This window comes from Rhinolophus ferrumequinum, chromosome 13 (genome assembly GCF_004115265.2).
Source record: "Rhinolophus ferrumequinum isolate MPI-CBG mRhiFer1 chromosome 13, mRhiFer1_v1.p, whole genome shotgun sequence".
In the NCBI taxonomy this organism is placed as follows: Eukaryota; Metazoa; Chordata; class Mammalia; order Chiroptera; family Rhinolophidae; genus Rhinolophus; species Rhinolophus ferrumequinum.
The window spans coordinates 67,598,004-67,734,003 of NC_046296.1; the positions used below are offsets into that span (position 1 = coordinate 67,598,004).

The following is a 136,000-nucleotide window of genomic DNA, read 5'->3' on the forward strand; positions in this document are numbered from 1 at the left end:
GCCGTGCTACAATGGGGACTAGACAGATGAAGAGAACGCCGACCAGCCGTCGGGTAACGTGGACTACACTGTGAATAGATAGGAGAATCACATAAGCCACTGCATTCAGCATCTCCAGTGAGGGGTACAACAGTTCTGTGTGGCACAAAGACAGCACGACAGTTTTGCACCTCGACTTTGCCACTCTAAGCCTCCCTTGTCACCTCCAGTTGGTGGATGAGCAACTTCTTTGATAAACACCAGATTGTGTATCGGCTCCCAGGGGTCACATCCCACAGTCCCAGGCAGGAGGTGTCAGGGATCTCGGCAGATGGTGGCTCCACAGAACTAAGCTCCAAGGAGAGGCTGCCAAGAGCTGTGCCAGGCCACCAGCCTGCGGGGAGCCTGGGGTGCTCAGGTTTGTGATGGTCCTGAACGCAGTGTGCTCCTGACTGCCACTGCACGATGTGGAAGCGAGATCTGCAAACAAGCGAGGCACTGATGGATTCCACCAAAGTAGGTACTGAGGGTGAGAGAGGGGACCACGGCCAGGCGGGCAAACCATGGAACAGGCATGAGGGTCGGCCTCAAGGACTGTCAACAAAATATGTGATTGCAATTCCCTACCAGGAGGTAGAGCCGGAAGTGCTGCTGAGAGAATACTGCGAAGTGGAAAGTGGGTTGGACCAGTGCTGCAGGATTCAGAGCTAGAATGACCAAGAAGAGATGTAAGAGGCAACGTAGCCTAGATGGACAATGATGGAGTGAGCTGAGGAGGGGCAGTTGCATGTTGGCGGGTGAATCTGGAACAATACCACCGTGTTAGTGGGCTCGGGCTGCCATAACCCAAACACCACAGACTGGGGGCCTTAAACCACACACATCTACTGTCTCACAGTTCTGGAGGCTGGAAGCCCAAGATCAAGGTGTTGGCAGATTTGTTTTCTCCTGAGGCCTTTCTCCTCGGCTTGCCAACAGCCACCTTCTTCCTCTGTCCTCACGTGGTCTTTCCTCTGTGCTCATAGCCCCTGGGTCTCTCTGTGTGTCCTCATCTCCTCTTATAAGGACACCAGCCAGACTGGATTAGGGCCAACCCAACAGCCTCATTCTAACTTAATCATGCATTTAAAGACCCTATGTCCAAATACAGTCACATTCTCAGGTATCGAAGGTTAGTGCTTCAATGTATGAATTTGGGAGGGCACAACTCATGCCCTAGTAGCCATAAGCTGGGGAAGGGAGAGGTTTCCAGAGAAGAGGTCTGGGCTGAGGTGGCAGGGGGACATTATCTAGGAGAGAAAGTTGAGTAAGAAGAGCTGTAGGGCTCCTCCTTGAATAATCCCATCATTTGAAAAGCTGGAAAGAAAAAGCAAGAAAAGGAAGCTGAGAAAAAGTCTCCAGAGAGGTGGAAAGGAAGCTGGGAGACACATGAAAGCAGAGAAAGAGAGAAAGAAGGTGTCAAGGAGGAAATGTGAGCCCTGACAAAGCTGATGAGAGGCCAGGTAGGAAGATCAAACAAGCATGTGCAGATTCGGTGACGGAGAAGTCACTGGTGACTTTAGCAAGATGTGTTTGGTGGAACAGTGAGTGCAGAAGGCGGTGAGGGTGGTCTGAAAGAGAATGAGAATGAGAGGAGATGGATATTCAATTATGTCACTCAGGAAAAATAGTTCAGATGCAAAGCTTTAGGTCCTTGCACCTGTGAGGGATGAGGTAACAGGTTAGATTTGATCATTGCTTTTCAAATTTCTATCTGCATGACAAAAAAAGACTCTAGAGCAGCTCCCAACTTGGCACCCTATATAATTCCCTCAACTTGAGTGTGGGCAAGACCTGTAACTTGCTTCTAACCAAGGCAAACATGTCACTCCCATGGTTAATGTATCTGGACACACACACACATATATATAGTATATGTGCATGTATGTATACATGTACTTACAAACACAGATGTATATGTATCTATGGCTTCATCTGGCTAGCACACACTGGAGAGATCGTCTTAGCAGATTTGATGAAGGAAGCCACCATATGGAGGACACCCAGGTGGTGACCAACTGCAGGCAGCCTCTAGGACCGGAGGGGGACCTCCAGGTGACAACGGACATACAGAAGGAAACAAATTCTGCCACAATGTGAATGAAATTAGAAGTGGACTCTTGCCTAGTGGTGGCTCCAGCTGAGAACACAGCCCAGCTAACCTCTGGTAAGACCTGGGGATCTTTCTAAAATCCAGCTTCTAATAATAGGTTTGAGGTGGGACCTGAGATTCTGCATTTCTAAGTAGTTACCAGGCAATGCTAACGCTTCTGTCAAAGCCACATTTTTAGTATAAAGGCGGTAGGTGCCTATTGAGATTCCTTCCAACTCTAAGAGCCTACCAGCTGGAAGAGAAAATCCCATGAGGATCAAAGAAAAGAAGTTATCACCGTTTGCAAATATCTAAACTGACTTTTGCAATTTCACTAAAATCTGAAAAAATATGTTGAAGGAGTTTAAATGCATATGGAAGTATTGCACAGAAGTCACTTTCAAGAGATGCTTGGTGTTCTGCAAGAGAAATGAAAGGACTAATGATGAGAGAAACGTTGGAAAGAAAAACATAGCAAACTGCTAGCTTTAGCTAAATATTACACATGCCATGGCGTGTGTGGGCCCCTATGCAGGAGTCCCCCCGTTTCAACACAAGCCGAGCATTACAGGGAACAGGAGGGTCTGCAGTAGATGAGGGGCACCCTCTGCGTCACAACAGAAGCCTCAGACATGCTCTCAGCATGGGGAGCCTGACCACTGAGCTTCTGGAATGCAGGACTAGACAGCAGTGTGGACGCCCTGGGCAGCTGGACGAAGCTGGCTTCGCTGCTCCCAGTCACGCCACTTACAGGACACCCTCTCTGAGCCATCATGTGCTCCTCTCGAGACATAATGAGCCATCCCCGCCTCCACTGTACCCACTTTGCAAGAGGCACTTGGACAACGAAACACCGTGTTTCCCCAAAAATAAGACCTGCCTGGACCACCAGCTCTAATGCGTCTTTTGGAGCAAAAATTTATATAAGACCCAGTCTTATGTTATATTATATTATATTATATTATATTATATTATATTATATTATATTATATTATATTATAACATTACATTATAGTATGTTATACATTATATTATATAAGATTCAGTCTTATAGTAAAATAAGACCGGGTGTTATATTAATTTTTGCTCCAAAAGATGCATTAGAGCTGATGGTCCGGCTAGGTCTTATTTTCGGGGAAACATAGCAGTTCAGGGGAGAGAACGGTCTTTAGAGTTGGAAGGACCTCATGGAAGGACCCCGTCGGCAGGTGAACGCCACTGAGACTTCCGTTTCCGGATTCACAAAGTGGGCACAAAATCATACTGACTTCCAGCATGTCTGAGAGGATTAGGAAATGCTACGTCATGGCATGTCTTGTTCCGTGCTAGGCGGTAAGCTCCCTTGTGGAATGAAGAATCGTAGAAGGAGAAAAAAAAAATTGGTCATCACCTTGACCATTTTCGAAGGTTTCCTTGGCCAAGATAATCAGGGATTTCTTTTTCCTGTTTCAACATCAAGGTGGTGACGCTGAGACAGCACGGCCTGGCGTGGCCTGTCGCTATGGCTATAGCTGCTGAGACAATGGAGTATTTTGGCAGCATTTGTGTGATTTTTAATAAAGCGTCATAGTTAAGCTGGATTAAAGGAGGGGAAAGGTGAGTTAAGAACTGGGCCCCAGGGCAGACTGCGGGCCTGACCCAGGCGGAATGTGAAGGGAGCGAGTCACGGGCTGCTGAATTCACCCCCAGGACAAACTGCCTTTCGTTCAGTCCCATCTGCCCTCCAAGGGCAACAAAAATGTGGCCACTTTGATGGACTGTATGTTCTCCTGGAAAGCAGGGATGATGGTACTTTTCCCGGAAAATGGAACCATTGTCGTCCCCCAAGCCCCCCACGCCCCTCACCAGGCATGTCCAAAACCCCCTACTCTGGAGCGGCTGCCCCTGCTGGCCGACGCCAGCCTCGCCTTCCGGGCTTCCCCACACTATTTGGTGCAGGTGCATTTGCTTGCGTTTTGCAGAAGCGGAAGTTTGCTTTGTTGTAACGTTTCCTCCTTTTTGTCCCTCTTCATTGTCTGGTTGTCCTAATTGGTGTTTGTAATAACTCCCAGTCTACTCTCATCTGCAAGTTTCATTAACATGCTGATTGCTCTTTTGTCGTTAATAAAAACATTAAATTATTATTTCACATTCATTGTGCCCAACAATGAATTAGGAGTTGTGTAGAATAGAGAAACAGATTCAGCTCTGAGCGCACCTCACTCTCTTGTGCCTGAAAACGTCTCACATAGCCGAGTATGGTGGAGTTTAGTCCTTTCCTTTCGTTTTCAGGATTTGGGTGCCAGATGGAGCCAACAAACAAAATCTCCAGAGGTTCTCTCTCCTGAGATGAAAATTGTGTGATCTAACCGTTCCTCTCGTCATTGATTAAGCCTTTATATCCGGCCAACGTCCCCTCTTCTCCTGGCTTAACCCATGTGAATGACGTACTTATTTGCTCCTTCAAGCAGCAAACATGACTTCACATTAAGCACCACCGACTAGGCGCAGCCTCTATGCAGTTTGCCTGAAGACGCCATGCCTTCCCACCTCTGTGTTTGTTCTCATCTGTGTTTGTCATCCCTTTTCCACTCTGCCTCTGAGCCAGGCCCAGACCCCACAGCCCACGCCAAGTACCACTCACTCTCCCACACTCAGCTTAGCTGGCTCAGGTTGCACATGAAGTGTTCCCAGACCCTGCCTTCTCTCCAAGTCCAGTCACTCATTCAGTCTGCTGTGAGGCCACAGGGTCTCAAGCTTCCTGTCAGGTAGGGCTGCAGTTTGTCCCACTGCACTTCCCACTAGACCTTGAGCCTCGTGAGGATGGGGCCTAGGAAACTTTGCCTCTCTTGGTGCCCTTGTCATATGTGTCTGCAGAGCAAATGTCTGGTGAAGAATCAATGGTGCCCACGTCGCAGGTGATTCAGCCATCGGCTGTACACTCAGCCTGCCCTCGGTGAGAGAGAATCTCTTCCAGAATGGGCTGTGTGGCCCCTGCCAACACTGGCTTCTGTGGATTTCCACGTCATCCTGCCTCTCGTTTTTACTCCACTTCAGATGGTGGGGAATGTCACTGACCAAGGTCATCCTTTCCTAGGAAGCATTTTGCTGTCATGGAAGCACAGCAGCTCCAGGCGAGGCTACCTGGTCCCCACCACTCTGAGCCCTTCCTGAAGGGAAGCTCTTCTGGGCCCCGCTGGCCCCTGCCCTGGAGTGCCTCTGGGCATCTTGCTGAAGTCCTGAGTGGTGTCCCCACAGGCTGTGAGGCGGTCCTTCACTCCAGTCCACTAGTGAGTGTTTTTGGGTGAGACTCTTAATACTATCTGAGCTTTAGTTTCCTCACCTATAAAGGGAAGTGTCCACAATAACAATACTTTTTTTTCCAGGGCTGTTGTGGGAGTCAGTTTCATCTGAAAAGAATGTTGACATGGGAAGGACGGTTTTGTCCTGCAGTGGGCACTATTTCCTGCTAGATGCTGATCCAGACACTTTAAAAGGCCACGTGTGATCATTTGGGGGTGGCAGGGAGGCACCTTTGGTCTATGGCACTGACAGCACCCCAGTGGTCTGTGCGCCTTTGAGGAACTGCCTCCCCCTGGGGACCTCCTGGGGCCACTGCCCTGCTTCATCTGGCTGGTTGGAAAACAGGTGGGACTGAGGTCTTCTGTCTCCACGTGGGAGATTCACCTTCAGACACAGGTCAAAGGCTCTGGGACAGAAAGCAAGCCGCTGCACATGGCTGAGGGATGGCCCTGCCTGTCGGTGGGGGTGCATCGGGACAGGAAACCCGGAAACCTGTAATGGGAAACACGCGGGTCCCCCATCCCAGGCTGCCCCTCACTGTTGGTACGTCTCGTGGCAAGGACGTCTGCCGGCCCGTTTCCTCGCCGGTCTGTGAGCATTCAAATGCATGGCAGGAGGCAGTGCCTGGCTCATGGCAGGGTCTCGGTTCACGATAGTTAGGTTTTTACCCTCTATTGAGACTTTTGCTTCTAGTCCAGCTGCACTTCCCCGCATTCCGATTTAATTCATTTTTATAAGTAGTTTTGAATGACACCCTTCCTCTTCCACCTCGTTTCAATGTAATGGTTGTTTTTTAAACCCAAAGACTCCAAGTGACTACCCCTCTCCCCGCCCCCACACACCCTTTATCTGACAAGCACTTAGTAAGTCCCTACCATGTGTCAGACAATATGAGTTGCTGATATAAACGTGAATAACTCATATTTATGTTCATTTCCTAACTCCCTGGATAACACTAACCATCAAGTCCAACTGTCAGAAGTTTTCAAAATATATTCCCTTTTATACGGTGGGCCTTTTATAGACGTTGTAATAATTGAGTCTGAGGATGGAGAAAAGCCTGTCCCTTTGGATCTGTGCAGAGGAATGAATGCTCCACGTGCAGGTAGGCTGTGAGCGAATTTTCTGTCAACGACAAAAAATAAATAGAATGAATAAAACATTGAGAAAAGACACAAGTAACTATCCAGGGGAACAAGTAAGTGACTTCTGATTTTCCCATATGCAGAATTTGCTCCATTTTTCTGCGTTAACCAGAGTCCCCAGGGTCCCTCACTAGTGGCCTGAGCTGTGACGTAGGAAGGCAAAGTGGTCCAAGCCGGATCTTTCAGTGGCCCTGGGGTGACACGAGTGGGCCCTTTGGGACCCGGATTTGCAGGTGGTGGGTGAGCACTCTCGACAGCACCTTTGTCCCGTCACCGCTGGAGCTCATTAATGACTTCACAGATTGCCAAACACTCTCTTGGTGTACTTGCCTTTCCTCATCTGTCCTTAGAAAGATGCTGCAAAGTATTTTTTACCCTCATTTTCAAAGGAGGAAACTGGTGCTGCAGACTGCCACATGCCTGAGAAATCACCTGCCTCAGAGGGGACCAACTCTGCTGACACTTGCCTCTTGGATGTGTGGCCTCCAGACCCTAAGACAGTAAATCACCGTTGTTTAGTTCCCCGGTTTGTGGTGATGTTACAGCAGCCCTAGCACACAACCTCCCACAGCCCACAGCTTCAGCGTGAAGGTCCTGGCCAAAGCTTGGCATTCCGCCGAGGTCGGACCCGACTCTGCATCCCCAGGGCGCTGGCGGCCCACACTCCTCCTACGACTTGTGGCGTCGGGCCTGCCCTGAACACTCTTGCACTCATCTTCGCTTGGCTCACGCCTCCTCCTCAGCTAAACGTATTCACACACAGCACCCCCAAAAACTTTCCCTACCTGGCCCACCTCAGCACTGCCCCGTCTTCTGACGGCTGATTGACAGCTCGGCCTCCCCTCCAGACCAGGTGCTGCTGGAGTGACAGCAATGAACCCCATTAACAAAATGCAACTCACCTCAAAATTCTGAGGGTTTTGGAACTTTCACCTTTCCCTAGCCTCTCACTTCAGGCTAACGAACGGGATGCCTATTCTTCCAGGAATTTACAACAGGCAAATGAAAAAGGTCACTTACTCTAATCTTAGAGTTACTTATTTCTCCTATTGAACAAGAAGTATCCACATTCATTCCACTTTGCTTTCCAAGCAGAAAAAGAATGTCACTGATTTTTGTGGGGGAAAAAGTCCCCCACGAATGTGGGTAGGTGTTGAACTGCTTGTGTTCACGGAGGGAGGTGCCGGTTGAGGCCGCGTTCCTGGGCTGGCACCACAAGGAGACACAGAGAGGCACGAGGGAGGTGACTTACCAATGAGCCAGGTCACTTGGTGACACTCAGGAGAGAGAAAAGCAGAAGAGAAAGCTGCTTTCCCAGCAGGTGAGGTCCCTACCCCGCCCGCCCCCTTTCCATCTCCTTCCCTCATCACACTTTCAATCCCCAGGCCAGCAATCAACTCAGAAGGTACAAAAGACGGAGCCAGACAGGATTTACAAAAGGAACCTGTATTCTAGCCAAAACATCTTTAAAAAGAAATCCCTTCTGAAAGGGGGGACAGTGGGGACAAACTACATAAGACACAATACATTTAAAATATGTATTGAAATTACAAATCACACTTATCCATATGATTCCAAAGTACAAAACACAACATTAAAAGGCATTCAAAACAGCTCTTCTATACATCACAGTGTTAGTGACATTTCAAAAACACAAATTTGTTTTTGTTTTTACCACCACTTGTCAAATACATCACATATACGAGTGCATGACTCATTTATGCATGCTTTTATGCAAGATTAAAATACACCCATGGTAAAATGAGCAAAGAAGGAAGGAATAGGCAGGCGTGTGGCGGGCACCCAGCCCTACCTGAAGGCTCCTGGATTGTGGAAGACAGATTGCAGAGACCAGAGGAAGGAGGGAGACCGTGGCCTTCTGCACCCAGACAGCATGCTCCCCGAGGGCTGGTGCCCAGCTAATCCCTTCGTCCCATGTGGCATTTCTGGCAACACCAGTCATAATCTCATTTTGTCTCTTTTCGTAACGGCTTGGGTTCATTATGAGGGATAAACAAGCTTTGGTATTTTTTAATGAGAACTTCACGAAGCTTTACACATGCAAAATGTTTTCCTTTGATGGTTTCACTATGATTTGTGTATATATACTATATACAGGGGGCATTTATTAATAAATGAGAATCTGAGAAGTATACAAAAAGCTCACCCTGGTTCTTTTACTCCCCTCATTTTTTAAAGACTCCCAAGGGAAATGTCTTCTTCTAATTTGTGAACTACCTTTTAACTTTTGAGATAAAGGTGAAAAAGATAAAGACGTCTCGAAGTATTTCTTGCACATCTGACACTCCCTTTCCCCTTGGCACTGAAACCTAATCAGGTACTGAGCTGCTTCCTAAGCTGGTTTGATGGAATAATATGCTGCAAAGAGAACTTGTTCCCGTTTTAAAAGATGCCAGAAGTGGTAAGCGCTGCTTCCTCGGTCTGCAGCTACTCCTGGGGGTTGAGGAAGAACTGACGTGGACAGGAATTTGTGCCATCGAAGGTTCTGTCTGCGCTCAGTCTCTGCTACGTGACTATCCGCAGGGACTCCTCTGACAGAGGCAAAGCTTGGCCACCTGGCTACAAGGACACACGGCAGAGTCAGCCTGAGTGATCGGGCGCATCCAGGCAACCGTCAGAACGTGGTCAGTTTCCAAAGGGACTCAAATAACTGTGGGGAAACTGTGCCCTGCCTCACCACCGCAACCGCCAGCAGTAGCATCAGTTATGGTCCACCTGGAAGGGTTTTCTTCCTACTTCCCCAGGACTTAATGGCGGCTCGATGCAGAAACAGGCACGTGCTCCCAAATGGTCTGTATGAAAACAGTCTGTGAAAGTGAAAGTCATTTGCAATTAAGACAAACTGTGCTGGATAACAGGAATGAGTCCACCTAACAAGTGTAGAGTTCCCCAAGTTTTACCGGGGAGTGACAGCAAGGTTAAAATCTGAAACGCGAGCCACCCTCCCACGCCCTGTTTACATTTTACACCAAGCCTAGTTAACAGTGCGTCCCCAAGGCCAGCAGGTATGGTGCTGCTGTCGGAAACACCGGGGGAAAGGAAACACAACGTTATGGAAGGACCCCAGTGCAATCCTGCTGGTATCTTTCCAGGGAAGGGACGTTTTCAGTTCTGTTGTTACTGAAGCCAAACGAGAAAAGTGAGGCTTGCTTGATGCAAAACCTTGGCGTGAACAGGTACTACTTTGGCCCCTGAATCTCTGCAGTCCCTCCCTGGTCAAACCTCGCGCTTGCGAAACATGTCAGAGGTGAAGGCACAAGGATGGTTGGGGCTTCAAATGTGCAAGCTGTGCCCACGGACTCCCCCAGGAGAGACGGACGGTCTGACCTGCTAGGAATAAAATGATCTGAGCTCCAGCCCAGGGAATGCTACCTTTCCGAGGCTCTGCTCCCTCCCCCAAAGGTGAGGGGAGCACGGTATGGAGTCGTGCAGTGTGCAATGGGCAGCAGTTAGTACAGGCAGGATGGACTGGGATGGGATGAAGACCTGCCCCGTGGACGTCTCCACACACGGCCACTGTGCCTGCTGTGGTCAATACATTTTCAAGGGCTCTGGCTAGACAGTTGCATTCTCAAATCCCGGCAGGAGGCCTCAAGCCGTGCCACCGACTTCATCCTCAGGCCTCCCGCGGTTGTCACCCTCTCAGAAAAGCCATTCTACCTCCAGACCCTATTGCAACACCTCCAGCTACAGACTTCACCCGGCTTCATCCCAAAACACAGTCTCAGGCATGTTCTTTAAAACTACAATTAGGAGAAGTTTTCCACATAATTTTGACACAGACTGGTTTCCTAAATGGCTTCTGTTCATAAAATAAATACTAGAGGTGAAGGGTGAGGTGATCCTATTTCTTCTAATGTACTGAACATTAAGAAATAAGACATTTCTACATGGGAAGGTGAACCAGGACCTGAGATGAAGGCGCAGGTAGGAAAGATTCAAACACCACCCCATTTTCCACACACGCTTGCAACAAGCAAACGACTGAGATACAAGTCAGGTTTGGTTTTCATTGTGCTCCTCTGTGGAATGCTTCATAAGGTTTAAAAAGTTCCCCTGTGATGAATCTACAACATTTGCCTTTCCACTATTTTTAGAAGCCCCAAGTTCAATGCAATCGGTTTGTTCTTTAAAAGCACACGTGGCCTTAAGAGCCGTATTAAAGTCAACTCTCTGTGAAGACACATCCCCCACTTTCCAAAGTCAATTGATGGGATGACATGTGTCTTACTGATCTGTGCATTCTGCTGCCATGGTAACGGTCACACACACAGCCTGTAAAAGACAGCCTGTCCCATCAAAATAACGACACGATGTGAAAGGTGTTTCCGCAAGGACAAAAGGGTTAGCAACAGGACTTGGAGCTCTGTAAGATACGTGATTTGTCCAAAATAGCTTAGTCATTTAAAAACTGAAAATCCGAGAAGCTCTTCCCTTGCAAAGCCAGAGGCCCTGCCTCTGAGAAGCGGGGCCCACTTCTCTTCCTACTTTCTACTTGAAGAGACTGAGGCAGGTGGCCAAACCTTAGTGATCCCGAGTAGAACTATTTCGGAGCACAACATTTGGTTTCTGAAGACATTAAAACTCTGATGACACTCGGGTGAGAAGAGACAAGCCTGTGAGCTGAACTGTGTCACCAAAGAGAGAAAAAACAAAAGGCAAATCTATTGGTGGTGATGCTCCTTTAAACACAACAGTATTTTCAAAGAAATGCAGCGGTATAGGAACCACGTTTACGATGGGCACAGCACAGCATTCACAAAGTCGTTACAAGTTTCAAGAAGAACACAAAGGGCATATAAGGCTTTCTAAATCTCCTGAAAAGTGGCCGAGCCAGAAAAGTCATTTCACAATAACTTCTTAAAATGTACATTTCAAGAAAGGCATAGGATGGTTTAGATGCACCTTGTTGATTTTTCACTTCTCAGTTGGAAAGGAAAAAAAAATAAAACGCCTCCTAAAAAGGATTTTACTAAATGCCATTAGTAATAAAAACAGTTGTCAGAAACAGAGCGCTTTTCTCAAGTCGGAATAATTGGATTCAATCTGAAGTGAGCTGCAATCCTCGAAGACTTCTCTCAGCGTCATGGTACCACCTTGAAGCCAAGGAGGAGACGGATGACATTTTGCACGAGAAGCTCTCTCTGCAACCCCCAGACATTCCTCGTCTACCGCCAGAGGGAGAAAACTGCCCAGTGTGCTTCTTACAGCACCTCCCTTGTCAAGTCTGCAGAGACCGATTGTGTGGGGACATGCCCTACCCACGCCAGCCCTGCCTGCCCCATGCCTAGGTGACTCCACCTGTTGTCTTGGCAAATGTTCTGACATCGGTCCCTGAAATCACGGCATCCTGCGTGACACTGTGAAGCTCAATGGGGCACATAAGGCAAGAAAGATGTTTAGTGAGAGGGGGACGGCGGGGAGAGAAAGGGGAGAATCACGCTTCCCAGAGGCCGGGGTCTTGTTCCAGCAGCATGCCTTCCTCTAGGTGGGTAATGGGTCATCGTCACCTTTACTGCATTTGCACTTGCAGCAAAGTACAAATGGAGTGGCCAGGAGCAGGAAAGGTGAGGCCACCAAGAGCAGGAGCCCAAATCCAGCAAAAATGCCCACGACCTGCAAGAGGAAACACAGGAGCAGAAGGTAAGGTGACTGGTCTGTAGGTTCCATGGCTGAAGAATAAACCACACCACCAACCATCCATCAATCATCCACCTACATCTCATCCATCCATCCATCCATTATCCATGGAACATCTACCCAACCATCCAGCTACCCGTCTATCCATCCATCCACATATTCATCCATCCATCCATTCATCCACCCATCCATCATCCATCCATCCATCTATCCACTCACCCATATTTCCTACCCATCACTTTCTTCCCTTCACTCTTCCTCCCCTTTCTCCATTTCTTTTTACTTCTTTTCTCTTCTCTTCCTCTCCTTCTTTCCATCTGAGCACCCAAACATTCATTCACTGATACATCCAATTAACCAACAAACTTCTCCTGAGCCAGACACTGTACCAGGTGCTGCAAATACAGAGGCACAAAGATCTTGGCCTTCAAGGAGCAGCCAGTCCGATGGAAAAAGACCACGATTTAATCAACTGGTAACAATACTGTTAACAAAAAATGCTATCAGGTTCCAGGGGTACAGGGTCCTCGGGGAGCAGATACCTACATTTGCTGGTGGGGGTGAGAGTTTCCAATGGGAGATGGTTATGATTATAAAGGGAAGGCGGTGGTAGTAAACAAGAAAGACAGGGATAAGGCATTCCAGAGAGGAGAACTGGAAAGACACAGGTGTGGTGCATTAGGGAGTGACCAGACCTGTACTATTCCTGGAGTGTGAAAATGAGCACTTACTTTCACACATTGTGATTTTGTTTTAAAACATATGTTTACCCCCAGGTTTGAGTAACTGCTTAAAAATAAAAAAGCCTCAAATGTAGACATGCTGTCATCCAATCCGGCAGTGTGACTGGTCAAAGGAGAAGGACATTTACTCTTTGACTAGTCTCTTCCTTCAGGCAGGGAAGAGCGCAGGATAGAAATCTGCAGATGGAGTTACACCGCCACCTGGTGTTCAGAGAGATAAGTACATGAACGTGCTGGGGCGCAGGGTCCTAATTCTGACTCTGTGTTTATGTCATCTTGGGCCTCAAATTTCTCAATTATAAAATAAACAAATGAGGTAAAAGATCTCCAAAGGCTATTATCAGCTCTGAAACATGATACTAGGCTCAAGCTTCCCAGGTGTGTGAAAGTTTGCCTTGATCAGAGTTCTGCCTGAAAACGGTCACACACACACACACACCATTGCATTTATAAAACAGACTGTATTATAAATGCTAAGGATCCATGTGTTCTTCCCAGCCGGGTAAGTCCGTTGGTCTGAGCATAACATCGAGGAGGGAATTCCACGGTTTGAATTCAGACCGTGCTTTGTTAAAATCCCGTGCACACCGATAGTTCCAGAGCCCATGAACACACACCAGAAGTTGTTAGCGATCCCCACGGCGCTCGTGAGCAAGCTCCACTTCTGGGAACACGCTTAGCCCGAAGGGGCCGTGGACTCCAACACGTCCCGAAACCCTTGACCAAATGCTCCATTCTGGGTCAATGAGACCCCGTCTTAGTTTTCACTCCGTCTACCTTGTCTGTCATTTGCGGGCCACTTAACAAGCTGGGCTACACATTCCCTTGCCGGCTGCTGAGAGGAGGCTGCAGATACTGCCAGCAGGAAAGCAGCCAGCGGGAAGGAATGAGACCGGAAGCAAAGGTCACAAAACAAAAGCAACGGCTTAGTGAGCATGTGATAAATACGTGTCGGGCACAGGCCAGACCCTGCCCGAGACAAGCAGGCCGTACGCAGGGTCGGGCTGCCGAGGGGGTCACGGGGACCAGCGGGGTGCACGCCGGCAAACCGCGATGTAAAGGACCGGTTAACCACTCAAACTGAGTGTCTCGCGGGGCTTACTAGTCAGAGCAGAACACACTCGTGTGAGCACAGCCGAGTGCCTGTCCCACAATAAACGGTCATGTGTGGGAGCGACCAGTGGACGAGGAACGGGACGTTCTGAACACGCTGCAGCGCGGTGAACCGCTCCCCAGGTGGTGGAACGCCTGTCATTCACTGCAGTTTGGGGTTTGGGCACAGCGCGGCCAGTGGCCCAGCACGTGCGCGAGTGTGGCCGCGGCCGGGACGAGGGCTGGGCTCAGGGACCGAGGGCTGCGTGGCGTGCGCTGGGGTCGGCGCTCAGGTCTCTTCTCTCCATTCAGTGGCAGCACCTTGGCAGCCAACCATGGACAGTTGGAGCCTGACACCCCGGCAGGGCTGGCACTACCGGTCAGGCCCGCCCCCACCCAGGCCAGGGCCGCAGTACACAGGGCCTGGGGCTGGCGGGGTGTGTTTTGGGGGCAGGGGGTTACGTGAGACGAGTGCGCGCAGTCCGCCGAGCTTCTGCCCACTGTTGACCGCCTGCTCTGACCTCCTCTTCCTCACGCCTCTAAGGGTCCCTCCTTCCTCAGCTTAATCAACTCCTGTTGTTCTGAACTGTACAGGACGAGGAGAAGCAGCCTCTGTGTTCGTCCTCTAAAAGAACAGGTTCTCCTGGTGGGAGGGGGAGGCAGACACACAACTGAGTACAACTGCTGCACAAACAGACTCAGGACCCGGGGAACTAGTACAGGGAAGCTAGGGCAGCTCCCTTGGGGGCGCGGCAGGTCCAGCAGGAGTCAGCCAGGCAGAGACCCGCTGAGCAGGACTGGAAGCTGAGCTGAAATAGGAGCGGGGCCCAGGCAGCAAGAGCGAGCCCGGGGCGACACGTGTGGTGAGCAGGGGAGGGGGATGCGGGGGCCGTGGGGGAATCCGGGAGGTCGCCCAGGGCTTTGTTTAAGTGAAATGAAATTAGGGCGAGTTGAAGGAAGAAGAGACGATGTGGGGAAACCTGAAATTCTGTTCACGGATGTTCTGACACCCACATGCAGACGGGTGGCCATGGAAGCTGGGAATCCAGGGGGGCACTTAGGGGCACAGACCCAAGTGAAGCGAAATCACTGCGGTCCTGGGAGGGCCATGGGTGCCAGGAATGCAGGTAGAGGCTAACAGGACACCTCCCTCACTGCCGTGGCCACAGCACTGGTCCCACCTCCCTGGAAATGTAGAGGAGCGAAATCCTATTTGATCCTGGATTATAACGCACTCCAATTTTCTCATTTCACCAATACAAAACTCTAAGGTCAGAAAGCGATTCCAGAGGTCCTCGGATTTGTGTAAGACAGAGAGGACTAGGCCTCCTGGTTTCAGTACAAGACACAACTCATGCGTATTTTACTGAGCTCAGAGAAAAGACCCTTAAACAAACAGGTCACGGCACAGGCTTCCAGGACACCGGCGTTTCTGGAGAAATCAATCATCAACCGGCGATCTTAAATGGCCCCCCTTTGGCTAAAATCGAGCCCCCCCTTTACTGTGAGATACAAGTGTCTGTTCTCTGTGCAGAAAAGGAAGAACCAGTGTGGGTAACACTCTCCCACATTGGGTGCTGGTGTCCTGAGGAAGCAGACTGACTCTAGTGAAAGAAACACCCCTTTTAGCTCCTACGCAGGATGCCCCATTTCTGGAACAGCACTGGAAAAAGGCAGGCGGACACTTCACAGCCATCGTGTATGTAAAGGGAGTGTTCCGAGGGCAAATGAAAGGGCCAGGCTGGGAGCGTCTGGAGCTCACATCCAGCAACTCCGTGGTGAATAATACAGTTGACATCTGTTCCCACGCCGCCTCAGGGCCCTCACAACCCTCCTTCCCATGCCGATTGGCAAAAGCACTGTGTTAGCAAGAGACCTGCTGCACAGAATACAAAATGACATCAATTGGCACAAAATAAAATTCTGTAAAACCTTTATTTTACAGAGACATATGAGGTGTGATCCCAAAGTACGGTGAATGTTTAAATTAGAAAACATTTATTACAGTAAAAGACGCATTGCCATTAACCCTCTCAAAATACTCCCCCTCGCTTCCAACACATGTATCCCATCGTTCTTGCCACTTTCTGAAGCAGTTCTGGAAGTCGTCTTTTGTGAGTGTCTTTAGTTGTGCTGTCGTGGCTGCCTCGATGTTCTGAATCATTTGGACTTTGGGGAAGAGCCAGAAGTTGCACAGTGCCAGATACGGTGAATAAGGTGGGTGAGGACACACCGTAATGTTTTTATTTGACAGAAATTGCCGTACCAGAAGCAATGTGTGACACTGAGCGGTGTCATGATGGAGGATGAAGTAAAGACACGAAAGAGGACTTCTAGAACTGCTTCAGCACTGCTTCAGAAACTGGCAGAAACAATGGGATAAGTGTGTTCGAAGCGACGTAGAGTGTTTTGAGAGGAATTAATGGCAATGTGTCTTTTACTGTAATAATATTTTATTTATTTAAACATTCACCGTATTTTGTGATCACACCGCATAGAATTCTTCCATTCATGGCCTGATTCCCTTGCTAGAAAAGTCCATTTGAAAGGGTGCTATGTAAAAGGCATTTGGCTGAGAATACTTTTACTCCCACGAAAACACTGAGGGCGGCCTATGATAATTGCAAAGAGGCACCCGAAAATTCTCAAAGATCTCTTAAAACAATTCTACCTAAGTTCACATCTAGAGGGTGGGGAGCAGGGACCTTGCAAAATCAACAAATTATACTGGGCAACTGATGACAGCCCCTAAAAGCTGGGAGTCACAGGACACTGGATTCAAGGGCATTTCCTGCGTACGTGGAGGGAGGCCTGAGCTGGGCGAGCGGTGCGCGGAAGGAGACGCATTTCCCCAGGGAGCACAGGACCCACTGGACAGACGCTTACGCGAAGGCCCACATGGCAGAGGGCAGCGCACGTGATGCGTGTGGGAGACGGTGCAGGTAAGGAGGACACATGTGAAAGTGGCGAAAATGAGCTCTGAGACCGAGGTCCACACACTGACCCTTCGGCCCAATCTGGTCTGCAATCTGTTTTGTTTGCTACCACAGCTTTATTGAGCGGTAATTCCCATACCTTACAAGTGCTCCACTTAAAGTGTACCATTCAATGGGTTTAGTGTAGTCAGACTTGGGCAACCATCCCCAGTCAATTCTGCCACCTGTTGTTTAAAGAGCTTGTCTGGAATGCAGCCATGGTTCTCTAGTGACATATTGTCAGCGGCTGTTTTTTCCCACCAGACACAGTTGAAGGTTGTAACCGAGATCTGACGGCCTGCAAAGCCAACATACCTACCACCGGGCCGTCTGCAGGGAACGTCAGCCGGCCCCTGCTGTGAACCACAGTGGCTTGGCTATGGGGTCTGCAGTGAGGATTACCCAGGAAGCACAATGACGGGTGGGATACTTTGTATTCTCGTGCACCTGCCCTGGGACCTGCTCCTTTATGTCCCAGATGGGGCTGACAGGCCTGCGTCAACAGGCTGACAGCCACCGTGAATGCAATATCGGCTGTGAGCCTTCCAAGCTTCTTCTCCAGCCCGGGAGTTCCCACAGACCCGAGTCTCTCCCAGCCCACCTCCTGCTCACTTCCCACTTCACGCAGAGTAAGCTCTGGATGTCTTACTGTGCCAGCAAAGCCCTTGGGGTCTAGCCTCTGAGATCACCTCTGACTATTTCCGCCTCCATCTCAGTCCTTCTCTGTCCCAGGGATCTTCAGGCTACAGTTCCACCATCAACCCATCCCTGTTCCCTCTGCCTGGACTGTCCCCTTTGCCCTGCCCCTACACCCCAATGGCCAGCTCAGCACTCAGCCATAGGCACCACACCACCTAAGAGACCCCTCCGCCGTCCATCATCCCCATAGCTGAGTACATGCTGCTTGCTTAGGATCCCTGTCCCAAAACCGAATGAGGATCCTGTAAGAGAACGCATCTATCTTCCCGGAGTATTTCCAGCTCGTAGAACAGTACCTGGCATACTGCAGGAACTAAAGATGTGCTGAAAGTATGAATAAATATCAGCACACAGGCCCTCTGTCAACCCCACAGGCTGCATAGACCTTACTGGGCAGGGACTTTTTCTGTTCTCTCCCTGTCACCCTTCCCTGTGATAACTCACTCTCCTCGGGGCCTCTATGGGGAGTTCTTCCTCCCTTAAGCGCGACACAGGGATTAACTACACACAGCGAGTGAGAAGCAAGGGATCCAGCGCCTGCTGTTAAGATTCACCATGTGCTAAAGGTGATGCGTCTTCACTCCAGCTTTGGGTTCGGGTGACCGTGAACGTCGTCAGCCCAGGACCACATTTCCTAGCTCTGTTTCCCTACACTGCAGATCTCCAACCAACTGGCAAGTCTTCTGGAAACCACACACACAGGCGTGCGTGCACACGCACACACACACACACACACACACACACACACCCACACACACACGCACGCACGCTTTCTCTTCCTGACATCAACGTTCCAGGTGAGTGGCCTCCTACCTGGGTCCGGTGCCAGATCACAGAAGCCCTGGAGTGGCCCAGCTTGTTGCGGCAGGGTCCTTTATCGTAATGGATCAGGAGGAAATCATCCTGAGGAGGAAGACAAAGAGCAGGGTCCATGAGCGAGTCATCTCGGCTTAGTGAATGAGTCCTGTCTGGGCCGAGTTTCCCTTTTTGTACCCAGTGAATGATGATGTGGTTGATGGCAGAAAAAGGGCAGAAATTCCACACACGAACGACTCTGGCGGCTCTGGGCCAGGCCCCTCGGACTGGGCACGAGAGGGAGCCCGACCAAGATTTCCACCTCAGCCTGGAGAAGGCGGCCCTGGGCTCAGTGGTCACTCTTGGTTTTGTAGGAAAGAGAGAATCCTCCGACGTAGGCGTCTGATCAAGTAGATCAGAGCCTCTTGCTACTCAAAGGCCACTCGTGGCCTGGCTGTGATTTACCCCACTGGAGTCCTTCTGCCTTTACGTCTTCCTTTCGTCCTGGCAGGACTATTCCTGGATTTGATGGTTTCCTTTATCTCTGGCCGCCCTCCTCCATGAGTGCCAGACTTCTCACCTGTAAATTGCTTCCACTCCGCTCAGACCTTGAAACGTTCTCCGTGCTTGGGAACCAGCCTTTCCAATTTCTACAACTGTCCAGGAGGGGGCAGTAGGTCCCTTCTGACTGGGGAGACACGTTCCTCCAGGTGTTCTGACATTCGTTCCCCTTCAACCTTCCCTTGAGACCAGGACCGGACTGTCAGGCTCCCCTTACTGATGCCAATCTCTGCAGCTATGTGCCCGGGCCAGTGTTTGGCACCCAAACCTCAACAAGCACCAACTGAGCTTGCAGCAATGGATTTTCTAGACAAAACCCTCTGTCCCTCCACATACAGGAAGTGCCACTGTCCCCCGTTCTTCCATAAAAAGAAATAACTCAGTAAGAGCACAAAGGAGGGGCCAATGTCTGTCCATTCATTTGACGGAGGGTGCAAACAGCCTCTTTTTGAGAAGCGAGTGAAGAAGCACAAGGCCCAGTGTGTCTGAGAGGACAGGAAGTCATTCTTCCCAGAACCCAGGAGAGATGGACACAGTGGCTCTTGTGTCTGGCACTTAACATCAACTCTGCTCGAACCAGACTGGGTGGCCGCAGCCAGCCCGCGAGCACCCCTCTCGCCCTGAGGACCGTGCAGGCTAGGCTTGGCTGATTTTAGGGCAGCGCCAGGGGCCTGAATACAGACATGCGGCATGAAACCCTGGCTCTTCTGGGGCAGCAGCCAGACGCCTATGGGGGAGGAGGGCAGTCCCAGCCTCCCACTACCTGCCTGCCCCCTTCACCCACACCCCTCACCTACAGGGACGCACAGATGTAAGCACAGATGTAAATGAAGGTAACGTCTCCTCCAGCCGGCCTGTCTTCTATGCAGCTACTGCTGAAGACAGGGGGCCCGCTGTGAACTCTTGCTTCCCGAAACTCTTATAGTACTTCCCTCACCACTCACATTAATTTGCACATACCACTGACCTCAGTTCATCTTTCATTTGTATTGCTCATTTTCCCAGACTGCCTATCGAAAAGTCTGGCACCACAGGCAACTGAAAAGTTTCTGAGCTTGTTTTCTGAAACACGATCGGAATCACGTGGCCCAATCCAGATGACAGGTCTTCTGTGATCTCTCCCCTGTCAGACGCGGACAACCCCGGCTGCTACCGTCACCTGCACAGCTTACAGAAAATGCAGGTTCCCGGCTGCACCCCCATGAATCATGGCCCCCAGGTCTCAGGTAGGGCCCAGCTCACAGCCCTCCTCAGTGGCCCTGGTCTGACCAGTGGTCACCGGTGCTTGGGAAGCAGAGGCCCCGTCTAGAGGACACACTGCTCAGCTCGGCACACCGAGTCATGGCCGAGACTTCTCCTTCTAGCCATGTTCAGGCCGCGTACTATTCATGTCCTCCTGCATCACATCCAGCTGCCTGGTGAACTAACTCTCCCTCTACTGTCACCGTGCCCCGACCTGCCCAGACCCAGTGCCTGCTCCACCCCAGGCTGCTGCCAGAGGCCTTTACACCCATCATCCTACAGTTCTGCACACAAGGACCCAATGCCACCAGCCACCAGGAGCTTCTCAGCCCAGAGATCACCAGCTCCCCATGCCCTCGACGTGGACTTGGCCAGCCAGCCATCTGTTGAGCTCTGACAGACACTCAGGACCTGCTTCCGGGACAAAGTGAGAGATTGTTTAAACAGTACCTATCTTCTCCCTACAAAAGCACTCTAAGCCGCTTTGACAATGTATAAATGATGTCATTGTGAGTTCAGTTTATTGATGAAGCCTGGGGCATACCAGCCCCAGGACCTGGCAGCAACCCCAGTGCATTTTGTGATAGGGACCATTTCCTTAGTATTGTTCAGAGAAGTTTCATTATGCTCCTGGGTGGAAACAGAAACAATGGAGCCGGGATGGAAAGCTGCAAATCTGCAAATCGGGGAGATGGTCAGATATAAAAATAAACTCCTTCCAACAATCCCACCCATTAAGGTTTGAGCCTTTGTCAAAGACTGGCTTGCAGCAGCCCGGTCTGACCCAAAAGTTGTCGAGTTTTGGAGTCTGATGGTCAGAGCGGGGATGCAGGGTCCCTCTCTCGCTCCTTCAGGGCTTTTGGGAAAGACTATCAACCTTCCTGGACTTCTTGAAAAAAAGGAAATCGATTCCAAGTCTCATGGATAGATTGAGTGTATTAAATAAAATAGGTATGAAGAAGAAATTGCACAGTGCTGGCACAGAACAATTACTTCAATAAATAACAACTATTTATCCCCCCCAAAAAAAAATATAAAAGAAAGTGCGTGTGCGCCTTTCGACTGTACTCATAAGTAACAAATGCCGGTGCAACCAAGGTTCCTTATGACTTTGATTAAATTTAGTTTTAAATCCCAGTTCTAGAAATCATAACCCTCTCTCTCTCTATATACCCCTCAGAAACCTAGCCTTTCCCCTGAATAACCAGCAACCTCCAGGGCAGCAGAACACAGTAGCCCAGACCTGACTAATGGTCACACAGTGAGACCTCTGGCTGGCTAAAGGTAACATCTTACCTAAGTTATGTTTCAGCTCAAAGTCCTAAGGTGGAATGTTCCCCTGGCTACCATCCCAGGAGACCAGACAGAGGGATGCCTGAAAAGACCTCAAAATGTAAGAGACTGTTAGCATGAGAACTGCTATCTTTAGGTCAGGGTTAACAGCCCCTAGCCTGAAACAACATAATTATAAAATTCCAGGATGTGGACAGTTGCAGCATGGAGACTAGAAGTTCTGTAGCTTATCTTATACTCCTGGTCTCCTTGTCCTGTAGTAAATCTTATACTCTTTGAAGCTATGTAAGTCCTGTAAGTTTATCTAGTACTCTCTGAAGCTATGGAGAGCCTTGAAAATGCTATATAACCCCTTGGCTTTAAGTGTTTGGGGTCCTTGTTAAAACCCGCTGCGTCAGGCAGAGACTCGGACCCCAGCCGGCTGGAAATAAACCTCGCTGTGTGACTTGCATTATTGTGCGGGTTCTCTGTCTGTCTGAGGGGGACAATTCCGGACCTTAACAAGAACTGTCGTCAAGACCTGAAAAAAGGACTCATTACCCTTACCTCACCTCCAACCAATCAGCTCCCCGCACGACCCTGAGCCCCTAACCCATGGTGTCCTGTGACTTTGCCCCATAGAATCTGTAACCTACAGGCCATTGGGGAGGCAGGTCTTTGAGCGCCAGCTCACCTGTGTCTCAGGGCTTGACACCATTTCCTTAAATAAACCTCTACTTTCTTTGCTGCAATCTCCTGTTCATGTCTAGTTTGGCTCTGACGAGCGCAGGTTAACGAGCCCCCTGAGCTCGGTCACACTGGGAGGGTGTGTACTCTGCCAAGAGGCAGGAGTCCCGGGCCTCACCAGTGAGGGGTCCAGGGGTGGGGCCTGGCCAGGAGCAGAGGAGGCCTAAGGGACAAGATGGGGACACGAGTCCTTGCTGCACTCCGGTGCAGAGACTCGGCGAGGGGAGGGGTTCCCGAGAGGAGGAAAGAGCCCAGTGAGATGTGGACCCACGTTCCTGTTTTAGCATGCTGTCTGCTCCCAGCCCTGCCTTTACGCACGGGTCTTAAATCATTGTTACTGTCCTTGAGCAATGGCCCCAATTCCTTCAGAGTCTGCTTTCTGTGGCAACAGGGTCATTTTTCAGCAGCTCTTCATTTCCAAAGAAAAACAGGAAACTCTTGGCCAGGAGAACAATGAGTCTCATGAAGGAAAGTGCAGTGTGGAGCCTCTGTCACCAGTTCAGGCCGAGGCAGAGCGCGCTGGGCCTCGGGCACAGGCAGGAACCACGTTAGAACTGAGTCAGAGAGGGCAGTGTGCCCGAGACCAGGACAGTGGACAGCCCTGGGACCACACGAGGCAGAGGCGGACGCCGGGCTGGCCTCCCACGCCTTGTAAGTAGATCGAGGTGGCAGAGGAGGCAGCAGCAGAAACAACATCACCCCAGGAATCAAACTTGTTGTCAGTCCAGTTCCAATACTTCCCCTAAAATATTTTTCAGGATATCCCATAACATAGTAAAACTGGCCTTTCACTTCCTTTCCCCTTTAGGAAAAGTTCTAAGGAGTGGCAAATTGCAGGTCAGAAGTTAGATAATATAATTTAATGATCAGTTTTCCAAACAATATTAGAATATGGTAAAACACAAAATTATATATGCATTATATATCCGCTATAGAGAGAGACCATATATATGTAAGGACTCTCCATAAAGATGTTAAGGGCCTTGGGAACCTTCTCTAGGCGCTTCAGGTAATGGCCAGTCTATACCTCCCCCGAGTTGCACCTCCTGCTGAAGGCACCGGCAAGGTCAAGGTCAAGGTCAAGGTCAAGGCCATACTCACGTCTAGAGACTCAAGGCAGTACCAGCAGAAGGCATGCTTGCAGTTCTTACACATCATCTGTGCGCACCCTTCGTCTCGCTCTATGTAGACCTTGCACTTGGGGCAGCGTTTGATGGGCGCATCGTCCACCTCCAGTTTGAAAGCAGAACTGTGGGGAGAAATGCCATCAGGCCCTGTTCACAGGGACCCGGGAATCTCAGTCACCATCACTTATGCCGGGAGCAGAAGCTCAGCTAGAGGAACCACGGTCAGTTGATATTGAAGGAGATACAACAAAACCAAAGAAACAAAAACTGCAGAAAAAGAAATCACCGAAAACTGTGAATCGCCCGATCTGATTAAGGGGGAAAAAAAATAAATAAAAACACCAACATCAGCACACACCTAAATTTAGGTGTGCGTGTGTGTGTGGACGAGCCAACGAAAACATGACCTAAGGCTTAGTTTAGAATGGAGGCTCGTGAGTAACGGGATTATGGTTACATTTTATGGCCTGATTTCCTATATTTGCATACTTTCCAAAAGGTTGATAATAATTTTTAGGCACTTTGCTATTTTCAGGGGGAAAAAAGTATTGCGAACACACAGCAGTTGCTTACTTAGATCTACCTGGTCTGTCTTGAAAGAACTGCCTTCTTGGGAAGTCTGGCTAGGCTGGCAGAAGCAGGACAGGCCGTAAGCCTGGGGTGAAATGCCCGGTGTTCTACAAACTGGCTGTGCAACGACCTCTCTGAGCCTCTCCTCGCGTCAATGTGGGAAGGAGAAGAGATTCCCGGAGGAAAAGGCGCACGGTACAGTATCAAGCAGGCGGCAGGTGCTGATAAATGGGACCAGCAGTTCTGTGCTGCTCATGAGGAGGTCCACAGGCATTTCGGTATGACTGTGGAAGGACACCTGCCCCACGCCGTCAATTTAAAAAACACAGCTACGACGTATGCATGCGGACACGTGGGCTTGGCACCAGGTTGCAGACACTGGCTGTGGCCTCCCTCTGAAATGAATCTGATTTCTGCAAAGAGCCACACGCCACCAGACACCAGTCCGGTGAGCAAGGCTGACTATCAAGTTAGATAACATTATTTGGGTTTGAAAGCCAGGCGTGACCAATGGAACCAATTTTCATGTGACTCATAAGCTAATTTTGAAGAAAAGGCCATTGACAGAGACAATGTTAACAAACAGAGTCTCTCCAGGAGACTTTTTTAAAAACAGAAACAGTTAAAATATGTCGGTTCTGCTGCCTTGTGGCACGCACTGAAATTTGCATAGTATGGACAATGGTTCTCAAACCTTTTCTGGCACCTGAATGATCCTTCAAATTATTAGTCGTAACAACTCTCACTGTACAGTCATAGTTAGGAGTGCAGACAGGAGTCTGACAGCTTCACGACACCTCGTGTGTTCTGGTGTCTGTGAGCGTCGGGCACAGTGTACACAAGTCAAGCTGCTCAGGTGCCGGACAGTAATGTAGGTTACGGGAAGTTTCATTTTCAACAAATAAACTCTGTTATTCGAATACAGCTGAGTGTACTCTCAGTGCTGAGTGACAGTTGTCAGTCAGGACCAGGCTGATGAGAGGGCAGGGTGAGGACGGTGGCGTGGAGGATAGCTCACACCTCCTTCTAACGTGGTGGCCACAACTCAGCCCCAGCCGACGGTCAGAGAGAGCGAACAAAAGCTCAGGGCAGCTGGGTATTCAGATTTCCCCAAGAAGCCAGCCTGCCAGATTTTCAGGTCAAACATTTGAATTTTAAGTTTCCACAACTTCAGATTTGTGAGCGTTGATTTAAACTGCCCTTGTGTCACTTCTGAAGGTTGTCCATGTGATTGTTTTTCTATTGGTATTTTTTTGTTTTTGTCCTTTGTAAGACACATGACATAATGACTTACATGAATACATTGAGAAATGACTGCAACCTTTGTGTAACGACCTCAGTGAGACCAGGACATCACATGATGAAGAAATACTGTCATCAGGCTCCCAACACCCACCGTCCTCCATCTTAAGGTTTTCTGCCAAAGAAACACCACTGCCGGGCACCTGCTCCCCCACCAGCAGCGGGAGCCGGGCTCTTTCTCACTCCGGGTTTTCCTGCTTAACAGAATGTAGGCGCCCCTCACTCACACATGGGGTGGGGGGTATTCTCTTCGAGACAACTCTACCGCTGCACGAGGGGACATGCCCCAACCAGCCTTCTCCTTTCTTCTTCCCTAACCTGGAAGCTCAGCTCTCCCACGTATGCACAACCTGACCACACAAGAGGTTTCCCCTTGCGGAATTACGGAGCACTGAGGCCGAAATATAAGCTCACGCATTCATTCCAGCCTTTGGATGCCTGCCGTATGCCAAGTTCTGGGGTGACAAGGTTCAAAGGCATGCGGTGACGTCAGGAAGAACTGGCCACATAAACAGATGAGCGAAAACACAATGTGGCTGGTGTTGTAATCAACACAGACAATCTGCAGTGGGGACAGACACAGAGGGTGGGGCCACCAGCTGGGCCCTGAGAACCCGGAAGCTCAACAAAGGAGGAGACGTGAGCCACGGCTTGGAGGGTGACAAGGAGTCTCCAGGAAAAGGAGGAGGGCAGACAAGAGCATTCCAGGCACAAGTATGCAAACAGGAGGGAGAAGGGAGATGCTCCAGAGACGCAAGGGGGTCTCTGTGCAGGGCCAGCTGTGGGGGCTGGGGAGGGGACAGCAGCACGGGCAGAGAGGAATGGAGGGAGCAGCTGACGACTACACCTGGGGGTGGATGGTGACAGTCCGTCCATCAGAATCGTGGCCTCGGCAGGCACAGGACCAACTCTATCTGTTTGAACCGTTTGCCATTGCAGATTTTACAGGACACAAAAAGCTGAGCATTTTCGATTTCTAAATTTCAACGTGTGCAGAACGGTGCCGTAGTGTCCCTCTGGGCACCAGTCTGAGGGGACAGGAGGGCAGTCAGGCAGCTGTGACTGAGCACCTCCTCCGGACAGGCTCACCATTCTAGGGTGAGGTGGCCACCGGGGCCTCGGGCATCCGGGAACCTGCTGGGTGGCCCTTCTGGTGTTTAGACTCACTGCCACCTACTACAGCCCCACTCCTGCGCTGTTCGGGGTCACCTTCAGCACAATGTCAGGCTGTGGAGGACTAGCCCCTTCACAGTGACTAACTATCCACATGCTCGTCTTCTGTGCATCTTCAGGTGCCCAGGGCCCTGCACACACTGCCTGGAATGTAATCAGTTGTCAAATATACAGTCAGCAAACAAACAAACCCGTTGTGAAGGAGGCTCACAGGACAGGGGCTGACGTGGCACAGGCATGTACTCCCTGTGGCGCCTTGAGGGAGGAGCCCCCTTCTGTCCCTTCTCCCAACCCTCGGCCCACACCTGCTGTGCGCAGGGCGTACCTGGTCTCCCCGGGGAGGAAGGTGATCGGCATGGTGTCTGGGCAGCCTTGCCCGGGGTGCCAGCTGGCTTTGCAGGCAGAGCAGAACTGGGTGTGGCACGCTTTGCACTGCACCAGCTGAGGGGTCTGCAGCCCCATCTCCTGGAGCTGGCACACGGCCTGGCAGGTGGACGCTGGGCACCAAGTCCGACAGGGGTCCAGGAGCACCTCTAGCACAGGGAGACAAGAGCGGCATGTCAGACTCTACAAGTGAAGGGTGTCTGGGACCTCGGACCGAGGGTTCCCCTTAGTGCTTGCTTTACATTTTTCCTGGCGAATGTCTGGAGCAGACATACCACGGCTGTCTGGCTTTTGCCTCCTCTCCAGGCATTCTCCCCCTCTGACCCCACTCCCAGTGTCAAGTTCTTGGAGGATGCTGCTGCCTGCACCCAGTATGCCTGCAGCCACCGGGATGGCCCTGCTGGCGCTGGACAGCCTGTCCTGGCTTCCTGGGAGCCCACAAGCCATGGCCTGGGCACTGCCCCACTTCCTTGCCTGCCTCCCGGGGACACTTCCTGAACTCAAGCCCATGTCTTCAGGCGCAGTGCCAGGCAGGCAGCAGACCTTCAGAAAATGTTTAAGGATAGAAAGGAGGAGGGATGGAGGACGGCTGGATTCTTACCAAACAGCTCACCCGCCTGAGACTGTCTCCCTCCCAAACCTACGCCATGAGCTATCTCCCGTGTAGAACAGCTGGTTTTCCAACCCGACTAGAGCCCAAGTTGCTAAGAGCCCTGATTTAACGAAATTAGAAGTTATTTTGAAAAACAGGCTCCCGGACACTCCCACTCCTTCACGTCTTTGTTCAACACGCTCGTTCCTTTACACAGTGGGTCCTGAGCTGCCCTTCCCTCCTCATGAGGCTGGTTGTGCGTTTCATCCCCACATGTGGTGTGACACTGAACTCTCCGAGGGGCAGTGGGAGGGAGAGCCCGACAGGAAACCACAGGGAATGCAGACGCCCTGCCAGGGGGTCACGGGGTCGCTTTCAAAGGCCTGCAAGTGGGCCACGGCTTTCTAAGCTTTCCAGCAGGGCTGCTCTCAGGAAGGAACCCCGGACAACTGAATTTTGCTTGGGAAACTTGGAAGGCAATGAAAAGCGCTTGCAAGCTTCTGGGCCGTGTGGCCAGCTGACAGCCAGGGCGGGGGCAGCTCACCCACATCAAAAGCGTGATTTGTACTCACTGGGGACGTACACAGGCTGGGGCTGGGCAGGGCTGGATGTGGGCCCAGGCCGCACCTAAACAGGCTGCACAGGACACACGTGTGTCTGCCATGTTCCCAATTAAATGGGGAAGCCACAGGCAACCCTCTAGGAACAAGCCTGTGTCAGGTACAACCCTGAAAATGGTCTAATCGTCCATTCCAGGAGCTGGCAAACCTTTTCTGTAAAGGGGCAGTGAGTATTCCAGCATTTGAGGGCCATGCAGTCTCTGTCCAACTGCCCAGCTCTGCTGTTGTAGCACAAAGGCAGCCATGTTGATCCATAAATGAGTGTTCGAATAAAACTTTATTAACAACACCAGGCCAAGGGCCAGGCCAATTTGGCCCACTGGTCATGGCTGGCTGACTCCTTATCTAATCTACATTCCCCGTGTCTTTTTTTGTTTTTTTACAGTGAATTATTCAATGACACAAAACTATCAAATTGGTAGGCCTGGCAGAAGACTTAGAAGAACTTGATAATACAAAGGAACTCTGGAATTCAGGAAAACGTGTTCCTCTTACACGGACCTTCATGATAATAATGTAAAATCATAATGCTTGTAACAGTGAGTGAACTAGTAAAATTAGCTCTTGTCATTAGTTCATGGTTTCAATGTTTGCTTTTCTAAGAATGTCTCTGGCTGTCAGGTCCCAGGAGGTGGCTTTTGTGGGAAAATGCAGCCTTTGTCTCCTGGGAAGAGAGGGGAGAGAGGGGCGGGAAGAGCTGGTGTTGCTGGCCTGAGCGGAGGGGACAGGGGACAGGAGGAGAGAGGGACGCCGGGTGCTGCATGGAGTCCTGGGAAGGCCTACCTAGCTTTCGGGGGAAAATGCCCAGGGCGTCCTCCTAGGGATGAAAGCCGAGCAGAACACCAAGCAGCCCAGAGTCACCTCGAAACCCTCCCGACCAGGTCTCTGGTTGCTGTGGGGCAGCCCAGCTCTGGGGTCCTTCTGAGGCCTGGTTAATGCCCCATGGAAAGGAATCCTCAGCTGTTTGCTTTCCACTGGTGCTGGTCTGATAGCCTAAAGGGAAAACCTGCCCGGTGGAGACCCTACGGTCCCCACTGAGCAGCCTGTGACATCGGGGAAGGGCCACTCTCCCAAGCTATGCAGAGTGTCTTCACACATTCCAGGGCAGGTGGCCATGCCCCCTTCATTTTCCTTGCACAAAAAAATGTAGCTGTTAGGCTGCTTATCATGAGAGGCCCAGTGACAGTGTGGAGGGCAGGTTTCCCTCCTAGTTAAGGTTTCCATGGTGACAACTTAAATTGTGTGACTTCTGTCCTCCTGGAGCTTTGACATGGCACTGCCTGTCCCATGGGGAGAGGTTTCCTAGTGGAGACGTGAAGGACAAATACTCTGCCCCCGGCAAACAACCTTCCCATCATGCCCTGTGCACACGGCCCCACGCTTTTCTCTCAGAATTCCAGCAAAATTCTACATCATCTTCCTCACTGCTGACTTCTGCAAGCGGGGGTACAAGATCACTCGACAGCCCCACAGAACTTGTGATAGGTCAAGCGAGCTATCACATGTGTACCTAATAATGTGCATGAGATCCATGACACCTCATAAGTCATAACAGATCGAATATTTTATATAGACTTACACGTATCTGGGACATTTTCAAATAAGGTACACAGTACATATTCTGGCATGCTAGAAGTAACCTTAACGCCCATCTCCTAAAGATCTATTAATAACAGATTAATGAAGCAGGTCCCTAAAAGCTTTACTTATATAAAAACCCAAGACTTTTTTTTTAAAGGTGCTTTTCTTTCTTAAGCATGGTTTTCCTTTGAGAAGTACGCTGTGACAGGCATGCACCCAGCGTCCCCTCACGGACGGGTAGTGGGTCTCACTACAGGGGCAGCCGATATGGTAGCTGCGGGTCCCAGCCTGGAGGGAGGCAGCGTAACTGTCAGGGGCCCTTGCCTCTGGTCAGGCCTGAGTACTGATGAATAAGCCTGACACGGCATTTACTCTCTCCGGGCTTTCCTTTCCTTTAAAAACACAAAACAACACAAGACCTGACTTCAGCCTGCACTTGCGGTGTTGTGCTGCTGTCAGCGGGATGAAGAGCCCAGGAAGCCGGGATGAAGAACCCAGGAAGCCACAGGCCTGTCTCTGGGTACCAGGAGCCTCAGGAGAGATGGACAGGTACCGAAAACCTCCCACACGGCAGGGTCAATGCTCAGGCAGGAGCATGGGTGTAGCTCAGCGGCGCACACAAGAGAGGGTGATGGGCCTCTCCCTGGAAAGCCTGTCCCCTCCCAGCCTTTGGGGTCTTCCAGCTGGGTGGGCAGGTACTCAGATAGGGAAAAATCCCGCCACCCTTTTGGTTAGCTTCTTGCTGGCCGAAGACCCAGCTGGAGGAGTGGGGAAGTTCCAATTAAAATCAAGGCTCTTCTATCAAATGAGATATCCTAAGACCCAATGGAGATAGTGTTTGTAACTTTAACCAACCACAGGACATCTGGGGAACTGAATGTTTTCAGAAAACCATGGAACCGTCTTTCTTTCAGGGCATCCTGTACTAACTACGTTGCAAAGGGACAAAACAAGTCAAAACTTGCTTTCTGATCACATCTCAAAATTTGCTCGATGACTGGCTACAATCAATAGCTGTAGTTTAGCTCTAACATTTTAACATTTCATTCAGACAGGTCTTTAGTCATATTAAGTCTGAGTCCATATTTTTTTTGGCTTTTAATGTAATGCTAGCAAAATGGTTTAAAGTGATAGTTTCGAGAGATGTATTTTTTTAACCTAAGTCAAGTTGGATTCATTTTTATGCAAAAGAAAAAAGTCTTCTTTGACTAAGCCAAAGTACTGAAGAAAAATAAGAGTAAAAAATTATTAGGTAGGAACATTTACCCAGCTGCATTTTTAAATAAAATTCAATGTCATACAAAGTTCATTTTCTTGTAACCCAAATAACCGCCAGTTTCCGTCAAGATTTTCACTGGAAAATGTTTTCAGAAGAGCCTGAAAGTCTCAGAAAGCCAAATTAATCAATTTTATAGCTCTACACACTGACTTTTGTATCACATGGCATTATATTTAAATTACAAACTGTCCAAACCCAATGATAAATGCCATTTAAATAAACAAGCTCTTGAAATTTCAATGCCACCAAAAATGCTGTTTTTTGTAAGTTTTGGCCACACTTTTTTTTCCTTTTTATTTTCTTTTTTTTTTTTTGAGAAGCCTCATGAGGAAACACAGCTATCTTTAGTATTTCTTTAAAAACAAACCAGAAAAACGCACATAGAAAAGATTTTCCGCTTTTAGCTAAACTAGGAGTCTTCTGACACTTTCCTCTGGCTTGTTCTGCATTCCATCCCTATCCTGACCTAGGGTTGCCTCGAAGCAGCAAATACAACGACATGAGAACCCGTCCAGGAGGAGGGGACAGCAGACATCAGCCAGGACAAACTGGGCTGAAAAATTTAGAATTTGGATGCGGTGTCTTCACCATAAAGTGGTGCTAAGGGGTGTCATTGACACATGTTGGTTATCTGGTCTTTTTCAGATGAGCCCAAGGCCCAGAATATACACAAAAACAAGGCCAAAGGGAATCCACAGACTCCTTAAAACATCGTGTTGCGATTATGGCATACTTCAGGGAGCAAAGAGATGGACCTGTCCTGATGGACAAACGTCACAGCACCTTGCAATGTCCCCTCAACAACGTTGCCATCAACTGTACAGCTCTCCTGGAGAACCCCCGAGTCTGGGCAGGAGGGCTGGGCAGGGCACCCCGAGACATGGGAATCATGGGGTGGCAGCTTCATAGAGAAGGACAGCCGTGAGGGCTGTCGTGACACTTACAGGGACTCAGCACCTACTAGTCTAGGCCCGCACGAGGTGGACAGGGAGTGCCAAGGAAAAGGCTCCGCTTTGCTGTCAGGGTGGAGACCGTACACCCGTCCTCTGCTTAGCCACCAGCCTTCTGCCTTTATGTCTCACGCTCAGTGCAGGTCTGAGAGTTTCGCCCTCAAACCGTTAGGCCTTAACCTGGCTGAAGAGCAACATCCCAGGAGGGTCACATCTCGTTAAACCTCCCCCATCAGCCCACATTCCTATAAATAAGTGATGTCTCCTGAATCCTTGCGGCTACCACGTACACCCCTAACGAAGACCTTCCAACTCTGAACTCTTCAGAAAATTCAGAACGGCAGCAGAATTTCAAAAGTCTAATGCACATCGCCTTCTCCCTTCTACGGTAGCCAAACGATGTGTAATCATGTCTACTGAGAGTGCCCCCCCCAGGTTATCTGGATTCTCTCACAGGCATCATAACCACATAATGTACCCACCTCTTTCAAATTGCAGCTTTTTATATCTCTGCATAATTTCAGCCGCAACCATGCACTCAATCTAAGGGGGAAAAAAATACAAGTAAGGCGTGTAACAAGCTGAGGGCTAGCGCATACGCAAGGTCAGCCGAAACCGAAGCCAGAACGCCCTGAGAAGCTCCACAGGACATGCTGTCCGCAGCACAAAGCCCGATTTGTCCTGTATCACGTGCCTCCTTGTCCTGCAGGTGGCCCTGTTTAGGGCAGGTGGCATCCGGACAGCTAATGGCAGTTTCTAATCCTTCTTTGATCAAGAGCTCGACATACTGTTTCAGGCACTGGAAAAAGAGAGAGAGAGAGAGACAAATGTATCTGTAAACATCCTAACTTTAAGGCCGTGATGCATTAAAAAAAAAAGACCAATCAAGCACATTGTTCCATTACAGTTTCGTATTTTCACTGTGCAGCCTATAGCAACCACTGAATCGGACGTTTTGTTCACTCAACCAACGCTTATGGGTGCCCCGTCTGTGCCCAGGACTGCACGCTGGTTTACAGAAGCAAGACTGCAGGTCGGGTCCCTGCACACAGCCCCAGCAAAGACAAGGCCAGTAAGACTGGCAGCAAGGGGAGAAGCGGTGATGGAGGTTGGGGAGTCAGACTGCTCAAATGCACACCGGATGTCAGGCACCACACGCCATCCTTCATAGTCCATTGTGTCGCATCTTCCCTAGAATATTCGCAGGGGAACCGGATGACCATTCCATCTGTCACATGTGAAACCTGAGTCACCAGAAAAGGAGCTTGCTGGCTTACCCACAGCAAGGGCACACACAGCCCGGATTCAAGCCTAGCCTCGCGACTCTGACATGCCCGCTGTCCTGCCGGGAGCCCAGGGACAGCCGCCAGGCCTCCTGCACGGACACTCTCTAGCCGGCAGTTACTACAGCCTCACCTACTTGGAGGATGGCCGAGCACGTGAACTAAGCCAGAGGTCAAGTGCGAGACACAAAGCAGGTTCCATATGGGAGACGGGGAGGCCGTTTGCAGAACCAATTCCTCTCGCTTTACAGCCTACTCGTCTTAGAAATCCCGGCTTCCCCGAAGAGCCCAGTCAGAACAACTAGAAAGAGAGACAGAGCCTTCCCTTGTGAGCTCACTACCAAAAGTGACCAAGGCAGAAGCTCAGAAGAGCTTACAGAAGAAGTCAGGGTGGTCAGGACCCTGTCCATGACGTGAGGGGACAACAGTGTCACACGTCTCACCAGCAGCCCCAAGTCGGCTTATAATCACAGCCCAAGTCCCGTACGTGGGGTTCATGATGCCAACATCACTGTAATCACACGACTCAATGTTGTAACAGCGATTCCCCGAGAAACGCCCGCAGCTATGTTTCCTAAGTGAACCCCTGAAAACGCGCAAGCTATTTCATTGCGAGGATGCTCGGTCATTATGAATGGATGGGCCCAGCATGAAGTCCAGATGCACTTCTTCCCAGCGCCTGGCACAGGTGTGTTCCCTCTCAGCCTCATCTCCCCAAGCTGCAAATCGGGATGGTTTCACCGCCTTGGAGTGCAGCTGTCAGAATCGTACACAAGAGAGAGTCTGGAAGACTACACGGAGGCACTATATGTTCAACGTGTAAATAATAATTGGATCTAAGTGGTAATTCTCACCTGTCCATTAGACTGGAATGCCACTCATTCACGACTCCAGATGGCAAATGTCTTTAAGGAATAGAAATCAAGGACATCCTCACAAAGAGCCATTTCCCACAGCTTCTCGTAAGAGCACTAACACAGAAAGCTATGACTTCAAGTGTCCATCGCAATGCCGGTACCCATGAGCCAAGGCCCGCGTTGCAGCCGGGTCCTTCTGTCTGACCCAGGGCCCTGGACTTAAGACTATTCCCCAATCACCTACATTTCACCCACCCGACAACTACAAAGAGAGCTCCCAAGGAACCGAGGAAGGATGAGCCCAGACTTGGCGCCCCACCTGAGGCATAGGGAGGCAGAGGTTTCAGAGGTGAATTCATCGAAATCAACACACAGGCCTCCCCAGAGGAGACAGCGCAGGGGTGGGGGAATATCATACGGAACCTCCATCAGGCCTGCGCCCGCTGTGCTGGCACCAGGTGATCTGTCTGGGAGGGCAGGCAGGCTGAGCCCCCGCCGCAGGGGAATGTTTGCAGGTGGGAGGTCACTGGAATGTCCTGTTTATGGCTGGGCCTAAGGTGAATCTGAGAGAGAGACCTCAGGCTTTGGAGCCAGACAGACTCGAGGAATCCCAGTCCTTACAGACAGAAGCTGCCAACGGTTCCTTGAGGAGTTTGGGCCACAGCTCCCTCAACCATAAAACAGGAGGCCTGACCTGCTGGACTTTTGTGATAGTGACAAAGGAAGTGTATAAAAGCATCGAGCACGATGTCACTGCATAGCAGCAGCTAAGTAAACGGTGACCAATGTATCTGTAGTCTGTCTGTCCACGTGACATGTTTCTTCGTCACAGGCAAATGAAAACCAAAGCCGTGGTGACAAGATCATTATTTCACTTTCTATAATTAAGTTGGTCTAACTGGGGTCTCTGAAGGACACGGAACGCCATACAACGATAAAACACAAAGCGTCTCAGGATCTTGTGCAGAGCAGTCCGTCGTGAGAGAGCGTGTCCTCCCCCTGAGGAGGAAAGCACAACAATCAAAGCTGGTGTGGAACGTACGCGCAGGGACATCTGTGACTCTACACGTCACCAGTCAAGAGCTTGCCCGTGCCAACAAGGCGTCACATCGCTGAAAGCTGCCCAGAGCAAATGTTCTGTGCCACCAGAAAGCACCTGCACAATTTCTGCAACATGACCGTGTCTGGGTAGCATTGGTTTGTTTACTACAGAAGCTAAGATGAGGACCCAAGTGTCTGGCCACGCTCCGTGCCCAGTCTTCTCCCAGATATAAAGTGCATCCTGACTCACAAGCTTCATTTTCAAATCCACCAAAAAAAAAAAAATGTCTTGAAATGAGACAAGAAACAAAGGGGCTCACAGAGAAACTTCCGTAAAAATGAATATGCGGTACACAAGCAGAGACTGGCGTGTTTGCCGACTGTCCTATCAATTCTGGCTGTCAGGGGTCAGATGTGAACACACCAGAGTCTATGCTAATCGCTTTCCCCATCAGGACACCCAGCAACACGTGCCTACCTTGTGAGGTGTCCTCCCTCCATCAAGGGGAGAAACCAATAGTTCTGTTTGTTTGTGTGTGTGTGTGTGTGTGTGTGTGTGTGTGTGTTTTATCTCAAGAATAAAGAGGGATTGGGGAGACCGATGACTGTACCCATTTGGGCATCTTGCCAATAACAGGGCAGGGTTCCAGGACCCTGACTGCTGCCGGACCTTTGGGGGCCTCCTGGGAGACGTAGAGGGGCTTCAAAATGAGAGGCAAGTGCACAGAATACAGAGAGAGGAAAGCAGGTCCCCAGTGTCCTGCCTAGGTAGGAAGGTGTCGGGACGTGGAGGTGTGTGAAGGAAGCCCTCTGCCTTTGACCCAGGGTGTGGCATAGAAATGCCTCCGGAGCAGACCTTCAGCCCTGTGCCAAGTTTCTCAGCAAGCCGATACCAGGAATCAGTTGTCTCACAACTTCAACACATAATTATCAGGTTATATTGCCAGGGGCGAGAGCACAGGTGTCACGCCACACCCAGCGAGCCACGGTTCCTTTGTGTTGGGTGGAGAATCCCGCCCCTTTCACAGGGTTTTATGAGAATTGAGATAACACAGTAAAGCATTTGGGATTTCACCGGCAATCAACACATGCTATTCCTCACCAGCTTTATCTTATCCACAAAGTAGCATTTTAGATAGGTTCTAAAAGCCAGAGGTAAAGACGAAAACCACGCTGGCAGTGCCTGTGAGCAATGCTGGCAGAGAACCTGGGGGGCCTGGGCACGCCTGACAACAAGGATGGAGAAGCAGGTCCGTCCACAGGGACACAGGAGGGACTTGCAGAGCGCGATCTCACTGTCATCGTCATCTGGGCCCCTGGACACCCCAGCTTTGGGTCCACTATCAGCACCCGCACACACCTCATTGCCCCACCCTGCCAGTCTGGTTTTCCCCATCTGGAGAGCCAAGACCACGACGAGACCTCTACATCCTAACCCTCCCAGCCCACAGAGCAGAGTCCTGGGGTAGACTCAGTGTCCTCCGAAGCCCCCGGAGCCAACATGCAGGACAGACAATCAGCTGGGCTGGGGTCACAAAGTCCACACTGACAGCGCAGGCTGGTTCCAACCGTTTTACATATTTTTAGGCTTTCCTGGAGACTTTCGTTTGAACAAAGGGACCCCGAGCTAAAGGCCACTCTGAAAACTGTTTCCAGGACCCACGCTTCCCAGGGCAGGTTGAGCCCAGGAACACCTCGTGGCTGTGCCATTTCGTACCCAGCAGGCAAACATTTCTCCCATTCAGGTAAATTTGGGACACGCAGGTAAAATCTAGTTTGTCCCTAGCTATGGATTTCTCAGGGTTTCCGTCATGCTCTTGGGCACCAGAACGTGTTGGTGGAGGTACACGGAGAGGGACACAGCATGTAGCTTAGCAAACCCACTGAACCACAACAATCATGCTGAGTACATCTTTTAGGACGAGAGTTCCCCAGGACACACGTTTGGGGAAGCTGCCCCAAGCTCTCTTTCACTCCTGCAGTTCTCAGCCCAAACTGAGAGGCAAAAGAGAAGGACCTGGGCCTGTGGGAAGCCCTGCTGTCCAACAGATACTTTATATATGTTCTCCCACTGGAACCTCGTAAACTGTTTGTAGCCCATTTCACAGGTGAGGTGAACGAGGCCTGAGGTCCGAGAAAGCCTGAACTTGACCGAGGGATGCCTGACTCCAAACACTGTTCCTTAGGGAGCCCTTTCTTCTTGAGGTCAAATCACCTGACAACTTAACCTATTTGTCTAGCAATAATTTTGTTAAGAGTGCCTCCTGCTTTCAGTCTCACACAATTTTCTACCTTCACCCTTTTCTACCTTCCCTGTCTGTCCCCCAGGGAAAGGACAGTTACAAGTCCGCTGGCCACGGGCTCCTCCCCAGGGTGTGTCCCGGGCTGGGGTGACTAGAGGCCCACACAGAGGGGAACACAGTGACTGACAGAATGAGGCACGGGCCCCCCACACCCCCCACCTGCCGCACACAGGGGCTTCCTAGCTTCACACTACGGTGGCTGCACAAACAGCAGAACTGCTCTCAACATTTTAATTTTTCAGAAATGGTTATGAAACAAAATAAAACCACACTGTCACCCTATTTCCTGCTACGCCCTGCAACCCCTCTTTGAGAAAACAGTGCCATTTTCCTCCTTTCATAAGCCCTGCTTTAAATTAAACATTTGATCTGGAGTTGCTGATTTATTTTTACTACAATTCTCCAGAAATAAAAAAACAAAACAACAACAACAAAGGAAAGCCTGGGTTAAAGGGCCAGGCTCATGGACTACTTCAAGGGGAAGGAGGTAAACCCTGGTCACGGAAGTGTCCCCCAGGGTGGCGGGTTACTGAGAGGCAGCAAACTCGCCCAGGGCACCAGGACAGAGGGGACTCTAGTTCATTGGTGGACACTGTGGAAGTCCCGGAGGCACGAAGCTAATTATTTAATCCGTCCAACCTGCTCCACCATCCTCCCTCACCCTCTAGAAAGGAGAAGGTGCGCACTCCTGGGTTAATGGAAGGAGGTCTGTCTGTCCACAGCTCCCATCGGCTCTCTCTCTCCTTTCCTTCCCCATCTCAGAAGGCCAAAGCCATTTCCTGTGCTCCAGGCTGAGGTCCCTGCCAGCTCTCAAGGGGCCCATTCCTTGCCTGTCAACTACAACACTGAAAGAGACTGGCTGCAGTGTGAGCCCGCGAGCCTTCACTGACCGGCCATCACAAGTCCTGCAGCGAACCAGGGCATGGAGGCTCAGAATCCGCCCCTTGGGACGCCCGCGTCTGGCAGAGTCAGGAGATGAGACTTAAGCGTTTCAAATACGGTCTGTGAAATATGAGTAAGAATGAAGAACACATCTCCTGCAAAAGGTAGCAAAGACTGTCTAGTGACAGATTTTAATCTAGATAAATACCTAGGCAGGCCACCCAGGTGGTCCATTAACAACAGTTACATTCAGAAGTGACTGATTGTGTTTTTTTTTTTTTTTAATTTGAAGAAAATGGTTGTGTGTGTTTTTCTCTTCTCTGGACTTTTTTTTTTTTAATTCCTTGAATGTCAAGAAAAATCAAGTAAAATTAAATGAGATGAACTGAAAAATAAACCCAACACTCTCATGTTCCCTTTCGGATGTGTACAATATTGGGTCTGAGTTAGGCCTGCTGGAAACAGATGTCCCTAGAACCATGAAGAGCAGATCGTGTGGCCCCAAACGACGCCGGCTCCATCTTGCGTGAATTTAAACATGACTTCAAGATGTACACGTGCGTTCTGGTTCAGTGAACCCAGGGCCAGCTGACACAGGCTGTGCGTGCTCATTAGGTGGGCGCTGTTATTAGACGAGTAACGTGCTAGAAACCACGTAACTACCAAATGTAAAACAGGGCGTGGTGAAGCTTTTCCTTTCCGGACAGGAGAACGCATGCCTCTCAGGTTTTCTACGGTGCTTTCCCGGCTTCTAAGGCTCTGTGGAGTGGACTCCTTTTGCACCAGAGGCAACTGCGATGGAAATGTACCTGGGGACCTCGCTGACTTGGACACTTCCTCCAATAGCAGGTGGAAGCCTCTCGAGGGGGATTCGGCACTAGCGACCCTGCGGCCAAAGGCCTGCGTGGGGGGGGGGGGTGTAAAAACACAAGCAAAGGCTCATCCCGCCAGCCTTGCAGACACGCTTCCTCCCAGAGACCCACCAAAGTACAGAAGATGCACTGGCACTGAGCCAAGGTCGTCATCTGCTCCAGCGGGTACTCCCCGAGGCACAGCTTGCAGGACACGAGGGGGTCGAGGGCCAGGTCCCACGTGGGCCGGTACCGCGCAGTGGTCATGGCAGAGCAGTCTGAAACGAGAGAAGCACAGGCCATCAGACCCTCACAGCTTCCCCCACAACCGATGCGGGGATCACTGGCCGCAACCAGGGCCCCTGTGGCTCCATGAACCACACCGATGCCCACGGCTTGCTGCCCCGGGAACTCAGGGCAGGTGTGGGGCCCCAGCTCTCAGGCAGCATCTGAGCCATGGCAGACTCCATAACTGCCGGTTGCCTGAAGGAACACATGCTTGCATCTGGAGATATAAACACTTACCCTGAACCTCAGGGCACTTGGTTTGAGCCTTATGACACTTACCAGGTACCTGAGACAGGTAAGAATGTGCTTTAGCATACCAGTACCCCACGCTCCCCAAACTCAGCTGGGTAAGACTATTAAAATTTCAGAGAAAACTCCTAGCCATCTGAACTCTCCCTAATTGCTAGCCACATGTCAGGGTTGAAAGTGATTTAGAAGACGTGGTGCCCGTCCTTCCTAACCTTGCTCTCTGACCCCAGGAAGGAAACGAGGTGGGTGCAGGAGACTCCACATCCTCGGCTGGTTTGTGAGGCCAGAGACAAAGGACGGTCTTTTTCCGACTCCACACTTACAGCAGAGCGTTGTATGTATAACGACAAAGACATAACCCGCACGGAAAGGGAAAACAAAACAGAACGCCAAGCAGTCACCAGAATGTCCTTGGATGGCGGTAGGATCTTGGGAAGATTCCAAGATGCATGAGACACAGTTCCGGACCCGGGGTCTTCAGGTTCAATTCACGAACATCCTTTGTCAAATAAAAAGCTAACTGGTAACACAAGGCAGTGTGTGATTCTGCAGGGCATTGGTGCCCCAGGCCCCTGGTGAACACGACAACAGGCCTGGGAGGACTGGGCAGCACAGAAGAGCCTGGCGGGGGTGAAGCTTGGCTTATGACTGGACGTTACATTTCACACAGGTGAAAAGGGGTGGATAGCAAAACGGGAGAAAGAAATACCCTCAGACCTTCCACCAGACCAGACTGTGCAGGCACCAGGGTAGGCGAGAAGGAAGTCTGTGCTTTGACAGCAGACAGAAGGCCCATAACTAGTGCGGTGCATGAGTGCTGGACCACTGCAGCCTCAGTTTGCTCATCTGTGTGATGGGCTGGTAAGCCCCACCTCACAGGGCTGCTGTGAGGGTAAGGAGAGCTGGTGAACGGGCCTGACACATCCAGGAACTGCTCAGCAAAAACCCCATCTCCTCTTCCCGTGCAATGCCTCCTTCAGCCACAGTTTTATCAAATGTGACAAACAATGGTGACACTGCTCTCTCTAAAATTAGGGGCTGCACGGTCCCATCATCTGTGCAAGTTACTCCTCGGACAAGGAACTGTTATGACGAGTTTGTAAACACTTCTATCCCTTTCTCAAGGTTTGTCAGTCATAGCACATTGGGGATCACTAAGCGGCACCCCTGCGGGTCCTCCCCAGGGCACCAGGGTGGGAAGAAGACCCGTGTCACTCAGAACTGCACAACCCTGGGTACACCCGGAGGACATGCGACGTCCCGACGCAGGAGAGAGGAACAAGAGCGACATAAATGTAACAGCTAAGCGGAGGCGACCTGACCTGTAAGCTCCAGAAGGCGACGGGACGCACCCTGGGAGCGAGGCCGGAGCTCAGCGTCAGGAGGGAGAGGAAGCGGTGACAAGGGACGGACGCACCTCCTCCTCCCAGGACACTGAACAACTGAGCGGCTCAGTCTAAAGCAAATGCATTTTCCATTGTCAGAGCTCTTGGACACACAGTCAAGTACTTTTTGAGTTGACTGGAGCTTTGCAGATAATGTAAGCAAGCTCTCCTCATTTGACCTAAGGCCAAAGGGGCCAGAATGCTTCGAGGATCTGGGGGTCACTCTGCTACCTGGGGGCGCAGCGGATACCACAATCAAGCCTTCTCAGCTCCCCGAATTCATTCCATTTGGAACACTTCTCCACACCTTGAATCTACGCTCATGACTATTACTATTTTGAACGCCCACCAGAGCTTTCTGGACTCTGGGCTCGTGGGCCAAGATTGTTTTGCATCTTTCTTTTCTGCATCTTTTTCTGTTTTAACCCTTAAGTGACATCTCTGATGGCTCACTGTACAGAGTGATGAGTAGGTTTTGACTAAGGATGTTAGCTAGTCCTAAGAGGGATTACAAACCTTTACCGGAAGCTATGCAGGCTAGAGGCTGGCTTGAGAAGGCACTCAGGACTGGAAACGTCCCCCAGGGGGCAGCAGCTCTTCAGTGGCTTCTCTGCTGGACAGCTGGTGGGTGGCTGTGGCCTCTGCTGAAAAGGCCTGGGGTCAGATTCTGCAGGGCTGGAGCAGCCTTCTGGAATCCTGCAGACCAGGGTCCAAACTCTTGTCCAGGCTACTTGGTCATGTGATTTGGGTGAAATTACGTAACCTCTACAAACTTCAGTTTTTTCCTTCTGCAAAACCTTATACATCGTCACCTCCCATGTATACTTGGTATGAAGAGTGAGTGAGAAGTAATATATTTAAAATCACGGGGACATATTACCTGCTTGGAAAGTAGATGTCATTATTACATGTCGGGTTTAAGAACCAGGCCATTAACTGGTATGGACTGAAGGGAGGGGACATGTGGCTGAGCAGAGAATGGCTACCATAAGCTCCGCCTTTGAGGAAGTTCAAGCTGATGGCCGTGACCTTTGAAGAAGAAAACATAAAACCTCTGGAAGCCTCTTACATCATCATCCGCTGTGCAGTGCGGTCCAAGACTGGATATCCCCCCAAAACGGGTATCGGAAGGGCAGAAACCAAGGGCTTAACCCTTCAGTGTGGAGTCCGTGAAGGCCGCCCCCACCGCCAGTCCTGGGCAGACACATCGCAGGACCAACCACTGCCTCTCGCTCTGGACCACGCGTCCTCGCTGGCTTGCGTTCCCAGACAATTCTCACTCTTCCCAGCTTCTGAGCTTGGCTCCTTTTCCTGTTTACAGCCTCCCCGAAGACGTGACCCGCGGCACAAATTGCCGGCTTGACCTCTCACTTCCTTTCTTCCCGGACCGTGATTTCCACTTGACCTCGAGACAGTGTGGCTTCCCACTGCTACCCTTGAGGCAGGTCAGATTCCAGTTTCCTGGCCCCACATCAGTATTCTTTCTCCACGAGAGTAGATACTCTCGGAGGTATATTCAAAATCAGGACTCAAATGGTGACAACAATAGGATATATTTTACCCCAAAAAAGTATACATTGTCTAAGTCCATCCCGGTCCTTCCTAACACAGGATGGGCTGAATATGACTTTGCAAACACTGAACAGCTGCAACTTGAAATACAAATTTGCTAAGAGAATCACAATGCACAATAAAAGAAAATAACAGTCTTTGTTTTGCTCATGTGAATGTCAAGTCATGAAACAACAAACGATTTTAAGAACATCTGGCCGATTATAAGTATTATTCAATCTAAGCGATTCACAATGTTTATAAGGCAAGTTGCTTATTAAGCTCCTGCCAGGGTTCCAAAGCGCTGTGTGTTGTGCTGTGCGTTGTGCGGGGAGACATGTGGGTGCGAGGATGGGAGGGAGCTGAAAGGGAGCGCAGTCCCCTGAGGTGGGCAGTCCACCTATTACTAGGAGGCCGCCACCATCCCGCCCCTGGGCTCGGGGGCTGTGGACTTCTGCGGGTCCCTCTTCCCCAACCTTCACCCCTTCAAAGGAAGTAAAGGAAGGGAAAGCAGAGGTACACCAATCACTGTCCCCTTTTATGCTCATGACTTCCTCCAACAAATCCCTCAAGGCTGGCTGAGTCTGGCCCATGTTTGTTCCCCTACCCCACCCCCACACTCCTCCAAATCCTCCACACCCAGCTCAGTCTCTGTGCTCTGAGAACTCTCCTGGGTTCCTCAGAAGTCCTCAGCGGTCCCCCGTGTCTCAGTCTCTGCTGCAGGCAGCCTATCCGTGCTTCCTAGCATATGCTCCCTGAAACAGTGGCACCAGTGTGGCCCAAGACCTTGCAAGCACACAACCTCTGTGGCCCTAACCCAGTCCTAGCAAACTAGGCTCTCTAGGTCGGGGAGAGAGAGAGACGCAGCAACCTGGGTTTCCAGGAGCCTTTCAGGAGATTCTCATCCACAGCGATGTCTGAGAACCACAGCTATCTGTCACTCCTGAGAGCACCTCCCCTACCCCACCCCAGCTCCATCTGCCTCCAAAGCCCTGTAGGCTGAAATCCAACAAAAGCACCGGCCGCCACAGCACAACCGTGCAGCCTGTCTGCCTGGAGCTGGGCTCGCCTCTGCACATGAACTTGCATCGATTCTTTCTATGACTCTGGGTAAGTGTGGCTTTCCAAGGCCGCCACGTGTGTTAGTTTGTCTCCCGACTTGATGATACATTATTCAAGGGTGTCTGTTTTCCATCCTGCTCAGCAGTGCTGGTCACAGGCAGATGCAGACACAGACGCGCGCACGCGCAGACACACACACACACACCCTGACTGTTTAATGTGCATATGTTAATAATACTTCCACGCATTATTTCATTTATCCAGACAGTGCCTTTGAGACATCAAGAGTTTGCTCTTCTTCCAGTTTCACCAATGAGGAAATCAAGGCACAGAGAGGATGAGGCAGACTGGTCCACACACAGAGCGCTGGACGGCAGACTGATGGACCTTCAGGCTCAGCCATCGACTACTCTGCTGGGCCCGTCCTATATCCCTCTGCCCTGACTGACAGTGGAGCTTTGTGGGTCTGCAGAGATGCAAGAGAAATCACTTCAGTACTGCATCTCAGCTTCCGGGGCCTCAGCCTAGCGCTCCCATTCTGGCAGTGGCTGTGGAAAACCATCGCTTCGTAATTTGGAGCTGTCGGCAGCCCTAGAAACATGCAGTGGCAGCTGAGTAAAAATTAACTACAGAGACGCTGCCTTGTCCGAGTGTATGGTTTCATAACCCTTTAGGAAGGTGCTTGGCTGTTACTTCCTGCAAAGGAGACAATGCCTACAACTCAACAGCAGATTTTACTAGTTTCAGCAACTGTGCTGCAGGTAGTTACCCAGCTAACTGGAAAACTCACATTCACATGAAACCCTGTGTAAGGATGTTCAGAGCAGCTTTACTCATACCTGCCAAAACTGGGAAGCCACCAAGATGTCCTTCAGTCAGTGATGGATACACAAGCTGTGGTCCACCCAGACCACGAAACAGTATTCCACGCTAAAGAAATGAGCTCTCAAGCCACGAAAAAACCTGGAGGGACCTTAAACGCACAAGACTACATGGAAGAAGCCTGTCTTGACAGGCTACAGACTGTGTGAGTCAACCATATGACCTGGAAAAGGCAACACTAGGGAGACAGTACACAGGTAAACAGTTGACTGCAGGGGAAGAAGCTATGAGCCGGCAGAACACAGAGGACATTTAGGGCAGTGACACTACGCAGTACGGTACTGTCATGGTGGGTGCATGTCATTACACGTTTGTCCAAACCCACAGAATGTGCGACACCAAGAATGAGCTCCGATATAAATGCCATGCACTGAACTGTGGCCCCCCAAAATTCGTAGGTTGCAGCCCTCAGCCTCCATGTGACTATGTCTTTAGGAGGTAATTAGGGTTAAAGGAGGTCATAAGGGTGGGGTTCTAATCCCACAGGTCCGTGGCCTTAAAAGAGAAGATCTGTCTCCCTGCCTCCCCGCCACCACCCTGTCTCCCCCCTCTCCCCACCCTGAGGACTGAGCGAGAAGGCAGCCATCTGCAAGCCAGGCAGACAGGTCTCCCCAGAACCCGGGCGGCCCCCTCATCATGAACTTCCAGGGTCTAGAACTGTGAGAAAACGAATGAGTCTCTGTAGTGAAAGCCCCCAGGCTATGGAATTTTGTTATGGTGACCCGAGCTAATCCAGTCAACTCGGGACTTTGGGTCACAATGACGTGTCACACTATAGGTTCACTGATGGTAATAAGTGTGCCACTCTGGTAGGAGATGTCAGTGGTGCTGGAGGCTGCGTGTGAGGGGACAGGCAGGATGTAGGAATCTATACTTTTCCATCCATTTTGCCGTGAAGCTAAACCTCTTGCACATGGGAACTCCCTGTCCTACCAGCATCAGCTTGCTAAACCTAAATCCAAATCCGCTAAATCTAGATTGGAAGCTGAATTTGGACAATGAAATCTAAACCGACCTAAGATAAAGTTTTTTAAAAAAGTAGTTTTCATTTAAACCCAGATAAACCTACTGAAATGCAGATTCAATGGGAAGAATACAATTTTAAGCCAGTGTTTTCTTCCAAATAGTATTTTTAAGTGTGACCGGAGAAGGCTGAGACATACTGGGTTTAGATACAGTTGAACAGGTTTGTGTGTTATTTTTACCCATGAAACTCCTTAGGGGTTGGGTTTTCATGTGCTAATGAACACAGAGACGCCCTAGGAAGCGTGTCTGTCTGGTATGGCTTGACTGGGCCCCAAGACCCTCTCGCCAAGACAACCTCACACCATTAAGGTTCTGTAAGAAAAAAAGAAGGAAGCAAGCTGCTCTCAGTCACTTCACTGCACCAGGCTCTTGCATTCAGAGTTGGCAGGGCGGCAGGGAGAGCAGACCTATCAAGCGAGGAGGGCCAGAGCAGGGCACCCGGCTGTCCGAGCCGCCCTTCTGCCCAGAACCAGCTCTCAACAGACTCAGTGGAGAAACAGCCATCGACATGTTATGTCGGGGAGGCTGTTCGGCCTTTCCTTAGGCATACACCTGCCCAGGTGACGGGGAGAGGAGTTCCGTCATAGCGCCAGTAAACGGACATGACCTACCTAGGGTGGGTTGGGGGGCATGCTGGCTTAGAGGGAGCCTGGCCTTCCACCAACGCTCTGAGCCTGCACTTCCCTTGCCAGAAAAAGAGTCTGGGCTGGGAGAAGAGGTCACCCTGGCAGGATTCCTACAGCAACGCCTGGGACTGCATGGGGCCCCCACAAGGACACGACAGAAATCCTGCTGAAAACGGCCTTAGAGGAATCTCCAGCGTCAGCTACGGCCTCCAGACGCCTCCTTCCGCCGCAGCGCGGCACACCTGTGCACTTGCCCTGGGAGCGGCCTCGCCTACGGGTGGCGGGGCCTGGCCTGGACAACAAGTGGCATGCATGGCAGAGAGTTCTCCCCTTTGTTTCTAAGACAGAGGCAGTCGGAGCAAGTCTTCCCCAGAGCTCCCACGAAATATCCCACAGCAAGTTCCAGGGGTGCTGGCAGCTTTCATGAGGGTCTACTCCCCAGACTGCCAGGCTCTTTGACCTCCGTCAAGGAATGAAATGCAGAGGACGGCACAAAGAGCCTATTGTTTCAGCTCCAATTCACCCACATTACGCTCCGGCAGCCAAAGAGCCTTGCTTTAAAAATCAGACATAAAGTCATTACATCTTAAGGCTAAAGGAGTCTTGGGATCTTTTGTCCTTTCTAATATGATTTCCTTGTTCCCAGCTCCTCAGAAACGTGCTAAGAGGTCACACAGCCAAAGCCCCCCGCACCCCCAACACCACTTCATGTGTTACTGTCAAACCTTGCCAGTGACATAGTCATGATCTCCATTTTTTTCCAGACAAGACACAGAGGAATGAGTAGCTGCATATATCACACCTATGATAAAGCATGGAACCCCGTCCCCAGCTCTGCCAAACAAAGACTAGTTTGTGGGGCGCAGAGACTGTTTGATGCTGTCATCCTCAGTTGTTCCTGCTCCTTTAGCCACTTCTGGTGGATGGCAAGGGTGGTTTGGGGGCACGTCTCTGGCCAGCGGGAGTGGGCAGCTGGGGCAGTGGCTGTTTCCTTCAAGGCTCCAAACAGAAGCCCTGTTGCCAGGACAACAGCCTGGGTTTGGGGTGTATACATCCGTTGAGTTACTGGAAGGAGCTGTGATGGAGTAGGGGGCCCGCAGTGGGGTGCAAAGAGGTGTCTGTGAAGATTCAAGAAGCCTGGGTTTTCATCTCAGCACAGCTGCTCAGTGACCATGCGACACTTTGTGACCTGTCACTGTGCCTGCCTGGACCAGTGGCGTCATCTGCAGCTTTGGTGGGGAGAGCTGGCCTCAGGGATTCTTGAGCCCATGCAGGCTTCCCTCCTCCCGCCCACCTGAAAAGGTGTAAGTGAGCTCCCAGGGAAGGTGGCTGCTCCTGGTGGTGTAACAGGAAGGTAGGGAATGGATCTCTAAGTGAGAGAGCAATAAACAGAAACCATGCTTTCGATAAAACCCTGTCACTGCACACCCGTCTCAGGGCACATGACAAGCAGAGTCATGTTCCCTCTATTAAACCATTACAACATTCAGCGTCCTCCTTTTCTAAGAAGTCACCTGCCGTTCCACTGCAAGGAACCCCCCGCCCCAGTCCTATGCTCACACCACCCTAGTCTTCCACTTGCCCGCAATCGGTTAGCCAACGGGCATTAGGTTTCTACAATGTTCTAAACACTGTTCCCCACGTGGGAATGCAGAAGCACACACAGCCGGCGCCCCCCACGGAGAACCCTCTGATAAGAACCAAAGCCTTCGGTTGAAGCACCTGCCTTTCACGGTCTCATTGTGAAGGAAAAGGGATCAAATAAATGGTACAAAACAACAAGGAATCTGTTCAAAGGAACTTACGGGAGTCGAGAGGAATCACCCCTTTATCAACATCACGCTGCAGTTTTCACTTAGTTGACGTCCTTCAGCCAGAAAACGAAGTACAACGTGGGGCTTCCAAACACATTCAGCCCATCTCTTACTGCACCAGTATTCCTAGGGCTGGACTTCTTTCGTGTTTTCTTGGATTTGCCTTTGCTTTCTAAGAGCTGGACAGGGAATGGCCGGGAGGGGCGGGGGACACGGGAAACACTGGGATGTGAGGATACAATACACTCGGTGGGTGAGAAGAGGCTGACTTCTCAGTGTGGGAGGCCAAAGCATCTGGAGAGTCTCCAGAGACAAGCGCAGCAGGATGACACATGGGACTCAGGAGGGGGTTGGAATCGGGAGAGGCGTACCTGGCCCCAGCCTTGGGTTCTGGGGGGTGCCCTTGCAGACCAGGACAGGGGCTCCCAGGGGTCAGGGATGCTCAGCACGGCTGAGAACTGCGTGTGCATATACACGCACCTATTTTTCCAAGTGCACGTGTGTGGTTGGGATGAAGACCACAAGTACGAAAAGCATCACTGACTTCACACACGCGACAACAGAGACAGAGACCTCCTTTCAATTATCCAATAGCAATCCTGGAGAATCTGACTCTAGCCACTGCACGTGTAATAGTGAACAGACTCAGTAAGTACCCTGCCCTCTGGGAGCCTGCACTCTGGTGGGGGTGGGGATGGCAGGAAACCAAATTAGCTAAATTGGTGATCTATAGTGTGTTAGTTTGTTGTGCGTGTTCTGAGGGAAATAGTAAGCGGGGGAGGGAGGGTGCCTGCGATAAGCCAGGGATTAGGGGGGTCTGTCTGGCAGGGTACAATGACAAACAGGGCTGATGACAAGTGCTCACAACCTACATATACTCTGAAAGAAAAGCCGCTGGGATGTGCTCACAGTTTGGGTATTGGTGAGAGAGACAGAAAGCAGTCAAGGGTCATCCCAGGGCCTTGACCTTAGCAAATGGAAGGACGGACAGAGGACAGAGCTGCCAGTGCTGAAGCCCAGGCAGGGGCAGGCCCGGCAATGTCCATCTACCACCCGCTGCAGGAAATGCAGTGGAGCCCTGTGGGAGCAGCTCCTCCTTCCGGCGTGTTACAGTGTCAGCAGGCAAGGCCAGCTCTGGGCCAGACAGACCCCTCAGGCTTTTAGACCAGGCTCTGTGACCCACAGGACGGCCTGTTCTTTGAACAGCTTTCAAGCTAAGAATGGCTTTTTATATTTTTAAAGAGCATAAAACACACAAAAACACAAGCAAACAAAGAAATGTCTGTCGGCCAGCCAAGCCTAAAATACTCACTATGTGGCCCTTTCCAGAAAAGTCTGCTGACACGTTTTATAGGTCGGCATCCTCGATTCCAGGTGTAGGGTCAGCACAGGAGCCCCGGACAAGGCTCAACGAGTCCGGAAGTTCCTCCCAGAAACCCTCCAGGAGAGTGGAGTTTGGGTCAGGAGCAAGGCAAGGACCTGGGCATCCCGCATCCTAAGAATGTCCCTTAAAAAACGTGTGTAACATGCACAGCCCGCTGTAAATTCCAGAGGTTAGAATGAAAAGAACCGACTACAGACTCGGGCGTCCACACGACAGAACAGTTCCTTGTGACACAGGAAGCTTGAAACTGACGTCAATGTAATTCTGAGTCTCATCCCTGGCACTCAGCTCCCTGAGACCCGCAGGCGCCTAAGAGTTTGTTCCAGAAAGACAACAGCACAGGCCCGTCTGAGGGCCCAGAGAACACAGCCTTAGTTCTGGAGGCTTCTCGCAGGAAAGCCAACAGAAGCCTTTACACACCTCCCGTACTGCTCGGAGCGTGCCGAGGTGCTCACACGGGGACCACCCGTCGAAAATTCTCCATCCACCTGGGAGTGGGAGGCACGTCAGTGCTCATGTCCTCAGATATGGAAGCAGTGACATCTGCCAACACAGGCGTGGGAGAGACAACAGATCCCATTGGAAGAACAAGAGTGTTTGCCCTGACCTGGAGAACTATCTCCCAACTCTCATTTCTAACTTTGGGGACAATCAGAGGTCACCTTCAATGACTAATAAACTATAATCCGCCGTGCCATGAGCCGGGCAGAACTGGCAGCATTCCATGAGGCTCAGTTATTCCCTCAATGTAACAACGGCCCCAGGACTAGTAACAGACCCCCCTTAGAAAACAAGTGTGACAAGCCCAGAGAACGCCACGGCACTTCAGCAGTATGGCAACTGTGGCAATAATACCAGATTTTTATGTTTCCCAACACACACAGGCCTAGTCCTAATGTCCCCCACTTGCTCCAATCACGTGATCACCTCCATGAAGCCGCCAGCACCCATGCCCCGCCCCTCTGCATGTCACCCCACATATGCAATGTGTCCTTCCTTATGCATTCTTTGTTTTCTGCCCCCTCAAGAACGTAAGCACCACGAGAGTCAGTATTACCATTCAACAGTTTTAATAAATCTACTCAAATTTTAAAAATGGCTACAATTTGCCTTTCCGTCAGTGCCTAGTTAACGAGCTGGGAAAGAAATACTAGCCTCAGTCAGCCATTGCCTGTTCCATTGGGGTGAAGAGGACACTTTCTTCTTCCAACGACGAGGACTGAAGCTCCCCCTGCCCCTGACAAACTGCAGGGGTCCCAATATGCCTACTTTCTGATCAAATAAAGCTGAGTAGCCCACTGTGATATTCTGACGATGAGCTGAGAAGTTCTTGAAGGTCCTTATCCTACTTTGGATTTTGCAACTCAGCTACCAACACCAGAGATAGGAAGCCAGCTCACTCTCTTCTTCGGACAGAGTAAGAACTGAGGCTAAAGAGGGATAAAGGATTTGCCCAAAGACCCAAGGTAACGAGTAGCAAATCCAGGGTTCTGACCCCAGGCTCCGGGCTTCTGAAGCCCCGGCCCTCCTCCCGCCCCAGTGCTCCATCTACACCGTCTAGCTGTGCTCACACCATACCCACTGCTCAGAGACTGGGAGAGGCTCCTTCCTTCCAGTCTCTCACTGCCGGCCCTCTGACCCGGCCACTGTCTACAGAAGCACAGTGGCTAATCCGGCCAGTCTACCTTTAGGACACAAGAGGCCCCCTCTGAGAAGCAGCACCACTGATGTTTCTAAACTAAGAATGTTAAAGGTGCAATGTTGTGCTTTTTCATCAGCGTCATCTGGATACCAAATAAGACATGTGGCCTACTGACAACAATGACAGACCACTCAGTTGGCTCAGATGCCGAAATCAACCCAGTGCTCGGCTTCCCTGATGAGAAGATGGATTGTAATCACACGGAAAGCTCCTCTGTTTTCCCGCGGTCAGTACCAGAGGCTGTATGTTCTAATAACTGGGAAAAAACCTGCCCCCTCGTTTGGATCTCCTAACTGCACGAGGAGGATGAGTGGGTTGGCAGTATGTCCAGGCTGGGCTGCAGAGCACAGGTTAAAAGGTGTGACCAACATTAGGAGGTCGGGAAGGGCCCACCCACCGCAACTCCATTCCACCCAGTCCAGAGACCGCGGTCCGATGTTCCTTAGCCCCACATGTCCGAGCCCTTCACCCACTATTCCAGAATTCATATTCCAACAGGGACTCACAGGACACCCAAGACGCTCCAGCCTCTCTTTGTTGACTCCAGCTGGGGAGACTCAAGTGCACATGAGCTCACTAGATGGAGAGAAAAACCAAAGCCATGACAGAGTGATCACGGTCCTGCTGCAAACCCCTTCGCGTCCCCCTTTGTCCCAGCAGCTCACCGTCCCCACTCTATCCTTCAGCTAGACAACAAAGACAAGCCACAAAACTTACTCAAAATGAGTTCCGACATGATGGCGAGGATCGCCACAGGTGCAGAAACAGAGCTTTCACTTAAAGAATCTTCACAAAGACAGAGGAAAGCCCCGGACAGACAGTCAGTGCTCTAACTGCAGACCCGATTCATTTGTTTCCTGATCAGGAAGCTTTGTTCACAGCGCACACCCCTGAGGGAATTGAGTGTCATCAAATAAACTGATGCAACCTTTCCTGAAGGGAGACAGACATGCGGCCTCAAATTATTCCCAAGAAAACACCACCACCAACCTGTGCACAGCCGTCCACGGCGGGAAGCACTCCTGCGGGGGATCCCCATAAAACGCCAGGCTAGAAAGCATATTTATTTCCAGCGCACTGTTACAAGCTGGGTGTTTACTCTGTGCGGTGCCCCTGCGCGTGCAGCCTTCGGTCACAGAGAGCAGACGTGGAACAGCCTCAGGAGTGTGTTTCAGGAAAGGATGGAGTTATGGAAACGGTAATGAGTCTAACGGGACTATGTTCTCGTAAGGACGCAAAACTCTTAGGCCACTTGAGAATCATTAGCATTGAATTACGGCACCAAAAATAATATTAACAGAGCCTGCTATATCCAACCGCCATCGTCCTCATTCCCAGGTTATGACGGCCTCTGCCACACGGAGGGGCATTTGGAACGTTCCAGAGAGGGGCAGGCCCACGCTCTCCAGGGCTGTGTAGGATGATGGGCAGCTTTGCCCTGCTCCGCCCAGCGTCCTCTCTTCTCCAGGTCTGCTCCTCCCGCACAGATGATGAGCGGTGGGGGCCTGGGGCTGTGCCTCTGCTTCCCCAGACATCTGCAGGCCACTCACGACACCATTTCATCATGTCTCCCCAGCTCCAGAGCTCCCAGTGACGGCCTGTGATGCACGTGAAATGCACGCTCCTCAACCGCTCCCACCAACACTTCTTCTTAACGCCCTTCCATTCCTTCTTTCCTTTTCTCCCCAGCACTTGGCATTGTCCACTGTTTCACTTCCTCATTGTAACATCTATCCTCTTCTCCCTTTCCAGAATGTACATGCCACGAGGGCAGTGGTTTCCATTTGCTTTGCTCACTCTCGTACCCACAGAGGGCATAAGGGTGCCAGCACAGAGAACATGCGCCATGAAACGGGTCAGCACAATTTATCTGACACTCCACACTCACCGCCTGGGAAAAAGCCAGGCAGCAGTGCTCCCGCTCTCTGTTACTCTAGAAGCTTCCTGGTAACGGAGAATTTTATGCCCGTGTAGTATCAACTACAGGGTACCATGCTCTACAGACCTACAATGTGCTACATATAGGAAGTACCTACTGAGCGAATGGCTCAGGATTTACTAGAAATTAGGTGTGATTTTTCTGCACTGAAGTAAAAGTGCTCATTTCGGCCCTTTAAATGTATGTGAAAATTGTCCAATCACCTGTGCTCTGCTGTGAACTCATGTAGAAACGTGCCAGCTTTCCCTTCCTGAGAACCAGGACACTGGGCTGCAGCCAGCCTCCTGATCTTGGCGTGTCTCCTAAGCAATCTGCTCCCTGATTTAATCAAGTAAAAAATGACAGGGCTCGTTTTCCACCTATAAGATCAACGGAACGTTTTCTGAATAATAATTTGGAAACTAACAAACAAACATGGCTAGTGATGACATGCAAGACTAGAACACTCCTGAGAGGCAACAGGCAATATTTTTCAAGGGCCTTAAAAATGTTTACATCCTTTAGTCAAGTCACCCCATTCCTGGGAAATGACCCATCAAATAAAAAACTGGGCGCAAGCACATGTTCATGACAGCATTTTCCATAATATTAAAAAGCTCTACGTGCACAAATGTCATTTTTGAATGGTGATACCAAGGAAACAAGAGCAGAAAAATGGAAAAGTGTGGGCCACAGAATGTCATTTTGCAGTAGTAACCAGTGGCGTCAGGAAACGATGTTGGTGGGTGGAAAGTGAGCTGAAAAAGTACATGCTTGGGGCGGCTGGATGGCTCAGTTGGTTAGAGCACAAGCTCTGAACAACAGGGTTGCTGGTTCGATCCCCACATGGGTCAGTGAGCTGCGCCCTCCACAACTAGATTGAAGATAACAAGCTGCCACTGAGTTTCTGGAAGGGCACCCGGATGGCTCAGTTGGTTAGAGCGCGAGCTCTCAACAAGGTTGCCAGTTCAATTCCCACATGGGATGGTGGGCTGCACCCCCTGCAACTAAAGATTGAAAACGGCGACTGGACTTGGAGCTGAGCTGTGCCCTCCACAACTAGATTGAAGGACAACAACTTGGAGCTGATGGGCCCTGGAAAAACACACTGTTCCCTAATATTCCCTAATAAAAAATTTTTTTAAAAAAGTACATGCTCATTATGTCAGGCACTACAAAGAAAAGATACACACTCACACTCGTAAAATTACTGTTTGATTAGGATGAGGAGAAACTCTTTTTCTTTCTGCAATATTCCTCTTCACATCTAAATTTCAAATACTTCTAAGTTTCAAACACTTCTGCAAAGTCAAGGAAAAGCAAAATAAATAACAAAATGAAAAAAAAGTTGCACAACTTATCCCAAAGCGTTAACCTCCCTAAAACAGTTTTCGAAATTGAGACATAGAAGAGCAACAGCTTAATAGAAAGTGATCAAAGAATAACAGATAGTTCACAGGGAAAGGAACACAAATGGCCCCCAAGTCTACGCATTCATAAGAAGAGAAATGCAAATTAACTACACAAGAGGCCACTTCTCAACTATCTCACTGGCAAACGTTCAAATGTTTGACCAAACACTCTGTTGGTGCAGCTGTGGGTCAATATCCACTCTCCTACCTTCCTGGCTGGAGTTCAACAGGATCCAACACATGGAAAGGGGGGTCTGTCAGCAGCTAACAAAATTTTACCTTCCTTTACCCACTGACCCAGAAATTCCATGTGGCCAGTATATGAAGGTAGTCAGTACGGTCTTGTTTGGCATGCCAAAAGATGAAAAACAACCCAAGTAGGGGGCAAGTTAAATGAGCCACGGACAGCGCACACAGCGGAAAACTGTGTAGTAGCAAGGACGACAGGGCCTCCTAGGCATTAAAACAAAAAGATCGACAAAACGTACCAAGAGAAAAGAGCCAAGTGTAGAAGAGTATTATACGCTGACTGTTGTGTAAACTTGGTGTATATCTGTACTTATTTTTACCTGCACAAAGAAACACTGGATGACTACCCCAGATCCTAATTAAAACGGGGACCTCACAGGGAGGGGAGGGTTGGGAGGTGGAAAGAACGGCCAGGCAGAGAGGCAGACCAGAATTCTCCACATTTACCTTTAGATATATGTGGCTGTAAACCATGTGGATATCCCTATTTGAAAGTTACAAAGATTTTAATAAAATAACCTTAACGTCATAATAATAATCATTTGAAATACATAGAGGGTCTTTTGGCCTTAATTCAACGAAGGGTTAGTGCCCATTCATTCTACCCACCTGTTTACCTACTTAAAGTGAGGAGATGTATTTCACTATTGGATGCATTAAAAGTTCCAAATGATATTTTAATAGTAATTTTCTTCTCTGAGGTAACTCAGATTTCCAAAAAAAATGTCAGCATGCATCTGCTCTCCTACATGTGTCTGCCGAATTCAAAACCTGACATTCATATTATTGTCAAAAGGTTCAACCTCCTCTGATCAGCTGGCTGCCTCTCAGAGTTCAGATCTGAGACAAGGGCCTGAGGCTTTCACAGTGTCAGCCTTTTTGGGAGGGTTTGAATTTTCCCACAAGGGATAAACAAGCAGCATTAATTCAAATAAGAATTAAGAGATAATAATCACAGCTGACGCATCATGAGAACTTGAGAGTTTGGTCAACTCCTCAGCCACTTAATGGTGCAATAGCTTCATGAGGCAGGGACAATTACCCCTGGTTTTGTAGGAGGAGACTGAGGCACAGAGAGGCTAAGTGCCGAGGGCAGGATGTGGACCTGCTGGCAGTCCAGACCTGGTCCTTGCCTCTTAAGCACACACTATAGTTCCTTATTTCCTGAAATGAGATCAGGCTGCATGTAGCCATCTCAGGGACATGCAGAATCATGCTTCAATCCCCAGCCTCACTTCTTAAGAATTCTCCATGGTTCCATCGCTGCACTTCTGGTGAACAGGCAGATAGAGGTGAGCTGCACCACCCCAACCTACAGATTCTGCACTGAGATGGCAGATCTAGCAACAAGCCCCCCCCCCATGGCTGAAAGCACGATGCAGTCCAGAATTGTTCCCCAATCTTCATTTCCACCTCCTTCCTTGCACTGGCGATCAACATGTTATCCTCAAGCCCAGTGAAGGTGCAGACCAAAGGTTGGCAAGTGTCATTGGCAGAGGGGCAGACAGTAGATCTTTTGAGCGTGGAGGGCCATATAGTCTCAGTAGCAGACTCTGCTGTTCACCAGCGAAGCAGCCAAAGGCCATTCCTAAACCGACAGGCACAGAAACCGCAGGCCACATGCTGACCCCACTGTAGGTACCTTGGGTGAAAATCCTGCCCACCATTCTAACCTTCTCCCTCGTTAAACATCATTAAATGTTCTAATACAGTTTGTTTTTTTCTTCCTTCCCTAACATTTCATTTCCATTCCAAATGCCTGCGCCTGTTGTGACGTCGTTTCACAAGCTGACCCTCGGCCACCTACGGCCTGCACCGCACGGCCTGCCCTACCTCACGAGGGGCTCACGGTCACTATCGAGGGAGAACCTGCTGTTTCGGCCGCCTGCTCCCCTGCTTATTTCCTGCAGAAGTTCCAGGCCTTCCCATTGCTCAGCCTTTGCTCGTGCTGTTCCAATGGTACAAATGTCCACTCCTCTCCTTCACCACCGAGTGACTCGTGTCCCTCCACCACCATGCGGCTCATTGGCACCTTCCAAGACCACCTCAGCACCAGGCATGGCGTGACCCTCAGGGGCGCCGTCTGAGGCACCGCGACCCCAACGGACCTTCAGACATCAAGTCTTTCCTCCACATTAAGTCTGTAAGCTTCTCAGGGTCAAAGCCATGCCACCTTGCCTCATGCTCTTGACTCTTACATGACATTTATTCTGTGGGTTTGATGACAATATGGTGGCCGTCCCAAGCCAATACACATGAGGGAAGCTGAGAAAGTGCAATAAACGAAGCCAGCTAGTCTGTGGTGCCAGCCAATAGTTGTTGGTGCCAATTCAACACCAACAGGCATCCCCAATTTGGGGAGCAGTGAACAAGGAAACCTTATTCAGTGCAAACACCTCCACTACGCTACAGCACGGCTGTGGGACAGCGCCTGTCCGGCATTAAATGTCAGGGCCCAGTTTCAAAGCGAGGTAATCTGGAGCAGAATTACACTCTCCCAACCCTAAATCCAGCCACCCCCTGGAGAGGGCGCCTGCTGTCATCATGACTCACTGATCACTCCGTCCCCACCGGGAGAGGATGCGGGCTTCTCCAGCTAAGGTGACTTAGGGAACTGACTTCATGAGTTCTCTCCCGTTCACGCATCTGCTCAGCCAGCTGCGGCATCTAGGAGATGTTTTCCTCTGGGAGTTTGGACCCCGCGGGACACAGCACAGGACTGGGACCCCTGACCTTGAACTCGGTAGTGTGTATAGGGTCCCACCCAAGGTGAAACCCAGCCAGCTGCCTTTTCAACCACGGTCACAAGCATGCAGCCAATCTCTCAGGTAAAATCGCTCAGAAACCAGAGAGGCCAGGAAAGGAGCGTGGGGGCAGGAAAGGGAAAGGGTTTTCCAAGGGGAACCGAATCCCACGTTCCCATTCCAAGAAATAGTGGTTAGCCCACAAAGAAACCACCTGGGGCTGTTTCCACTCAGCCCAACCCACTCAAAAAATTCTTCTAAAAGGGAAAAATAAGTTACAGACCTAGAAAAACATGCGCAGTTTAAGAAGGTGAGCGGGGGCGAAATTAGAAGTTATATAATATCCCTTTTGGGGGGAAGTTATCTCCCGAAGTTTGACAAAAGAACAAAGAAGCAGGGCAGCATTTCCGCCTGTCACTCAACCTCTCTGTAGAAGTACCATGCAGATGACGGAGGCTGTGTCCAAAACCCAGATGGCGATGAGGGTGGCGGGGAGAGAGAACAGTGGAAATTAGAATCCACTTGCCTGCGTGCTACTGCTCAGGCTCCCAGGGAAGCGCGTGGGTTCCGGGGGCTGCAGGCTGACTGCTGGTACGCCTACCAGCCTGTGGGTCTGGAGGGGGGAGCCATCCATTCCTCCCCCAAGGGCCTGAGCAGAGAGAGGCAAGGCTCCTCCTCCAGGGGGGAGGGCTGCAATCTCCCGTTTGCAGACGGTAAGAAGCGACCAGCAAGAAAACTGCACTGAGTTCAAAATACCAAGACAGGAATCTAGAAATATGCAGTCTATCGTTTCTTAACCTAAAGTAGAGACACAGGCAAGGCTTCATTCAGCGGTAAGGATGCAGAGTTAGGTAACCGGGAGTTTAAGCCATGCCGAAAACCCAGTCAATGTCAGCGTGAGGGGGAGCCTGGGGACCGCACGGTCCCAGCCGTCTCCCAGACAACACTCGGAGACCAGTGACTCCCACGGCCACAGAGCTGAGTGGCAGAATCAAGTGAGCACACAGACGTCCTCCTTCTCGGGTCACTGGAGCTGCCAGGCCACCACACTGACACCCAGGGGCTGTCTGCCCTTAGAAGAAGCACGGCCCCGTGTTACAAGCTGAATGATGGGCAGAAGGCAGGAAGTCTGCAAGAGGGAAGGGTCAAAGAGAACTCGGTAGCCCTCAGACCCCCTTGTTCTTGGCCAGACCCCACCTCAGAACTCAATTTGCTTTTCAATCTTAACCATCCCATCGCAACACTCATTAACTCTCTGGAACCTACGCCGCACAACATATGAGTACATATACCAGACAAGCCCATCGGTGGGACCCCACCCCCCAGCCTCCAGGGCTCAGACGGTGCCAAAGAAATCAGGCCGACTCGAGGAACCAGACCACTGAAGGGATTTCCATCAGGCAATAGCTCGCAGACCCTTGGAGATCGAGGGAGCTGAAGAGAACATTGCACACGCACAGTCTTCCCCTTCGGGCCCCCACATTTCCTGGGGTTCCTGCAACAAGGACAAGGAAAGAGGGCTGGGACCCCAGCGGACAGCAGCAATGAAGGAAAACGGCCATCAGCCTTTCCATTTTTCTACACTTGCCGAATAGTCCACAAAGTGTATGCCATACTTTGTAACAATAAAAACGTGACAAAGGAACAAGACAAAGTCTTGGAAAGTAAGGTGGGGCTGAGAGTGACTTCAACACAAAATTTCATGCCATCGAGTTTTTGGTCTGTTTGTTTAGCGAATGTTTTTTCACTAGTTTTTATGTAGACCATGATTTGGGAGCGATAAATTTAGCCCAGAACTTCAAACAATCAGAGGACATGGGAGGAAAGTGGGAGCATTAAGCCCCTTAAGGGGTCACTGAGGAGTGACGAAACCAGGCCCCTGCAGGTGTCCAGAAAGAAGGCTGACATTGCCCACCTCCTGGGCCAGGGGGCTGTGCTAGGACCAGACGGCCGGGGTCACCCGCCTGCAGCCCTCTCGCGAGAGCGATGTGGGAAAGTTACCTAACCCATCCGGGCCTCAGTTTTCCCACCTACAAAACGAAGATGATGATACTTGTGTGAGTCACCTAAGGCTGCCACAACAGAGCACCAGGGACGGGGGACTTCAAGGACAGGCATTTACTGTCTCATGTGCTGGCGCCAAGGTCCAAGGTCAGGGTGTGGGAGGCTGGTTCCCTCTGCGGCCTCTGCTGGGTGTGTACACACCGTCTGTCCCTGTCTCCTCACACTGCTTCGCTTCTTGCACATCTGTCTCTAAATTTCCCTTTTCTGAGGACAACTGTGATAGTGGGTTACAGCCCACTAATGACCTCGTTTCCATTTGATCCCCTCTATAAAGACCCTCTCTCCAAGCATACTGTGAGCTACGGGGGTCAGGACTCCAACCTATGGATTTGGGGGGACACAGTTCAGCCCCCAGGGGGCTTATCAGAGTGTTGCAGTGAGGACTAAATACAGAGGTGACACACAGCTGAGGGGGCCTGAACAGTCAGTGCTCCCCCAGAAATGACCGCCGATGTCCTTGCCATGCCTCGCTGATGGGGTGGCAGCCCCAGACCAGGAGGCCGGAGACCCGAGGCACGACCGATGCCACGGCCACAACGTCCCTGAGCCTGAAACGTCATCTGAACGACAGGAACCCGCCAAGCTCAGTGTCACTGCAGCGGAATGGGACGGACTGGAAGGCAGCAAACAGAGGAAACAGCATGGCTGTCCCCACCCTGACGCCTGAGGACAATTCGCCCAGGCACTGGCAACTAACCCACCAAGTTCAAAGTGTCTCCTCTGTCCGGAAGAAAAGTTGTTTTTCTAGACATGGCAGCTAAACTGATTTGTAAACAACCAATTTACAGGTAACTCGGAATGCTGTTTTGCACGGCTGGGGAAAATGACCACTTGGTCAAGCGTGTTTGCTCCTGGTGACGAGAACAGGCCGACCCAGAGAAGGGGAGGCGTGCCTTCATTCAACACAAGGAGTCCTGCCAGGGAGCCCGGGCCCTCAGGACCGCCACTGCCACAGTATTTCAAGGACTGGAGTCGCTTGTGGTGTGCCAGAATAAAGGCACAACACCGGGATTGCCCCAGCGAAGGACGTGACGAGTGACTGGCTCAGCTGGGCCTGCCAGCTGGGAGTTTGCTCTGACCTGGCTGGCTTCTGTGCCCGAAACGTTCACTGCCCTCCTGCTGCAGCCGAAAAGAAAGAAAAAAAAAAAAAAAGCCAACATATTTTAACTTGTGAGTCATCTTGAAGGAGATTCTTATTTTGCATTTTCTAATGCAAATAATGAAAGCCAGAAAGTTCTAGAACATATGTATGTCTTCCAGCCTTCTTAAGAGGGGCCCAGAGAGGAGAAGGAACTTGACCAAGGGACACACTCGGGGTTGGCAAGGACAGCCTAGCTCTCGTCTCCGTCAGTCTAGCGCTTTTTGCCCATGGCGTGCCGTCTCTACTGTCCACCAGGAATACTCCGTCTTCATAGAAAATTTCACTTTGTTCCGTGTCACAGTTGCAATGCCCGGAGAGTAGCCGTGGTAGTGAAGGAAGAACACACAATTTAAAAGCAACTAACAACAGCTCTCACACAATTCAGAATCCTTTCACGAGGGAACAGTTCCTTACTCCACAGATGCCAACAGCTCATTGCACATGGTGACCCATTTCTGAAAAGACATCAGTGCTCCTTGAAATGCTAATCAGATCCGCCAAAATATGGATTCCAAAATCAAACAGATTAGTGCTTTGAATTTAAACACACATTCATGTCCTTTAATTCATCTGATTCTCCCAGCAAGCTCTTGGGTTTTTCTGTGCATTGCACAAAAAGGAAGAGAGAAGCGCATCTTGACGTGGCTTCCCCCAGAAGCAGGCGGTGGTCCCAGGAGACAGTTATGGATATGCGAAGTGAGGCAGGCAAGGAAAGCAGGATTCATCAAGCCACCACCAGTGTGGTTAATGGGAACTTCATCTTAACCACTCGGGGACCTGCGGTCACAGCCTGCTCGTCACCAGCCCATCCTAGAGGCAAGGCCAGGCCAGTTACCTCCCACCTACTGGCCCACTGGCTGAGGCTGCTCCACGGCGGGATTCTCGTGTCCACACTTGCAGCCCTAGGACGAGGGGCTCCTCAGAGAGAGGCAGGTACCCACAGCTGGGCCAGTGGGCACTGAAGGGGCAGAATGGAGGTGGGGTGGGGGTGGGGCGGGAGCCATCACAGACCGTGGCTCTCCGTCCTCCTGCCTGCATGCTGCTGAGTGCCCAAGCTCTGTGCTTCCGGGAGGAGGTCCTGTGGACAGTGACAAACGAGCTCTTCCTTCTGCAGATGAGGAATTACATGTTTCACATAACACTTTCAAAGCTTGATTTGCGGCAATTTGTCAGACAAATCAGACTCTCACTGAAGGAAACACGATCTAAATGCAGCGAGATGGGTCAGAATTCATTATAACTCACGTATGGAGGGATAAGATCCTCAATTCAGGGAGTGGAGACAGGGAAAAGAAGAAGCCAGAAAGGATGGACAGTCACGCCCAGGGAATACGTCTCAGGGGCGTGGTGGACAATGGCATGCGGGAGGAAGGACCAGACCAAGATGTCTCCAAGATAACTCACGCGCAGGGCTGTAAAACCTCCTGACACCATTAACAGGAGCCGAGAAAGTAGAGTCAATTTGGGAAGAGAAGTCTGTGCTGGGCAGACGCACAGACGTGCAAAGGACAGAGGCTTCCAGGCGGAAATGCCCCGGAGGGGAGCCCAAGGTCTGGCAGAGGGAACTGGATGATACGACAGCTGAAGGACCCCCGTAAATGCAGCAACCCAGGCAGTCGCCTGAACCACCAACTCCATGACTGTGCTGGCCACGGTGAGTCCCCCCAGGTCATTATTTTACTACACAACCTGCTTCAGACCAGCTCAGAACAGGCTGTCCCGGTCACTCATCCTCTCACAACAGTATTTATGCACCTCAGAAATGCAAGAGGAAGAGGTTGCCATGGAAAAGGAATATAGCTGCTATTAACCTCTACTTTAAAATATTATTTTCAGAATGGGCTGTTTGGGATATTCTGGGTGATTGGGGGTTTTTACAGTGGCAATTTATCCTTCTCCCAAAACAAACCTCAAGGCAGAGCCTTTGTGGGTTCTGGGAAGACCAATGCCAGTTATGCGAACTGGTGACCGCTCAGACTTCACGCCACCACGGCTGTTTTGTTCCAGCTAGAGGGGAAGAAAACACCCGGCATGGGGAGAATGACCCCAATCTGAAATAATTCCAGAGCTTCTCTGGCCAGTTTTTCAGGATGAGACGCACCCAATTTAAATCATCTCTATTTCTCCCAAAATATATTTGTAAAGAAGCGTGGTGAATTCCACTGCTTCACGAGACACACAACTGCTGACTGAGTACACAACTTCTCTAAAACTTAAAGTGTGATTTTGGCATTGACGGGGGTGGAGATGGGGGGGGTGGGGGAGAGGGGGAGGGGCGTGACATACGGGGTAGGGGGCTGGGCACCGGGCAAGGCAGCCCCTGCCACCGGCCTCGGGAAGTTTCCAGTGTAAAGATAAAATAAGACAGGTGCATAAATAACTGCCCAAAATCGAAGGGAAGGGAAGTGATGTTTTACTGGTTGTCCAGTAAGGGAGGTGTTTGACCCGCTTACAGTCTGTCAGGGTATGTGTTACCTTGACCTCACAGGTGAGGAAACTCACGAATTCCCATTTCTCAGCGTCATGGGTCTCTTTGAAATAAAATCTGAACGGTGTCCTGAGCACACATGCCTCCTCTCTCCAAACACGTTAACACCTGCATGAAGGCTGAATCTACGTCACATACCTCTGGAACCCCAAAAGCTTCACTCCCAGAGTCTCGCGTGGAGTCAGTGCTTAATGGAAGTCTTAAGTGGACTGTTAGCATTCTGAGACAGAATACGTACTTTTACAGGAATTCGATATCAAAAATCAAATACCTTTACCCCTCAGAAAACCATTGGTTGTTGTTTTTTTCTTTCCTGTTCCGATCGGTACTGCATATTACTATCCTAACATCTGAGTTAGGAAAGGAAAGGAAAAAAAACATAATCTGAGTATGCACGGAATGCCTACGAAGCCAGGGTTCCTTTTGTGATGCCCTACCAGGCAGTTAGAAACTTTGGGCTGACAACATCAAACTTAGGAACAGAAAAGCATCTGTTATTACCTTTCCAGTTGCAAAAGTATCACAGGATGTTTTAAAGGGAAAATACAAGAAAAGGCATAAAGAGGACAAGTGATAAATCCACAAACCAAGAAAGACATCAAGGGAGCCAGGTTTATTTCACACATCAGAGCAGGGGTTTTTTTTAAAGCTGTTTTCAATGCCAAAGAGACACACACACACACACACACACACACACACACACACTCTCCCCTTAAATTGGCATTCCACTGGCCAATGACTTCACACAATCCCTTCACTGCCAAGTTCACAGTGAAATGCAGCCAGTACTCTCCTCCGCTCTTCCTCCATCCTGGAAGAAATAAACAAACCACTTGTAAATGTGAGAGCAGGGCTGAGACCCGGCAAGCAAGGCCTGTCGGGGCCCGGAGAAAGGTCTTCCCAGCCACATCCAGGGCCGCACGCTGCACGTCACCACATGACCTCTTCCTTTACAGACGAGGAAACAGGGCCAGTGGCATGCAGTGCATGCCTGGCAGACAGCAGCCCAGGGCTCCCGATTTCAGCCATCCCGCGCCCACACTCCACGCCTTCTGAGTCACGAGTGCTCTCTCTCCACACTCCGGACTGCTTTAAGTTTCCTCACTGACAAGTGAGGTCATCACTTTCCATAGGACACGCTGGCTCTCTTACCGCCCTGATGAAAAGCAGACTGTGGGGACCCGGGTGAACTCGCTCCTACTCACCTCCTCTAACAAAACAAAAGTATAGGCTCCTCCCGGCATGCCCGCCAAGCGTCAGAAACGGCCTTCTGCCAGGCCACTTTAAAAAAAATAAGAAAGCAGGCCAGATTCCGAGTGCAGATCTGGAAACCTCAGAAGGCTGGCTCCGCTATGAAGATACCGTCCCAAGGCAGGGCTGTGCATCTCTTCTTCCCTGAACCACCCGGGGGCAGACACAGAAAAAATAAAAGCAAAGGTCTCAATGAGCAAAAACCCAAAACAACACACAGCTCACTTTTCCTTCTGGTATGTATATTTCCGTTCCGTTTTCCAGAGGCCTCAACTGTCATAACACAACCTCCAAAATATTAGAGGCAATCTGTACACATCTGAGGCAAAAGTGATTTTCCAATCGCATACAGTGAGGGCTGGGAGGTCACAGGACACAAAGGGCTACAGAGAGGACGTGACCTGGGGGCAAAAATGAGTGACCTGGGTTTGAGGGCAGGTACCTGAGATCAAAGACCTATTTCATGCTGGTGCTACCTGATCAAGGGACTCAGGACTCCAGGGGCTGCTCCCACCACCCTGCTGCAACAGGGCCCCAGGATCTGTTTTCTTAATTAACAAACAACTGTGCAAAGGTTCTGTGTTTACCTTCCATTTCCACATCCCACTGCTCAATTCCTCTACTTTCTGTGCACATTAACTCCCCGGCACCCGCCAGACCTCCCATGGGGAGAGCAGGGTGAAGATGACAGGGCTTCCTAAGACTCCAGACACGGGAATGCAAGCTCCCTGCAGCTCCAGAATGGCTGGGACACTCCTGATGTGCAAGAAGACAAGACCTGGCACTTTAACCTGGGATGGAGGCCTGGCCGCTCACGGGGAGAGCTGTGTATTTGGGATAAGCCAGTGGGGTACTTCAACGGGAGTGCCACTGCCCTCTGCTCTCAGGGGAGGACAGAGTGGTGACGCACAGGCTACAGTGCTGAGCAATGACCTTGAGGCTCACGCAGGCTCACGTGCAGTGTGGCTTAGGGAGGCTGGCCGTTGCCTAAGATTTAACTCTTAGCTTAGCATCCTGCGGACAGGGCCTGCTCTAGGCCTTGGTCTTTTCACAACCCGCCCAGCGTCACTCTGCACCCTGACCCCCAGCCCAGGTCATGACCCCACCTCTCCTTCAAGGATTCTGTGAGGAAAGAGGCAGCTTCTCGATGACATTTTCATCCTTTAGGGCATCTAACGTTTGTCTTGCTAAGAAGGAGCTTCCGATACACATGCTGAGTTGAGCTGACCAAGAGCACAGGCCCAGCGCACACCAACCGCAGTGCAAGCAGGCAGGAGACGGAGCCCGCCACACCTGGACGCCCAGTATGGGCCAGTCGCGGAATAGGCCTGCATCGCGAGCTGATCTCTCTGCATCTTCTTTCCTCATGTGTCAAACGGGTGAAATGCCTCCCTCATAAGGTGCCTGGGGAATAAATCTGGTCAGAGGCACAAAATGCCGCTCCTGGACAAGGGACATCCCTACAAATGCCGGCTATCTCAATAAACCAGGCAGTTCATTACAGAGGGTCAACACAAACCCGAAGGGGGAAGGAACTTTGAAAATTAAAAGAAACAAAACCCTAAATCTCCCTAATACGTCATATAAAGTCACCACATCCTAATGCAAGTATTTCTAAGAAGCTATCAGTGTGGTGGCCATCCTTCCCTGTCCTGGGTGTTGACAAAACTGCCCTTTTCAGCACATGGGTGACAGCTACAACCCACGGGGGTGCTGCAGGTGAGGCCACAGGTCCATGGGGCTCCAAGGTCATCCAGGTTAATGTCCATGAAGGTTAAAGGAGCTGGTAAAACACCCACAGTGAGCCCTGCTGTGTGGACCGAGGGCAGCAGGAGCACAAGGCGCAGCCCGCCTCCGTCATGGTGCATGTACACACGTCTGTCAGGCCCCCAACTCTGCTTCTGTGCCAGCAGGAAGGCCGGCCTAGAACTGGGAAGGGGCCTCAGGAACTGCACGGAGACTCGGGGTGGAAGGGAAGAGGGTCCTGAGTCCTCTAACCCAGCTCAGCTCATCCATGATGTCTGATTTGGAAAAAAAAGTTCTGCCAAAAAAGTGCCTCCATTGGTGCTTCGGCCTGTGGTGTCTGGAACAGACTAGAACCCTGTGGCTATAACCACCTGCACCAAGCTGCCCACCAACCCCCTCAGCACGCTCCTGCCGAGGTCCACAGAAACAAGGCCTGACCGGAAGAGCGGCCAGCCCAGCACCCGTGGGAAGCCCATTATGGCCACACGGACATTTCCAGAATAGTGGGCGAGGAGGCTTTGGGGCGGCACAAACGGCCACATCAAAGTCCTAGGAACTTGCCCCCATGATTCAGGAAAGAGGCTGCCATGTAATGGGCTGAGGGCGGGAGTCACAGTCTGACCTTCGCCATTCCCCAGAGGGATGTGGAGCCCCACCGGCCCCTTCATAAGTGGGTCACACAGGTCATTTTCTCAAGGTACATGCTGAGAAGTCCATGGGTAACTACACCATTGGGTCTGGAACTTTCTTTTCACTAGGCTGCTTTACAATTGTTTTTTGCTCTCCCAAACTGGGTGATAGCTGAGGGAAAAGCATTCCTTCCGTGGAAAGAAAGCACGGAAGGCTTGCCCTCTACTCGTGTGTCTGTCTGCTCGTGCTGTCACTGTCACTGTCACAGCAATTAGGGAGCTACCTGGGTTTGTCCTTAAGCCCTTCCTTTTCACCTTCTGGACCTTTCCCCAGGGTGCAGCAGAACAGAGCAGTGGACCAGCAAACGGGATTGCTGGGCAAGGCGGTTGGTGACTGAGTTCCAACTTCCTGGGAAGGAGTGTGCCTGGTACCCCATGGTGGCCGTGACGACAGCCGTTCCACAAGACTGCTGCGTGTGTCCATCTGTCACCTTCCAGTGCAACGTGACACATGCCCTCCGGCGATCCATATGCTTCCTGGAACTTCACCCTACCTCCCCACCCCAGTCTGTCACTACCTGAGGGGTACAACTGAGATCAGGTGGTCTTCGCTGCAGCCTCCAGAAGAAAAGCTGAGAACCCAGTACTGAGTTTCTAGAAACAGACAAACTGGGAAGAGGTGGTAGGAGCGAGGGTACAGACGCCCACAGCACCCACAGGGGACACCCAGTTCAAAGATTAGAAAAGGGGTGGAAGAAACGAGGATGTTTATTTTCCTTAAAATGGAAGCATTTGCAGAGGTAGCTCTCAGCACATACCTTCAGGTGTTCTCTGGGATTGCCAAAGAAGGCCCAAACCCCACGGATTTAGAGAAATCACAGTGTTATGCAACCCCATAAACACTGCCGGGGGCCAGCTCCATGTAAGAGACTGCAAAGCTGCTTGGGACACTCTGGGACCACATCCCTGAAGCCCCCACAACACTCTCTGCTCATTAAGTCCTGTGGGCCCAGGGCCACCAATGCCAAGGTGGACACTGGGTAGACCAGGCTCCCTGAGGAATCACAGCGCCAAGCTTCCTCTAATCACAGCCTTCCAAGCAGCCGTCCTGTGCACCACACACAAAGGAACGTGAAAGGGAATTTGCAAAATGCAGGTCTCTCACCCAGCACACATTTCCTCCATGCATTTTAACCTGCAGGCGCTCTCTATGCCCAGTAGATACAGGGCCTTCCCCGCTGAACTCACAGTCCAGTTGCAGCTGAGTGCATCCGTGATTGCAGGGCGGAGGGAAGAGGCTCCAACAGAGGCAAGCATGGGGCACAGAGGACGGGCTTCCCACCAGACTGGCTCTCAGGACAGGCTCCCTGAAGACGCTTGACCGAGAGGCGGGAGTGACCCGTGAGCCAGGTGTATGCTGGGGGCCCAAGAGTAGAGGCTGCAGCTCGATCATAAGCTGCCTCCTGGGTTAGACAGAGTCTGAACTTGGCCCCTGAGGCCCTGGGAGCCAGTGATGGGGTTTTGAACAGAGTATCTTCCCAGGTTTGCCTCTGTAGAACGATTGTTCTGCAGCGATAAGGGGAGGACAAACCAGTTAGACCTTTGTGCAGATGAGTAAGAATTGGAGGTGGTCTCCGTGATTTCCGTAGTGTGTGTACATCGTTGAAGGCTATCAGAGAATGCATGAGGGAGGGGACTATAAACCACAGAGCCTTCCAGAAGGGTGACTCTGAGGCGGAGCAGCATCCCCAGGTGCCAGGTCATTAAAACACAGCATGTTTAAGGATATACGAGGTGTGGTCAAAAAAAAAAATACAGTGGATGTTTAAATAAGATAATGTATTACAGTAAAAGACACATTGCCATTAAATCCCCCTCAAAACACTCCCCCTCGCTTTGAACACAAGTATCCCATCGGTCTTGCCACTTTCTGAAGCAGTTCAGGAAGTCCTCTTTCATGAGTGTCTTTAGTTGTGCTGTTGTGGCTGCCTCCATGTTCTGAATTGATTCAAAACGTTTACCTTTCATGGTCATTTTGACTTGGGGAAGAGCAAAAAGTTGCATGGTGCCAGATCTGGTGAATAAGGTGGATGAGGGCACACCCTAATGTTTTTATTTGAGAGAAATTTCCACACACCAAAAGTGATGTGTGACACGGAGCCTTTCCGTTTTGATCATGAAATATGGTGAATGCTGCTGCCGAGTGCCAACCAACGGAAAAGCAGGGATATTCAATACTGGAAGCCGAGTGTCAAACCTTAGTAACAGTGCGTGACAAGTTTCAACTTGCTCAGTGCAGTCAGTTGGGTGTGAACTACGGTTGAGAGAAGGTGTGTTTTAAAGTGTGCCCTAAATCATCCTCCATCGTGATAACGCTCCGTGTCACGTATCGCTTCTGGGACGGCAATTTCTATCAAATAAAAAACATTACGGTGTGTCCTCATCCACCTTATTCACGGGATCTGGCACCGTGCGACTTCTGCTCTTCCCCAAAGTCAAAATGATTCAGGACATCGAGGCAGCCATGACAGCACAACTAAAGACACTCATGAAAGAGGACTTCCAGAACTGCTTCAGGAAGTGGCAAGAACGATGGGATAAGTGTGTTTGAAGCAAGGTGGCCTATTTTGAGGGGGATTGATGGCAATGTGTCTTTTACTATCACACATTTTTTTTTAATTTAAACTGACCGTACTGTTTAATGACTCCTCTACCTGGAGTCAGTAGTGAAATGGAAAGAATTTCTAAGATTCGGGAGACCCAGACACAAGACCCAGCTACAAGTTACATTCATAAGCTCTTGAGCGATTCCACAACCCCTGGGAGTCTCAGTGCCATCACCTGTAAACTGGGGGTCAAGACAACTGCCCTACTTCTCACAGGGTGGTCATGGGGATCAAAGAGGTGACCTACACACACGAAACGCCAAAGTAGGGGGCATACAAATGACAGCACGTGGCAGGGACCTGGAGGCTCCTTCCACTGGAAACACCCCTGAATCTCCAGTTCAGCCACTTCACAACTATGCCTGGTACCTACCATGTGCCAGACACAGAGGACACCAAAACAGTCAAGGGAGGTGCCATCCTCAGGAGCGCACTGGAAAGTAAATGGCTTTTACTGTGTGTCTTATCCCAGGAAAACAGAAACAAGAAAGGAATCTGCTAGTCGGCAGCCAAGACTCCTTGGTGTCAGACACAATCCTCCATGAACGAAACCCCCCTGAATATGAAATCTGGGCTATTCTGGCACACCCCATAAGCCTTAAAAAGGTTTGGAGGGGTCGCCTCACTGTCAAAAGCCCCAGATGCCCACAGCCATGTGATATTTTTAGAGCTGCTTTCAGAGCCCAGAGCTGTACGGATTTTGTACTCACTCCGAATTTAACTAGTATTTAGGTGTGCTGATTATAGCTGCAAACACACTTCTTATTCCAGCATGTGGTTGGAGCGCGGGACGAGAAAGAAGCTTTGGAAATTTACAGCACAGAAATAGCATGTGGTCTGTCTGCTTGAATTGATCCCTATGTGACCAACACTGAGGAGACCAGCAAAGGGCCTGAAGCAAACGAAAGACCCAGAATAAAACCAGGCTTTTTGCATTCAAATCCCTGTTACCGGACACTCGACAGGCTTTTCCATGGTCTGGGAGACCTCCAAGGGTTAGAGCAGCAGACCCAGGGCTGGGGCTTCAGAAATCTGTTTAGTACATTGGAGCGACCCAACCAAAACATCTAGACATGATCTGGATTAAAGGGAAATAATTAAAAATGGAAAAGTGCGAATCACTTCCTAACTGATTCTTCCTATCTGAAGTAACAACTTGACCCGGTGTGGAAATGAGTGATTTGTGGCAGAAGGGACAGAGAACTGAACTCTGTCTGGTCCAGTCACCAGCCAGCCTGAGACCGCTTGTGGCTTCCAGTTATTCCTTTGATGAAAGGTGGGGTTAAATGGAAAGGACGTTTTTGTGGGCTCTGTGGTCCTCTGACTTTACCTGGGGGTCAAGCTTGTATGAGCCCCAGGTTTCCAAAGGTCATCCCAATCTGAGCCTTGGCTGAATTCTATTTCTATTCATTTTTAAGACATCGGCTTTCATAAGACTTCTTTGAAGAAAGGGTCACTGCACTCGCACGTCCCCAAAATAATTTTGGAAACCACTGTACTATGCGAGCTCCATGATTTCCCGTAAGTCAAATGTCTACAATTCTCTATCAAGACACATCCACGCTGCCCTGCAGTGAAACGTTCAGGAGAAAAGGGACTATGGATGTTGCCCTGACAGGGTCTGGTCCAGGGCCACAGACACCTAACACACACATCTGACAACAAACCCTGTAACACACACATCTGACAACAAACCCTGTAACACACACATCTGACAACAAACCCTGTAACACACACATCTGACAACAAACCCTGTAACACACACATCTGACAACGAAACCCCCTAACACACATCTGACAACGACACCCCCAATACACATCTGACAACGACACCCCCTAACACTCATCTGACAACGAAACCCCCTAACACACATCTGACAACGAAACCCCCAACACACATCTGACAACGAAACCCCCTAACACACATCTGACAATGACACCCCCAGCTATCCCAGAATTTTAAGTCACTGAGAAAAACACAGGACAAGGTTTCTTTTTAAAATAAATACACTATTGATCTTTTTTATCTTTTTTGGCAGGAGTGGCGGAGGATGGTGTCTCTTTATAAATTTGACACATTATAGAAAATAAGGGTAAAATGAAATTATAGAATAAAAAATAAACCAAGAATATCATCTTGACAATTACTACCTTTAACACTGTTGTATTCTGTTTGTTTGTCTAACGTATAAAGGAAGCCCTCGTCGACACACAGGTGAAATCTGGATCATTCATCTAGTCCAAACTGACTAACATATCCTTCTTTACACTCACACTTGCAGCTCCTACTTTGCTGACAATCTGCAAAGCAGTCAGAATATCTTCCAAGCAGGGAAGAGGCTGTCACCCCATGAGGCCCCGAATACTGCAATGGGCGTAGAACCCAAGAACAGCCATGTCCTCAGTAACAACAAAGATACATGACTTTGAAACACAAATGCCAGACACCTGCTTCTCTCAATATGATGAATAGATTCTAGAAAGGTCGCTCACCCTGGAAAATAACTAAAACCCAGTTAAAATATTTAACTTAAAAAAAAAATAGATCAGCACAACTAGTTTACAAGTTTAAGTCACTTATGGTGTTCTAAGGCTTTAGACTTGACGTATACATTTTTCAGCAGTAAAATTTAGTAGGTAAAATTTTAGCAGTAGCCACTAGGAGAAGAGAAATAGGACATATAGCTGCCAACTGTAAAAGGAGAAAATGGAATAAGAATACAAAGAAACAAAAATGTACTTTAGAAAAAGTTAAAAAAACAAAGTTTAAAAATAATTGGGATAAAAAATCCAACTTTATTAAAGATCATGAGATGAGTAAATTTGATTGCCAAAAGAAAGAATATTAAAACTGAATTTTAAAAAGAGAGAGATGTACATAAAACCATACAATACATTGGAAAGATTGTAAGTCGAAGGATAGAGAAAGGTGATCCAGGAAAATGCCAACCAAAAGAAAGCTTTTGGGGGCAGATGGATGGGTCAGTTGGTTAGAGTGCGAGGTCTCAACAACAAGGTTGCCAGTTCAATTCCCGCATGGAATGGCGGGCTGCACCCCCTGCAAATAAAGATTGAAAAAGGCGACTGGACTTGGAGCTGAGCTGCACCCTCCACAACTAGATTGAAGGACAACAACTTGGAGCTGATGGACCCTAGAGAAACACACTGTTCCCCAGTACTCCCCAATGAAACATCTAAAAAAAAAAAAAAAAGACAAAGAAAGAGGAGTTCAAATAATTTTAAAAGCCTACAGAAAACTAGATAGAAATCATCCAACAAAGAAATCACTAGGTCTTGTTTTTGGCTGAGTATTATCAAAATTTCAGAAGCAGATAACTCAAATCATACGCAAAATTTTGCAAGGCACGAGGAAAAAAATGAAAATAGAAAAAAAAAATACTCCCTCTAAATCAAACAAAAGCAGTTAAAAGAAAAATGCAGACCAACCTCACTCATGAGTAAAGAAACAAAAATTTAAAACAAAATACGAGCAAATAGAACCCAGATGTTCATCAGATGTGTATTTAGAAAGAAAAAAACAAAAAACAAAAAAAACAAAAAAAAAGTCGAACAAGCTAAATTTATCCTAGGAGTACAAGGAATTTACCACTGGGATAATCCATACATTTAACGTGATATAGTAAGAGGGAAATAGTGGAGCCCATAGGGGTTATCCTAATAGATGCAAAACAGCTTTCTATAAAATTCAACATGCGTTTATGATTAAAAACATAACTCTGCCAAACAGATATATAAAGGAACTTCTTTACCCTAATGAGGGACATTTGGATAAAAGTGACAGCAAACATCATTTTTAATCAAATTAGAACATTCCTTATAAAGATCAGGAACGAGAAAACGGTATCTTCCATTGCTCAATTCAACATTGTAATATAGGTCCTAACACAAACATGAAAACAAGAAGAAAAAAAATACGAGAATTGAAAAGAAATAAAAAGTACTGTAATTATTCACAAACGGACTTTTTAAATGTAGGAGGATCTATAAACAAAATATTACAAATACTAAAGGTTTAATAAAGTGGCTGGATGTATGATCAATATAGAAGTATCAATTACATTTTTATACCCAAGTAAAGATGCCTCCTAAGGCACTCCAAAACTAAGGTGCCTAAGAAAAAACAAACACGCTGCCTGTATCTAGGTGCATACAGGAGTTAAGATTTATGTACAGAAAAGTATAAAGCTTTACCAAAAATAATTTGTAAAGGCAAATAGTATGGATAGTAATACAATGTTATAGATAGCAGCACTCAGTATCAAAAGTCAGTTCTTTCTAAATTGACCTAGAGATTTAATACCATCTAAGCAAATTCCCAACAGGTTTTGTTGTCATTTTTCTTGTTTGCTGCTGCTGTTTCATAAACTCTAAAATTTCTATAGAAGGGCAAAAGCCCAAGTATAGCCAAACATCACAAAGTAGGACAGAAAAGGGGAGGAGGCTAAACAGTAAGGCTTAGGAGAGAGCTGCAGTAATTGGCGCAGCACTGACTGACCCAGCTCTTAAGACTTACTGATTTCATGGTCCTTGCAACATAGAGGACATCTTTCATGTCTTGTCCTATTAAAGAATAAGAACCTTCCTCACTCCATGGGCTTTTGATTTATTCTCTATTCTACTGGAAGCTTTTTGATGCCAAAAAGGGGGGTACTGTGAGACGCTTCCCCCAGCGTAGCCCCCTCTTTAAAGATTATGAAATGTGACTTTTTCCCATTTTGGCACAATTTATATACAAAACGCCCTGTTTCTCGTTAATCCTTACATTCTCCACTTACACAGAGGAGAAATCATAGCATGGTCTTCATTCTGATTTTTCCAAACCCCGAATTGCAGATTTTCTTTCTGGGGCTACTGGTGAAATGATCCCACTCTCTGGTGTTCCCTTCAGCTTGCACCAGTGCTGAACTCAAATTTGCCCAAGAGGATCCAGAACAAGATCACAAAGTGCTGTGCGGTCACCTGCAGGACCTACACGTCCAGGCCAGACGCCCAGAGCCCACGGGCCCTTCTCTCCCCACATCAACCCCACCCATTCATGGACTTCACGGTGATGTTCCTAAACTCGGCAAATAACTCTTCATATATAAATATATACACATAGCCCCTCCCATAGCTGGGCACAGTTACTGCTAGGGCTCAAGGTATCTTTAGAAACCCATAAAGCACCAGCCAATACCCCTTAAAGGGCTTCTTCCAAAACTCCAACATCCAGAGGTGACCCCATCTCACCCCCACCATGCATGCACCTGCCCGTGGGGATCCTCTGTGTGTCTTGCAATCCTAAATAACTTCCATTCGAAACCAAGATGTTTTCCAAGATTTCCTAATCCTCCCTGATTTGCTGGCGCTGAGTCTTTATCAGGCGGAAAGGTCACGAGCCCTGGACGCTGGGCACTCTGGGTTTGTTGCATCTCCCCTATTACCTACCAGTTGTATGGCCTTGCCCAAGGCACGTTCAGTCTTAGCTTTCTCACCTGGATGATGGGAAGTCCAATAGCGATAATCAGAGGAGGGCTGTGTAAGCTAATGAGAGAGCGATGCACCTGGAGTTCATTTCTAAGCACCAAGGTCATAGGCAAGTGGCCGCCATCATAATTAGCAGCTACTTCAATTACTGCCTCTCTCTCTGGACGTTTAGACAGTGGCTTCAGGAGCCTGAGATTAAAACCAAACTCCTTTCTCTCCGTGCTGGCATGGAATACATCCCTTAGCCAGGTCCTCCAAATCCCTACAGCCTCCCTTGGAATCGCAATCTCCCTCCTCAGAGGACAAAACATGCATGGCCATGGAACGCCCAGCCCTCCTCACAGCTGTGAGCAAGGGCGCTTCCTGTCATCTTGTTTGTGTCTTCTGTGGTTTCGTGGTGCAGCGTGGGTGCCACACACGTACACACACCAGCCTTCTTTCCCCTGTCCTCGGGTCCCAGGAGGCTGCAGCTGATCATTTATATCATTTGCTTTTAGTTCTTAACTAGTAACTAACATTTGAGTAACTAGTATCTGAGAGATACCTGCACTCCCATGTTTGCAGCATGATTCACAACAGCTAAGGCATGGAAACCATCTAAGTGTCCATCGATGGCGGAATGGATAAAGAAAATGTGAGATCTCTATATCTATATCTATCTATCTATCTATCTATATATATATATAATGGATTATTATTAGCGTTTAAAAAGAAGGAAGCCCTGCCATTTTCAACAATATGCATGCACCCAGAGGGCATTACGCTCAGTGAAACAAGCCAGACAAAGATAAATACTGCATGGTCTCAGCTGTGGAATCATTGTACACTTTAACTGTGTTACAAGCTGCTACATACCTCAAACAAGCTTTAAAAAAAAATAAGTTAATAAAACTAATTAGTATTTCTCAAAGAAAAAAAAAGATTTGGATTTTTTTTTCTCCTGAAGTTTGGGGGTCTATAGATAAAATTCATCTACATTTATAAGGCCCCGTTCAAGATCAATTTTGCTCCAATTTTTCATTTTTATATACATAACTTTATTCATTCGTTCACATAAGCACATAGATGAGACCAGATGGTGTTTTGTAAAAATGAAACTCAAGTCTTCACAGTCTACCACTTATATGCCAAAAATCACATAGAAATAAAATAAAAACTAGTTTTAGACAATTTCATCAGTGGATCTTTTTACAAAAGAAAACCTTTGGAAACTTCTGGACCCTCACAAGAATGAGTTACCAAGATGTCAGTAACCCAAGCCCCAATTTCTGGGTAGTATATCAAGAGATAGACTGAGACTCTAGAAATAGCTTAATTGTACTTACTACTTTTTCATAGAAGGCACCTTGCTTAAACCAATATACTCAGAGAAAACTTGAAAAAATAGTGATTTCAATGCACCTTCCCATATAAAATATCTTAACACATGATTTTATTGTAATGCCTCGATTACGTTTGTCCATATTACTTGCATATTTAGCTCAGCGCAGTAACTTGAGATAAAGACAGTTTTCACTGTCAAATCAACCAGCCAAAGCGACCTCCTTTCTATCAGAAAAGGTTTCACCTTATTTTTAAATTCAAATAAGTATATAGATAGATAAAGATAGATAGATGATAGATAGATATACTTTTTAAAACATTGAGAAATAAATCATGGGACACACAAAAAATCGATTATTAAAATCAGTAAAGTCAGGATTAAAATGAGATTGAGGTAACAGAAGTATGTTATTCATTTTATAACAAGTTATAATGACCAGATACTAATGATTTCCTCATTGGTATTTAATCTAGCAATGTTAAATGTAGCTAAAACCGTAAGTTATTTATGGAAGTATCACAGGAGGCATGAGATTCCGTTGGTAAATGTGTCTATGAAGCTTTGTTGTTAGGCTTTGGGTACAACCAAAAAAGTACTGTATTTTTAAAATCAGAGGGGAAAATACCTTAATTTTGTTAAGCTGCATGAGCAAACTTTGCCTTTTGACTCTTTTCCCTGCTTTCAGTCTTCTCTTCCACAAGAAATGGGTCCAAATAAATGGGTCCAAAACATGTTTGTTTTGTTTTAATCCTCTCACTCCCCTTCACTAATGTTCATGGTTCTCCACCAGCCACAAGACAGGTCGTAATTACAAATGCTGATGGTCCAGCACCAGTGGTCCCAGGACTGCCTTTACATCTCTTTTCTCTCCACTGCAGCCTCAAAAATGTCTTAGTTGGGAGGGGGCCCCTCACACAGCACCCATTTCTTAGCCACTCGGTTTTGCTCTGTCCTGTGCCCAAGTGTTTCAGGAACTGGAGTTCCACACCCTCCGCTTGTTAACGTTAGACAAAGAAAACCATAAAAGCAGAAACCTGCCTCTTTCCCTCTTCTCCCCCTCACAGTCCTTGCATTATAACAGACGCTCATTAAATTTCTGTTGCTCCACCCCCTGGAGGAATCCACCCTGTCCTAGAGAACAGGCACACTCTTTTCTTTGTAGTTATCAAGCCACTTGAACTTGGCATGTGGAAACACCAAGAAAACTGGCCTGGCAGAAGACTTGACAACAAAGCCTAGAGGAGAGCACATACATGAAAATGACCCGAGGCTCTCAAAACAAACAGAAAAGGAACCCAAAAATGTGAAAACAAAGACACTGCAGCTCTTCTGATATAAATGTGGAAAATGTGGTCGTTCTGAGCTATTTTAACAGAACCCTCAGCCATAGCACCTTTATGTGTTTCCATTTCTAAAAATATTGTTTAGCTACCTCGGCGACACTGAAACCACGAGAACGAAAGCAGGGTACTGATATTTTCGATTCTAGTTAGTGTTTTGAACGACCTTTGCCTTAAAGTTTCACTAGCTAGGAGCAGAGTGGCCCTGGGCAGTCTCCACAGCTGCAGCTCGGCAGACGCTGGCCACCCTCAGCGCTCAGTCAAGGCCAAGGCCAAACTAAAGTTTCTCCACCGAAGAGTTTTTTTTTGTTGTTTTTTTTTTGTTGTTTATTTTTTTTTACTGATGACATTCTCCACTTGAAGAAAAAAAAACAAAACAAAACCATCTTTCAGATTCAGCTCCTTCAGTCAGTCACAGCAGTGTGACTCGGGGTGGTTTCTATTCCACGAAGACTGTTTCTCTTTATAACTCCTAAGTATTTAAAAATATCTGCGCTTGTGCTGGAATGTCATTTTCTGGTATTTTGGCCTCTTCCACATGAATCTTTTGTAACTATGAGCGATTTCAGTTCTTAGAATTTGCTGGAGAGAGAGTCCCAAAGGGATCGTCCAGGGACGCAGCGTGGGCAGACGCAGCAAAAATGCCCAGCCCACTGGGCCAGGCGGCACACTGTGCCAGGGTTTACGTCTTCCCTCCTACCTGAGGAGGCCTTGTCTTTCTGGACCTGTAAGTGCACTGCAAAGAGGCAGTAACCCCAAAACGTTCAAGTTACAGTTCTTTTTTTTAATAAAAGGTTACAATGCACTTAGTATCCAAGGTATGTGAAGAAGGGAGGAACAGCCTCAAATGTTCAAACACCAACGTTCCATGTTCCCCTCCCCCACCACAGTGACGGAGGGCTGCACACTGCCATCTGCCTCAGCAAAGAGATGTGTCAGTCACGTTAGCAATATATTCCCAGGACCACCAAAGGGGCGTACGGGTACTATGAGTACATGGTCAGGTTCAGGAAGATTTCTCACTGGTCCTTTCAAAGTGTAGAGGTGAGAAGTGCGCGGGGTGACGAGGAGGTGGGCGACAGGGAGGACCAGAGTGCCAGGTCCGCACACAGCGTCTGCCAGCACCGCCGTCTCCCAGACTCTCCTGCACCTGCTACCCACCCACCGTCCGGCCCCATCGCCTCCTCACTCCTGATGTCCTCTCTCCTCATTCCACTATCTTAATCTCTGCGTGACCAGTGCCATCTCTGTCCTGCATCCGTTGTCATTTAGTGCCACCCCTTCCACTCGGCCCAAGGATAATTCAGTTCTTGGCCTACTATGTGCCTTTAACTCCCCAGCTGAGGTGTCTTGAAAAACCCACTCACACTGACCCGGGCCTTCAGGCTGTGGCCACTAGCTGCCAGGTGACCACTCTGCACGTCCCTCCTTCCGGAGGACTTCTCACTCCTTCCCTTGTCCCCCCAAACTTCCAATCCCTCCTCTGCCATAGCATCAGCTGGTGACTCTGTTTCCTATTTCCCAAAGAAAACAGAAGCAATCGGAAGAGAACTGTAGCCTCTCCTCGGAGCGCCGCCACCCTGGCACCCAACTATGGGTCCCGGTCCATCCCCAGCAGGAACGACCTGCGTGCATTTCCTATCGCAAATGACTCCACCTGTGCACAAATGCGCCCCTCCTACCCAAGAAACGACCTCAGCCACCCTCGGTCCCTATTAATTTTTCGTTCCCATCAGCATATAAACATACGAATGCTAAACACGAATTGTCAACATGAATCCTCTTGGTCTTACTGACCTCAGCGGACCCCACCCCATGTTCTGCTCCCCTTTGCAGCAAAGCCCTACACAGTTGTCGACAACCTCCGTCTCTGTCCGATTCCTCCCCTCCATCCTTCCCTCCACACCCACTCCCCTCGGGCTTTTGCTGCCAGGGCCACCAGAGTCACATAGCATTGTACTATTTTGACCAAAGCTACCCATGACATGCAGGGCACCGATCCAAGAGGCAATTCTCAGTCATCGCCTCCCTGGCCCATCTGCACACCGGACGCAGCTCCTCGCTCTGCCCTTTTGAAATGATTTCATGGGGCTTCCAAGACTCCACACTCTTGGTTTTCCCTACATCTCTGGTCATTCCCTCTCGGTCTCCACTGCTGGGTCTTCCTCTAGACCTCATGAAGCTGGAATGTCTCAGGGTCCAATCCTTACAACTTTCCTCTCACGGAGATCTCATCTGGTCTTATTCCTTTAAATACCAACGATCGGCCAGAGACTCCCACGCTGTCTCCAGCTCAGATCACTGCCTGCAGCTCTCAGATCTGGATTTAACTGCCCACTCAGCATCTCCATGTGGGTGTCTTACAATCTCAAACTCAACATGTTCAAGACTGAACATCTACTTGTTTTTTGCACCAAAACTTCTCCACCTGCAGCCTTCCCCATCTCAACTAGACGAAGTTGTCACCAACACCATCTGGTTATCCGAGCTAAACTCCTTGCCATCAGTGCAGACCCTGCCCTCCCTCTCACACCACAGCCATTCTGTCAGGACAGCACAAGGGCTCAATCTTCAAAATATATCCACAATGGGAACACTTTTCACTATATCCACGGCTACCAGTGGGGCAAGCCACCATTATCATCTGAATTACTACAGTGGACTTCCTCTAGTGGCCTCTGTGATTTTCTGGTCTACCCTCATCCTCCACCCCAACCTTCTGTTATCAACACAGAGGCCAGACTGAGCATAAATTAACACGCAATGCAAAGCCTGTCCCCTTCCACCTAACACCCTGCATTGTCTTCCCATCTTAAAACCCAGAATTCCCCCGGTGGTCAGGTTCCTGCTACCCCCGACCCCTCCCGAGGACTCACTGCTCGTGGCTGGCCCCCCACCAGCCTCCCTGCCTCTGGGGCCCATCCAACATGCTAGTGTGCATATGGACTGGCTCCAGGGCCTTTGCACACACCTTTGCTTCCATCTACTACACTCTTGCTCCAGACACGAAGTAGCTAGTTCCCACAACTCCTTAACTCCATATTCAAATGTCACCTTTTTAATGAGACCTCCAAGACCACTCATTTAAAACAACAACCTGCCCTAGTCCTCCAAACTTGATCTACTTTTTCTTTTTTCCACAACATTTACGGTTTAGAACAACACATGTAACTTACTTCTCCGTGCTGTCAATTGTACACGGTCTGTCTCTCCGTGCCTGTTCCCACCCCTTCCTCCAATCACACCCCACGACCTGGGATCTCTGTGAGAGCGGGGACAGTGTGGTCCCTGTGTGCCCTAAGTTAGAAGAGCACATGGCACGGCCAGGAGCTGAGTCCATTTGTTCTCAGTGAATGAAAGGTTCAGTGAGGCCCTGGGCACTTCCCGTGATCTTATAAACCTGTTCCCTGCTCTACAAAATGAGACTGGCAGCACTGACTCAAAGGTCGTGAAACGCAGCGTATGAGGACCCGGGTAGGAATCTTTGTGAAGAATTGATCACCGTAACAGTCAACATAACGTGTTAAGGAGCATTCTTAAAATTCCTTCGGGGAAGCATACCGGGCGACTGCTTCCATGGGGCCACTTAGTGGTACAGAAAAAGCCACCCAGGCCTGCCTGCAGCCTTTCTCATCAATGGCCTGAGATTCCACTGAAAGACATAAATGAAGGTTTGCCAGCCTTCATTTTCCAAATTCAAAAGTACCTCGGAGAAGTCGTGAGGGGAGGAGAGGAACCGTCTTCTGGCCAAATCCTGGGGAGCTGGTGAGCATTCAGCTGGCTCTTCCCCTCATACGGAGAAGTAGGAGGTCTCTGGCCCCAGGGTCCCGCCACACCTAGGGGACTGGAGCGTATCCCACTCAGCACGGCGCTCGGCACCTGGGGAACAGAAGGGCAGGGGAGCTTAGAGAGCAGACTGAAGAGGGAAGGATGGCAAAGTCCATCATGCTGACTTAGGATCGGCCTCAGCATGGACCGTTCAAATCTCCAAGCCACGAGGGAGGCTATTGGTATAACTACGAGAACCTTATCAGAGCAAACATTGGGAAAGTACCATAGTTCATTGGAGAAGAACTGAAGTTTACTGTATAAATAACCAAATTCCACCAAGAAGTTAACAGATAAATCCACCAACACAGACAATTCTCAGATAACAAGTTGTCCCTGGGTGTCCCATTTTGTCCCCAGCTTTTTCCATCACAGCCGTTCAGGTTGGCCCCACTGGGACTCCTACAAGGAAAGGTTCAGGTTCATAGAGAAGCTTCAAAATAAGACAAGATTATGTTCATCGTAACCCCCAGGGCAACCACTAAGATAACTCAAAAATGTATAATAAAATAAACAACAGAATTAAATTGTTATACTAGAAACTACTGACTATAAAAGGCAAATGGAGGAATAAAGGCACACGAAAGACATACGACCCACAGGAAACAAACAGCAAAATGGCAGGCAAATTCTACCTTATCAGTAATTACATTAAATGGTCTAAACACTCCAGTCAAAAGGCAGAAATTGGTAGAATGGATGAAAAGTATAGATGCTACTAGAAGAGACCCATTTTAGAATAGCATTAAAAAAAATGTATACACTTTTTAAATGATATGTAAGACTTGTACACTGAAAACTATCAGAACATCATTTCAAGAAACTAAAGACCTAAATAGGGCGGCCGGTGAGCTCAGCTGGTTAGAGTGCATTGCCACTAACAACACCAAGCTTGCAAGTTCGATCCTCGTATGGGTCACTTTGAGCTGCACGCTCCTTAAAAAAAGAAAGAAAGAAAAAAAAGACCTAAATAAATAGAAAGATCCTATGCTCGTGGACTGGAAAACAATATTGTCAAGATAGCAGTACTCCCCAGACTTGTCTGTAGATTCAATGCAATCTCTAGTAAAATCCCAACGTCCTTCTCTTGCAGAAATTGATACACTGATCCTTACAACGCACATAGAAATCTAAGAGACTTTGAAGCCAAAGAGCCTTGCAAAAGAACCTTTGAGCAGCCAATAGAACCAAAAGCAAAGTTGGAGGAGTGAAACTTCCTGATATCAAAAAAACAAAACAAAACAAAACAAAAAACTAGTAATCAAGGTAGTGTGGTACTGGCCTAAGGACAGACATACAGACCGATGGATTAGAATTAACAGTCCAGAAATAAACTCATACATTGATGGTTAACTAATTTTTGACACTGTCATGACAATTCAAAGGGTCAATGATGGATGGTCTTCTCAACAAATGGTGTTGACACTCAAAAAATGAATCTTGACACAGACCTTACACGTTTCACAGAAATGAACTCAAAATGGATCATAGACCTAAATGTAAAACTCTTGGGAGAAAATATAGCAGCAAATCTTTGTGACCTGAGATTAGGTACTAGTTTCTAAGATAGTTCTCCAAAAGCACAAACAACAACTACAAAACAGTTATATAGGATAGCCATAAACTACAAATTTTTCGTGTCAAAAACACCATCAATAAAGTAAAAGGCAGCCCACAGAATGGGAAAAATATATACAAATCATAAGGACCTTGCATCTAGATTATATAAAGAACACATACAACTCAACAATAAAAAGACAAATAACCCAAACTAAAAATGGGTCAAAGAGCTGACTAGGCATTTCTCCAAAACAGATACTCAGTATCCAATAAGCACATAACAAAGTGCTCAACATGAATATTCAATTAGGGAAATGCAAATCTAAGCCACAATCACCCAGCACTTCACGGCCATGAGGACGGCCAGAATCATACACAGGGGAGGCGAGCGTGTGGAGAACTCTGCACCCTCATCATGGCTGCTGGGGATGTGGACGCATGCAGCTGCTTTGGGAAACAGTCTGGCAGTCCCACAAAGTGTTAGACACAGAGATACCACATGACCCAGCAATGCTACATCTAGGTGTGTACCCAAGAGAAACGAAACAAATGTCTACACCAACACCTGGACGTGAACACCTGGGCAGCAGCATCATTCATAACAGCTGAAAAGTGGAAACGATTCAAATGTCCACCGACTGGTGAATGTGTAAACAAAATATGGCAGTGGAGCTGGCCATGAAAAGGAATGACGTGCTGACGCGTGCCACAACATGGATGAACGGTGAGCACATCATGCTACGTGAAAGACACCAGGCACAAAAGGCTGCCTAGGGCAAGAAACCATGTCTATGAAACGTCCAGAACAGGCAAATCCACAGAGAGAAGAAAGCAGACAAGTGCTTTCCGGGGGTTTGGGGTGAGGAGGGTAAGGAGTGACTGCTGTGGACACAGGGTATTTGGAAGGAAACTGAAATGTTCTGGAATCAGATGCCTGTACAACTGTGAAAAGACTGAAAACCACTGAACTGTACACCTTAAAGTGGTGACTTTTATACTACGTGGATTATCTCTCAATGAAACTATTTAAAAGGAAACATATCAACTAAAAAAAAAATTTGAAAAAAAAAAAGAGTAAGGCAGGATAACCCCAGAATTTCCAAAACTCTTTCTTTTCTCTGAAACAGCTTCTGCTGATCAGGAATGCCACCCCAGTGTCTGAACCTCCCTTATTTTTAGGCATCTCTGGACAGGCAGGAAAGAACAAAATCAATCCTGTCTTTCTAGTCACTTCCAAGCTGAGCATCAGAGAGCAGCAAGTGTTTAGATCTGGGTAGACATGAGATATATCCAGCTGGATAAACCCACTGATCTCCTCGGTACCTATTCCTTCCTCACTGCTTTCAGAAGTCTGTCCACCCACACACAACCCAAGAAAGTGAATTTTCCTGCAATGCTCAGGACAGGCCACTGAAGTCCAGACCCTCAATGTCAAGTCTGAGAGCCCTGACCACCCACAACACCACCTGGCACCGGCAAGGAGCGAGCCCTTTCATCTGCCAAAAGCTGCCCTCCCCCGCTTGATCCTGGAAAGCCTCAAGATGCCAACTTCAGAAAATCTGGTTCCATTTTTTGCAAGTCTATTTACTGCCTTTACTTAGCAATAAACGCAGACCCTTCAAGCAAAAGGCAACACAATGCAGTCCCCTTTACCCTGTGTTCCTGCCATTTTTCCCAGGTAAGAGCCCAGTAAATACAATTATAATCTTTAGCAGGAAAGACAAGCGCTCTGCTCAGCTGGTCCACTGGCGACAGTAGACGTTTTTAGATGCATTATAACAAAATTTATACAGAGGCTGCATGCAGAGGGTGTGTCTTGAGCCTGTGTGGCTTCCAGGCGGTTGGCAGGTTACAACGTCCTGTGTCCCCTACCTTACCGGAGCCCCACTGCCAGAGAACCTCGGGCGTGAATGAAAATGCTGCAGCATTTTACCAGCTGGTTTTCCCACCCTTATGTTCAATGTGACTTGTGGCCGCCTCAGCAATGGCTCCCTTGTCTACGTAGCAAGCATTGCTCTTAGGAGGGCTCTGCCTAGGAAGCTGGACAGGCTGGGAGTGGTCAGTCATGACCCCACAAACCCTGCTATTCTTAGGGTGAGGTTCCGCGGAGCACCAGGAACGCAAGGATTGGGTTTCAGCAGAAACACCTAGTAAATATTCATCCACTTGTCAACCTTCTCTTGCACTCCTCCCACCTGCTGAGAGACTGGGTAGAGAGATGCAAAGATGGATAAGACGTGGTCCTGCTTTCAAGTTCAGACTGTGTAGGAATCTGTATGCCCACACATTACCTGCTGATAAAAAAAAAAAAAAAAAAGAAGAAAAAAGTACTACTATTTGTCACTTGAAACGAAAGTACAAGGTAAGGCTTCTAGTTTCCTAAGAGTGTGTTCCTCTGGTAATTTCAATTTCACTTGAATATAATTTAATTAACCCACTCCTTTATACAAACAAGGATGTTACAACAAAGTATGAACAAAACTCAATTGTCTGGAATCAACTGAGAAAGCAAATCTGGTGCAAAATATGCATTACAGAAATTGTTCTACTCACGTATTTCTTTCACTGATTGCATGTACATCCGTATATAAATGAGACCTGTTAGTGCGTTATAGGTAAAATTATTCCTTGTGAAATTAATTCACCAAACTAAGAACAGCTGGAAACACTAAAATAACAAGATTTAAGAAAAAAATAGGGTTAGGGATAACCACTCAAAACTTAAGAACTTTGTAATCTGCATGCATGTGTAATATACATATACATACACATACTGAGATACATACATACATACATACATACATACATACATATATATGTGTACATACCGTGTTTCCCCGAAAGTAAGACCTAGTCGGATAATCAGCTCTAATGCGTCTTTTGAAGCAAAAATTAATATAAGACCCAGTCTTATTTTACTACCGGGTCTTATAGTAATTTTTGCTCCAAAAGATGTATTAGAGCTGATTGTCCAGCTAGGTCTTATTTTGGGGGAAACACGGTATATAGTATATACGCATATATACAAGGTGTGATCAAAGAATATGGTGAATGTTTAAATTAAAAAAAAAATTTATTACAGTACAAGACACATTGCCATTAATTCCCCTCAGAATACACCCCTCACTTCAAACACACGTATCCCATCATTCTTGCCACTTTCTGAAGCAGTTCAGGAAGTCCTCTTTCGTGAGTGTCTTTAGTTGCGCTGTCGTGACTGCCTCCATGTCCTGAATTAGCAGGGTGCCAGATCCGGTGAATAAGGTGGATGAGGATACACCGTAATGTTTTTATTTTATAGAAACTGCTGTACCAGAAGTGATGTGTGACACGGAGCATTGTCATGATGGAGGATGATTTACGGCACACTTTAAAACACATCTTCTCTCGGGGCAGCCGAATGGCTCAGTTGGTTAGAGTGCGAGCTCTGAACAACAGGGTTGCCGGTTCGATTCCCACATGGGCCAATGAGCTGCGCCCTCCACAACTAGATTGAAGACAATGAGATGCCGCTGAGCTTCCGGAGGGGCAGCCAGACAGCTCAGTTGGTTAGAGCGCGAGCTCTCAACAAGGTTGCCAGTTCAATTCCTGCATGGGATGGTGGGCTGTGACCCTGCAACTAAAGACTGAAAACGGCAACTGGACCTAGAGCTGACCTGCACCCTCCACAACTAGATTGAAGGACGAGTTGGAGCTGATGGGCCCTGGAGAACCACATTGTTCCCCAGTATTCCCCAATTAAAAAAAAACAAAACAAAAACACACACACCTTCTCTCAACCATAGCTCACACCCGACTGACAACACCAAACAAGTTGAAACTTGTCACACAGTTACTAAGTTTCCACGCACCGCTTCCCATATTGAAGACCCCTGCCTTTCCATTGGATGGCACTCGGCAGCAGCATTCACCGTATTTTGTGATCACAACGGAAAGGCTCCGTGTCACACTTTGCTTCTGGTACAACAATTTCTGTCAAATAAAAACATTACGATGTGTCCTCATCCATCTTATTTACCAGATCTGGCACCAAAGGACTTCTGTTCTGGCTCTTCCCCAAAGTCAAAATGATTCAGGACATCAAGGTAGCCATGACAACACAACTGAAGACACTCACGACAGAGGACTTCCAGAACTGCTTCAGAAAGTGGCAAAAACGATGGGATAAGTGTGATCAAAGCAAGGGGGAGTATTTTGAGGGTGATTAATGGCAATGTGTCTTTCACTGTATTAACTTTTTTATTTAAACATTCACCATATTTTGTGATCACACCTTGTGTGTGTGTATACACACACAGGCACACATACACATACATATATACACATAAATATATTTCTTTACCTCGTTTAATCTTATTATAGATCTTTTCACTAACTGATGGCATGTATGTGTGCGTGTGTATATGCCATCAGTTACGTGGTGTGTGTGTGTGTGTGTGTGTGTGCCATCAATTAATGAAAAGCGCTATAATAAAATTAAACAAAGTCAAGAGAAGGGAGGTGATTTCCTGAGTGTGGTCTGTAAGGCCTTCCTGATAAGCTGATGTTTTAGGTGAGACCTGAGTGAAGTGAGGAGCAGGACATGCAATGATGTGGAGACAGAGTGAGCCCAACGAAGAGTGACAATGACCTAGCCTGGGGAAAAGTGGTGACAGCAGTAAAAGGTTAGAACCCAGACGGATTCTGAAGACAGACCTCTAAGCATTGGATGGATGGATAGAAGAGAGGAAGAAAGGAAGAAAAGAAGGGGAGGGTGGCAGAGAAGGAGGGAAAGAATTCAAGATGTGTGCAGGTTTTTGTCTTGAGCAATTGGGTGAGTTGGGGTCCCAGGGCCTGTGACACCTCTCTGACACCCACGAGTCAATGTACACAGAGCTACCGCTCCTGGGGGTGATGTAGTGACACAAATTGAGGGCCATCGGTGTGTGCATGCTTTACCAGGCAGGGGACTGAATGAGCTCACCTGGGCATGGGTATCAAAGGGATGAAGAACAAGAGGGCAGAGGATGGGCGTGCGGCCGTCCGGCGTGTAGCCACACAGAAGGAAGGCGCTGCCGGTGCATAGGAATCAACCTGGAGAGTGTGGTTTCTGGAAACCAGGGGGACACAGCAGGATGGTTGCGCCCTGCTGAGCCAGCACTGGGGTCAGACACACGGCGGGAGGGGACTGGGCCCCGCATTCCCGCCAGCCCACCAGCAGCTCAGGGATGGGCGCACAAGAGCAAAAACTGGACTCAGCCAAAGCTGGGTTTTGCTGGGTGATTATGAAGGGAGGAGGACAGACCACATTCCAGAAGGAAGGAGAGTGAGCACATAGGGTGGCAGTGAACACTAATACGGAAGCAGGGCTGTGGGTGCCAGTGGGAACGACTTACTTCTCAAGACCAGCTGCAAAAGGATGAGTCGCACCGGAGGGAGGGTGGTGATCAACGTGGGTGCTGGATGCCTGGGTGTCCAAATAATCGGGGGTCATCCCAGGGACGGGCAGTTGAAGGAAGATAGAAGGCAAGATCACTGGAGAGGAGGAGAAGGAAGAAACTGCAGGATCCTAGTTTTGGACTGAACTACGCAGATGTAGAAATGGTGAACTCAGGAACAGGGAGGACAGCAGTGTATTGGCTGGTCCAACCTTCAGTGACGGTGGAGGAGGGGCCTGCAGAAGACCCAAAGAAGGAGTAGGGATAGGAACGTCTGACGGCTCATTCCAAGGGGGCAGGGCATGTTTGGGGAGGAAGAAGGAGCAATGGTCGGGAAGTAACAATGAGAAGCGAAGAGAGTATCAACCCCACACTGATAAAACATTTTCTAAAGGTGACAGTCACTGACCTCAGCCCGGTGGCAAGTGTGGTATTAGACAAAGCACAGGCACTGCACGAGAGCTGCCTCACAGAGGAGGACACAGGTTAAACCCTTGTCCACGGTCAGGTTGCTAGTGAGGCAGCTCTCGTAAGCCCAGGGAAAGCTCTTGCACAAACCCTCTACCCCACGGTGTCTTCCATGTAGATATCTCAAAATACTTCTAATGAGTGTCTGCAAACAACTGGAGAAAGCCGAGACCTTCAATAAGTCGGGTGGGGACAAAAGTTGCACGGGGGGAAAAATCAGGCTTGTTTCCAAACAATGCCTAAAGGTAAAACTACAACTTTACTAGAAAAAAACATGACAAAATTATTTATAACTCAGGAGGAAGGCCTCTCAAAACAGGTCTTGAAAATAAAGAAGTCATGAAGATTTAACTACACAAAAATTGGATTTCTATATGGAAAAAAACCCATAAGCCAAGTAAAAAGTGACTAAATTGGGAACAATTATCCTCATTATATGTAATAAAGAATCACTATTCCTAATTGACAATGAAAAACACAATAGAAACACTGCAGTAGAAAACAGAGAGTTCACAAAAAGAGAATTATCAATAGTTTGAAAAGACGCTGGATCTTACTTCTAATTAAAGAAGTGGAGTAAAAAGTTCCCATATTTCACCAATCAGATCAGCAAAATAATGGAAACCAGTTAGAAAATTACTTGGAAATAGAGAAAAGTATAATATACATACCTTTGACCCACATATGCCACCCTGAGTATTTATTTTATGGCTAGACTGGCAAAAACATGTAATAGGTATGTAAAAACATATTCTTGGTAGCATTTTTTGCAAGAGCGAATACTGGAAAGCTACTTACATGCCATCAAGAGGGACAAGTTGAATAAATACTATGGTGTCGTCCACGTAAGTGAAGAATGAGCTAGACCTGCAGGTGAGGGTATAAAGAGATGTCTAGCACATAACTGCAAATAAGGCAGCGTACAAAACAATTTATATCATCCAATCTGTGAACACAAATTTAAGTAAATCACTCACACACCTGATTTTTCTAGAACGTAAGAAAAAAAGAAAAAAAACCTGTTGATAATCACTTTAGACGGAAAGGAATTTTACTCTTCATTTTATTTTTTATTGAACTTGTTTTCTTTACCTTCTGCATTTATAACTCTAAATTTTCAGAGCTAAAGGTTTTTTTTTTCTTTTTAAGGAGGGCACAGCTTACAGTGGCCCGTGTGGAGATGGAACCAGCAACCTTGGTGTTATTAGCACCGTACTCTAATTAACTGAGCTGACCGGTCACCAAAGATTTTTGATGTAGTATATTACCCATAAGATAATACGCACTGAGAGAAAGAATTATTTTTCGTTGGCCTCACAAAATATCACATAAGTGCCACACGTTGCAAACTCTGAATTAAAATCCCACCAAAAGACCCATTACTTCGCACCCTCGGTTTCCTGACGCAAATCCTTACAGCGGGTCCCGCTGTGACACCGACCCAGAGATTAGTAGTGGAAGCTCTTTCTTCTTCTGCTTGTCCCTCTCTTTCCTTTCCGTAATGAATGGACGTTTAGACTTGGTGCCAAGTAGTCGTCAGCACAGACTCCTGCTCCCAAAGAGAAAGCCTCCCACTTACCCACAATTCCTTACACACACATACACAAAAGGAGTCCAAAGGCAATCTCTCTGCTTCTCCCCAGTCTTTCAACTTCTAGGTCAAGAACTGTCATTCAGCTACGGCTGAACTTGTAAGTTACTATTTCAAAACCATGCATATGATAGCTCTGTGCATATCTACTTATGTGACTCTGACACGGGGAAGTTTTCGCATGTGTGATTTGTTTGACTTTAAGATGAATAGAGATCTTGTCCGGCCGCAATAAAGCGACCTCTGTTTACAGACATTGTATACTAATGGTTTGCACTCTGGGAGACAGAAGCCTCTGCAGGCATCCCTTCAGAGTTGTCCTGCAGTTAGTTATTTCACATTTGTCTTCTCTGGGGGAAAATAAAACACATTCTTCAGTAATGGAGTTATTGGTCAAATTGTAGCTAAGGAACAAATTCATTGGCTTATTGACTATCAATTAATTAAATGAGTTTTTCATTCTCTTGTGATAAAAGGCATTTGGCTAATTCCACCATCATTCCTGAATCTAAGAAATGACTCACAAAAAGGAAGCTCTTAGTCTTAACCCTGCTCGCAAAGAACCAACTGATTTACCCGATGATACCAAATTAGGCACAAAAGAAGCAGTTTGTTACAGGACAGGCATTACCCCAGGAAAAAAATAGTTTATTTAGAATGGTGACATAAAACACACCCCAACTTTAAAGAACTTAGAAAACAATTCCTTTAACTATTTTTTGACTATGTCGTTTTGAAAAGGAATAACGTAGATTTGTATGTGCTGATAGGGAAAAGCTCCAATCTAAGTAGAAAAAGGCAATATGCAGCGGTCTCCATTAAAAAAGGGAGGTGAGGGGGACCCACTTCCTGCAAGTGTCTGCAAGTGTCAGTAAGAAGCCAGTAGTAGATGCCACCTGATTGCAAGACTAAAGGCCTGTGCAAGAGGGAGAACTGCTTTGCATTGTAACAGTGTTTGCACTCTTAAATGTTTGAATTTTCAGTACGCTATTTTTTATTGAGATGCAATTCCCACTACACAAAATTAACCATTTTAAAGTTACCAATTCCGTGGCACCCAGTATATTCACCATGTTGTACAAGCAGCACCTCTAACTATTCCCAAACATTTCCAAACATTTCCATCGCCCCAAAATAAAGCTCATTAGCCAATAAGCAGTTATTCTCCACTCCCCTCTGCCCAGTCCCTGGGAACCAACACTCTGCTTTCGATCTGTACGGTTTTACCTATTCTGGATATTTCATATAAATGACATAATACAGTAAGTGACCTTTTGTGTCTGGCTTCTTCTGTACTTGATTTTTTTACAACTAAAATGTAAATAAAATATTTCCAGGAAAAATTCCATCCAAGTCATGCATTAAATTTTTTTTTCAAAAATATGTGAATGCCTAATATCTATAAATCAATTACGAGGTTGGACAATTAAGTTCATGAACTCATCCTAGAAAAAGTGCTACATAGCTCATTGCTGAATATCACTACAGTCACCTTCAAAGTTTAATCCTCAGAGGAACCCAGAAAAAGAAGTAACCCTACTACTCTATTCACTTTTTCCACCAGGAAAATGGGAAGGTTTGCAGAGAGGTTAAAGGTCTTTGCAGAAGACCTTTAAATGGAACCTGACGTCCGGAGCAGGACTGTAATCCCCTGTCCCTGTGGTTTCCGGGCACTCAGCTCAAGTTGTGACCACAACCACGAGGCTATGGATGAGGTGACTTGGACGCTGTGGAGCCACGTCACAGTTCTGACACGGACTGTCATTGCTCAGATTGGCAGGGGTGTGACAGAAAGGCAAGCATGAATGAGGACCCATTCAGGAAAAACGCTGCTGTTTGCTTTGCGTTGTTCCGTTTAGTATTAACAGGAGGGCTTTCTCTGTGTGTCACTCATTTCTCTCCAAGCCCCATGCTGCAAAATGCCCACTTGAGATACAGGGTTAATTTATGTATGTGTTGTGTGTGAAATAATAAAATTTGTGTGTGTCGGTCGTCAGAATTTACAATTCAAATGTTTTAATTGAAATCATTTATTTCACAAAATGAAATATAACCACAATTTAAAAAATCAAACATAGAAAAAGTCACAATCCTTATGAGTTATGATTCCTTTCCTCAGCATATTTTCCATGTTTGTACACAAACTGCGCACGCATTTCGGTCTCATACCTGTTTTCACTTAATGATATATTGTAAACATGTCCCCATGTCCACAATCTCCAAAAATTGTACCTAATTACAGCATACTATTAACTTAACCATATTTAGATGGTTTCCATTTGAGGGTATGATTGTTTTAAAAAAAACAATGAAGAGGAGCATTTGTGCATAGAGCATTTTTTTCCTCTACATTTAGCATCATTTCCTTGAGCTAGATTCCCAAAGTACAACTGTCCGAAATAATCACACAGTTGCAAATAAAAATCATACATTTATCCTGAAGCCATCCCTTCCCCCAGTCTCGGCCTAGAAATTCATCCCTCCTGCTGAGGTCACATGATTTATACATAAACGCTTCCTGCTCTGAAGCAGTGCCCACTTCATCAGATTAGCATGTGTTCCTTGTAGCTAATTTCACTTAGAAAAAAAATTTTGAAATGATAACAATTTCATGTTTACCAAGAAAATCTTTATGTGACGACCAGCGTATTTATTTTCCCATGATGGTACACAGTGTAAACTAGACTGATTTCTAGATAAACAGTATGGGGTAGATAGCATAGAGTCCATACAAGGGAAGATCCAAATATTATCTACACTAAAGTCATACAAACTACGCTTGCAGCTTCCAGGTGATTACTTTTATTAGCAGCTCAGCTAAGAGTTTTTGCCATTTGGGGTCAGTTTATGGATGCCAGTGGTTTTAAAAACAATCCATATGGTGGTATTTCAGGCAAAATCCTTTTTTGTTGTTGTTTTTCTTCTTTTTAGAAGACAGTCTTCTCTTTTCTTAATTATTTTTTTCCATTACAGTTGGCATCCAATATTATATCGGTCACAGGTGGACAGAATAGTGGTTAGACATTTTATTACTTACAAAGTGATCTCCCCCCGATCTTAATGTCCTTTCTATTTTTCAAATTAAGTTCAGTTAATAGTTTGGCATCCTGAAGCTGAACGCACCACCAGGTCCTGTGCTGGGAATTCAAACATGAGTAAGACGTCCGTTTCCTCCAGAAGCCCAGCCTGCCACAGACACATTCACCCCAAAGAAATGCGACAAATAAATGTCGAAGTCCGCGTCTCATCTCTACTGTCAGGGAAAGTTGGAAAGAAGACAGAAGCATGGAGGGCAGTTCTGAATTCGGGGATGTTTTACTGCCAGAGGCCTCTCGGGCATCATGCCAAACACTAAAAAGCACACTCGTTCCAGGTTAAATATAATTTCCATATAGCTGTGCCTTGAGTTCCAGTTGACTAAATGACACTTCTATTTTGTTGACACTAAATGACACGTATTAACGTCAATTCTGGTGTTACTATTTTTTAATACATTGGCGTTTATGCTTGCTTCTAGGATTTTAAAACATTCAATTTTGCAAAGCTGGTAGGCTCTAGGTGCCATGCGTGCCTGCTGGGTCCTGGGAGTAAAACAACGCAGCTCAATCAGTGTCACCCACAAAGTGGTAGCTCAGGGACAGGACGAGGCCTGAAGGCAACACTGTGCAGCTAGGAAAGCAAACGAGGGACACACCGCTGCCAGAAATGTGGGTGCCACCGTGGGGTCAGCTAGAGAAGGCCATGTGCGTGAAGGGCTGAGCAGCTGGGGGACAACACATGCCAGCACTCTAAGACATACGCCAGGCACAGTGGTCAGAAGTCACAAAATCAGGGGCACACAGGAGCTCCTTCTCCCCGCCAACCTCCCTCAAGCATCTACAACGTGGAGGGTGGGTGCACTTGACTCAGGCCCCCAAGGCAGGTGGGGAGAAAGCCAACATTCAGGGGAGAACACAGTGGAAGCTGCGTGAGAGACAGGTGGACTCGGGCAAATTAGGAGGTCCCGGGACAATTAGCCTGACGTGCAGGTGAAAGGCAAAGTCAATGTTAACAGTCAAGGAGTTTTGGAAGGAAAAATGTTAAGTTCATCAAACCCAAGCCCGGCATTTTACACATAAACAAACAAACAAACAATAACCAGTCCAAGGACTTTTGCATCTGAGTTGATACTGAATGAAGCTGAGTCACTTCATCGTTGAGTCCAAACCATTCAGGCTGCAGAGAAGAGTGTGCCCAAGTCAGAGGGGACGTCAACCATCCACACCTGAACTCAAGATATGAAATGCGAACTGTCAAGTGACAGTGAAAACACAGCACAACTCAGGAAGAGACACGCTACTGTGTAGGCCACCACGGCTGTTAGTCCCGAGTCCCAGGCCCGAGGACTTCCTGGAAGGGGACAAAGCCGGTCAAAAGCCTGTTAATCACGAAAGAAACATACTTCTCCAGGTCCCTCCGGATCATCAGGCCAAAGAAATGTGTGAGGCACCTATGTAATTTTAAATTTTCTGGTGTCCACATTAAAAAACTAAAAAGTAAAAAATACGAAAGGGAAATTAATGTTAGCTACGCATTTTATGGAACCCAATATAGCCAAACTAAAATCGTGAACATGTTACCTATGGAAAAGTTCTGACATATTTCACATTGTTTTCCACTCGATTTTGGGTACTGGATGCTTTCTACACTCACAGCCCAGCTCACTTGGGACTGGCCACAGTTCAAGGGCAGTAGCTACTACTGGGACAGCACCCCTCTCGATGACAGCCCGCCCCCCGCCTGTCTGCCTGTGGTTTGTCCCTCCTGTACCAGAGAGAAGTCCTGCCCTCCCCAGATAAACGTGGTCCTTGAGAGAGCAGTCTTATCTGCCATGCCAGCAGGGCACAGCCAAGGGTTCGGAGGAGTGGCCTCCACGAAGCACGAGCAGGAGAGCTGCTCCTTTTGGAAAAAGGCGGGTCCCGCTGCAAGTGGCCAGGGACTGAGAGAAAACAAGGTCACTGCCGAGGAAGCAGGGCTTCAGGCCAAAGGAGAAAGAGTGCTGGGAGCGATTAAAGCATTAACAGATAAGACTGCTGCCCTGGGCACCCCCGCGGCAGGAAGAGCACACTCCTTCAAGACCAACTGAAAACATTTCCTTCTGAGAGGCACTCACGCTAGCACCTTCCTCAGCTCGGTGCCTGGCTTAGGGTGGAGGCTCACAAATACTTAGCAGCACATTAAGAAGCACATATAGTTACAAGAAGTGGAGGACAGCATTAGGAATGGAAGCAGTGGAAATGTAACGGCTGTGTGCCATGTCAGAGGGGGGAGGGGGTTATCACTGGGTGAGGGGTGTAAATGCTGCTTAGTACATTGGTTTGTACACCTGAAACCAATTTAAAAAAAGAAGACGGAGCACGCACCTTAGATTTTGAGCTATTTCACAAACGGGATAAATGGGGAGTAAGCGACACTGCTAGATGAGAAGGGTTTCCTCTGTGTCCCAACTGGTTGCTTTCACTAGAGTAAAACTAGAATTCATACAATTCCAAACGTTTAAGAGAGAACACCTGTCCTGTTGCTTACAGAGCACCATGCCCTGTCTCGTTCTAGACAGACCTTGCCAGCTCCCTCGCCTCCCTCTTTCCATGCCCTCACCCTCACTATGTGTTCCTTACTCTGCCTTTGAACCCTCAGCACCAAAAGGGTTTCGCCAAATGGATGGATAAATGAATAAAAGAAAGAATGAATGCCTGAGATGGTTTCCGGACTTGAATGCCACTGAAGGGAAAAAGATGAAGCTCAACAAATATATATTGCGTACCTACTACGTGCCAGGCACTGTGCCAGCTGGGAAGAGAAGCAGAAATGAACAAGAGAGGACTGTGATTTCCCAGCCCTCACTGAACCAGAAGCTCCAAATGTTCACGTGAGACATAGGTGTGTGCACCACCCGACAAGACACCAAGGACATCTCAGCCAGGTGCAGAGTAGTATGCACCTCGTCCCATAAGGATTCTTGTCTTTCAAAGGGCAGCTGTGAGAAGCAAAGGCCGTTTCTGAAAGTGTGTCTGGCCAGGAACCTGGGCTTTGCCCCAGTCCGCTCAAGGCCGGTCCCCCCAGCTCCTGCAGCCTCACTTCCGAATTTCTCACTCCTGGGAGCTGCCATGGAGCCCAGAACAATGAGACAGGGAAGAGGTAACTGCAGTGCTTTTGGAAAAGCCTGTTCTTTCCTGATAGAAAGGGACAGATGGTGCCGACACCAACTTCCCCCACCTCTCCTGCCACCCTAAACACAGGCGTGACCCGGAGCCCAGTGGGCCTGCTGGACCCTGCAGTGCCCACATGGGAAGGACGGTGGAACAGCACAGGGGAACCTGGGTTCTGCGTGACAGCACCGGGCAGCTGCACCAACACTGGACCCACACCCTTAATCACCTTGTCACTGAGGGAACATACCTGTGTGCTTAGGTCCGTGTTAGTAAGTGTTCCAGTGCCGGCCAAACACACAGTAACATACATGCAAACATGTACTAGCTGACACTGGCAGGTGTATGCTATGGGCTGAACTGTGTCCCCCAAAAGACACGAACCCCTAACACCCTGTATCTGTGAATGTGACCTTACCAGCGTTTTTGCAAGTGATCAATAGAGGCGGCCCAACTCCAATATGACAGGTGACTAACCATTTTTGCCATCGGATTTTCACAACAAAAACCCACAGACCAGGTGGCTTATAAACAACAGACATTATGGGAAGTTTTGGAAGCTGGGACGTCCAAGATCCAGGCACTGCCAGATTCAGCGACTGGTGAGAACCTGCTCCCTGGGTCACACACAGCCCTCTTTTCACTGTGTCCCCACATGGCAGAGGGGTGAGGGAGCTCTGGGGGTCTCTTTTATAAAGGCACGGATCCCATGCATGAGAGCCCCGCCCTCAAGCCCCTCCCAAAGACCCCACTTCCTCCTGCCATCACACTGGGGGTTAGTGCCAACATGTGACCTTGGGGGTCTGCAGCATTGTCCTGTGCCTCAGGTCAAGAGGGTCGGTGGAAGCCGTCACTGAGCAGGCTAGGGGAGGGGACAACAGACACTGAAGCAGAGGCAGTTCCCCAGGGCCCAGGAGCTCATGGCATAAAGAGGACTTTCTGCTTCCTTCGCTAACATATCCGGCCCCCGCAACCAGCAGACTGGTTCAGCTCTCAAGGCTTGTGGTTAGTGCTTCATTGAGACCCAGAGAAGAAAGAAGGTACTGTGATCTCAGCCGAAGGCCAGCTCTGTGTCATCCCCACCAGGGACCAGGGCTGCTTTGGCCCTGCAGAGTGATTAGGAAGAAACATACAAAGTTTTAACCAACAAATTCAGAGCCTCGGATGCCAGCTCTAAAAGTCTTCTGGAAGCTCCTTTTATTCCATTGTCCCAGACTGTGACACACCAGTGCCCCCACTCCCACAAAGTGCTGGCACTCGGGGGCCATCAGGAAAAATTAACTTCTGGGACTTCCGTTTCCCTCCTATTCTCAGTCACGTAACAACTGGCCCCAGGGTCTGCAAGCCTTCCCACTTCTGAGATGAGGCTTCTCCTGGAACCATTCACTCCCTACGTGATACTTTTGGCACCAGAGACCAAAGGAGAGCGCAAGGCCCTGAGAAACGGGTTCCAGAGACCAGACCCCGCAGAATATACGATTGGTCTGTGGGTCCTAGAGTGTCTCCAGCGCTGCTGTTATTCAATTGCTACAGTGAGAACCACAAGCTCGACGGCCAGCACTGCGTTTCCCTGGCAAATATTCTTCCCAGGAAGTCTGGCAGCCCTTTGCCCACAGCACCCAGCATCCTAAGGCTCATGGTGCCCCGCCCCCTCCTGCTGTGGGCCCGGCCACCAGCGCGGACTCCACGACACCCTCAGGAGCAAACCCCGTGCACCCAAATCTCTGGCCCCTGAGCCCCAGCAGGAGTGCCCTCCTCCCTGCTGTCCCGTCTTCAAAGTCGGCCCGCTCGCACTCCAGTTTCCACCAGTCACTTCCTCCCCAGAGCTCCGCCAACACACACAGATGGCCCTTGTGTGCCACTGTCCCTCAATACGTGTGCCTCGCTGGACAGGGAGCACCCCAGGGCGAGGTCCACACGCCCTGCCTCATCCTCCCCGCGTCACAGTGGGCCCCACGCCGCAGGACGACCTCCGGCCAGCTCACGCGGGCCCACCGTCTGTGACAGTGCAATGGGCATCGTCTGCTATCTACACAGTCTCGGGACCCGGGACGGCGGGGCCTCCCTCCCTGCATCCCAGGCCAGGGCCGCACGCTGCACGCTCCACGCCGGTCGTCTTCAGCCTCCAGCTCCGAGCTGACAGTTCCCCTCACCACGCGGTCAGCATCTCACAATCCTGCGGCCTGACCTCCCAGCACGAAGACGGAATATAAACTCTAATCCCACTTCCTCACTGAAAGTCTGCCCGAGCTCTCCCTCTTGAACCAGCTTCTTCTACCTTGTGTTCAATCACTGAACAAAAGCACCTTTAGAAAGAAAGAGCATGACAGGCACGGAGGGAATGCGGAAGTGCACAATTCTAGGGCTTATCATGTAGTAGAGGAAATCAGACAGTTACATAAATCGCTAAAATTAGAGTTTTAAGTGCAATTGCGGGGTTTGAAAACAAAGTTGCCATGGAAGCACCTGGTAGGCAGAACGTTTCCACCAGCAGATGGGAGAAAGACAAGTCCCGGACTTGGAAGGGCAGGGGCCCAGCCTAAGCCTCGGTCTGCCTTCTCTCACCCGCAAGACGCCAGTACTGGATGAGGCAGCCTCCACGGCTCCCACACTGATGTGTCCACAGTGCTAAGAAAAAGGTCACACGTGTGCTGAGTGAGCCTTTAGGGTCATCAGTGGACATGGTGGGACAGCGTTCCAGGGCATGAGTGTGGCGGCTGTTGAGAGATGAGTGCTAGAAAGACAAGGTGGAACCAAGTGGTGACAAATCTCTAAATCTCAATCAACGGGCACACTGGTGACTTCACAAGCAACGGGACCTACTAAAGGTGTCCCAGCAGGAAGGTGACAAGGGGTCATGCAGAGAATAATGAGGGATACCAGTGGGATCAACACAAAGCATCCCAAAAAGTCAAACATTCTCTGCACTGATTCTGCTTCAGAACACCGGTGGAAGACAATGTTCTACCTTGAGAGGGAAGAGGTCTCCTGACACAGCGGTCACTTCCCATCCCCCAGCTGGGGGAGGGTGACAGCCTCTCTGACCAGCAGGCAGGCTACCCTGTCTTCCGGGGACAGCACTGGGGAGGGGGTGGCAGGGGCTGGCATGTGGTGCCACCATGGAATGCCAGAGACCAGGCAGACAAGCAAGCAACAGAGGACAGGTGGGGCTCATGGTGCCCCGCCCCCTCCTGCTGTGGGCCCGGCCACCAGCGCGGGGAGGACCATATACCATCCCGTGACTGGCCAGGTACCACGTGCGCTGGATGCGGGAGACCATAAAGGGACAGCTCCATCGCTGTCTGCATGGCTAACAGGAGGTCAGTGGCGTGGGAGAAGCACTCTCCTGTTGTCTGATGTGGCCTGCAAAGCCCACCTCCCTCCAGATAACCTTAAAACGCAGCCACCCCCAACGCTGAACTTGCCATGTTCCAAAGGACTGCTCGAAAACCAGCCCCCTGGAAGCCTAAAAAAACATCCCAGGAAAACCCTGTTGTAAGAGGCGTTCCGAGGGCAGAGACAAACCCTGTTTAACCAACAACCCGACAGAAACACTCAATATCCACTGTCCAGACCTGGAACCCTCCCCTCCGCTCCCAGGTCTGCGCTCCGTCCTGGCCCCCGAGCCAGCCTGCACCGCCACAGCCTGAGCGTGGGTGCAAGTCCAGCTCAGAGGTTCTCAGCCGCAGCCACAGGCGGCTGTCAGCCTGGGGAACCATGGCAGCCTCGTTCAGGTGACTCTGGAGACAGAAGACACACACACAGTCCTGGGTTGTAAAAACGATGGTTGCTGCCTGTGGTTCCTCTCCTCTGCCCTGAACCCTCTCTACCAAGCAGAATTTGGGGGTGAAAAGGGAAGTGAAGGGACCGAGGCTCCAAAGCTAATCAAAACCCCACACTGGGGAGACCCTTCCAGAAGACACCAGAAAGGAAAGCAACTGGTTATACCCAGGAGTCTTGGTGGGAACAGGGTTAGAGACAGCAGCCCACCTGCGAACAAGACACTGGCCAAGAGAGTGCCCGCTAGCTCAGCGCTCAGCCCCGCCATGCTGGCTGTAAGTTTCCTGCCTGCCCCGGGCTGTTTCTTGCTGCTCCCAGGTCCCGAATCTGACCTTGACCCTCCAGTTAGTCTCGCTAACTGGTACTCATCCTGCAACTCCCAGCCAGAGTCCCTGCTGCCATTGCTGCAGGGGGCGAGCCCACTCCTCCCCACACGGGCTGGAGGAGCGGCCCCTCCCACACCCCACTGCCCTCTGCACACCAACTCCACGGCTAGAACATTCTGTGAAGGAGCTGGTTCCCACCCCCCCAGACTGCAGCCTCCTCCTCAAGTTCACGGAGTATAATCTTTTCTGCAAAACTCTGAGTTCCACATTTACCATGTGTGTAGCCTTGGCTGGCCAGCCAGGCTGCGCTTCACCTCCCCTCTGTAAGATGGGGACGGTGGCAGTGCCTGTCCCACGGGGCTGTGTGAGAGTCGGATCCACAGCCTGGCACTTCCTCCCAGCACCTGGAGATGGGAAATGCCAAATGCATATTAACTGCCATCTCCTCACTCCAGGGCCGAACACGAGGGGACTGTCGGTAGGGGTGACACATTTCTCCATGCTTTCTTTTCTCCAATGCATCCAGCTCGTCATCTTGCTCTTGAGAGTAGGTGTCTATAAGGTCATTCCAGAAACACATCCCAATTCAGGTTTCAGATTCTAGGAACCAAGGACGATGGCGACTGATGGCCAACAAAGCACCCTCGCCAAAGCCCTCGCTCAACCTAGCATCCTTGACAAGAGGCGTTCCTGCAAACATCCTGACCTGGGAAGCAGCTGGTGAGCAGTCCTGCCCTACTGACTCTCCTCCTGAAGACCTCTAACACGACACATTTTTATTTCTGGACCTTGGAAGTCATTTAGGCTGACACCTTAGTTTTACAGTCGAAGGAACTGGGGCTGTGCAGGGAGGTTACGACACTTGCCCATGGTCACATAGCTGGGTCACAGTTGTCCACGCTCTGTCCTTAAGCCCTGATCCCAGCAGGTATGTGAACAGTTGCTTCAATTTAATTTCTTCATCTAATTAAGAAAAGGTATTCATGTGTGTCGGTAATGCAGACACAGAGAATGGCGGAGGCTGGTTCCAGAAATGACCACCTCAAATGACTCTTCGAGTCTTAAAGAAAGTCATCTTCAGTGTCCTTGGACGGCCAAGGTAGGAAGTCACCCAGAGTGAATATGGAGGCTTAACTCCTTAGAAGCACTCCACTCTGTTCGCCGCTCTGGGTGGCCTCTGCTGTCCCACACCCCAGGAATCCAGGGGAGTCCTTCCTTGGCCAGGTGCCCTGGAAGAGTCTGAGGGCTCACCGGCATCCTGAGTGGCCCCAGACCCCCAGGCAGCTGACACATCTCCACCCTCTCTAGCTCAAGTTCACGGCAGCAGGGCTGGTGCCGGGCCAGAGCAGCCACAGCTCTGTGTGTGGCTGGAGTCCCTGACCTCTCCTCTGAGTCCACAGTGTCCTCACGGTCAGTGGGGGGCTGACTTAGGAATCTGCAATGACCATCTTGCTCTGATTTCCAGGCTAGGAGGGCAGGCCTCCTCCTGAGTCTACCACAAATAGAAAGGCTCCCAAGAGGAGGAAAATCGGAACAAAAGAAGGCAGCGGGGCCAAATTATGAACCACAGTGGAAAAAACAGGCAACGTGGCTCCCAGCGTCTAGCCCTGCAGAGTGGCACGTTCCCCGCTGGACGTCAGCAGCATCACCTAAACAGTGTGTGAGGTCCCGTCCAAGTCTCCAACCACAAGAGCAGGCCTGGATGCAGGGATCACACACGTCCAGCCCAGACGCTCAGCACATTTCATAAAGCACATGAATCTGAACCGGGCCTGTTTTCTGCCCCCCACCCAGGCCGCCTCATTCATTCGCTGGCTGCAGTTCTGCCTCAGCATTTGGGTTCACCCTTCACTGGCTCCCTTTCCAAGACTACAGTGACATTAGATTCGGGCCCTTTAAACACCTAAACTTCCAAACGCCAATTGTGCTGAATCTGGGTATTTTCCATGCCATTAAAGTTAGGTTATTTGCATCCAATTTTCTCATGAAGACTTCAATCTATGCCGGACCCACTGATGAGCAGTACAGGTGTAGGGGTCTGAGTATAAAGCTCACACAGGTGAGGGGTTTGATCCTAAAGCTCACACTACAGGTGGGGGGTCTGATCCTAAAGCTCACTCAGCACACTCCCCCTTCCCTCAATGCCACCTTAGTCTCTCTAAAGCAGGGCTCAGTTCACTCACTCTCCTCCAAACATCAGTGGCCCCCCACTGCTTCAGGATCAAAACCAAAGTTAGCCTGGGACACAAAGATTTCATGATTTGTCCCCATCTGACCTCTCTACTCAATCCCTTTTGCACTCTTTAACAAATAATACAAAAAATTAAAAATGCAGTGCAAAACTGCAGAAGACCAGGTCCCTATTATCAGTACTGGGGAAGGAAATGCAATGCAGAGCACTTGGGCAGGGCTCCCCTGGGAAAGTTGCCCAGCAGGCCCCTTTGTGTTCCCTCCCCCCTTCCTCTGCTGGGCAGTTCCCTCCGCCAGGGGCCCTTCCTACCACCTAGCACCTACCCCACCTTCAAGCTTCCCCTCCCTCACAAAGCAACCCCGACCTTCCTTTCTCCCCTGGGAACTCCCACAGCTCCCACAGGCGTGGGCACCACCTCACTTTCTGCTTTGCACTTACAAACACATGTCACCTGCTGGTGAACCTCTCCCAGGAAGGCAGCCCCTGGCCAGTCACTGGACATGTCCTTATTAGATCCCCAGACCCCTCTCCCACGAACGGGCTTCCTTCCCAGAACTGTTTTAAGCAAGATATGGGGCCTCTTTCTAGTGCAGGGACCCAACCCCCTCCTCCCAGGGCAGCAGCAGCCACTCAGGACAGTCCCCTGGGACTAACTCCCCGTCTCATCTGCCTTGCACCTGACACAAGGAGAGCGCGGGGATATTTGTTGTTGGAGGGACATTTTTTAGTTTCTTATCTTTTTTTTTAATTCACTGGAGGGTGGGGGGAGCCAGGCAGAGAGAGAACACACACTTTGAGAATGACCATCTGAGACCCATCTATGTCAATCGTTAGGGTACAAGAAGTAACCTCTTCCTCCCTATGACCCAGAGCCACCGGCTTACACCAGGGACCGGAGCTGGACGCCCAGGACCATGCAGGGCGGTTGGGCGGCCAGTGTTGCGGGATAGAGTGGGGAGATCCGCAGGGAGCACCACACGCGCCCCTCGGCTGGGGAAGGCAAGGCGAGAGGCCAGCAGGGGCCACGGTCACCTGGGCGCTGGGAGGAGCCAAGCGGAGGACACCTGGGACCCCGGCGCTCCCGCCAGGCTGACCTTCCCGCCGCCTCCCGCTGCCCCGGCGGTTCGCCCTTCCCAGACTTCGGGTCCGCGGCCTGCTAGCGGTCCCCACACAGGAGCGGCCCCAGCCCGCCGCCTGGCCCGCGGGACCCGCCGGAGCACCAGGGACGCGGCGCTGCAGACCCGCGCCCGGGCCAAGGAGGTGGGACCCGAGGTCCCCACCTGAGGCCACCGAGGAGCAGGCCAGGGCCAGGGTGGCGCCTTCAGCATGGGCAGCGGGTCCCCACAGCACACCCCGATCCGCGCGCCCGGGACCCGGGTGGGCCGGCGCGGGGCGAACCCGAGGCTGGCGCCCCATGGCCACATCCCTCCCTCCCCCTCGACTGCGTCCCGCTCCCGAGATGCGGACACAAAGGGGACGCGCGTCACCCACCTAGTCCCGCGCGATCAGGGCTCTGGGGGCCGCCGCTCCTGCTCGGCTGCGGGCCGAGCTCCGAGCTCCGCGCGATGTCGGGTATCCGGGCCAGGTCTCGGCGCCGGGTGTCCGCCGCCCCGCACCCCGCTAGGAGCCGCCCTTTATTCCCTGCCCGCCCTCCAGCCGGGGCGCACAGCCGGCGGGGGAAAGAGGGCGGCGGCGCCGAGCGGCACAAAGACGCGGGGCGCGGAGGCTCGGCCCAGCTCCCGCGCAGCGCGCAGCGCCCCCTGCTGCCAGCCCGCGCCGCGCCGCGCCGCCCCCCTCGGGCCACGCAGGCGGGGAGGGTCACCCGGAGCACCAGGAGATGACCCGCAGCCACCGAGATGAAAACGAGCTTCCTTGCCTGGTGGCCGCCAGATAACGGTACCCCTATGCCAGCAGTCTGGGGGATAATGTCAGCAAGCTAGGAAAGAAACGGGTGACCCAATCAAAGCTCGTCGCCACGTGATAGAAAGAGCATTGTGCTGGCGGCCGGGACCAGGGTTCAGGTCCTACTGGGTTACACACTAGACAAACAGCTCTCCACCGGGCTCCCCTGCACGTCAGCTTGATGCCCTGTCATACGAGGACGTCGCCATGAAGGCAGAGGCCCTTTCTATGCCAGCGTCACATGAATTGTCTTTCCATCCCACTGCCTGCTTGTTTTGAGCCATAGAGAAGAGGGGGCAATATGATTGGCCCTTCAGTTTTGTGGGTACCAGACATCCAGGCATGGCAAGTCACTTCCTGTTCTTAGGGTTCTGGTTTGTGAGAGTGGAAGAAGGTCTTTGAAGGTAGAATTCCTGTGAGATTTATTTTGCCACTCCCTTCAGTAGATACAAGTTACAACACAGGCGCTTATGCTGTGGCAAGTTCACGAACTGAATTGTCCGGCGGCCCCGTGTGTCTGTCAGGCACTCACCGCAACAAAATCTGCTGGTGTGTATGAAGGAATGCCTCCTTCAGTGCATGGCTTTTTGCTCCAGAATTCCGGGAAAACACAGCCTACCATCCTCCTTCCTTTACACCATCCCCGCGCCCGCCCCTTACCCCTCCACCCCTCAGTGTCTGCTCTGAGTTCTAATGCCATCACCCATCAGCCTGTGACGTTTAGCAGGTTACTTAACTTCATGCTTCAATTGTTTTTTACCTCGAAGGCGCAGGTAGTAATAGTGTCTGTGTTACAGAGATCTTGGAAGGGATTAAGTAAGTCAAATATGCATAAAGCATCGTTAACATAACTGGCAAATTATAAGGACTCCGTGGTCTTTAACCACCATTTGTCTCATTTCTCCCAAAACAATTAAACTGCAAGATTCTTCACTATGGTGACACTGCATAATTTGTCTTCCTCTGCTTGATGCATACACATCTTTAAAAAACAAACAAAAAAACTGTCTCATCTGCTTTAAGAAGTCATTCTAGTGAATATCGCCCGCCCTCCAAGATACCAAGGAGCATTTGCTTTCTGATGCCACTGTTGAATTCTTTGTAGAAATGGCATTCAAGAAACAGGGACCAGGAGAAGAATCCTAACAACATTTGGGTACTCCAGCCTCTCACTAGAAGCTGATAACGGATCTGCATGAGGTCTGAGCCTCACAGAAAATCTACTCACCTTCCTTGCTCTAGCTGTGGTACCAGGAAGTACTGCCATGATACAACTTGTGAACAGATGATCAAACAAATGAGTAAATGGAGAGCTAGAATCTGTGACGAGCAGGTCCACTGAGATGCAGACATTTCTGTAAGAAAGGGGCAGAGAAATCGAGTGGTAGAACCAGCTGGGGCTGGCACGGGAGGGCTGAGGTGCAAACCAACCTCTTCCCCAACAGAGTAATAGAGACTTGTAAGTACTTATGTGTGTGATGTGTGACTTCATCCCCATGTTTGTTTGTTTGTCTTTGTTATTGCGACTGTTGTTGGGGAGACGGGGAAAGAGGGCGTCATCATGGATAATACAATTTGGAAGGAGCCATAAACTGCATCGCAAGTGCATCTCTTGTCTATGACGTCCTCCCAATCTATCACTACTCTCTCCATCCCCAGATCTCTGGACTTGTGTAATATTTAGTTGGTTTCTATATTGATCATTGATCGCATCTGTCACACTTCATGTTTTGGGTATTTACTCTCTGATTCTTAGATCTCAAGATTCAGTAGAACAGTGAAGTCATTTTTCTGCGTAGTTCCCCACAGGGCCTTGAGCATACTAAGGGCTCCATAAATAAACAGTGAAATCATCTGCTCTGTTTCTGAGCAACTGACTCTGTCTCTCTAACAAGGAGACGCCTGTGTCTCTCAAGGTCATTGCACTCATCACTGCCTGGTTTTCAGTCCAACTCCCTACACAGGTCATGACTTTGAACCATCTCACCCAGAGGTTGTTCATGTCAAGCCCATTTGAAAAAATACCCATAGTTCCTGAGTGCTTGTGAGTCATCATCCACTCATGGAGTGAGCGTCTTTTTGATGACTTACTACTTGCAAGAGTGCCAGGTGGTCAACAGGCCAGAGAATCAGTGCTGCCTTAGATAGTCCAGAGGATGGAGAACGGGAAATCCATGCTGAATTTTCTCCTCTAGATACAAGAGTAAGAGAGGCTCAAGAGTCACACTCACTGCTTTAAAAAGACTTTTAGACAGTGGAGTTTGTAGTCACATATTCTGTAAGTATGAAGAATTCACGTTTAATTTGTAAAATTAACTTAAATTCAGTTATTTCTAGAGAGCAACAATTAGGTATCGGTTGTTTGTTCTGACTCTCTCTCCCTTGGGACACACGGGAATCTGGGGGATTTTATGGTGCTGGGATGGAGGGTGTAACTAGTCATCCTCAGCCCATCGCCACAGGGTCCACTGACAGTGTCCTTCTCCATGCCCTGGGGTCCCTTTCCAAGCATGCCATGCACAGCTTCTCTTCCACGTGCACAGCTTCTCTTCCAGTGGGCCAGGAGGCCTGACAGGTCCCCACGTCTCAGGGCAATGCCAAGTCCCTACCACTCTTGGGACGGCTTCCCTGGTCCACACTCTGCTTCCCTCCCCTCAGAGGCCAACTCTCCTCCTTCCCCAGCCCAGATAGCCCAAGTAACCCCTTCCGTGGGTGGAGCGCCCACAGAAGACACAGTGCAGACAGCTTGTCTTCAGGCAGCCTTGCCTTCAGCCCTGCAAACACCGCCAGAGCTAGGGAAAAATACAAGGTTGGAGCTGTTTTCCTAGAACACCTAGAGAGAAGATGCAAAACACCAAATCTGCATAACAATCACAAGAAAATGTGTGGTCAAAACAACAGAGTAATAGCTTAAGGAAGAAAAACAAAACTTCAAGAAAGAAAGTACAAGGAAGAAATTTCCCCTTGCATACGGTCAGCAACAGCACTGCTAGGGGTTGATTTGTATCCCCCAATTCACTGTTGCCCCCCTAAGCCCCAGTATCTCATGATATGACCTTATATGGAAATAGGGTCTTTGCAGAGGTAATTCGTTTACATGACATCATACTGGAGAAGAGGAGGATGGCCCCTCATCCAATAGCACTGATGTCCTTAGAAAAAGGGTAAATTTGAAGACAGACACACACACAGAGGACACCATATAAACATGAAGGCAGAGATCGGGTGATGTTTCCACAAACTGAGGATTGCCAAAGCCTGCCAACAAAGTAGCGGAAGCTAAGAGAAGGCCTGAACAGATTCTCCCTCAGGGCCTCGGAAGGAGCCAACCCTGCCGACACCCCGATCTCAGGTTTCTGGCCTCCGGAACTGGGAGGGAATACATTTCTGTTGTTTCAGCCGCTCACTCAGCAGCCTCAGCCAACTAATACACGCCCCTAGACAGTGCCCATGGATGACTCCAATCTAAAAAGTAAGGATCATAATAAAAATAAAATGGCATACAACGGTGGTAAAATTAATGATAATAAACAGGAAGGTTCCTGTGTTAATGATAAAGTAAACGTATTCTTCCTGCCATCCTCCCAAAGCCATGCCTGTCCTGTCCACCACCATACCCACCCAGCACAAGAAGGACACGTGCCAGGCACTTAATATTCATCAAATGAAATAAATGAGTCGTGTTTTCTACAACTCTGCCAGCTAGTACCTCCATGTGGCTCGGACGCAAATGCCATAGATTCTAAGGAGACATTTAGACCAGAAAGAAAGTTTAGTCTAATCTTTCCATTTTGCACATGGAAACACTGAGATTTAACGTGACCCTTGATGGTTTCAAGGTCACTGCTAGCTAGTGCTCTAAATGGTGCTCTTACTCAAGGTTCTTGGCTGATTCAGTTCTTTTCACGTTTTATTGCACTGCTTTCCTATAGTACTCAATAGAATATAGCCCTTGTGTCTCAATAGAATTTTAAAACGCCTTTTGACTTCTGAAGGAATGATTAAATTACATTCTGCACTGGGTAGACTTAATTGTGGGCAGACATTCAGTGCTCAGTAAATATCCATGCACTTCTGCCCATTTCCCAGCCCCTTGCAGTTAGGCAGGAGCGTGTGACTCATTTTGTTCAATAGACCATGGCAGGAGTGTCACCACTGGGTTGACAAGGCCAGTGTTCCCATCACAGTGACCATAGAGCTACCCGCTGAGTCAGCAGGACCACAGAATTAAATCAACCTGTGGTCCCTCTTGGTGGGACAATTCCCAGGACCGCATGGACTCATATGTGTGAAGCTACTGAAATGTTAGGGTGTGCTTTGTTACTGCCGCTTAGTCTAGTCTAAGACACCTTATGATGCCTCCATGAGGGGCTGGTTTTGATCAGCAGTAACTTGCTGTTCTATGCTTACAGAGAGCCAAAGTGCAGCACAGGTGGTCAGGTCTTAGACATTTGAAGCGGGTAGCCAAGTGCCAGGGAAATACACAAACCTCGAAGGAATTGAGGTACCAGGCCGGCAGGAAGGAAGCACAGTAAGGAAATCAGGCCTATGTCAGGATAAGACAAGTTGTGGTGCGCCTGGAGCTCCTTCCTAATGGATGTGGCCACAAGGTATAAGGTCTTAGAAGTTTAGGATAAGAAATGGGGCGTGGGCAGGACACGGGCTTCATCCACTGAGCAGGGTTTGGGTGAGACGTGATGGGTGTAATGGATGCTGCAGTGCCTTATACAGACCCACCACAGACCAGGGCACTCTCTCCCGTGGCTGCCAGGAGTGATATGTTTATGGCTCACCTCCTGGGGATTATCCTCCACCAAAGGAAGCTGCCATGCCCAAATTTACACCCCCTTTCTGGAGGCAGCTGCATCCAATAATTGGCTCCACTGCCTTAAATAATTTGGTCCAACCCTGAAGGCTCCCAGCCCCAGTGTCCTCATACCTGAGGCTCTGCTGCAAACGTGTGCCAGGTCCACTGTCCTTCCCCCACCCCGTTCCCTCCCCGCCCTCCCTGCCCCTCAGCTCCATGCTCCACAGGCATCATTCCGTTGACTGAGTGCAACATTAGAATAAAGAATACAGCTTCCTCCTCCCCGGGCTGCATTCTCTGTGTGAAGAACTATGTCAACCCATCTCCCCTTTCTCTTCCTCTGCCATTTCATGTCTTTATATCAGGGGTGTCCAAACTGCAGCCCGCGGGCCAACTGTGGCTAGCAATCCATTGTTAATTGGCCCGTAGCAAATTCCAAAAGTATATTTATTGTACTTAAATAAACCAGGTGAGGCAATACGTACTTCACCTTGAATGAGTGGCCCGGCTGTTTGTGTATTTTATGGCTCTTGGTGAAAATCGTTGAAAAAAGTTTGGACACCCCTGCTTTATGTGAAGCTGGACCTGGTGGGATGTATTTCTGAAAAGAAGCATCAAGAGCAGGCACCACAGATGAAAAGGAACAAACAGATAACAACTAAACAAAACCTGGAGACATGGAGTCTGGTCACAGGCTGTTGGGAGGGAGGAGGGATCACCTGTGTCCCCAGCTTGGCTCTGATGTTGTTTTTCTCTTTGAGGAGCCCAGGTGAGACGTCCCAGGTGTTACCGAGTGGTGGTCTTGTTACCAAACCCAAGTTCGAGTGCCCAGTGCTTCAAAAGGCTGAAAACTCAAAGCGTCAGAGTTTAGAGTAAGGAGAAGTTATTGACTAAGAAGTCACCAAGCCAGAGATGGGAGACCTAATGGTGTCTTAAATCCACCTGGCTCGCTGGAGTCTGTTAAGAGTTTTTAAGGGGTCAGGGGAACACGTGTGTGGAAGCGCTGGCGGGACCGGTTTTAATGGGAGGACCTCGGAACTTGGCCGGTTATGATGAGGGCCTCAGCACCACATCTTCCTGGCCAACGATCCTTCATTTCTGAAAGGGTTCCCGTGTTCAGGTGTTCATGTTTCAGTCCTGTCTTGGTCCTTTGGTTCCATGGGACGCAGGGGGCAGGGGGAGGGGATTTTAGACTTCAATTCTGGGTGCCGCTGGAGGTCAAAGTTCTCCGCTGCACACGCGTGACAGGTGGTTTTGGCCCGCTCTCCCTGAAAAGCAACTCATCATCTTGTTCAGCAGGATAGAACCATTTCCAGCTGGTTCTGCGGTTACATCTCTGCCACCTGAAGGCTGACCAGCAGGAACTGCCCGCCTGCACCCCAGTGGCCAGCCCCTTGGTCTTGGACTCCCAACCCCTAGAACAGTGAGTGAAAAATGGCTGGCTTTTAGGAGCCCCCAGTCTGTGGTATTTTGTTGGCACAGCCAGCGCTGACCAAGGTCAATTCAAACAACACTTGAATGCCTGATATCTGTTAGGCTCCCTGAGCAAGTGACGTCTGAGTTATGACCTAAGGAGCAAGGAGGAATTCCTCATGTAAATACACAGCTCCTGCTTTATGTACACGTGGGTTTTCTAACACCTCAGTAACAACGGACCTGTGGGAAGGAATTCTCAGAAAGGTGGTTACAACCCAAACCCTAAGAAAGAACTGATAGAGGTCAGTCTATTCAGACATGGAGCTAAGGGGAGTTCAGGGGAGATACTGTGATTTATAATGAGAAATGTATATTTGATCTTCTTCCTGTCCTGCTTCCTGGCCCAGAGCTCCTAAAACCCTTAGAATTTCCTAACTCTGGAGACCAGTAAATGTGTCTTGTGTTATGTTAATGAAAAGACTTTGGAAAGTAGCTAAGGGTGAGAGCTGGTTGCCAGTGAACTCAAACAGGTGATTAGAGGGTTAGAAGTTTCAGTGCCCCCCCCACACACCTTCATGGAGGGGAGAGAGGCTGGAAGTGGAATCACCAGCCAGTGATTTAGTCCTGCTCAACGATGTCATTAAGCTTCCATAAAACCCCAAAAGGATGGGTTCAGAGAGCTTCCAGGTTGGTGAACACATGGAGATTTGTGGAGAGCAGTGTGTTTGGAGAGGAAGCTCCACGGCCCTGCCCCAGACCTCGCCCTGTGCGTCTCTTCCATCTAGCTGTTCCTGAGTTATGTTATTTTATACTAAATTGGTAATCCAGCAAATAAACTGTTTCTCTGAGTTCTGTGAGCTGCTCTAGCAAATGAATCAAACCCAAGGAGGGGGTCGTGGGAACCTCCCAAATCTATAGCAGGTAGGTCAGAAGTCCAGGTGCTGACCTGCTTGCTCCTGGGGTCTGAAGGGGGTGGGGGCCGCAGTAGCAAGGTGTCTGAAGGGGGTGAGACTGAGCCTTTAGTCTGTGGCATCAGATGCTATGTCCAGGTCAATAGTGTCAGAATAACGGAGGTGAACTGTAGGGCATCCAGCTGCTGAAGAGTGGCTTGCTTTGGAGAAAAAACACACATAAGAATTGGGAGCAGGATGGGACAGGGTCAAGTCAAGATTGACCTGGATGAAAAAATAAATTATTTGGAGGCAGTTTCCCAGATCCTCCGGGAATGAGCTTGCACAGGGAAGCTTTGTTTTCAGGATTGTATTTTTTCTAGCTAAAGGGAATTCCCAGAACACAATATACACTCACTTTCATAATCAAATACATAAACAACCGAAAAACCAAATCCACTGATTTTTTTTTTAATTAAATGATTTTTTAAGTGCCATTGACTCGCCTCTCATTTACTGTGTTTCCCCGAAAATAAGACCTAACCAGAAAATAAGCCCTGGTATGATTTTTCAGGATGATATCCCCTGAACATAAGCCCCAATGTGTCTTTTGGAGCAAAAAATAATATAAGACCCGGTCTTATTTTTGGGGAAACATGGTTTTAGTGTGAATTGTTAAGAACTAGCTGTTCTTATTAAAGTATAAGGATACTAATTGTCTTTAAAAACCTTCAGAAGGTGTGTGGAAAATAAAATTGAGTATGAACTGAATTCTATTAAAACATGCATGACTGGAAAGACAGGAAGTAAATTAGCAGTTACCTCTGGGTGATGAAATTATGGGTAATTTTTATTTTCTTCATCTTGCTGTACTCTTTTTCAATTATATTCCAAACGTGTATTATAGAATCATGAACAAACTGTGGAAATCTTTGTGATCTTTCAAGATGTTAATGGCCTTTGAGTAGGATTTGTCATGTGGGTTTTCGGTGTAATTTCCCCCCTTTTTCCCTGGCTGGGCTGGACATGAATCCGAGGGGCACAGCATTGAGTTGAACACCCCAAATGTGGCTGTCAGGGTTCCAGCCACAATGATGGAGAACTGCTGACGCCCCTGGAGTCTCTCATTGTCTTTAAGACCCTGGATCTGACGCCTGCCCTGGGGGCTGGAGCCCAGAGTTGGCACATATTGGATGGGGAAAGTAGTGAGGCCACATCCTTCCTGAAAAAGTGAGTGCTGGTAACCAGAAGTCACGTGCGGGGGCGTGTAGAGAGCCCTGCGTGTCTAAGGAGGACCACGGTGTCTGGAGGCCATGAAGTGGACCTTGGAGCCAGGAGTTGGATCCCTAGGCTCAGATTGCTGGGGAAAGGGACAGGAAGGCCAGTGGGTGACAGGGGACATGTAGGCTGTTCATATGCTAGTTGAACAGATGCAGGCCCCACCGGTTGTCCCTGAGGGGTTAGGGCTGAAAGGAGAGCTAGGAAACGGGGTACTGGGGCAAGATCTGCATCTCCTCGGGACTCTGATGCCTGATGCCTGCTCCTTGGACAGCTGACCAGGTCACACTCGGAAGGGTGGCGCTATGACCACTCACGTGGAAGGCTTTTGCTACACCTGCTGTCTGTCTGTCTGTCTGCAGGAATTCACTCCTTCTGGCATGACCAGGTCTTGGATGCTGGATCCCCAAGATGCTGGCTTTCATTTTAGAAAACAAGAGTATGTTCCCAGTGGTTCGCTTTTACTCCACGTCGTAGCCGAGTGGGTTGTCTGAAATGTGCTTCTTAATTATGGATAACCATGTTGATTTTGAAATTGTACTTGCCTTTAGCAATGGCCGTTTGTAAAGCACGCAGTTACTGTAAGCATTCACATTGACCCACACAGAGAGAAGGCAGTGTGCAAAACATACTTTAATATATTATAATGTCTGACGACCCATCAAACCAATACTTAAGAGCATCATATATACAGAAAAAATATATACAGATTATCCTCCCAAAATTCAGACGTCCTATATACACTCAAGACAAAGCCTTAAAATCTTGCAGCTTCATTTGTCTTTCTCAAATCATAGTTGATTAAATAGTCCTTTCAACAAGGGGGTAGCCCACACAATCCATTATTGCCTGATAGAGGTCTATTGCAACTTTGTTAGGATCTAGGGACCCAACGACTCGATTCCAAACTCCAGACAGGAATAGACAGGAGCCTACATTTCAGATGGTTCAGTCAAATGATCTCACTCATCTTTACACTTAAAAGAAAACAGGTAACTTTCATATCATTTATCACTAAATAACGGAGATGATTCGCACTTTTTAAATCCAATATGCAATTACTCATATCTGACGCATCTATGTTTCTTAAGACAAAATTCCAATGACGTTGTTACAGTGTAGACTTAAGCAATAATTAAAGGTGCCACGAAATATTCGCCCTTCACACTGAAATTGAGCTACCTCTATGAAATTATCCTTTGTTTTCCCTAAAAAAGGAACATATTTCATAAAACTGAGGACTCACATTTAAAACTGAAAAAAATAAAGCAAAATGTTATAGAATCCAAATTTGAATTTTATGGCAATGCTAAAAGTCTTTGTTTCTCCCCTTGAAGAAGAATTAACATTTGAATAGTTTAAACATTAAGGCTTTGCAAATCTTGATAGTGCATAAGGAAGGGAGATGATAGTATAAAAGGAACTGGATAATGTATAAAGGAACTGGATAACGTATTTAAAATACTGTAGCTTATTTCTTAAGTGCAGCTTTTTTTTTGTTTGTTTTGTTCTGTGTTATATTTCTCTTTGGGGAAAGAGAAATATAGTTTCCCTCAGCTTGAGAAAAATTCACTCTGACTCAGAGGACCTGGGCTTCCGATTTGGATTTTGTTTCAAATAATGTTGACTGAGTACTTGCTGTATACTAGGCAATGTCTTCGGTGATTTCACATTATGTGATCTTTCTTTTTGAACTTACTATTATTGAATAATGTGAAAATCAGCAAAATACACTCGTGTTAAGTAAAAAACCTGTTTTGTGTTTATCCTGATTATGTTAGCATCATCATAGATTAGACGCTATCAAAATCCATAGGGGGGAAAAAACTTTCTAGTTCATTTTTCTCTTAAAAAGTAAAACTATAAATTTGAAAATTCATGACAACTCGATGGGACAAAAACACATTTTAGTTGATTTATAGTGACCTAAAATTTGAAGTAGGACTATCTCTTCTGAGGAAAATAATCACAAAGAACAAGCCTTTCAAAACCAGCAAGTCCTGAACACGGATTGTGGAGTTTCCGCATGGTGGTGTAATGCAATCAGGCAACCCTTAAGCGCCTCCTAGTGACGCACAGTGGAATGGCACCTGGATTAAAAGTTTTCTTGCTTGGGCAAAAAATTTTCCATGATTTTGCTTTTTTGAAACAATGACAGGAAATTATTATTTTGGAGGCAATGAGATACTATCTAGGTTACATAAACAAACGGCATGTGATTATTTCCAGAAAGAGAGGACTCTGTTCCCTGACCTAGTCTAAGTCACAATTTTCCTTTAGCACTTTATTAGAGCTAGAAAAGAAAGGCACTGGACCTTGTCTTTCTGACCTAATCTGAAATAAGGTTAAACCTTATTTCAAGTGAGTAGGAGTTAATTGGGAAAAGTTATATTGTGCCACGGCTTTATGTACATAAAAACCCAGTGCATTCTACACTCGTTAACACAGTTTTTCCTACAGGCTGTGTCCGGTGCTTTTCAGGAGCAGCTCATGGTAGTCCAGAGATACGGGGACAGCCATCCACTTAAGTCAACTCGCATCTTTCTGCTTCACAGACTCATGTGGCTTGAATATAGAGGTTCACACAGCTGCCCAAGCACTGACCCCCTTGTCGACTTCACCATGAAATGAAAAGTGTATCTTGGTTTTGCTAAGAATCTTGGAAGAGAAAAGAGAGCGAGGGAGATAGCTAACATTCTCGGAATAGTCAGCGTGGGCCAGGGGCCACGCCTGAGCATCCAGGCCTGCATTGTCCTCCTGGGTACTTACTGAAGACTGATAAGATTATCGTTTCTTATCCTTTGAAATACCTGTTGACTATTTCTGAACTTCTGGGGAGAAAGTCAAGGATTGCAGTGGTATAAGGGCAGACAAGGAAAGCATTACAAGTAGAAATGTTCGGGACAGAGATTTTGCAATTTTTTCAGATGTGAAAATTGGCATTTCGGTATTTAGCAGAAAACATTTGAGTATCATATGAACAAACTGGAAAAAATTACTTCAAAGTGGAAATACAGGGGTCATATTAAACAAGGCTCAAAAGACCAGTACCAAAATAAACTAATTAATTAAAGTTAATGGATTTTGCATCGTCTATGGAATTCGATTATCCAAGTTATGAGTTCGGTAACCACAGAGAATCAGATGTCAAGTGCAACAGAAAATCAGCTTTAGGGCCCCTGAGAAGTGCCACCAAGAAGCCTGGCGGATGGTGCAGGCGGTACGCTGAGTCTGAGTGAGAGTTCCACATGGGCCACAGGCCGGTCCGCCGTCAGCCTTACCAGTCCAGCCTGAGGTCTGCCTTGCTCCACATATACTTTCCTCCTCGCTTCAGAAACATCTTTTCATCAAAGCCACTGAATTTTATAGCTGCTTCTACTCCAACATCCAGGATGGACTTGGAAGGTTCCTTCCGCCCGTTTGTACAGTTCAGGAAGCGCATCTAGATAGAAATTCATGACAGAAATTGGGGCATTTCCATACACTTTATCCTGTACAACTCAATTTTGAGGGTTCACCCAAAATGATGGCTGAGATTGCAATCATCTCAGCACATGTGTACAGAGAATTGTGGGCCAGATTCTCGACTGAGGGTGCTGCACTCCTTGGACCCCACCTCTACTCAGCCAGCTCACGTGAAGTCCCATAAAGGCGTTACATCAATTAATTGTCTACATGCTGCATGTCCCTCCATTGTGTGTGTGTGTGTGTGTGGGGGGGGAGTCATCAGGAAAGACTTTCAAAAAACGTTGACATCTAAATGATGCTTTGGAATGGTAAGCTGCAAGGAACAGCATGGTGTGTTTAGGAAACTGCAGGTCGCTGGTGTTGCTGGAGTGAAAACTGTGCAGGCATGAATATATAAGCGTAACTAGTAATAAAAAGTTTCTTTAGAGGAAGGGAGAGAGAAGGATAAGAATGGAGATGCAGAGGCCGAGGCACTAGATCGGGAGGAGTTCTGTAAGCCCAGTGAAGGCTCTTGGTCTATACCCTTCAGCATCCACCATATAGGCAGGAATGAGGTCCTCACACGTCTATGACCTACCATCGACCCTGAGCATTTTCTAGGAGCGCTAGTAGTATTCATGGAATCCACATGTTCTTAAATTGCCAAAAGCAAATTGTGGGACCTCTGTGTTTGTTCCAACTGTGTGAAAGAAGACAGTTGGTGGAGAAAGGTTTGTCAAAACCTCCAGCCAATCGTGATAATTTGGCTTCCCAAAATGAATTCTGTTTGAATTCACCCCTCTACCTTGAACCCACCAACTGAACAATTGTATTGTCACTTTTCTCCTAATGCCCTGGAAGAAAGCTCATGGTGACAAAAACAAAATGGCTGTGAAGGGTCTTGGACTAACTTAAAATAATAAAATACCAAGTCACAATAAGCATTTCTCAAAATACCACAGTCAATTTAAATACTGAAGCCATGGTTCTTGGTGGAGCTCATTTCTTAAAAACAGCTCTTTGAATGGAATTATTTGCTCTTTGCTAGAGGTTTATGAATCTAGACGAAAACAAGCAAACAAAAAAGAGAGAAGGGAAAGGAAGAAGTGATGTATTTTTCAGTGTTGAGAGGGTAGCTTTTCCTTTTCCTTTGGAAGGCAGTTGGGGTAAGGATAATGTAAGTGGCTTTTGAAGAAGAGCCTCGTCTCACCAAAGTCAAGATTATCAGAGGGTTAGCTGACAGAATCTGAGGTATTAAAGGTATGTAAAGTGTAATATGACTTCCCTTTAAAGTGCCCTGGGTGCCCTGTCACCAGAGAACCCCTAGCCCAAGATGGTCCCACTTTGTGTCGTGTCAGCTTCGATGTGACAACCATGGATCCTAGCCACATGGGAGAAACCATCATCTGGGGTTTAGTGCAAACACAGGGACCGGGTCAGGCCAGTACCTGCCCAAGTGCCAAGGTCAGAACTTGACACAGTGAAGTCAGGGCTCCATCATATTCAGGCCAATCAGTGACGATCAACATATGAAATGCTGGCTGAGAAGAACAAGTGTGGACTAAATGATTGCACTCATTATAACTTGGGCTGAATTAATTTTAAGGGATAATTTTATAATTCATTAGAAACACTCACGTATTCGTCCAGGATAAGGTAGGAGTCTTTCATCTGCAAAGGAGAGATTAAATACACATTTAGTTTTAAGTGTATTTTTAAATATGCACGCTCTACTCTGTCCTACGACGTGTGTGTGTTATTCTGGCTTCAGCGCTTCTTAAATTGCTTGAGCATCTGTGGGCATGTCCTTCATGAGGTGAGCCTCCTCACCTAACACATCTGCAGGGGCATGTTTGTGTTCATTCAGATTGCAACAGATTCACGCAGGCCCAGGCCACCAGGGACAGGGTCCAATGTGGCTCTGAAAGCTCCCCTGACAGTGAAATCTCCAGGGTATTGTCCCCATTTCCTCGAGCTATGGGGGAGCCCTGTTCTGTATTATTCAATATCCCTAGTGGCTGTGTCCACTAGGCTTATAATTTCCCCCTTTGTCCATGTATGTATTACATGAAGAGAGATCTCACCACTAATCTTACACCACTGTCCTCGGTACCACTTTACCCGCTGGTGGGTAGGGCACCGCCTCGGGCTCCTTCAAAGCCCCAGCTGGGAGGTGCAGGGCGGACATTGGACCTCTGCCCTGAGGTCCCGTCCTCCACGATGCACCCTCTGACTGGCACTGTGGAGCCCTTGGCAGGATATTGTCCTCTTTGGGATCAATCTAACGGTGTGTAAAGAAAACAGCGTTTGCTGTATACAACCTTCTGGTTCGACTCTGGCACCAAACAGGACACCTCTTTGTGGCGCTCTAAGAAGTCTTCAAATTCTTCATCACTGATGATGAATCGTTCTGCTTCTCTCAGGGCATCTTCTCCAGAATTCTCGCCCTCAATTAGGAGGCACTGGAAGACCTGAAACACAAGTGTAGTATTTGCTTTGCAAGGAGATTTCCATCATTTTTTTACCCCAAACCTCATTTTCCCCAGACCCGAGCTTCATCTCTTAAGAAACGAGACTCCTTGAACTAAGGAACATTCTAGAAAGGCAGAGCTCTCTGAGGAAATGAGACCTCTCCCTGGAATGCAGGGAGTGCAAACATTCCTAAAATACAAAGTTTAAAAAACTGGTCTAGATTACAGTTGATCTAGCCTTACAATCTATTTTTTTCAGATTACGAAATAACAGATGTGTAATGAAGGAACTATGGATCATACAAAAGCGTCCATAAAATAAACAAATCATTTCAACTCCCAAACCAAAAAATAAGTATTTTCAAAATGTCATTTCCTTTGATTTTTAATATATCCTTATTAAGGCCTCGAGAATATATTGGTTTTTCAGTTAATATATAAGGACAGTCTTCCAAAGCCATTAATAGTCTTTTTCAACCTTCTTTTAAGTAAATAAATGTGTGTGTGTGTGTGTGTGTGTGTGTGTAATGTGTTATTCCATCATAAGAAATACATTGTCTGGAGAGGAAGACTCAGTCCCAGGGACTTGTTCAAGGTAACAGTAGGTGGCAGCTGATCAATGACAGAGCTGGTGCCGAACCAGGTCTGTAGGGTTTTCACGTAAGGGGGGATTCTATGCAGCACTTGATTACATTCTAGCCAGCACAGAAGTGACTTTTAATGCCCTCAATTTAGCCTTCTTTGCTTTGTTCCCTGTCCAGGCACTCCTCCTTCTGCACTCCCCAATCCTGTGACGTCTGCCTGCACTGCCCCTGGTCACATGGTGATTCTCCTATTTGCTTTCAATGCTGTCTCTCTCGGTAGGCTGCGAGCATCTTGGGAGGGAACCCCACTGACCTTTGTACCCACAGCACCCACACCAGTCCAGGCACAGGACGAGGAGAGAACCCTGGCAGGGAGGGAGCTTTCCACACAGGCGGGCATCCCAAGCTGACCTGAGTGTCAGATAGGTGATGACACATGTGGGAGGTTCCCCTGCTGACTTTGGCTCCAGAATCCACCAGCTAGAATGCGGGGGCCTCTCAGGAGAAAGCCAAGTATAGGATGTTGAAGGAGAGCAGAGTGTTCGTGTGTGTGAGAGGGGGTTGGTGGGGGTATCAAATGGGGGGGGGCCAGGTAGAGCCCAATCTGTTGCTGCTTGAGCAAGCCAGCAGGAGACAGCAAATCCTCTGGTTGACAATACCACAGGGCCTTTACCTCCCAGGAGTGCTCAGCCCTGGCATACGGCTGATGGAGGCTGCAAGCCCAGGGCCTCCCTGGAGGAGGCAGCCTTGGAAAACCAGCTCCTGAACCACATGAGTGATTACACAAGAATAGGCACCTGATCCAGGGGCATCTAGTTACATCTGCATCAATTTGCAGCCTGCGGACACTAACGATCTGATGAGGAAACTGCATTCCGAACAGGTCGCAACTAAGCCTCTCCCTCTAAAAACGTCAGGATTTTGAAAAGGCAATTTCAGAGCGAATGAGGCAATGCTCACTAGATTAAATTCTACGTGTTATCCTTCGTTGCATCTACTCTTTGTCCAGGCACAGACTTTGGTTAGCTATATAAACAATCATTAGGGCAGCTTGTCAAGGATATGTATTCATGCAAACACGCCCCCCCCCCCCCCCCGTTAATGTCTGCCCCACTCTCAACCCCCACCTGGGTGGGTATGGAGTAAGGTCCAAGAAGCTGTTTTTTAAACAGTTCCCAGAGTTGAATCTGAAAAGTAGCCAGGGGTAGGAAACTTTAATTTATAATTATGTGCAAGTATCGGCGCTTTGTGGGTGCCGCAAGGACACTGGCTTGCGGGTCTTTGAACTTCAGACATTTTAGTAGCTGACAGTGGGGCAGGTCCTGAAGCACGAACCTTGGTGAATGAGGTTTGCTACAACTGGAGGACGGCCTTGTCCTCAATGTCTTTTAATAATTCCATGAAAAATGTATTCACAGAATTTATGAAAACCAAATTGCCATTTACAAATAATCTAAGAGTTTTTAGAAAGAAATCCAGCCTTATTCTAGTTCTTAAATAAATACAGTTTCGGCTTTCTGTGGGCATGGTCTTCAGAACCCCCCCACGCACCTAATGTATCTTCTGGCCTTTATCCTCACAATATTCCAGAAGGGAATCAGTTCCAGTTTTCAGGAGGGGAAACTGAGGCTCAGAGAATGTGAGTAATTTGAAGTTCAACAGAAGAAAGAAGGAGCCAGAGCTCAGCTTCCTGGCTGGAGCCATAGCTTCAGAGTTCTCTGAACCCTTATCAGTTTTCACTTCACGGAAGCAGTTCTTTCCTGAATGTTTTTGGTTGTTGTTTGTTTTTTTTTTTAATTACAAAAAAAGCAACACTGTGTGCTTACCTTCCAGCGGACAGGGTTCAGCGCTTTAATGTGCTCCCTCATATCCTCTTCCACGTTGAATCGATTAATGACAGAATTTATCTTGAAGGCTACTTTATAATCTCGACACCACTTTCTCAGTTTTTGAAGATTTTCCACGTGGTTTATCTTTCCTTGACCACGGCCGATAAGAACATTGACTTGCTCATCAAAGCTGTCGCAGGAGATGGCAAGAATGTCCAAATATTCACCTGAGGGAAAACGACCATTTTTAATCATTTCCACCAAAGGACCAAACCCTCTTGGCTGTTTATATCTCCTTATGATAACACGTAATTTGCTTGTACCTGCACTTTAATTTAAAAAAAAAAAACGAACATTTTTCCTCCTCCTCACAAAACTCACTGAAATGTGCCTTGGTTCTTGTATAAAATAATCTTGAAAAAATACATGTAATAAGATGATGGAGACAGTTACACTCGATCGTTCTAAAACTCTGCACATGTATATGTGTGAACATTTATCAATATATTTAAATGAGGTTTCTCATGAATTGTGCATCACATCAGGTAATTTCTGAGACAGGTGGCTACTTGGGATCTGTGAGCATTTACTGATTTGCTGCTTTTCTCATTACGTAAATAAACTTGCTCTGCAGGAGAGCCACACTCTTTGGCGTCTGCTTGACATCTTTTATGTGTTTTATTCATCATCTAAATATTTATAGAGATCTGACCATATGGCAAGCACAACCGTGTTAGATGCATAGGAAGCCAAGATAATGGGAGTTTGATGGAGGACCCAGAAAATGCACGGCCCTCCCTGTAACACAGCGTATTAATAGCTGTGATAGTGGGTTGTGGAGCCCAGAAAATGCTGGTGAGAGTTATCTTTGTTTTGGTCTCTCTCCCATCGCTTTCTGTAATCTTGCTTTCTCCTCTACATTTCTTATCACTCCTGTAATTCCCTCCTAAGAGTGACTAAGAGTGACGCTGTACTTTTAGCACAGGTGTTCTTTACAACCCAGTCATTCATTGCCCGGTTCTTGCAGCTGACCAGGTGTGAGTTTTCCTCGGTTTCTTGGCTATACAGAATTGACCACAAAGTCAATCCTTAAACTTGCTCTCAAATTACAGAAACCAGAGTTTCCAAAAACAGTGAGAAGAACCGTTGTCCAATCGCTTACTTCCTATCAAACCAACAAAAAATGGTTATTTCTGTATGTATTTAAAAAAATGACACGATAGCAAATGAACAATAAGGTCAGGGTTTGCACAACTGTAAGCTATGCTCTTGTTGCCCCCAGGTGACTAAGCTACAGCCTGAGCCCTTACTACTCACCCCCCGAAACATGCAGCGGAGTCACGCTTACTCATGTTTTCTGTTATCTGTCTGGCCACGCTTGTTTACCGAGAGCCCTACCCAACTGAAATGCCATTAACCCCAAGCACAGCTTGAAAAGAGATGAGAATAAGCGTGGTGTTTGGGCTTCCTCCCGCCCGGTGCCCCGCACGCCTGGCCCAAGGTCCAGGATGGAAGGAAATACAGCAACGACGCTCGTGGCAGGACGAGCGCGGTGTGAGGCCGCCGCGGCGCGTACCGTAACTCTGGAACCACTGCTCCCGGATCAGACTGCCATTGCTGACAATGCTCACGCTGGGCAGAGCGAGGTCCTCTTTGCAAAACTTCACCAGCTTGCCCAGGTAGTCGCCCCGCTGGTGAATGAAAGGCTCCCCGCCCGAAAAGTTTATCTTCTCCATACCTGGGACAAGGGACATAGACATGTTTCCTTGTAGTTTTCCACTTCACAAACATCCATTGTTATTTCAATGGCCAAAGTCCTATTTTCTCTATGCAACAGAAGTGAAATAAAACTTCTCATTATCCTTGCCTTCTCTAACCCCAGTTCCCCGTCAACCCCACTTTATGGGAATACCATGTGTGTCACCCAGGGTCCCCCAGGATGAAAACATCACCTGAAGTTGTTTTTCCCCCCTATTTTAAAATACATCCACTGTAACGTAGACAATTAGTTACGCAGATGACAGATTTGCTTAGAAACCCAAGGGTGCAAAGAGGCAACCCTGAGACTTGTGAAGCAAAAAATGAAAGCGCTTCCCCTTCAACCTAGAACAATCCAGAATGGTTACTCTTGGGCCACTCAGCCCTGGGAGATCATTCTGCATGGATTTGGGACTTTTATTTCCCCTTTGCCTCCCTGGATGCCTCTTGTCCTGGAATACTGGACCCCCTTTCCATTGGTTTACTCCCTTATTTTGGAAAATTCTTTTTGGCGTTTGTTGAAAAAAATGTAAACTGTGAATTAAAATGAGGGATTGTATGTTTTCAAATAGATTTGTAATCAGTTGTTTGGCCACATACAATGTTCTGCGTGAAATCACTTCGCACTCTCAATTTTAGGGGCTTGCCTATGGTCTCCTAGGTTTTAATATTCTTCTTGGGAAGTCTGATAACACTCTCATAAATAATCCTTTTTAAGTGTATGGCTTTTTCCCTTCCAGAAGCTTTCTTTCTAGTGTTCTGAAATGTCAGATGATGTGCCTTAGTGGAATCTGTCCCTATCCACTGTTGGGAGCACTCTGAAGGCCCTCAATCTAAAAACACAGCCCTTTCTGTTTTGGGGATTTTTCTGATGCAGTTCCCATCTCTTCTCAAATTTACTTTTTTTCCCTTTCTGGAAATTCTATCACAGGCCTCGCCTGACCAAGGTGGGGAGAGCAGCGGATCTGCCTTCTCCGGCCTCACACCTTACTTCTCACTCACGGCCTGGCTCCCGTTCCTGAAACTTCCTGCATTCCACGGGGCAGGCAGGAGAGCCGCTAGCAGCCATTCCCCCAGCAGACATGTGCTGAAGCCACCCAGGTGCCCCGGTCAGTCACAGCAACTATGGTCATTTCTTACAGGTTGGTTCCCCTTCTTTCAATGATTTTCCTGTAATTTTGGTGGAGTGGAGGAAAGAGTAGCGGGAACGGAGACACACGCACCATTATTGATTAGAAGACCTGGAATATTTTGAAATTCAGATTTTTATACAGTGACAGTGTCACATGGGAGTTCGTTTTGAATTTGATTCGGTTCCACTCAGTTCACTGAGTCTTTGTTAGATGCGATCTGCACTAGTGGACACATCATTATCCGAGATTGGGGGACCGGCATCCCAGGAAGAGAGAACAGACGATTACAAGCTTGATGATGCAGGTGTTGTGGTCGGTGAGCGGGTGTAATGTGATGTGGCCACCACACGGCTGGCACACGGCCTTGGGGTGGGGGACCCTGCTGGTGACGCTGAGCTTGCCAAGTCAGTGCTCGCAAGCGTGGGGTGTGAAGCCACGCAAGAGACTTAAGTGGGGGAGTTAAAGCATCAACACATATTTTAGCAGAGACAAGGACATGAGATGCAGCAGTCCTGGCGAGAAATGGTGAGGCCCTCAGAGAGACCCCCCTGGGAACTTGGAATGGCGAGGCGCGCCTGCTCTTGGATCGGCTGTGGAGGACTGAGCGAGCATAACAGGGAGAAAAGAAGTCAGATCCAATCACACGCAAACCGTGTGATTTTAGGACATAAAGTACAAAGTCGGGCAAAACCTGTCTGTGTGTTACAAGCTAGTGGTACCTCTTGGGGGGCGGGGAAGGGCAGAGCTGGAAGGAAGCACGCTCTTTGGGCACTGTGATGTCTTTTTCCTGGATCTGTGGCTATTTATCAGGATGTGGTCACTTTGTGAAATCCACCCAGACGTGCCCTCAAGATGTGGGTAGCTTTGTGCATGCATGTTATACTTCTGTAAAAAAGTTAAGCCGGTTGCAGGGGGGAGAATGGGTGGTATTGCTGAGGTTGCTAGCTGAGGAGGTTCTCTGGGAAAGAAAGACAGGAGGAAGGGCAGAGTCGGAGTGCGAGATATTGCCTTTTAGTTGGAGATAACGCGTTATGTCTGAGGTGCCTCCACGTTACTAGTGGTGACTTCAGTGAGTCACCCCTGAGAGCAATGTCACTGCATCGTTTGAGTTGTACAGACTTTCTTTAACGTTCCATATTAAGAGCCCATACACATTCTAAAACGAAAGACCCAAGTACTGCATGTCATAAGTCCAAGTGTTTTTCAACTTTCCTCGTTAACCATTCCTGGAAAACTCTGGTCCATCAGAGCTTTGGACAGACTCAGTACCACCACCTGCCCACCTGCCTTGTCAGAATGCTGCGCAGACTGGGAGCCAGGCAGAAGGGGCAGGGGTGGGTTTGCTCCACTCACCCACCCACCAGCCAGCTCTGGGGTTTAGGAAGTCATAGGTACCCGTCCCCAAACTCACCTAACCTTCTCTTCCCAGAGGGCACCCTCACCTGGTGATGGGAAATGCCTAAAGTTCTGGAGAAACTCTCCAGCCTGCGCGTGCCCCCAAAGCCCTATCCCCTCAGCCTGCGGCTGATCACCTGGTTTCTTACAGGACTGGGGACTCACCGGCATCTTTGAGCATCAGCAGTCCCTTTTTGGCCTCCTCGAGGGGCAGCACGAAGGACGTCTTGGCCGTGTGGAAGCAGAAGCCGCACTTGTAGTTGCACTGGCGGGTGAAGTGGTAGTTGACGCTGGTGGGGATGACGGACTGATCCTCGCTGCCCTCCTCCTGGTTTTTGGTCCCCTCGGGTTCTTTCCTTTCCGTCAGCGTCTGTGCCCCATCAGTCCCTGCCAGCCAGAGCGTTGCCCTGAGCCAGAGGAGCAGGGGCACCAGGCTGCCCCACAGAGAGCTCAGCTGCTTCCTGCAGGTGCTCAGCACCTTTCCAGCGAAAGCCAGGGGCACGAGTAGCCACATGGTGCCAGGAGCTGTGACTGCCCCTCAGCTCGGGGACTCGCTTTATATGTGCCTGAGCAACATGTGACATGGGAAAACAGACACACCTCCTTTGACTAAGCCTCAGCTGAGTTTAAGTTTCAGTTATTCTCTTCATGAAAATGAAAGTTGGAGCCGGGCCAAGACCGAAGGCTCAGATACAGGGCAGCCGCTGCGTTTCTCTGCCCCGCTGCGTTTCTCTGCCCCGCTGCTCGCCTGTTTATCGGCTTTCTAACCGGGCATAGACCAAGATATGGGTTTCCGTCTGCATCTCTGTCTAGCACACAGCGATAGAAGTAGATGGAGAACCACCTTTTTAGTGGTCGTATTACTCATGCATGACAAAACACCTAGAAGCTTCTACCCTGTCACCCTTCACACAGTGGTCCTTCGGGGAAAGATTGCTGTGAAAGCCAGTGTTGAAAAGCATGACCTACCTGTGGAGAATGACGGCAGAATCCCATACTCTCACGTCCTCTTCAGATCACAGTCCAAATGCAGAGGTACATAAAGATATGTGTGCCTTAATCCTTCCTGAGTTATTCCTCTTAACTCAGCCATTTTCACAGTGTGAAAATTTAGACATTTATATCTGCCTGCATTTCTACATACTTTGCAACCGACACTAGGAAACCCAGATGCTTTGCTAAGATGCTTCTTAACTGGCAAGAATTACTGTGGCTTGCTCTTTGTTTATTTTTACAGTTTTCTTAGAAAGCATCACTGAATCTTGTACTGAAATTTTCTTTCCTGTCGTCCTCTTTAATCAGATTTGTGTTTGAGCATGTGGTCTTATGTTTTCATGAGAGTTGGAGAAATTTGGGATAGTGAGAGTGGTTCAGCTTCTGGAGTCCCAAACAGTTCTTCACTTACTAGCTGCATGAGTTTGGGACGTTTTTATTTCCTGGGATCCCCATTTCCTCATCTATAAGACCAGGGATTTTCTAATTGATGTGAATCACTTAGAACAATTCCTGGAAACGTGCAAGCATTCAGTTAGGGTTCATTGTTGTTGTTCTAGTAGGATTCTGCTCTGAATGGAAACACAGATGACTTCTGGTTTTTTTTCCTCAGAAGGGAAACTGAAAGCAAGATCAGCAAAATAGGAAGTCTGTACTTAATTACACCGTGATGGGTACGATCCAAGGAGCTGGAATCTTCTCAGCCAAAAGTATTCAGAACTCTCAGCATGGTCTGGTTGAAAGAACAAATACCGTTTTGCCAGATCCCATGTGTATGAAGAAATGAAACCCGAATCAGTTGGCATTTCAAATCAAATACCAGATGACCATGCAGGCTTTTGAAGCTAAACATGTTTAAGTTTGAATTCTAGTTCAGCCAATACTATTTAATTTGGGGTAAATTTCTTTACCTGCCTGATCTTGTTAACATGTCTGGGAAGTGTGGTTATCAGTGTCTAACTTACGCGGGGCATTTTAAGGATTACATAACATGATGTATTTTAAGAACTGAGAGTATTGCTGGGCGTGAGTAATTAGAAAATCTACATAAAGGTAGCCTGTGTGCCAGGTACACACTGCCCTTTACACCTGGAGGGACTTACGTCACACAAGGAGTAAGAGTTTGAATAGAGATCTCAGCACTTGCAATAGTGCTCAATCATTGATCACTGTTTTATGATTACTTCCTAAGTCAGTTCTTTCCAGACTAGTTTCTTTTATTCACTCATTCATTCACTCACTCATTCATTCATTCATTTATTCTCTTATTCATTTATTCGGGCATTCTTTCCTTCTTTCCTTCAACAAGTGTTCATTGGGAGCGTCTTATGTATCAGATAAAATATTAATACATGTGAAAAAAATGTAAATAAAATCAGTAGGTCAAGTCCTTTCTGGCAAACAGCTCACAGAAGTCCACAGTTATCACGGCTTCTTTAAACGTGGGCTTATTTCTTCCTGTCTTCCTCCCCCATCTAAGAGTGAGGCTCAGGCGCGGGAGACTTTCTTCTTCAAAGTCACGGCTTTGAAGTAAGGCCACGGAGAGATTGCTTCTTCCAACTGCTCAAGATGGGGGCTGGAGGGATGTCGAGGCAGCCCCCCTCTGCTCTCCACTCCTCCGAGCTGGCCATCACGAAAGGCATCCAAACACAACTGAGTAACAGTGAAAGGTCACCCTCCTTTTGCTGTAGCCCAGGGGCTTTTTATTTTTCTTCTCTCTAAACACGTGCACATTCCTCCCGTCCTCCAGGGTCCCTGATGTGGGCCATCCCCTGCAGTGACATCAAAGTGGCTGCAATGCATTAGTGGACTGTGGAATTCACTTAGTTACTTGGCAACCGACGTATTATCTCCTCGGTAAATGTTTTATTGACTCATACTGTGCATAAAGAAATGTACATCAATTCATACACGCACATTAATTCATAAATATACAGCACAACACATTTTTGACAGAATGAATGCATGTTTGTAACAACCATCTTGATAAAAAAAAGAAAAAGATTGAACTTTACCAAGACCTTGAAGTCTCACATACCTTCCCGCAGGCCTGAAATGCTACCTCTGCCCCAAAGATAAGCCTGCACTGTTTTCTACAGCCATACTCTAGGTTTGCCTGCTTTTGAAGTTTACACAGATGCAATCACACAGCATGTGCTCTATGGGCCTTTGCTTTTTTCACTCCATATCTGTAGTTCCATCCACTTTGTTGAGTATAGCAGTAGTTTGTTCATCATCACAGCTACCTAGGATTCCATAGTTTGAACATACCACAATTTGTTTACTGTCTCCATGATGGGGAGCACTGAGAATGTTCTCCTGTTATGCTATGAAATTCCTTGTACATGTCTTTTGGTCAACATATGTACCCATTTATGTCGGCTATATAGCCAGGAGTGGGATCACTGGTTCACAAGGTACACGTGTGTTCCCCTTAGTACATACTTCCACCCTTAGTGCGTACTTCCAAAGAGCTTTCCAGAGTGCTCGGAGCAATTTATACCCCTCTCCAAATAATAAGCGTCCTGGTTGCCCCACGTTTTCCTTCCTTCTTGCTGTTGTCACTGTACGATTTTTAGAAAACTTTTATTTAAGTGCGTTTTTCCAGGACCCATCAGCTCCAAGTCAAGTAGTTATTTCAATCTAGTTGTGGAGGGTGCAGCTCACAGTGGCCCATGTGGGGATCGAACCGGCAACCTTGTTGTTAAGAGCACCACGCTCTAACAAACTGAGCTAACCGGCAGCCCATGATTTTGTTTTGTCTTGTTTAATTTTAGCCATCCCAGTGGGTTTGTAGTGGTGTCTCCTTGTGGTTTTCCAGTTCTCTGATGACTAATGATGTCAAACACCTTTTCGTATGTTTATTAGCACTTTGGATAGTCCCTATTTTGAAGCACCTGTTCAAATCTCTTGTCCACTTTTGTATTGGGTTTTCTGCATTTTTATGATTGATTTGTAGGAATTCCTTGTATATTATACACTTTCTTGGTCATATGTATTGCAAACATCTTTAACTCTGTGGCTCTCCTGTTTACTGCTTATAATTTAATTCACTTAATGAGTGTAATTTCACAAGTATACAGAGGTGTGTGTGTGTGTGTGTGTGTGTGTGTGTGTGTGTATTGGGTTGTGCTTTAGTAGTCTCTAGACAACCCTCGTGTTGGCTGATTGGCTGAAAGGACTCACGGGACTCAGGAGCAGCTTACACTCCCAGGTCGGGCTTGTTCCCGGGAAGGTGTGCAGAGTGCGAACAACAGCCAAAGGTGCACATCACACAGTCTGGAGAGGCCCCGAAGTTCGTCATGTATTTTGTGACGTTCAGATTTATTGATGTCACATTGTGTGTAACAGTCTCTTTCTTTTTGATGTCCTTTTAAATACGTGGTTCCTTCCTCATTTCCTTTCTTTTTATCCACGTGAATAGTTCACTTAGAAGCATAATTTATTTAAACAAGTGTTCAAAAACCAACCTCTTTTTTCAAAATAAAAGTTATGTTTTCATTTTATTATTTCTTAATTATTATATATATATATTTGTGAATTCTCCCTTTCTGCTTTCTTTACCCCTAGGAGCAGAATGGCTAGAATAGTTTCATTTTTTCCTATTTGAAAGTATAAGTGCTGAAGACTATGGCCTTTTAGATGGATAAAGCTGTGTTCATTCATTCATTGAAATACCTCTTTGAAGTGTTTTTCCAGCTCCCAGCTTCTCTTTCTCTTGAAACCATGGGCAAGTTTATTTAATCTACACACCCACCCAAGTTGAGACCATCTGATTCCCTGTCCAGGTAATTTGAAAATGGAGCTGGAAAATCTGACAGAGAGTTTTTCCTTTCTGAATGAAGATACTATATCTTCAGTTTTCAACACCTACTTAACATTGACTGAGCTCAGATACTGCAGTGTCATCGCTTTGTGGTCTCCTTATAGGGAGAACTTTAGTGAAAGTGGAGAGGAAAGCTTAAGAACAGATGTGATGGGGCCGTGGAAAAAGCATCAAGAAAGGTTCATGGGGGCGATGCAAGACTGTCCCAAAGAACAAAAAGGACTTCATTTCCTTTTTTGTTTCGTATGTACCCTACTTGTGAAAACATCTCCTGTGCACATTAAATGCCCAAAAGTCAAATGTGTCATAGAGAATAACACCGATCCTGTTCTGGAAGGGCTGAAACCTCTTAACCTCTGAATTATTCCTTTTCTCTTAGCCGATACTTTAACCACATGTCTATAATAGTTCATGTTGGTCAAAAAGTATAAAAATGTCCAAGAGTCTATCTACAGAGTCACGATGTATTTTCATTTGTAATTTTAATTGTTACCTGAAAATGTTATATGTTACAGAAAAGCAAAGTGTTTTGTCAATTGCATTATAATCAAATCTATGACCATGTCATTTTAAGTCTTGTCATTGATAGGAGATCATTCATTTACTCTGATGCTTTTGTAAGTATGCTTCATCTCTGGAAAGATCCATGGTGTAAACTCTGGCTTATTTTCAGATACAGGTTTCTAAGAGGGAATTTTTGAATCATGCCTTTAAACTGGGTGAGGGTTTGTAGAAACCTAAGAAATAAGTGGATTAAACTTGTTTTCCTCTTAGAGCAGTTTGGTAAATTATACCTTAGTAAGAGGTATTGAAACATTTATATTTTTCTCCCTACCTGATGCCTCCAGGAATTTGGAGACTCTGAATGAGTAAGTATTGTTATTTTTATGGCAATATGGTTGTTTGCATAAATATGAGAGGAATCTGTTGTCTTTATAATAGGACACAATGGGAAACTCTTCACAAGGCTTTGATTGGAATGTCATGTTTGGGAGACATGCACAGACTCTGGCTATCATCAGAAAGCTTTAGGAATTAAGATGGACTTTGGAAGCCAATAAAAGAGCCTTGGAAAAACAGCCTGGTACCTTACTTACATGGTTCATAGCAGTCTTTCCAGGTAAGGAATGAAGGTTGCTTTCCTGGGAGATGGCAAAGGAAGATCCTCAAGATATTTTGGGGGATCTGGAGAATCTGAGGAATTCACTTAAATCTATAGGTTTTGTAGGCCAAGACTGATGGCAAGGATGTAGCTTGGCTTCTTAGCCCCAAGAAGCTAATTGAAGTTCCATCTGGAGAGTCCTTATGAAATTCCAGCAAAGCAGATGTAAAGAAACCTACCTGTATGATCAATTGCTATTCTTGCTGTACTTATGCAAAAACAGGTCAAATTTATTGAAACTCGACTTAGTTTCAATGCAGTGAATTAGTCTTAATTTGGCTATCTGTGATAAAAATGAGGGTAATTGTAGAGAGAAAAATTGTTTCAAAGAAACCATAATGTGCAATTGTGGATATTAGATTCCATTTGGTTAATTGTATTTAAAGTCTTATTTTTCTTGTGGACTGAACTGGATCCTGGTTTTTTTCTAGTGAAAGTGTTTGGCTGCAACCCTCTGAACTGGTGTTTCATTTTTCTTCCATCCTTTGCCTTGGAATTGTTAAGAACCCTAGTTGCTTTTTTTCCCTGAGCCTTGCAATTGCAGACGGCAGCTGGAAGACAATGTAAACTTCAGAGAAATCATCACAACAGCTCATGCTCAGATGACCTCAGTGACTGATGCTGGGTAAGCCATGTACAGGTTTTGCCTGAGCACCTGACGACATCATCAGAGATGCTGGACTGCACTGCAGACCAGGAGAATCTGTGGGATTGTCACTGCCTGCCTTCATTACCTTCATTACTATTTGTCTCATATTAGGGACAGGTATCCTGACCTACTGCTGCTTCTGAAGACACTCTGGGGCCTTGTTGCTATGGCCTCTGCTTATAAATTGAACACCCAGAAAGTTCCCTCTGAGGCTGACACCATCAAGAAAGAGGTGGGCATGAGAGATTGAAAGAGCTGGATAAGAGGGGCAAAATGGGCAGACAAATAACTCCTTCTTACAAGTTAATCCTCCCTCCTGATTGAACCTGGACCCTATTTCCCTCAAGATTGGAGGATGGACCAAAAAGTGGGGACTTGTAACAGAGTGAAATGCTCTCTCCCCTTCTCTCTCTCTCTCTCTCTCTCTCTCTTTCTCTCTCTCTCTCTCTCTCTCTGATACTATCAAAGATTCTAGCCTGCATTTCTCCAATGGCCTTCAGGCTAATAACTCCTGCTATAGATATTCTGATTGGCTGGAGTAATTCTGCTTGAGGCTGGAGTATTTTGCAAAAACAGATCCTGTGGGAGGGTGCCTCTCCAGAAGTGGGGAAATATGTACAAAAAAGGACTCTCAGGACCTGGCTCAGACCAGCTGGAGTCAGTGAACCAACTGACCTGGAACAAAGAGATCCTGAGATTTCCTGCTCTTCCTTCCATCCCAGAAGGTTGGGGTACCTGGCTCCGTACCTCCTCACCACCTCTGCCTCACCCCTTCCCCCTTCCCTTGACATAAAAGACACTTGAATTTGAGGCACTTTTTAAAAAATGATTTTTTTAATAAAAAATATAGATAACATACGATATATTAGTTTCAGGGGTACAGCATAGTTAGTCAACAGTTATATTCCTAAAGAAGAGATCACCATGATAAGTCCAGCAGCCATCTGACACCGTACCACGCTATCACAGTATTACGTGTTTTATACCTGGATATTTGGACCTCTATTTCCCTTCACATTCCTCCCCCCATTTTTTATTTTTTCAATTACAGTTGACATTTGCCATTATTTTATATTAATTTCAGGTGTACAGCATAGTGGTTAGGCATTTATATGATTTAGGAAGTGATCCCCCTGGCTAGTCTAGTACCCACCTGGCACTATATATAGTGATTACCATATCATTGACTATATTCCCTATGCTGTACTTTACATCCCCATGGCTATTTTGTAACTACCAATTTGTACTTCTTAGTCCCTTCACTTTTTTTCACCCTGCCTCCCAACCCCCTCCCATTTATCACCCAAAAAAATCTAGTACCCCTCTGGTACCGTACACAGTTATTACAATATTATTCACTATATTTCTTATGCTATACCCAACATCCCCATAACTACTTTGTAACAACCAATTTGTACTTCTTAATCCCTTCCGCTTTTTCACCCACCCCGTCAACACCCCTCGCATCCGGCAACCATCAAAATGTTCTCTGTATGTATGAGTTTGTTTCTGCTTTGTTTATTTTGTTCTTTAGATTCCACATATAAGTTAAATCACATTGCATCTGTCCTTCTCTGTCTTACACCCCACTCAGCACAATACGCTCCAGGTCCATCCATGACACTGCAGATGGCAAGAACCCATTCCTTTCCTTGGCTGAGCAATACCATTGGATACTATAGTATTGTATAATGTACCACCTACTTTTTATCCATTCATCCATCAATGGACACCCAGGCTGCCTCCACATCTTGGCCATTGTAAACAATGCTGCAATGAACATATGGATGCACAGGTCCCCTCAAAGTAGTGTTTGGATTACTTTGGATAAATACCCAGAAGTGGGATTACTGGGTCCTTCTTTGTCTCTTGTTATAGCCTTTGTTTTAAAAATCTATTTTGTCTAGTATACGTACTGCTACTCCAGCTTTTTCTTTTTCTTTTCCATTTTCATGAAATACCTCTTTCCATCCTTCACTTTCAGTCTGTGTGTCTTTCAATTTGAAGTGAGAATATGTAAGCATTTTGTTTTCTTATCCATTCAACCACCACATGTTCTTGATTGGAGCATTAAATCCATTTACATTGAAGGTAATTATTGATATGTAGCTATTGCCATTTTATTATTCATAATTTTGATTTTTTTTTCAGTCTTAAAGAAGTCTCTCTAAGATTCCTTGTAATACGGGTTTGATAGTGATGAACTCCTTTAGCTTCTTCTTGTCTGGGAAACTCTATCTGTCCTTCGATTTTAAATGATAGCCTTGCTGGGTAGAGTACCGTTGGTTGTAGGTCCTTGCTTTTCATCACATCGAATATTTCATGCCAATACCTTTTGGTCTGCAAAGTGTCTATAGAGAAAACAGCTGACGTTCTTATGGGGCTCCCTTATAAGTTACTAGTTGTCTTTCTCTTGCTGCTTTTAGGATTCTCTCTCTGTCTTTAACCTTTGCTATTTTAATTATAATGTGTCTTGCTGTAGTCCTGATAGGTTCATCTTGTTTGGAACGTTCTGTGCTTCCTGGGCTTGTACATCTGTTTTCTTTGTCAGGTTAGGAAAGTTTTCAATTATTATTTCTTCAAATAGGTTGTCAATCCCTTGCTTTCTCTCTTCTCTTTCTGGTACCACTATGAAGTGAACACTATTATGCTTTATGTTGTCACAGAGGTCTCTTAAACTATCCTCTCTTTTTTGGATTCTTTTTTCTTTTTGCTGTTCCGATTGGGTGTTTTCTGCTAACTTGCCTTACGAATTGCTGATTCAGTCCTCTGCTTCATGTAGTCTGCTGGTAATTCCTTGTAGTGCACTCTTCATTTCAGTTATTGTATTCTTTACTTCTAAATTGTTCTTTTTTTATGGTTTCTATGTCCTTTTTTATGCTTGCTAACATGTTTCCCTGAAAATAAGACCTAACCGGAAAATAAGCCCTAGCAGATTTTTCAGAATGACGTCCCCTGAACGTAAGCCTTCATGTGTCTTTTGGAGCACAACTTAATATAAGACCCGGTCTTATTTTCAGGGAAACACAGTATCTCTTCATTGAAGTTCTCACTAGGTTCCTTGAGCATCCTAATAACCATTGTTTTGAACTCTTGTCTCTTGTAGGTTGCTTGACTCCATTTCATTTAGTTCTTTTCCTGGAGTTTTTTCCTGTTCTTTTATTTGAGAAGTATTTCTTTGTTTCCTCATTCTGGCTGCTTCTCTGAATTTGTTTTTATGTAGTAGTTAGATCTGCTGTACCTCCCCATCTTGGCCAGGTGGCTTTGTGCAGTAGGTGTCCTGTGGGTCCGTGGCACAATCTTCCTGGTCACCTGAGCTGGGTGTTCCAGGAGTGTCCCTTGTGTAGGTTGTGAGTGCTCTCCTGTTGTAGTTGAGCCTTGATTGCTGTTGGCATATCAGTGGGTGGGATTGACCCTCAGACTGACTGGATGTGGCGTTTGGCCACATCCACGGCTTATGGGCTGAGAGTGTGTGTGTGTGTGTGTGTGTGTGTGTGTGTGTGTGTGTGTGTGTGTGGCTTACCCCACAGACCAGAATTTGCTTCCGTGGGCTCTGGTGTCTGT

The 136,000-nt window shown here is 48.2% G+C and overlaps 2 protein-coding genes across 4 annotated transcripts; both read right to left on the reverse strand.

Annotated features, from left to right (window-relative positions):
* Positions 1-8,061: 8,061 nt before the first annotated feature.
* On the reverse strand, positions 8,062-104,626 carry RNF144A (ring finger protein 144A). Of its 3 annotated transcripts, none has more exons than XM_033124657.1 (8): positions 104,388-104,626; positions 39,252-39,397; positions 32,597-32,701; positions 32,385-32,445; positions 26,822-27,029; positions 23,426-23,573; positions 18,521-18,610; positions 8,062-12,174 (listed from the first exon to the last, which is right to left on the reverse strand). In XM_033124657.1, the coding sequence occupies exons 2-8, from the start codon at positions 39,384-39,386 to the stop codon at positions 12,043-12,045; spliced, it is 879 nt and encodes a 292-aa protein (XP_032980548.1). In that variant the 5' UTR covers positions 39,387-39,397; positions 104,388-104,626; the 3' UTR covers positions 8,062-12,042. The 3 variants fall into 3 exon arrangements, with proteins under 3 accessions (XP_032980548.1, XP_032980546.1, XP_032980547.1); XM_033124655.1 differs by lacking the exon at positions 104,388-104,626 and adding an exon at positions 52,079-52,199; XM_033124656.1 differs by lacking the exon at positions 104,388-104,626 and adding an exon at positions 41,558-41,703.
* A 9,184-nt stretch (positions 104,627-113,810) lies between these two features.
* RSAD2 (radical S-adenosyl methionine domain containing 2) lies at positions 113,811-126,353 on the reverse strand. Its single transcript, XM_033125415.1, has 6 exons — positions 125,972-126,353; positions 123,097-123,258; positions 121,518-121,747; positions 118,958-119,107; positions 118,275-118,307; positions 113,811-116,631 (listed from the first exon to the last, which is right to left on the reverse strand). Exons 1-6 carry the CDS (start codon positions 126,318-126,320, stop codon positions 116,467-116,469), a joined length of 1,089 nt encoding a protein of 362 aa, XP_032981306.1. The 5' UTR covers positions 126,321-126,353; the 3' UTR covers positions 113,811-116,466.
* Positions 126,354-136,000: the final 9,647 nt, after the last annotated feature.

Excerpts from the sequence above, each read along its gene's own strand:
- RNF144A (XM_033124655.1), bottom strand. The coding sequence starts at position 52,127 with ATGGGGATCCCCCGCAGGAGTGCTTCCCGCCGTGGACGGCTGTGCACA. Across the intron at positions 32,702-39,251 it reads AGTGCATCTTCTGTACTTTG|TGCCTGAAACAGTATGTCGA; the intron begins GTGGGTCTCTGG and ends CTCTTTTTCCAG. Across the intron at positions 27,030-32,384 it reads AAAGCTGCAATTTGAAAGAG|AGGTGCTCCTGGACCCCTGT; the intron begins GTGGGTACATTA and ends TCCCTGTGCTAG.
- RSAD2 (XM_033125415.1), bottom strand. The coding sequence starts at position 126,320 with ATGTGGCTACTCGTGCCCCTGGCTTTCGCTGGAAAGGTGCTGAGCACC. Across the intron at positions 119,108-121,517 it reads TGAACCCTGTCCGCTGGAAG|GTCTTCCAGTGCCTCCTAAT; the intron begins GTAAGCACACAG and ends CTTGTGTTTCAG. Across the intron at positions 116,632-118,274 it reads ACCTTATCCTGGACGAATAC|ATGCGCTTCCTGAACTGTAC; the intron begins GTGAGTGTTTCT and ends ATTTCTATCTAG.